The 144,179-nt window shown below is 48.2% G+C and overlaps 1 protein-coding gene and 1 non-coding gene across 2 annotated transcripts; both read left to right on the plus strand.

The window, feature by feature from the left end:
- Nucleotides 1-7,185: 7,185 nt before the first annotated feature.
- On the plus strand, nt 7,186-93,178 carry SH3PXD2B (SH3 and PX domains 2B). The gene is made up of 13 exons (XM_038740007.1): nt 7,186-7,303; nt 33,137-33,217; nt 53,188-53,263; nt 57,000-57,076; nt 62,768-62,859; nt 67,690-67,715; nt 76,127-76,261; nt 77,127-77,231; nt 81,548-81,665; nt 85,455-85,681; nt 87,374-87,423; nt 88,231-88,356; nt 89,585-93,178. Exons 1-13 carry the CDS (start codon nt 7,232-7,234, stop codon nt 91,085-91,087), a joined length of 2,688 nt encoding a protein of 895 aa, XP_038595935.1. The 5' UTR covers nt 7,186-7,231; the 3' UTR covers nt 91,088-93,178.
- Nucleotides 93,179-114,098: 20,920 nt separating this feature from the next.
- Nucleotides 114,099-114,236, plus strand: LOC119920010. Its single transcript, XR_005447781.1, has one exon. It is a non-coding gene; the product is annotated as a small nucleolar RNA SNORA7 (small nucleolar RNA).
- Nucleotides 114,237-144,179: the final 29,943 nt, after the last annotated feature.

A 144,179-nucleotide genomic window follows, 5' to 3' on the forward strand; every position in this document is an offset into this window, starting at 1 on the left:
TTTCCCCCCAATAACCTTTACTAAAATATATGCAGCCAACTTTTATTTTCCCTTTCTGAAGGAAAGCGTAATGATTTTTACGCATTTTTGAAACTTTACTCCAAGTAATTGATCCAGAGCAAAACAATGATGTAAATAAGCTTTAATAAAGTAACAAGGTGAGAGATGGTTTGTGTTTCTGAACTGGATCCCAGATCAAGGTATGACCTCCCTAAGCCTTTCCAGTCAGTTTCTGTAAAGAGATCGTTTAAACTTAAAAAAATAGCCCAAACTATAGTTCTGATACCGGGGCCACTGGTAGATCCTGGGATCCTGAAAAGTACCTGGCTAACGTGGGCGAAACTCTTAGTGGCTCGAAAACAACTGCCTTCTGGTTCATGGTATTAAGAGACAGCTTGACTGGACCGTGGCCCGTTGGGTCTAAGTAGTTACTGTATGTAAAAGGAAAACCAGCCTTCCCGTATACTTCTGAATGTGAGAGAAGCAACGTGGTCTAGTGGAAAGAGCAGGGGCTTGAGAGTAAGAGGACCTGGATTCTAATTCCGGATCCACCAAATGCTTGCTGTGTGACCTCGAGCAAGTCACAACTTCTCTGGGCTTCAATTCTCCCGTTCTCCCTCCTACTTAGACAGTGAGCCCCATGTAGGACGGGGACCGTGTCCAACCTGATTCACTTGTCTCTACTCTAGTGCTTACCAACAGTGTTGGACACATGGTAAGCACTTAACAAATACCATTTAATGAAAAAAGAATGCTGCATCATCATCATCAGTATCTGAGCACCTGTGCGCAAAGTGTTTTATTGGGAACTGGTGGGGGGAAAATGTGTGGAGAATTATATAGGTTCCCTGGGCCCATAAGGGGCACACAGCCTAAGGTAAGTGAGGGAGAGTTGGCGACAAGCATGGGAGGAAATGAAGAAATGATGAAATTATAAAATAACCTGAAAAGATGCGGATATGGTAAGTACGAAAAGAGTGGCCGATGACTGAGGCTAAAGGAGCAGAGATTAGGGTTCCTTGGCATTCAGGCAGAGTCCAGTAGTCACAATAGCTATAGCCACAGCCTGCCCGGTGTTTTGAAAGTTGGAAACACCCCTGGCCACTAACCCTTCACCCTGCCATGCTGCAGCAAGGCAGGATGGTGAGTTAGGACTCCACTCCGATTCTCAGTGGTCGAGTTTTGACTAAAAAAAGAAAGTGTTTCAATTGCTGACATGGTTCATTCGTTCATTCAATCGTATTTATTTCTCCTTGTCGATGACGACGAACAGTTTTCCGTTTTGCTTAACAGGTATCAATCAATCACTGGCACAGAGAAGCAGTGTGGCTCAGTGGAAAGAGCAGGGGCTTGGGAGTCAGAGGTCATGGGTTCAAATCCCAGCTCCGCCACTTGTCAGCTGTGTGACTTTGGGCAAGTCACTTAACTTCTCTGAGCCTCAGTTCCCTCATCTGTAAAATGGGGATTAGGGCTGTGAGCCCCACGTGGGACAACCAGATCACCTTGTATCCTCCCCAGCGCTTAGAACAGTGCTTGGCACATAGTAACCGCTTAACAAATGCCATTATTATTACTATTGAGCACTTAGTGTGTGCAGAGCACTACTGTACAGTACAACAAGCTGGCGAGCACGTTCCCTGCCCACAAGGAGCTTACAGTCCAGAGGGATGAGAAGCAATGTGGTCTAGTGGAAGAGCTCAGAGGACCTGAGTTTTAGTCCCATTTCGGCCATTTGCCTGCTGTATGACTGGGCAAGTCATTTCACTTCTCTGTGCTCCAGTTTCCTCTTTTTTAAAATGGGTTTTCATTATCTGTTCTGTGAGTCCTGTGTGGGACGGGGACTGTGTCTGACCTGATTATCTTGTATCTACCCCAGTGTTTAATACAGTGTTTGACACAGTAAGTACTTAAATACCACAATTGTTATTATTGGTCCGGAGACCTTTTTAATCTACTTCTAATGATTCGTGGCAAAGCGTCAGGAGTAGCTCAACCAATGTGCCTTTGACATTTAAATGGGACCAATTTACAAATGGGACAAGTTGGACTAAATATTGCTAGCACTTTTGGAAGACTGGAATGAAATTCAAGTGATATAGATTCATTTTGAAAAAAGGATCTGGCAGAAACAGACTGACCTTCACCATGAGAAGTACAGTATGGTACCCTTAGAGACAACAGAGAAACCACAAATCCAGGATGGAGTACAAGTATACTTCCCAAGCGCTTAGTACAGTGCTCTGCACACAGTAAGCACTCAATAAATATTATTGAATGAAAGTAGAAGCAGTGTGGTCTATTGGATAGAGCACAGACCTGGGAGACAGAAGGACCTGGGTTCTAATCCCGGCTCTGCCACTCGTCTACTGTGCAATCTTGGGCAAGTCACTAAAATTCTCTGTACCTCAGTTCCCTCATCTGCGAAATGGGAATTCAATGCCTGTTCTCCCTCCTTTCTCCCTCCTCCTTAGAATGTGAGCCCCATGCTGGTCCTAATTATCTTGTATCTACCCCAGCACTTAGTACAGAGATTGTCAGCACTTAACAAATATTATTATTGTTGATATTATTTTTTATTCATTCATTTAAAAATCACCCAGTCCAAATTAAGAACATGAAGGTAAAATAGTCCTCGGGGTCACTGCCACCCCAGGCTAAGAGTAAGTCAGTCAGTCAGTCAACTTACTATATGCAGAACACTATACTAACTGCTTGGAAGAGTACAATATAACAAACTGACACATTCCCCACCCACAATGAGCTTCCAGTCTAGAGGGGAAGACAGACATTAAATAATTATAGATATGTACATAAGTGCTGTGGGGATGGGAGGGGGGATGAATAAAGGGGGCAACTCAGGGTGACCCAGGGGGAGTGGGAGAAGAGGAAAGGAGGATGCACCTTCAATAAGGTTTGGAAGGGGCAGGGAGTAATTGTTGGATATGAGGAGGGAGGGTGTTTCAGGCCAGAGGCAGGATGTGGGTGAGAGGTTGGGGGTGAGATAGACGAGATGGAGGCACAGTGAGAAGGTTGGCATTAAGAGGAGTGAATGCACAGGCTAGTTTGTTGTAGAAGAGTAGCGAGGTGAGGTAGGAGGGGGCAAGGTGATTGCTTTAAAACCGATGGTAAGGAGTTTCTGTTGGATGCCAAGGCGGATGGGCAACCACTGGAGGTTCTTGAGGACTGGGGAAATGTGGCCTTAAGTACCCAGTAAATATTACTGATGGATTGATATTCTCCTTAGCGCTTAGTATCAATCAATCAATCGTATTTATTGAGCGCTTACTGTGTGCAGAGCACTGTACTAAGCGCTTGGGAAGTACAAGTTGGCAACATATAGAGACAGTCCCTACCCAACAGTGGGCTCGCAGTCTAAAAGGGGGAGACAGAGAACAAAACCAAACATACTAACAAAATAAAATAAATAGAATAGATATGTACAAGTAAAATAGAGTAATAAATATGTACAAACATATATACATATATACAGGTGCTGTGGGGAAGGGAAGGAGGTAAGATGGGGGGATGGAGAGAGGGAGAGGAAGGAAGGGGCTCAGTCTGGGAAGGCCTCCTGGAGGAGGTGAGCTCTCAGTAGGGCCTTGAAGGGAGGAAGAGAGCTAGTTTGGCGGATGGGCAGAGGGAGGGCATTCCAGGCCCGGGGGATGACGTGGGCTGGGCATCGACCAATACCACTAATTGATTCAGCTGTGGCAGGGGTTATCAGAGTGGGCTGCAGGTCTTTTTCAGCCCAGTCCATCCATGCCCGTTGCCAGCCAGAGAGAACCCCCAGCCCCACAGAGGGTGGAGCACCCAAAGCTGGAGCAGGCTCTTTTCCTTTCCCTGCCCGAGGTCACCCTCAGACAAATGGCAGGGCCACGATTATGATCCAGCCCCTCTGACCACCAAGCCTTTTTCTTTCCACTAGGCCACACAGCTAGATTGTAAATTCCTCGAGGACAGAGATCGTGTCTACTTTATACATGAGAAGCAGCATGGCCTAATGGATAGAGCCCCTGGGAGTCATGGGCTCTAATCCCAGCTCTGCCACATGTCTGCTGAGTGACTTTGGGCAAGTCCCTTCATTTCTCTATGCCTCAGTTCCCCCATCTGTAAAATGGGGATTAAGAATGTGAACCCCACACGGGTTATGGATTGCGTCCAACCTGATTTGCTTGTAGTCACCCCAGCGCTTAGAACAGTGTACACAGTAAGTGCTTAAAAAATACCATAATAATTATTATTGCATTGTACTCTGCCAAGCGCGTATAACTAATACTATGATTGTTGTTTTTGTATTGCACTCTGCCAAGTCTGCAGTACAGTGCTCTGCGTGGAGTAAGCGTTCAAAAGATTATTATTATTCGTTTCAGATTCATAGCTATACTTTCTTCAAAACGTCCTGTCCTCTGCCATAATCTGCACCCTTTCTAACGGTTCTTCCCTTCTTGTTGTTATGCTCTCTATCCATTGAGCTACTGGTCTGCCTCTTCCTCGTTTATCCTTGGACTTTTCCCAGGATTAGTGTCTTAATAATAATCATAGTAATAATAATAATAATAATAACGGTATTATTTGTTAAGTGCTTACTATGTGCCAAGGACTGTTCCAAGCACTGGGGTAGATACCAGGTAATCATCAATCATCAATCGTATTTATTGAGCGCTTACTGTGTGCAGAGCACTGCACTAAGCGCTTGGGAAGTACAAATTGGCAACATATTGGTAATCAAGTTAGTCACAGTCCCTGTCGCACATTCATTCATTTGTTCAGTTGTATTTATTGAGCGCTTACTTTGTGCAGAGCACTGTACTAAGTACTTGGAAAGTACGATTCAGCAACAGAGAGAGACAATCACGGGGCTCAGTCTCAATCTCCATTTTACAGATGAGGAAACTGAGGCCTAGAGAAGTGAAGTGACTAGGCCAAGGTCACCCAGCAGGCAAGCGGCGGAGCTGGGACCCCCAGGCCGGTCCTCTGTCCACTGGGCCATGCTGCTTCTATTCTCCCAGCATGGCTCAGTGGAAAGAGTCCAGGCTTGGGAGTCAGAGGTCATGGGTTCTAATCCCGGCTCCGCCACTCATCAGCTGTGTGACCTTGGGCAACTCACTTCACTTCTCTGGGTCTCAGTGACCTCATCTGTAAAATGGGGATTAAGACTATAAGCCCCACATGGGACAACCTGATAACCTTGTATCTATCCCAGAGTTTAGAACATTGCTTGGCACGTAGTAAGCACTTAACAAATATTATTATCATGAGTATTATTCTCCAGAGAATCAGTCTTCCTGATGATGTTGCCAAAACATGCTAATCTAAAGCATGTCTTAGTGGAAAGAGCCTGGGCTCTGGTGTCAGAGGCTGCGGGTTCTAACCCCGGTTCTGCCACTTGTCGGCTGTGTGACTTTGGGCAAGTCACTTCACCTCTCTGGGCCTTAGTGACCTCATCTGTAAAATGGGGATTGAGACTGTGAGCCCCACATGGGACAACCTGATAATAATAATGATGGTATTTGTTAAGCGCAGCATGGCTCAGTGGAAAGAGCATGGGCTTTGGAGTCAGAGGTCACGGGTTCAAATCCCCGCTCCGCCTCTTGTCAGCTGTGTGACTTTGGGCAGGTCACTTCACTTCTCTGGGCCTCAGTGACCTCATCTGTAAAATGGGGATTGAGACTGTGAGCCCCACGTGGGACAACCTGATAATAATAATGATGGTATTTGTTAAGCGCAGCGTGGCTCAGTGGAAAGAGCCCGGGCTTTGGAGTCAGAGGTCACGGGTTCAAATCCCCGCTCCGCCTCTTGTCAGCTGTGTGACTTTGGGCAAGTCACTTCACTTCTCTGGGATTCAATTACCTCAACTGTAAAATGGAGATTGAGACTGTGAGCCCCATATGGGACAATCTGATCACCGTGTATCCTCCCCAGCACCTAGAACAGTGCTTTGCACATAGCAAGTGCTTAACAAATACCAAAATTATTATTATTATTATATGCCAAGCACTGTTCTAAGCACTTAGGTAGAGACAAGGTAATCAGATTGTCCCAAGTGGGGCTCACAGTCTTCATCCCCATTTTACAGATGAGGTCACTGAGGCACAGAGAAGTGAAGTGACTTGCCCAAAGTCACACACAGCTGACAAGTGGTGGAGCCGGGATTAGAACCCACGACCTCTGACTCCCAAGCCCATGTTTCCACTGAGCCACGCTGATGACCGTGTATCTATCTCAGAGCTTCGAGCAGTGCTTGGCACGTAGTAAGCGCTTAACAAATACCATCATCACTATTATTATGATGGGGAAGCAGCGTGGCTCAGTGGAAAGAGCACGGGTTTTGGAGTCAGGTCATGGGTTCAAACCCCAACTCTGCCAATTGTCAGGTGTGTGACTTTGGGCAAGTCGCTTCTCTGTGCCTCAGTTCCCTCATCTGTAAAATGGGGATTAAGATTGTGAGCCTCCCGTGGGACAACCTGATCACCTCCCCAGCGCTTAGAACAGTACTTTGCACATAGTAAACGCTTAATAAATGCCTTTATTATTATTATTATTCACTCATTCATTCAATCGTATTTATTGAACGCTTACTGTGTGCAGAACGCTGGACTAAGCGCTTGACTCCGCAGAGAATCAGTCCTCCTGATGAGGTGCCCAAAACACGCTTAACTAAATCGAGTCATTTGGCCTTCCGAAGCCCATTTTGGCTTCCTCGGCTGTAAAATCCGTGTTTTTGGGGCCGTCCGCGGTAGCGGCAGACGACGGCCCGCTGTTGGGGAGAGGGACCGGCTCTATAGGTGGCCCCGAACGCCTAGCACAGTGGTCCGCACACAGGTAAGCGCTCAATAAATACGATTGAATGAAGGACGGGTGGGGGGAGCTGGGGGCTGGGGCCGACACCGGCCCCTTTAAGGGGGAGTTGCCCGGGGGTGGGGGTGGGGGCGGGTCCTGGGGCCTGGGGGCGGCCTCCTCCGGCCGCAGCCTGGGGACTGGGGGAGACGCCTGCTCCGCTCGGACCAGGCCTGGGCCCGGGGACGGACAGGCGGGCAGGCAGACAGACAGACAGACAGACAGAGAGAGAGAGACAGGGGGTGGAGGGGGGCATCGCTGCGGCCGGGCATCCCAAGGGCCTCGCCCCGTTGCGGGGGTGTGTGTGGGGGGGTGTTGTGTTGTGTTGTGTTGTGGTGTTGTGTTGTGTGTGGGTGTGGATGCGGAGGAGGCCGGGCCGTGCGGGGCCGGAGCCATGTCCCGCCGCACCATCGCCCAGGTGAAGGTCCTCGATGTGCAGAAGCGGAGAGTGCCCAACAAACACTATGTAAGGCTGGGCACGGGGGGCACCGGGGGGAGGGGCACGGGGGGCGCCGGGGGGTGGTATAAAGGGGGGCCGGGTTGGGGGGCGCAGGAGGGGGGGTGAAAGGGTCCAGGCCGGGGGGCGCAGGAGCGGTACAAAGGGGGGTCCAGGCCGGGGGGCGCAGGAGGGGGCTAAAAGGGTCCAGGCCGGGGGGCGCAGGAGCGGGAGAAAGGGGGTCCAGGCCGGGGGGCGCAGGAGCGGTAGGAAGGGGGGTCCAGGCCGGGGGGCGCAGGAGCGGTAGGAAGGGGGGTCCAGGCCGGGGGGCGCAGGAGCGGTACGAAGGGGGGTCCAGGCCGGGGGGCGCAGGAGCGGGATGAAAAGGGGGTCCAGGCCGGGGGGCGCAGGAGCGGGAGAAAGGGAGCCGGGTTGGGGGGCGCAGGAGGGGGATAAAGGGGTCCAGGCCGGGGGGCGCAGGAGCGGCGTAAAGGGGGCCGGTTGGGGGGCGCAGGAGCGGTGTAAAGGGGCCCGGGTTGGGGGGCGCAAGACGGGTAAAAAGGTTGCCTGGGCCGGCCGGCGCAGGAGCCGGAGAAACGGGGCCGGGGGGCGGCGGAGGGAGGGGGGCGCGCAGGCCTGGTATAGAGGGGGCCGGGCTGGGGGGCGCAGGAGGGGAATAAGGGGGGCGCAGCACCGGGATAAAGGGGGTCAGGGACCCGGGTTGGGGGGAGCGGGACCGGTAGAAAGGGGGGTCCAGGGCGGGGGGCGCAGGACCGGAATAAAAGGGGCCAGGATGGGGAGCGCGGGAGCGGTGTAAAGGGGCCCGGGTTGGGGGCGCGGGAGCGTTATAAGGGGGTTCGGGCTGGGGGGCGCAGGGGCGTTATAAAGGGGTCGGGTTGGGGAGGGCGCAGGAGCGTTATAAAGGGGTCCGGGCTGGGGGGGGGGGGGGCCGCAGGAGCGTTATAAAGGGGTCCGGGCTGGGGGGGCGCAAGGGCGTTATAAAGGGGCCTGGGTTGGGGGCGCAGGGGCGTTACAGAGGGGGCTGGGTTGGGGGGCGCAGGGGCGTCATAGAGGGGGCCGGGTTGGGGGGGCGCAGGGGCGTTACAGAGGGGGCCGGGTTGGGGGGCGCAGGGGCGTTACAGAGGGGTCCGGATTGGGGGGCGCAGGGGCGTTACAGAGGGGGCCGGGTTGGGGGGCGCAGGGGCGTTATAGAGGGGCCCGGGTTGGGGGGTGCAGGAGCGGTGTAAAGGGGTCCGGGCTGGGGGTGGGGGGGCACAGGAGCGTTATAGAGGGGTCCGGGCTGGGGGGCGTAGGAGCGTTATAGAGGGGTCCGGGCTGGGGGGGGGGGGGGCGCAGGAGTGGGGTGTGCAGGAGCGGTCTAAAGGGGCCCGGATCGGGGGGCGTGTGGGCCAGGGGCCGCAGGACTGGAGACGCAAGCCAGGTCTAAAGGGGTCCAGGCCGGGGGGCTCCGGAGGGGAATAAGGGGGTCAGGGTCGGGGGGCGCAGGAGGGGACTAAGGGGGTCAGGCCGGGGCCGCAGGAGCGGTAGAAAGGGGGCCGGGTTGGGAGGCGCAGGGGGGTAGAAAGGGTCCAGGCGGGGGAAGGAGGGGGCAGGATGGGAATAAGGGGGCCGTGCCGGGGGGTACAGTTGGGGGTTCCGATCCAGGTTTGGGGGGGGAGGGCGACTGGTAATGTGGCACTGGTGAGCTGGGGGGGCTTGGGCGGGGGGGCTCACTGGGGCCTCCCGGACCCCTGCACTATTTTCTGAGCCTTCCTCCAAGGCCGGAGCCAATGGGGCCCCCTGGGGCCTCATCTCCAGGAGTTGGGATTCCTGGGGCGGCCTCCGAGTAGTAGTAGTAATAATAATGATAATGATAATAATAATAATAATAATAATAATGGTATTTAAGTGTTTACTAGGTGTCAAGCACTGTCCTAAGCGCTGGAGTAGGTGCAGGGTAAATCGGGTTGTCCCATGTGGGGCTCACAGTCTTAATCCCCATTTTACAGATGAGGGAATTGAGGCATGGAGAAGTGAGGCTTTGGTTTCTCATCTGTAAAAATGGGAATAAGGTACTTGTCAGCTGTGTGACCTTGGGCAAGCCACTTCACTTCTCTGGGCCTCAGTTCCCTCATCTGTAAAATGGGGATTAAGACTGTGAGCCCCAAGTGGGACAACCTGATCACCTTGTAACCTCCCCAGCGCTTAGTACAGTGCTTTGCACATAGTAAGTGCTTAATAAATGCCGTCGTTATTATTATTATTATTATTACTATTGTATCCCCCAAGCACTTAAAACAGTGCTTTGCACATAGTAAGCGCTTAACAAATACCATCATTATTATACCGGTTATCTCCACCATTCCCATTTAAACTGTGAGACCCGTGTGGTATAAAGGTGACAAAGGACTGTGCCTGACTGGATTTCTTTAGCCCAGTGCTTGGCACATAGTGAGAGCTTATCCAACACTACAATTATTGTTATCATATTATAATAATAGTAATAATAATAAGGAGGTGCAGGATGACTGGGGGGCGGGGGGGGGGCTTCTCTCTCCGCAGTCAAAACCCTCCTAAAAGCCCCCTCCTCCTTAATTAGTTTCTACTTTCTTGATCCTGTCCACCCATCAGCTACTTTAACACTTATGTGAGTATGTGTTTTATGCCTTTTTTTAATGTTGCTTGCATTTCTCCATTAGACTAAACCCTCAGGGGCAGGGACTCTTGTGACCCTGACTCTTGCTTCTATTAGATATTTCTGAGTGCTCGGTAAATCACTCTGCAGACAAAGGACATCCAGTAGCAGTGTTTATGGGTTTTAAGGGGTAAGCCTGCTACCCCTTTAAAACAGCAAACAATAATAATGGCATTTGTTAAGCGCTTACTATGTGCCAAGCACTGTTCTAAGCGCTGGGAGGGAATAACAAGGTCATCAAGTTGTCCCACGGGTGGCTCACAGTCTTCATCCCCACTTTACAGATGAGGGAACTGAGGCCCAGTGAAGTGACTTTCCCGACAAGTGGTGGAGCCGGATTTCGAACCCATGACCCCTGACTCCCAAGCCCGGGCTCTTTCCACTGAGCCACGCAAATGAGGTGAAGAGGCAGACGGAGTGGCAAGCTTGGTGCCTCCTCACTCTCCACGACAAACTGCTCAAAATAAATTCCGGAGGAGTTTCCTCTCCCGCAAGGCTGGTGAGGTGTCACTTCGGACCCTTTCATGGCTTGGGGAATCTGGATTCATCGGAGCCTTGAGGGTTGGCATTTTGTGGCCAGCAAGGAACCTACCTGGGGTTTAGGAACCCTTCATGGTTCTTAGAGAAGCAGCGTGGCTCAGTGGAAAGAGCCCGGGCTTTGGAGTCCGTGGTCATGGGCTCAAATCCCCGCTCCGCCAATTGTCAGCTGTGTGACTTTGGGTAAGTCACTTCACTTCTCTGGGCCTCAGTCCCCTCATCTGTAAAATGGGGATTAAGACTGTGAGCCCCCCGTGGGACAACCTGATCACCTTGTAACCTCCCCAGTGCTTAGAACAGTGCTTTAGTAAGTGCTTAATAAATGCCATTATTATTAATTATTACATTAATCATATAGTAATTGCTATATATTATATTGATATTATTAATATAATATATTATATTAATATTATTAATCTATTGTATTAATAATTATAAATATTGTTATTGCTATTATTACTATTAACGTTATTGCTATTATTATTATTATTAGGTCTGAGAGCGGTCCCAAAGGCTCTTTTGGGCACTCTCTTGGCCATTTTCCCCTCTAACAGCTGTTTGTTGGCTTCCAGCCTGACTCCAGCACTTGCATTTATGAAGCATCTACTACGTGAAAAGCATTCTGCCAAGTGCTGCCCTCAGCCATTAGGGAGTCAAAAACAGGCTGTGAGTTTTTGGCAGAGTGGCCGGATGGGGTGGGGGAGATCACGTGGAGAGGAGCGAGCATCTTGCAACATCCTAATATTGCGAGGGTCAGATCGTTGCTTCCCCTCCCTCTAACAGTCATCTGAACTGGATTAGATAAAATCATTTCAAGACCACTTAAATATGGGTGGGGGACCTTTCTAGGAAATTGTGGGCTGGATTGGGTCCCTGTTTGAGGAGGGAGAAGTGTGATAGGGACAGGATTACCCATTATGCATGTGAGTCCCTACAGTGCCAGATTAGAGGATTTGGTAATTCCTGTATCTTGGCACCTTCCATTTGAGTTTCCTGAAACGTGCTGTTGCAGGTTCTCAGGGCTCAGTCAATCCATCAGTTGTCTTTAAACTGTCAACTGTGAGCCCTCTGTTGGGGAGGGACCGTCTCTATATGTTGCCAACTTGTACTTCCCAAGCGCTTAGTACAGTGCTCTGCACACAGTAAGCGCTCAATAAATACGATTGATTGGTTGATCACTTATGTGCAGAGCACTGTACTGAGTACATTCTAACAGATTTGATAGACACTTTCCCTGCCCGTAATGAGGTTCTAGTGTAGAGGGGAGGGAGAGTCAATCAGTCAGCTGTATTGAGCGCTTACTGTGTGCAGAGCACTAAGCAGTGCGGCTCAATGGAAAGAGCATGGGCTTGGGAGTCAGAGGTCATGGGTTCAAATCCTGGCTCCACCAATTGTCAGCTGTGTGACTTTGGGCAAGTCACTTAACTTCTCTGAGCCTCAGTTACCTCATCTGTAAAATGGGGATGAAGACTGTGAGCCCCACGTGGGACAATCTGATCACCTTGTATCCTCCCCAGCGCTTAGAACAGTGCTTTGCATATAGTAAGCGCTTAACAAAAGCTATTATTATTATTATTATTATTACTAGACTGTGAGTCCACTGTTGGGTAGGGACCGTCTCTATATGTTGCTGACTTGTACTTCCCAAGCGCTTAGTACAGTGCTCTGCACACAGTAAGCACTCAATAAATACGATTGATTGATTGATTACTAAACACTTGGGAGAGTACAATATGACAATATAACAGACACATTCCCTACCTAAATGAACTTGCAGTCTAGAGAGGGAGTTTACAGTCTAGAGAGTCTTTTCTGTTACCCAGCTGTTGCCATTGGGCATTTTCTTTCCCCCTCTGGACTGTAAACTCATTTTAGGCAGAGAATATGTTTGTTATATTGTGCTAACCCAGATGCATAGTACAGTGCTCTGCACACAGTAAGTGCACAATAAATACTATTGACAGACTGACTGATATTAACCAGTAGGTGTGATATTGTGGTGCATAGGGTTGGGTAAGATTGGGTGAGGGGCTGCTCTAGGACTTCACAATGGGCACCATGGCTGCTGCTTATCAGGCGCCTCCTCTTCCTTGTCCACCTTTCCCTCCTCCCCTTCGACCCTCCCCTTCCTCTTTGATCCTCAGGTGGGTCCCATGGGCCGTCTGAGATGATGGTTCATTCTTTTGGGGGCTCTGAGGATGAAATGATGAGAGGAGGCTCCCGGGCCTGTTCCTGGGGTGCAGTGAGGGCAAGAAAGGCAGCTTTGGCATTCTGCCAGCAGTGGGCAAGAGGCCAAGCCAAAATCTTTCTTCCACCTCTGCTTCCTTTTGGGTTCCAGAGGACAAAAAGTTGTGGGGACAAAGCCGAAGACCGTGAGTCCGTTGTTGGGTAGGGACCGTCTCTATATGTTGCCGACTTGTACTTCCCAAACCCTTGGTACAGTGCTCTGCACACAGTAAGCGCTCAATAAATAGGATTGAATGAATGAATGAATGATGACAGTGGGCCTCGCGCTTACGTAGCCTGTGGGCTTAGTCTCCTCTGTCTCCCACTGACCCCTTTCCCACATCCTTCCTCTCTCCTGGAATTTCTTCCCCCTCCATGTATGACAGACCATTACTCTCCCCACCTTTAAAGCCTTATTAAGGTCATATCTCCTTCAAGAGACCTTCCCCAATGTAGCCCTCTCCCTTCTGTGTCTTCTGTGTATTTGGTTCTGTGCCCTTTGGGCCCTTGGTATCCACCCCACCCTCAGCCTCAGCACTTACGTATATATCTGTAATTTATTTATTCTACTCTCTCCCCCTCTAGACTAAGCCTGTTGTGGGCTGGGATCGTTTCTATCAACTCAGTTGAATTGTAGTCCTTCAAATGCTTAGACCACTCGGTACACTTTGCACACGAGTGCTTAATAAATATTATTGATTGACTGATTCGGTGTCTGTGCTCCAAGTTGGAGGGGAGGAGAGGGTTTAAACCCAGAAGGAAGCAATCTGGTTCTAGTGTACTTTTCTAATAAGGGTCTTTGCTTCAGAGACCGTTATCAGAGAATAGAGAAGCAGTGTGGCCCAGTAGGAAAGAGCACAGGCTTTGGAGTCAGAGGTCATGGGTTCAAATCCTGGCTCCGCCGCTTGTCAGCTTTGTGACTTTGGGCAAGTCACTTAACTTCTCTGTGCCTGTTACCTCATCTGTAAAATAGGGATTAAGACTGTGAGCCCCACGAGGGACAACCTGATCACCTTTGTATCTACCCCAGTGCTTATAACAGTGCTTTGCACGTAGTAAGCGCCTAATAAATGCCATCATTATTATTGTTATTCAAAGCCTGCAGGAATCCAGGCCAGGTTCTCAAACCACCTCTTCATCATAATCTGAGCCATAAGCCTTGTTGCAGAGCCCCACTTTTGCTGGGTGAGCTAGATTCTAGATCTCTTTTAGACTGTGAGCCCACTGTTGGGTAGAGACTGTCTCTATATGTTGCCAATTTGTACTTCCCAAGCGCTTAGTACAGTGCTCTGCACATAGTAAGCGCTCAATAAATACGATTGATGATGATGATCTCTTCAGGAGCCTCTCCCCGATTCCTTCATAGACTGACTTACTCTCCTGCTGGAAATCTGTGGGTGCTTCTCCATGTGGAGAGGCAGAAGTGGGAGCAGTGAAGGGCCCAGGGCTGCTTTAATCTCTGAGGCCTTTCTGTGGTCTGAAGGTTAATGGGGCTCTTTTGGAGTCCAAGACTAAGGTTGACATCTGTAGCTTTATAGGGGCTGAAACCTCTTGTAGGCAGGAAACGTATTTGTACTGTAATCTCCCAAGCGCTTCATCTAGTGCTCTGTACATAGTAAGCGCTCAATACATATGATTGATTGTCTTTAGAGATTGGGAATAAACACACAACACTGGTTCATCCCATGGAATCAGGATTCCTAACAGTTCCAGGTGAGGAAGATGGGAGCAACTTAGTTTTGCCGTAAGTTCCGCATTCTAGGCTCCAAACTGTCACCCATCTCAGCCAACTCAGGGTAGATGTTTAGGGGGACAGTGCTGTATCTCACAGGACCGGAAGCCTGCAGTCATTTTCTCTTCAGTTAAAGCCCTGCCTAAAGATAGCCACGTAATCAATTAGGATACACAATCAATTAGGATCTATGTGTGCGTGCATGGAGAAGCCAATGAGTCTGACTCACAACCAACAGTCCCCTGTGTGCTTTTCAGATGTATGGCCTGGCCTTAGGTTTCCATTCTGCCTCAGGCTCTCAGTCCATCTGATGTCTTTGTTTGAGAAAGTACCCCCTTTTCTGCTTATTCCAGGGCAGGACTGTCCATTTCCTACTGCTGCTGCCAAGCCATCTGCAGCACTACCCTGTCGTTTGAGGTTTTTGCCACATTTTTCCAGCCCTCCCTGTTCGAAGCCAGCCTGTTTCACTTCTCCATACTGCCCTCCTCCATTCCTTGCATGTGTTCAACCCAGCAGAGCTCAGTCAGTCAGTCGTTTTTATTGACCGCTTATTGTGTGCAAAAGACTGTATTAAGCGCTTGGGAGAGTACACTATAACAGACACATTCCCCGCTCACAATGAGCTTACAGCCTGGAGGAGGAGAAAGACATAAATAGCTCAAGCTAGGCCAGGGCCAGATCTTCCAGCCATAAAGTTTTTCTCCACCCTTGTTCTATTTTGGGGAAGACGAATCATAAGCCCTTTATCGTTAATGTCAAATTATCTTGTACTAACAAGAAATTCAGTGTAATGTGTCTTGAAGGTGGTCACTGTATATTTACCACCAGAGAAGCAGCATGGCCTAGTGAATAGAGCACAGGCCCGGGAGTCAGAAGGACCTGGATTCTCATCCCAGCTCTGCACTCAGAACAGTGCTTGGCACCTAGTAAGCACTTGACAAATACCATCATCATCATTATTATTACAGAGGAAACAGACTTTAAAATAAATTACAGACAGAGGAAATAGATATTTGCAAATATGTTGTGGGGTTGGGGTGAGCATCAGAGTGCTAAAGTAGGATTGTCAGGGGTCTGACTTCATTCCAGCTTCCCTGTTTGTGATCTTGCCTTGCCATTTGATGTTGCATATTTTCTCAAGTCAAGTAGTCAGATGGGGGAAACAGGTTTCACAGCTGTAGAGAAAATTCGTCACTTTGTTGGCACTTTTTGGCAGTCTTCCAAAAGATGTGCTCAGCTTCCTGATTCTGTTTTCTACTTCCTGTCTGTCATAGCATCATTGGTCATTGTGCTGCCTGGGTCATGGAATATCTGCTGTTACTCACATAACTGCTTTCCCCACAGAACTTTTCTCTGGAGACACCAAGATGGGAATCAGGCTTAAATCAGGAGCTTTCCTAATGGAGAGTTGGGAACTCTGGAACAGGAAGAGAAGGTGCAGGGGAGGAAGTTTACGTAATTTAATGAGTGTCTGTTATGTGCAGCACTAGGGGAAAGGCAACAGACGTAAGAAATGCAGTGTAAAATACCATCATACCTTTGTCCTCCATCTTTCCCGCCCTTCGTCTTCCTGCTTTTATTTGTCCTCTTTTCTCTCCTGTCTCTTACTGCTGGTCTTAATTCTCTGTGTAATTCCCCATTCTCCTGTATTGCGGTTGCAAAAATCAATTATTTGATTGACTATGGCATGTGACTGCATTCTAGATTGTGAGCCTGTTGTTGGGTAGGGACCGTCTCTATATGTTGCCGACTTGTTCTTCCCAAGCGCTTAGTACAGTGCTCTGCACACAGTAAGCGCTCAATAAATACAATTGAATGAATTAATTTAACTTTAAATTGCCAGTAGATATCTGGTTGTGTGAAAGGCTTCCCTGCTGCGTACTGAAACAGTGCCTTGGTTTTTGTTAGGTCTACCATCAACCCATGATAATTGTGGCATTTGTTAGGTGTTCTCTGTGTGCCAAGCATTGTACTCTGCTGGGTTAGGTCGCTGAGTGGGTTGTTGCCATTTCTTCAGTATTCTTTTCTCGTCAGTGGTGAGGCTGAAGCCCTCTTCAGCTTTCAGAAGTGCTGTAATATCATGTACTCGGCCAAGTATCATCTTTAATGGTGTGAAAAGGTTCTTGATCATGTGGTGGCTTGCAGAGCCGTGGTTGTCTTCTGCTTGGGAATTCCACCACCTGTAGCCGACATTCTTGAACCTGATTCACACAGTGCACGTACAGGTTTCTTTAAGGCTCCTTTTTTGGCCTGAGGTGCTGCAAGGTGTGGTGGTTAGGCAGCGTGGCTCAGTGGAAAGTGCCCAGGCTCTGGAGTCAGAGGCCATGAGTTCAAATTCTGGCTCCGCCAATTGTCGGCTGTGTGACTTTGGGCAAGTCACTTAACTTCTCTGTGCCTCAGTTACCTCATCTGGAAAACGGGGATTAAGACTGTGAGCCCCCCATGGGACAACCTGATCACCTTGTAACCTCCCCAGCGCTTAGAACAGTGCTTTGCACGTAGTAAGTGCTTAATAAATGCCATTATTATTATTATTATTATTGTCATTATTTTACTGCAAATAGACTTTTTCATCTCTTGAGTCATTTGCATTGACCCAATCTCGGTGACTTTGCCTGGCCAGAGTCAATGTCTTTGTGGCTTTCTGGTTGACAGTATCATGGAGAGATTCCCTCTCAATAGTTATACTGAAGATTGTGACTGCAGTTTCTTGTCCAGCAGTGGAGAATCCGAATCATCCCACCATACTGTGAAGCTAAAATTTCTCTTCAGTTTTACTAGGAGCTCATTAGCAGCATGGCCTAGTGGATAGAACATGGGTCTGTGAATCAGAAGGACCTGGGTTCTAATCCTGGATCCCCGACTTGTCTGCTGTGTGACTTTGGGCAAGTCACTTAATTCCTTTGTGCCCCAGTTATCTCATCTGTAAACTGGGGATTGACTGTGAGCCCCATGTGGGAAAAGGGACTGTGTCCTACCTGATTAGCTTGTATCTACCCCAGTGCTTACTACAGTGTCTGGCACATAATAAACGCTTAGTAAATACCTTAAAAAAAGATCTTCAGCAGATTGACCAGAGGACTGTGGCAGGCAATGAAGAGAGCCGAGTGACAAGTCAGCATTTCTCCCTTTCTTCTTGAAGCAGGCATCTAATTACACATGCTGGACCCTCCTGTTTTACTTGTTTATCACCAGTTCCAGAAGCGTTTATAATTCTTTCTGACTTGAACTACAAAATTTGAAAGAAGCCTGGCTCTTCACCTTTTGACAAGGTCCCTATTCTTCATGAGAACACAGTGGAGGGTGTGGTCGGAAGATAATTTAGCTATTATTGATCGATGGCTGCTATTGTTTCTCGGTGGTCTCAGAGGATGAAGAGCAGAGCCTCTAGGAAAGAAGCGTATCCAGCCTGTCTCCATGACTCCTTTGTTTATTGTGGAGTTTGGTTTCCCTCAGGGCTGTAGTGTCCACCCAGGGTCTGCCTGGCTTGTAGGCAGCCTGGGCTGTTCTGTGTCAACTACCGCACATCTTAGAACAGTGCTTTGCACATAGTAAGCACTTTATAAATGCCATTATTATTATTATTATTATCTCACATCTTGTGCTCCTTGATGTCTGGAGCGTAAGAACCCAGATCCTCTGACTCCCAGGAACCTGCTCTTTCCACTAGGCCATGCTGCTTCTCAAAGTGAACAGGCAATTTGATTGACAGCTCTAGTCCACCAGTTAGGCTTTCTTTGTGTCTTTGTATAAGCATTATTGATAAGCATGAAAATACCTTGTACTTTGGCCCCCAAACAGAAAGAATCCATTTCTAAAGTGACTATCTTAAGTAAAATATCAAGTATAATGATCATACCAAAAAAAGTCAGAATCACTCAGAAAGACAGCCTAGAGAGAACAGCAGAAACTGGCTTCTTAAAACCTGTAGGATTAAGGGGATGACACCTGTGTACCTGTTTTGTTGTCTGTCTCCCCCTTCTAGCCTGTGAGCCCGTTGTTGGGTAGGGATTGTCTCTATCTGTTGCCGAATTGTACTTTCTAAGCGCTTAGTCCAGTGCTCTGCACACAGTAAGCGCTCAATAAATACAATTGAATGAATCTCTTTAACTCCCTCCAAATCCTGACTTCAGCATCCTTGGAAACATTGGTAACTGATAAAGCATCCATAGATGGGCTAACAGGGATACCACTTAATCGATTGATTGATTGATGATTGATTGGGAGTCAGAGGACCTGTCTGCTGTGTGACCATAGGCAAGTCACTTATGGTCTCTGTGCCTCAGGTTCTTCGTCTATAGAATGGCTATTGAATATTTGTCCTCCCTCCCTCTTAGACTATCTCGAAGTTCCAGTCTGTCAAATGAAGAGAACCGATGTCTCTGGGATATTTAGGAGAGAAGCCTTCTATCTCATGAGTTGGGGAAGGGGCAGAGGACTTCGTTTTAGGGTACCACGGACTTAGCTTTTCTCCTGGTTTGATTCCTTTGTCCATCTGGAATTGGAGCACTTGACTCTCCAGTGGCCTAATTTGGCACCCTTAAAGGCTCTCCAGGACAGTGTGCAACAAATGCTCCTAGCTGGCCAGGTGGACATCAACTTCTGCTCCCCTCCTTTGCCCCCAGAGCAGCATCAAGTTCTCCCAATGTTCTTGGAACTGCCCCTTCCTCTAATGTCCCTCACCAACTTGTCCCTCGATCACTGCAGCGGCAGCCTCTAGCAGTTCCCCTTCCAGCCTAACCACTAAGTGCCATTTGTCACACCACTGCCCTACCCAGAAGCCTTCATCTGATGGAGCATGGGTTCTTTTCTCCAATTCCAATGTCAAAGTTGTCCCCAGTGGACTCCATTCCTTTTCCTCATCCCCTTCCACCAATTCAGTTCCAGATCTACTAAGGACATTTGAAAACGTCTCCCCGCCTTCTCCATGTCTCATAATAATAATAATGATAATTATGGTATTTATTAAGCAATTACTATATGCCAGGCACTGTACTAAGCGCTGGGGTGGATACAAGCAAGTCACGTTGGACAAAGCCCCTGTCCCGCATAGGGCTCACAGTCTTAATCCCCATTTTACAGATGAGGTAACTGAGGCATAGAAAGGTAAAATGACTTGCCCTAGGTCACACAGCAGACAAATGGCAGAGCAGGGATTAGAACGCATGACCTTCTGCCAGGCCAATGCTCTCTCTACTAGGCCATGCTGCGTCCCTCATGTGGACAAGGTCTCATGTTCATTCATCTCCATCGTTCTGTGAACCATCTCAGTCCTTCAACCTAATCCAATCCCCACAAGCTCTGGGTTTAATGCAGGATAATTGGATTGAACACAGTCCCTGTCCTACAAAGGGCTCACAGTCTTAACCCCCATTTTCTGATGAGGTCACTGAGGCACGAAAAAGTTGTCACTTGCCCAAGATCACACAGCAGAGAAGTGGTGAAGCCTGGATTAGAACCCATATCCTTTGACTATCACTAGTATCACTGTCAGTAGTAGCGGTGGTAGTAGTAGTACTTATTGAGCACTTACTGCTAAGTGTTGGGAGAGAATGCTCATGTGGGAATTAGATATGGTCTCTGTCCCTCAGAAAGCTCACAGTCTAAGAGTACAAATGGGGAGAAAGGACATGTCAGGAGACAAGCACATCAGGAGAGATGAGACATTAAAACACAGTACAAACAGACAAAATAGGCCAAAAGTCCTGGCAGGGGTATAGGAGTCCGAGAGCTTATGGGGGCAGCTTTTTTTTCCCCTCAGTGAGTATGGAGCGTGCCAGAAGCAGAAGCCCTCAGTGGCGGGCAGGAAGGTGGTGGTTAATCACAGTTCTTTTCTCAGTGGCAATGGAAATGACTTCAATGTCTTTCTTGTGCATAACTGTGGTAATTAAGTGCTTAGTATGTGCCAAGCACTGTACTAAGCTCTGGATTCGATACAAGATATTCATCTTGGACACAGTCCCCGTCCCACTTGGGGCTCACCGTCTTAATCCCCATTTTACAGATGAGGAAAATGAGGCACAGAGAAGTGAGGTGACTAAGGTCAAACAGCAGACAGCTGGATTAGAATCCAGGTCTTCTGACTCCCAGGACTGTGCTCTTTCCACTAGCCCACACTACTTCTCTGCATATGTTTGCTTGCCCACTCCTTTTTCCTAGGAGCTTCCCTGAGGGTGGAGGATACCCTGGAAACTGGGGCACCAACTGAGGCACACATCTGGTCGTCTCTGCAGGAACCTGTTACCACCTGGGCATTCAGCCAGTCCTGCCCATTGGCTGTGCCAGCTCCCCAGAGCTGGGGAAAAACATGGGAACTTCCCCATGTGCCCCCGGAGCAGTGTTGCCACCCCAAATCTTTCTGTTGCCATGGAGGACTATGAAGGATGCCTCCTCCCACAGTGCCACACCTTCAGTGAGCCTCTCTCAGCTGTAATAGGCATGGTGCCTAGTTCCCTCCCTTGCCCATCCTGTGAGGGTTAGAATCAGTGAGTCTAATAAAGGACGCACGGCCTGGCTCCAGGAGGTTCACTCCTTGCTCCCAGTGGGTTCTGTCTGCAGAGGTCGGAGGCAGTAAGCTCACGAGACCTTCCTGCGTCAACAGCAAATAGAGAAAAGGCCCAGGAAGGGTGTGGTTGGAAAGACTGAATTTTCCCCGATTTAAAGGACTTGTTGAAAGTCCCCGTCAGGCCCGGATTAGATTTTCCACAATTTGCAATGCTCTCTGAATAGCTCACAAATGGCTCTCGTCCATCTGCCAAGAGAGTGCAGCCAACGAAGGGGGTGGCCTCCTTAGGCAATGTGGCAGCGGACAAAAATGATGAAGTCCTCCCTGGTAACGACACTTCTTTTGAATGGTATTTGTTAAGAGCTTACTATGTGCCAGACATTGTTCTAAGCACTAGGGTAGATACAAGCTAATCAGGTTAGACACAGTCCATGTCCCACATGGGGCTCAAAATCTTCGTCCCCATTTTACAGATGAGGTAACTGAGGCACAGAGAAGTGAAGTGACTTGCCCAAGAGCAGACAAGGCAGAGCTGGGATTAGAACCCAGGGCTTCCTGACTCCTAGGCCCATGCTGTATCCGTTATAATAATAATTATAATGGCATTTATTAAGTGCTTACTATGTGCAAAGCACTGTTCTAAGCGCTGGGGAGGTTACAAGATGATCAGGTTGTCCCACGGGGGGCTCACAGTCCAAGCCCCCATTTTACAGATGAGGTAACTGAGGCCCAGAGAAGTTAAGTGACTTGCCCAAAGTCACACAGCTGAGAGTTGGCGGAGCCGGGATTTGAACCCACGACCTCTGACTCCAAAGCCCGGATTATACCACGTGGCCAGGAAGGCCCAGAACCCCTTGGGTCAGCTTGTGATTTTGGCAGGGATATTGTTGCTGAGTCAGCAGGGAGATCACAGCACACAGTTGTGATTCCTAGAAAGGGAATGTGAATTCCAGGTGAGACTGAACAGCCTACAGGATTGGGAAGGTGAAAAAACGAATCAATCTCTCTCTCTCTCTCTCTCTCTCTCTCTCTCTCTCTCTCTCTCTCTCACCCTCTCTCTCCCTCTCCTTTCCCTCTCTCCCTCTCCTTTCCCTCTCTCCCTCTCCTTTCCCTCTCTCCCTCTCTCTCCCTCTCCCTCTCCCTCTCTCTCCCTCTCTCTCTCCCTCTCTCTCTCCCTCTTTCTCTCCCTCTGTCTCTCTCTCTCTCTCTCTCTCTCCTGAAACCTTGTGGTTCTTTCTCTATTCTGTGGCTATTTTCAGTGAGGACCAGATTAGGAATAGCAAAAGTCTCTTCATGGGGGAACTGCTGGTTTTCTTAGAAAGCACTTTTCAGGTTGCTTTGAGGCAGGTTCAGTGGAACATCTGCTGTGTCTTTTCTTGCCATTTAAGGTGTCCCTGTTGGCTACCCTGGGGCCAGATGTGGGGCCCAGATTCCATGCTCCAAACTGGCTAGAGAGACTGGAGCCAAGGGCCATGTGGAGTTCTCCGTGCAGCTCTCCCTCTAGATCAAATTTCCAAATCTTTGGCTTAGCCTGGCTGCTTCTGGGAACTACTCTCCCAGGCTTAAATGCTCTGGGCCAGACCGGGCCAGGCAGCGAACACCCACGGTTCCTCCCCTTCCCCTGGGAAGGGGCAAAGGAGGAGGGAGAGAGGAAGGTGAAGGGAGGGAGTGGAAAGGGGAAACCGATGGCCACCAAAGTCATGCTTGGTTTGGAGTCTGTGAGGGAAGGAAGAGAAGCAACTCAAAGGGCCAGCAGCTGTCTGGGAAAGACCGGTGAGGTGTGGAGAATGAAGTCACTGGAAGTGATTTAATAGTCACACGTCTGTCTGGGGGCTACTGAGAAATTTAGAAACTTCCACAGGAACTTCAGAGAAAACTGTGGACAGGGAGCTGGGATCCTGGTGAGGAAACAAACAGCTGAATAATGCAACTGTGGCACTGTCCTTGGCCCCTCTGTCTCTCTCTTTCAACTCCCATATTCAGTCATCAAATCCTGTCAGTTCTTTTGTTACAGCATCTCCAGAATGCACCCCTGCCTCTCCATCCAAACTGCCATCCCCCGAGTCGCAGCGCTTGTCATATCCCAGCCAGATTACTGCATCAGCCTCTTTGCTGACCTCCCTTCCTCTAGCCTCTCCCCATTCCAGCGCATACTTCACACTGCTGCCAGGATCATTTATGTGCAACATCATTTTGTGCGCATTTCTCCACTTTTCAAAAACTTTTGCAGTGGTTGTTGATTCCTCTTTTTTCAAGAGGAAATTCCTGATCATTGGCTTCAAGACCCTCAGTTATCTGAAACATCATTTTGTGCACATTGCTCCTCTCTTCAAAAACTTTTCTAATGGTTGTCGATTCCTCTCTTATCAAGCAGAAATTCCCAATCATTGGCTTCAAGGACCTCAGTCAAGCTCTCTCCTGCCCACTTGTTCTCACGTCTCTCTCACCATACCCCAGCTGACACGCTTCACTTCTCTTAAACCAACTTACTCACCGCGCTTTGTTCTTGCCTCTCTCTTGCCACTGACCGCTTGCTCGCACCCTCCCTTCTTCCTGGAACTCCCTTCCCCCTTCACATCCAGCAGACCGCTGCTCTCCGCGTCTTCAAAGCCCTTCTGAAATCACATCTCCAAGAGACCTTCCCTGATTAATCCCTCACCTCCTCCACTACTGTCACTTCAGCCATTCTAAAGCATCGCTTGGGTAATAATAATAATAATGGCATTTATTAAGCGCTTACTATCTGCAAAGCACAGTGCAAAGCACTGTTCCAAGCACTGGAGAGGTTACAAGGTGATCAGGTTGTCCCAAAGGGGCTCAACAGTCTTAATCCCCATTTTACAGATGAGGTAACCGAGGGCCAGGGAAGTGAAGGGACTTGCCCAAAGTCACACAGCTGACAAGTGGCGGAGGCGGGCTTTGAACCCATGACCTCTGACTCCAAAGCCCATGCTCTTTCCATTGAGCCACGCTGCTACTCTATTTTATCCTCGCTTCCACCCAGTGGCGGAGCCGGGATTTGAACCCATGACCTCTGACTCCAAAGCCCATGTCTTTCCATTGAGCCATGCTGCTTCTCTATTTTATCCTCCCTCCCACCCAGTAGCACTTACATACATCTTCAAACTGTGTTCAATAAGTCTGACTGATGGGTTGATTTTGCCTGCTGTTTTCCTGATCCCTGTCGGGCCTCCCAGCTCTGGCGAGCTTTAGTCAGGGGTCACTACAGGGGTGTGGGTGTGATGAGAGGCAGCGTGGCTTAGTGGAAAGAGCATGGGCTTGGAAGTCAGAGGGCATGGGTTCTAATCCTTGATCTGCCACTTGTCTGCTGAGTGACCTTGGGCAAGCCACTTAACTTCTCTGTGCCTCAGTTACCTCATCTGTAAAATGGGGATCAAGACTGTGAGCCCCACGTGGGACAACCTGATTACCTTGTATCTACCCCAGCGCTTAGAACAGTGCTTGGCACATGGTAAGTGCTCAACAAATACCATAATTATTATTATTATGAGGGAGGGTCTCCCCCAGCTTTGGAGGTGGAGCATTCCACCTTCTGGGCAGGCTCGTTCTAAGATTCAGGAGTATCCTGAAAGGGTTTTGTGGTCCAGGGGTTGGGTGGGGTGTCTGCATGGTCCTGGAAGGTATTTAACCCCCAGCAAATCTGGAGTTTCCTGGGAGTCCTATCTCCTCCCCTCTGCCTTTTGAATTGAGAGAGAGAGAGAGAGAGTGCACATTTGTGAGCACTGGGAAACCCTTTGGGGATGTATCTGTTGAGAGTTTATCCCCTGCCTCTGAGCCCCACACCCAGGGCACGAGGCCCATTTCAGCCCCATGCCAGTTGGCAGCTGGCACACCCTTAGCCTGGCACCTTAAGCCACATCATTTCTGCCTTGAGCAAGAGGAAGTCCCTAAGGGAAATTTAAAGAAATCTTTGGGTTTTCACATTTCAGATGTTTTTGTCCCACCTAGGGAAGGAGGGAAAGGAAGGGTGGGGATGTGTGGCAGAGAGAGACTGACTAGGTGAAAGGTGGAGGCTGGGAAGGGAGTGAGGAAGATGGCTTCCACCCACTCACCGGTTCCGTGGTTTCAAACCGTCTCATGGACGTCAGCCTTGACCCACTGCCCCTTGCGTGGGCTCCAGATGTTTATCTCCTGGCCCAGGAGCGCACTCTGAAAAGATGAGGGGGGCTGGGGGAGCAGGGGTTTCCCGACTCGGTCCCCAAATCCTGTAGCTACTCCAGGCCCGTCACTGCTCTTGCTGGGAGTGGAGCCTGGTGTGGTCTGGGCCCAGCAGGCGGGCAGGAGGCTGGAGTAGTTCTTGGCCAAGAGGAATTCTCTTTGTGTCCAATCCCCTCCCTTTGGCTCTAGAGTTTGTTTCCATGAATTTTCCCTTCATTATCCTTTACTGGAGCCTGTTTCTCCCGGTACTTCGAGAATGAGTGAAGTGTTTGAGGAGCGGGAGTCTGGTTTTCCGTCCCGGGGCTGACTGGGATCGCCGGGGCCCGGCAGGGACAGTCCCAGATGAGAAGCGGTGGAAAGAGGTTGGCCCAGCCCTTGCCTTCTTTGTGACCTAAGACATATTTAAAAAATAAATAAATAAATAAATGATGGCATTTATTAAGCGCTTACTATGTGCAAAGCACTGCTCTAAGTGCTAGGGAGGTTACAAGGTGATCAGGTTGTCCCACGGGGGGAGGCTCACAGTCTTAATCCCCATTTTACAGATGAGGTAACTGAGGCACAGAGAAGTTAAGGGACTAGCCCAAAGTCACACAGCTGACAACTGGCAGAGCTGGGATTTAACTTATCTGTGCTGGTTTCCTCACCTATAAAATGGGGATTCAGTACTTGTTTTCCCTCCCCCTTAGACTGCGAGCCCCACATGCTCAGTACAGTTCTCTGCACACAGTAAGAGCTCAATAAATACGATTGAATGTGGGACAGGGATCGGGTCTGATCTGATTTTGTTGAATCAGCCCCAGAGCCTAGTTCAGTGCTTGGCACATAGTGAGTGCTTAACAAATACATGATTATTATTATCAAGGGGCTGGCGGGCGGTTCACTTTGGCCCAACTTTGAGCACTTGTAGAGCATCCTGGTGCCAAGTGCCATGGCAGGGAGCAGAGCTGGGGCGGGGGGAGAACCTGGTCCAAGAGTCCTGCTGCTGGGGGCTTTCAGGGCTTCTGACTGTGGGACCACCAAGTTGACTGTGGGTGTCCATGGACATGGGCAAATAAGGCTAGGGGACTCCTAGGCTGCTGGGTGACTGGCGGCACCCAAGGGTCTGTATGGGCCGGGACCCTTAGGGGTGGGCTTGGGCCAGCGCCCAGGCTGCAGAATAAGGTGTCCAACTGTGCTGTGAAACCTCAGCACTGCACCCTAGGCCTCAGTCAACCCCTGGGCTGACCACTCCTAGAGAGAGCCCGGGCTTTGGAATCAGAGGTCAAGGGTTCAAATTCCGGCTCCACCAATTGTCAGCTGTGTGACTTTGGCCAAGTCACTTCTCTGTGCCTCAGTTACCTCATCTGTAAAATGGGGATTAAGGCTGTGAGCCCCCCGTGGGACAACCTGATCACCTTGTAACCTCCCCAGTGCTTGGAACAGTGCTTTGCACATAGTAAGTGCTTAATAAATGTCATTATTATTATTATTAGAGTGGCTCTGGTGGGGCCGAACCCCAGCCCTGGATAGATCCAGGACCACGTAAATCACTCCCACCAAATATGGGGTGCCCACCTGTCCTTGGGAGACATTCCGTGCCCTGGAGTGAGATGTCCCAAGGGTTATAGTAATGGTGACAAAGCAGACTTGTATCTACCCAAGTGTTTAGTAGGGTGCTTGGCTTATAGTAAGCAGTTAACCATACTATTATTATTACTAATCACAACTATTAGGGAAAGCACAAAAGGAATTTGCTTATCCTCTTTCCCTCTGTCTTCTACTCACCCAAATCCCTAGAGTAATTTTAACTGTGGTATTTAAGAGTTTACTTTACGTCAAGGACCATGCTAAGTGTTGGGATAGATTCAACACAATAAGATCAGACACAGTTCTTCTTTGGGTTTTTTTTGATGGTATTTGTTAAGCGCCTACTATGTCCCAGGCACTGTACTAAGCAATGGGGTAGATACAAGCTAAATAGGTTAGACACAGTCCATGTCCCACAGAGAAGTTACAGAGAATTGCAAGGAAGCTAAGTGACTTGCCCAAGGTCACACAGCAGACAGGTTGCAGAGCTGGGATTAGAACCCAGGTCCTTCTAACTCCCAGGCCCGTGCTTTGTTCATTACACCACACTACTTTCTCATGGGGTTCACAATCTAAGGGGATATTCATTCATTCAATCGTATTTATTGAGCACTTACTGTGTGCAGAGCACTGTACTAAGCGCTTAAATGGGGATATGTAATCCCCATTTTGCAAATAAGGAAACTGAGGCCCAGAGAAACTTAGTGACTTGCCCAAGGTCAGACAGTAGGTAAGTGGCAGAGGTGGAATTAGAACCCAGGTCTCTTGACTCCTAGGCTTGTGTTCTTTCCATTGGGCCTTAAGAGTCTGGTTCAGCACCAAGATGCCCTGTGGGTGGGATGCAGTTGAGCCAGACCTTCCCAGCTACATTGCCTGGAAAAAGGCTGTCACAACACCAGACCCACATTTTTCTCCATACTGGAGAAGCCAGGGGTCCTCAGTTGGGGGGTTACTGTACCCCCGGGGTGGGGGAGAGGCCAACAGCTACGTGGATTAGGCGGGTTCCCAAGCTTCCGTCAACTTTCCCAGACAAACGCGACCCTCGGGGAACCAGATTTCAATGAAACGTCTTGGAACCCCCAGCGCTGATTTATTTGGGCGGTGGTTTATCCTCAGATTTCAGAATTCAATTTATGCCCCTTCCTGGGCCCCCAGAACTGAGCTCAACAGCCAAATTCCCATCCAGAGCTCCATGATCTCAGTGTCTCACCATGTGGGCCATGGGCAGATGCTTCACCCTTTCAGAGCCCTGAGCTGGTGGCTCTCGGGTGAGTTCACTTGATTTTCTTTTAACAACTCGTGGAGTTTTCTTGGAGTTCACTGTCGAGGCAGATTAGCAGGGGTGGAGGTGGGAGGGTCAGGCTGTTCATATGCTTAAGAAGTCAACATTTTGGAAGCTATCAAAGACCATCTGAGGCTGCTGTGTTTGAGCTCTTTTGGTATTCAATTAATCAATCTATGGTATTTATTGAACACTTACTATGTGCTAGACTGCAAGCTGGCTGTGGGCTGGGGTGTGTCTGCTTATTGTTGTATTGTACTCTCTCCAGCACTTAGTAGTGCTCTGCACACACTAAGTGCTCAATAAATATGATTGAATGAATGTAGTAATACTAAACTTACCAACCTCCTGGATGGACGTCTGTGGATAAGGTTGGCTCCTGGGTCTCAGTTTTCTGGTGATGTTTTCTTAAAAAAAAATAATAATAGTAAAAAAGACCAAATTCCCAGGATACTTTGGGTGATTTTGCCCACAGGTACTGACCTGCTGTCCTTCTGCCCCACCCATCCCTAGTTCATCTATCAATCACTAATAGTGTCGACAGTATTTAGCACACCACATTAAGCACATGGAACAGTACAGTGGAGGTAGAAGGACCAAGGAAGCCGCACAGACACTAATTATTTACAGTTAGTGGAAAGAGAGAGAAAAGTAATAATAATAATTGTAGTACTAATTAAGTTCTTGCTATGTGCTATGCACTGTACTAAGCTCTGGGGTAGAAACAAGATAATCAGATCCTACATGGGGCGTACAGTCTAAGTAGGAGGGAGCACAGGTATTGAATCCCCATTTTGCCAAAAAGGGAACTGAGGCACAGAGAAGTTAAGTGACTTGACTAAGGTCACACAGCAGGTAAATGGGGGAGCTGGGATTAGAACCCGGGTCCTCTTACTCCCAGGCCCGTGTTTTTTCCACTAGTCCACACTGCTTCCCTAAAAGTTAAAGCTATATCTGGAAGAGCAAGAATATGGAAAGATGGATACGGGGAATCAATAAGTGAATGTGAATAGATCAATTATGGACACAGGTGCTAAGGTGAATGTTGGAATGACCAGACTTGGATTGGGGAAGTTCAAATGGGGAATGTTTCCTGGATTTCAGGAGGACTTTGAAGCTGAGGAGATTGTGTCTTGGGTAGATTTGAAGGGGGAGGAAGTAAGGAGAGGAAGAAAGAAGGGAGGAAACTCCAGGGTTTGAATTATTTCCATTGTGTGCTGAGGTGCATTGCCCTTTGAGTAACAATCAACTCAAATTCTGCCCTGTCTGTGGGCTGGTTGGGCCTCTGGCTCCGTTTCCCTTGCATAATAATAATAATCACTGTGGTATTTGTTAAGCACTTTGTGTGCCAGGCATTCTACTAAACACTGGGGTAGATGCAAGATAATAGGGTTGGTCACAGTCCCTGTCACTCATGGGGCTCACAGTCTTAATCCCCCATTTTACAGAAGAGGAAACTGAGGTACAGAGAAGCGAAGTGACTTGCCCAAGGTCACCCAGCAGACATATGGCAGAGCCGGGATAAGAACCCAGGTCCTATGACTCTCAGGCCTGTGCTCTTCCCACCATGCCACTTTGCATCTCATTTTTATAAGCACTTGTTTCCAATTTCCTCCCTATCTGCTCTCTTCAGATGGTTCGTCCCTTTTGGTTTCAAACCCAGTCAAGCCTCCCTTGTACTAAATGAGCCTTTAAACTCCTCCAGCTGCTCTCATTCCTGCCCTGACATCTTGAACAGGTTGTCTATACCCACAGATTTCAGTGCCTCTCTACCGGCTCTCTTTGACCCCACTACGGTCAAATTTTCGCTCCCCTCCTGCCATTGAGACTGCAGTCTTGAAGGTCTCCAGTGATCACTCCTTAACCATGTCCAGTGAATTCTACAGGAAGAGGAGGAGGAGGTCTACTCTGTCCTAATCCTCACTGATCTCTTAGCTACCACCGGCGTTGTGGACCACTTCCTTCTCGTGAAGACACCACCTGCATCTTTTTTCCCCAAACACAGTACTCACCTAGTTGTCTTCCCTCTTTTATTGCTTCTTTGCAGTCACTAGAGAAGCAATGTGGCCTAGTGGAAAGAGCACAGGCCTTTGAGTCAGAGGACCTGGGTTCTAATTCCCCAGTTCTCCTACTTGTATGCTGGGTGACCTTGGGCAGGTCAGTTAACTTCTCTGGAGCCTCAGTTTCTTCGTCTGTAAAATAGGGATTTAATACCCTTTCCCTTCCACTTTAGTCTATGAGCCCTCTGCAGGACAAGAGCTAGGCCTGACTTGATTATCTCCTGTGTTTCCGAGTGCTTAGTACAGTGCTTGGCACTTAGTATGCCCATAATAATTCCTTTATTATTATTTGTTGCCTCCTCTTCCATCTCTTATCCACTAACTGGGGGTGACTGTCAAGTCTCTTTTCTGGGTCTCTTTATCGTCTGACAGACGAGACAGTCAACCACAGTTAGTGGATGAGAGGTGGAAGTCTCTGTTCTTGGTCCCTTTCTCGTCTCACTTTGTACTAGCTCACTCTCTTGGGAAGCTTGTCCATTTGCATGACTTCCGCTATCAGCTCTATGCTGATCTTTCCCTAATCTTCCTGCCTAGCCCCAACTTCTAGACTCTTTCATTCCCTTCTTGTCCCTAAGGCATCTTCACTCGTATGTCCCACTAGCACCTCAAATTTAACATGTTTAAATCCGAACTCCTCATTCTCATTCCTTAAACCCACTCGTATTCCTAACTTTTCCTTCCCTGTCTCTAATTCTACCATCCTCCAGGTTGCAGTCTAACCTTTTCTCCTCACTGTCTTTCTTTTCTCAGATTCAATCAACTGCTAAATTCTGCCTTTTCTTCATCCACTACGATTCCTGTCACTTCCACGTCAACCAAACTGCTTTCACCCTGTTCAACTTCTTACCATATCGTAGTTAGGGTACTGCACTGGCCTCCTCACTGGTTTTCCTGGCTCCAGCCTCTCCCAGCTTGTGTCTCTGGATCGTCTTCCTAGAGTGTTGCTTGGCAAGCATCTTGCCATTCCTCAAAAACCTCTAATGACTACCCATTTCTCGTCACAAACAGCAAAAACGTCTTTCTCCTGCTTTCAATGCTCTCTCCATCTTACATCTCCACCCCTTATTCCCCAGCTCACCCTCTTGGCTCTTGCTATGCCTACCTTCTTTTTAACTGTATCTCACTCATAATTTTCCCATCTCTGATGCCTTGCGCACACTGTTCCCCTGACCTGAAACTCTCTCCATTCCACCTTTATCTCTCTCCTCACCAATCTACCGCATCAAAGCTCTTCATCGTGGAAGCTCTCATAAAATCACACCTCTTCCTAGAAGCCCTCCCAACTAGTTCACCCAAGGTGCACCAACCCAACAGCCACCCTTAGAACTTAGGTTTTTTTTTCCATCTTCGGCACTTAGGTACATATGTATATTCAATGACTTATTCAGCTGTTTTATACCCACATATTTGTACTATGGCATGTTGATGTCTGTCTTCCCCATTAGACTGTAATCTCCTTGAGGGCATGGAATGACTTTTGGTTCTGTTGAACTCTCCCAAGAGGTTAGTGCAGTGCTCTGCATTTAGTGATGCTTAGGAAATAGTTAACTTTTTAATGAAGGTGCTGGGTCCAGCAGGCCCCTCTGGGGATAAAGGTGGGTGTGGGGCTGGCCCTTGAAGAGAGGGGGATTGAGAGTTTTTCTCCCTTACGAGCCCCCTTCATTCTGCCCACTCCAGTGCCACTTCTGTGGGCAGGTTTCCCATCCTCCTCCTCCGCCTCCCTCCTCTTCCCTCCTCCTCCTTCCAGACCTGCTGGGAAAGCAATGTGAGGGGGAACGATCCCTTCTCATTGAAGGATGAGGGCAAGCCTGAGAGTGGGAGTTTGAGAGGACAAGGAAGGAAGAGGTGGGATGGAAGGGAAGAAAAGAGGGAATGCAGGAGAGAGAGTAGGGAAGGGGAGACAAAGCAGAGAAGGAAGAGGAGACAGGAGAAGCATCTCCCTTTGCCCCAACTCCCTCTCCACTTCCTCCTTCCCCTTCTTCACCATGCTTCAGGCCTCACTGGGCCCAAAGTCCAGGCACAGGAGGCTTTCTTTGCCCTGGAGCCAGTTGCCCTCTTTCCTCACCTTCGGCTGATCCTCCATCAGGGTGTCGCCCACCCCGTGAGGCCTCACTTGTTACCATCCATGGCTGTGACTGCTCCTCAGCAGGAACAACCAGACTCAGTTGCCATAGCTGTGGACCCCTACATTGTCACTGGCGCTGGAGCACCGGTGAATGGCCAACTGGCCCCCTCCGGTCCCAGCTCCCACTGACCTGTGAAGACCAGAAACGTGGCTCTGGCAAGAAGCAGCTTGGCTTAGTGGATAGAGCCTGGGCCTGGGAGTCCAAAGGACCTGGATTCTAATTCTGGCTTCACCACTTGTTTGCCGTGTGACCTTGGGCAAGTTACTTCCCTTCTCTGTGCCTCAGTTTCCCATCTGTAAAATGGGGATTAAGACTGTGAGCCCCACATGGGAGAGGGACTGTGTCCAACCCGATTAACTTCTACCTACCTCAGTGCTTAGTATAGTGCCTGGAAAATAGTAAGTGCTTAACAAGTATCACAGTTGTTATTATTATTATTATTGTTGTTGTTGTTATAATCCCTTTCTTCCCCCTGCCAGAGGGAACAGCAGACTGAACTGTATCTTGCCTCTCCTCCTCCCCAGGATCCTTTCTGGCTCTTAAGGGATCAGGCAGGCTAGATTCAACTGCCCGCCCAGTTTCTGCTGGTATCAGGAGCTGGCCCAGAGAGAAGGGGACCAATGGGAGGGAATGCGGTTGAGTGGAGGGATTTCTGGCTAATAGAGGAAGGAGGGGTTCCAGGTTGCCATGGGACCAAGAATTGGCCATCTGGGCCCCGGTGCCACTGTCTGAAGAAAGAGGTAGCCTCAAAGGGAATACAAGAAATATTCCAAGAAAAAATAGGGAGGGTCAGGGACTGCCATTTCCCTTCCTGTACCAGACAAAGCCCACTGAAGGGTTCAGTGAGGCAAGGATTCAGTGAGGCAAAACTGCCTGGCTCCAGCCCTCTTCTCTTAGGATATGGTCCTGGAGGAGGTTTTCCTTTAAAGCAAAACTTTCTTTGTCCCTGCAGGTCTACATCATCAAAGTTACGTGGTCAGGTGGCCCCACGGAAGCCATTTATCGACGGTATAGCAAGTTCTTCGACTTGCAGGTAAGAACCTGATCTAACCCTTGGAGGAATTTCATTCTGTCAGTGGGCCAGGCAGAGGGAGTTTGGGTGAAATGCTATTAATTGAGCATTTACTGTGTGCAGAGAACTGTACTAAGAACTTGGGAGAGTATAACAGAGTTGGTAATTGCATTCCCTGCCCACAATGAGCTTACAGTCTAGAGGGAAAAGTTTGGTTTCCTTACTACTAATATCAAGTGATCACTGGGGAAGCAGCATGGCTTAGTGGATAGAGCACAGCCTGGGAATCAGAAGGACCTGGGTTCTAATCCCAGCTCTGCCACATGGTTGCTGTGTGGCCCTGGGCAAGTCTCTTAACTTATCTGGGCCTCAGTTAACCTCATTTTAAAAATGGGGATTAAGAGTGTGAGCCCCCCATGGGAACGGGGACTGTATCCAACCTGATTGGCATGTGTATACCCAAGCGCATAGAACAGTGCTTGGCATGTAGTAAGCACTTAACAAGTACCTTAATTATAATTACTATTATTGTCAACAGAGCTTCTGGAGTATTTTCAAGGTGACTGAAATGACCACATAGTGGCTAGCAGTCCCTTACACACCTTGGGCTGAAAAGACCACCCTTTGCTGAGCTGTTACGCTTACTGCCCGCAGGGATTGGGCTGTTATCTTTCTGCAATCAATGCCCAGAGTGGCCCCTGTTTCTGATTGTCACATGCCAAGATTGACTGCCTGCAATTAATGTCTCCATGAAGTCCACAGGAGCTCCCCCATAACCATTGTCTGGGGTGGGGGCTCCCCAAATTCCTAGATTTCCTTGGGAACTGGAGCCTTTCTGGATGTGCGCTTTTTGCTCTTTCTGATTCTCAGCTTGCCCGGTCCCTTGGCTTCCAAAGCTTCCTAGGGCACAGTGTGGTAACAGATCATCGTCTCAAGCATTCAAAGCCACAGCAGCAATGAAATCTGATAATCAGACAACATGCAGTTGGCCTCCTGACTGTCACTCAATCTCAGGGTGGCCAGAGAACAAATATGCATCTTATTGCCCTAAAGAACAGTCAGCGGGGCAGATAGATGGAATGAACAAAATGGCCTAAGCCAGACCAGGAATTCCAGAGATGTGGGCTCATTGTGGGAAGTTTTTTGCCTCTGGCTTCTCAGAATGTGTATCTGGGAAACTTCTAGCAGATTTGTCCTGGATAATCTCCGCTCCACATCTCTCCCTTTCTCCCCATTCCCCAACGCTGCCAGCCACCATCACCTTGACTCCTTCTGTTTCTCTACTCCAACTAGCATCAAATCGAAACCCCTGCTGGGGACTTCAAGCCCTCAACCCCCTGTCCGCTCCCCTCTGACCACAACCTTGCTCCTTTTGTCTCCCACCACTCCCCTCTGGAAACATTCTGCTTGAGCCGGAGATACTTTTATCCCCACCTCTAATCCCTTTTTTCAAACCACACACCTTCCCTCTTTCAACACTCCTAAAAACTCTCCTCCGTCAAGTCTTCCCAGACTGACTCCATCTGATTGTTCATTCCATTTCTTTTGACTTTCCCCTTACAGATGGCCATCACCCTTTGGGGCTGCCCCTCTGCTTTTCCTTTCTCCTCATAACCCCTCCTCCCCAACTCCTTGCTGGTCCCTCCCTCTCCCACCCTGGTTCTTCCAGCACCTCACCCCCTTATCAGGTGGTCTGGAGTCACTTGGCAGTGATGGACTGCCCTGCCCTGCTCCATCCTTCCCCTCTCTGCCCCGTGTTTCTTGAAGCATCTGAGCTCTTTTCTCTGCTGGCAGTTTCATAAGGTGGTTGTTATTGTTGTTATTATTATTATATTTGTTAAGCACTTACTACATGTCAAGTACTGTTCCAAGCTCTGGGGTAGATGTAAGAAAATCATTTTGAACACAGTCCGTGTTTCAAATGGGGCTCGTAGTCTTGATCCCTATTTCACACATGAGGGAACTGAGGCACAGAGAAGTTAAGTGACTTATCCAAAGTCACAGGGTTCCAGGAGGGGGAATCTGGCCCTCTGATCTCAGCCCAAGGCCCACATGTGGGCTGACTTAAGGAGGCTAGAAATGGATCCCTGGGCACTTTCTAGAGCTCCAGGGTTGGATTAAATGCTTTTCTGGTGTCTATGCTTTGAGGCTGAGTGCTGCTCTGCTGGCTGCCTTCTCTCTTCCCAAGGGGCCCAGCCCAGCTGGAGGCTGACAGGCAACATATCTGTAATTTATTTATTATACCTGTAATTTATTTCTATTAATGTCTGTCTTCCTCTTTAGACTGTAAGCTAATTGTGGGCAGGGAACATCTTTTACATTTTTTATGTTGTACTCTCCCAGGTGCTTAGTACAGTTCTCTGCACACAGTAAGCGCTCAATAAATGCGATTGACTGACTGACACGAGGCACCTGTCGGGCAGTCCAGTGCAAAACCAGTTGTGAATGAAGGAGATTTTCGGGGCGCGCAGGCGGATGCCAACAGTTCACTGAGACTGGCTGAGGTGAACGGGGAGCTGGGCACAAGCAGGATTCATTCATTCATTCAATCGTAATGAGCGCTTACTGTGTGCAGAGCACTGTACTAAGCGCTTGGGAAGTACAAGTTGGCAACATAATGGGACTAGGGAGTGATCAGAGAGTTCTAAAGAGTTAGTGAGTCAGAAAACCCTGATTTGGAGTCTTTTTGGCTCCACTTGGAGGCTCTAATTGATCTCCAGAGAAACAATGGCCTTTTCTCACAGCTGGAAAATGGTGAGGGTGATTGCTCTCCAAGCCCAGAGCTGGGCTTTCTGCAGTTGGAGCCCTGGGACCAAAACTGTGACACTTTTGGGGAGGTGACTCTCTCAAATCTTCTCCTCCTGCTCCAAAGTCTTTGGCCTCACACCTTGATCTGGGTCTCTAGACTGTAAGGTCATCGTGGGCAGGGAGCGTGTATACCAACTCTGTTGTACTCCCCCAAGTGCATAGTTCGGTATTCTGCACCTGGTAAGTGCTCAATAAATATTACTGCTAACTAGATTGGGTCAGGGTCAGCCTGCTACCAAGGGAGGTCCTTTCCGAAAAGATCAGAGAAGCAGCGTGGCTCAGTGGAAAGAGCCCGGGCTTTGGAGTTAGAGGTTCAAATCCCAGCTACGCTGCTTGTCAGCTGTGTGACTTTGGCAAGGCACTTAACTTCTCTGTGCCTCAGTTACCTCATCTGTAAAATGGGAATTAAGACTGTGAGCCCCACAGGAGACAACCTGATCACCCTGTAACCTCCCCAGTGCTTAGGACCATGCTTTGCACATAGTAAGCACTTAATAAATGCTATTATTATTATTATTATTATTATTATTATTATTATTATCTGGGAGAGCCAAAGGGTCCCAAGGAGGCCAGGGCTAACCTGGGACTGACCTGAACATTCAGATCTGTGGGATCCAGACTTCTAGACCAGCGCTCATTCATTCAGTCGTATCTATTGAGCACTTACTGTGTGCGAAGCACTGTACTAAGTGCTTGTGATCAGGAAAGAGGCCAAGCTCCTGGTTCACTATATCTGGGATCATCCCATTCCCACAGGCTGACTCGGGGCCAGACTTGGACCTTAGAAGTGGGCTGGGCAAGACCGGATCCCAGGCCCGGGTTGAACTGTTCCAGCCTCTGAGCCGGAATGGAAACGTGGGGTACCATCATCGCAGCCTTCTACCCAAGGCTCGTGCCCGTTCCTTTCTGCCCTGGGTGCCCAGCACTGGCCCACCTCCTTTATGAGCATGGGGTTTACAGAGAAGCAGCGTGGCTCAGTGGAAAGAGCCCGGGCTTTGGAGTCAGCAGTCAGTGGTTCAAATCCCGGCTCCGCCAATTGTTAGCTGTGTGACTTTGGGCAAGGCACTTCACTTCCCTGGGCTTCAGTTCCCTCATCTGTAAAATGGGGCTGAAGACTGTGAGCCCCCTGTGGGACAACCTGATCACCTTGTAACCCCCCCAGCAGCTTAGACCAGTGCTTTGCACATAGTAAGTGCTTAATAAATGCCATTATTATTGTTATTATTATTATTATTATCATTACAGCACCAGCTGCAGTCAGTCAGTCGGTCAATTATATTTACTGAGCACTGTGCTAAGCACTTGGGGGACTCAGAAGGTCATGCAGCATGGCTCAGTGGAAAGAGCCCAGGCTTAGGAGTCACAGACGTGGGTTTTAATCCTGGCTCCACTGCTTGTCAGCTGTGTGACCTTGGGCAAGTCACTTGACTTCTCTGTGCCTCAGGTCCCTCATCTGTAAAATGGGGATGAAGACTGTGAGCCGCACGTGGGACAACCTGATAATCTTGCTTCCTCCCCAGCATTTAGAACAGTGCTTTGCACATAGTAAGTGCTTAACAAATGCCATCATTATTATTATTATTAATCCCAGCTCCACTACATGTCTCCTGTGTGACCTTGGGAAGTCATTTCCCTTCTCTGTGCCTCAGTTATCTCTTCTGTAAAATGGAGATTGAGAGCAGGAGCCCCACATGGGATAGGGACTGTGTCTAACCTAATTTGCTTGTATCCACCCCAGTGCTTAGTACAGTGCTTGGCACATAGTAAGCACTTAACAAAAACCATTATTATCATTATTAAAAAATAACAAGGTAACAGACACATTCCCTGCCCACAGAGAGCTTATCGTCTAGAGGGGGAGACATACATTAATATAAATAAGTTACTGATATTTACAGACTAAGCAGTCCTGGGTCTTCCATATCTGCTCCTTGAAGTAACTGAAATTCAATTCTCGCTGATACCCCAAGGAGCCCCAGTTAGCCTCAGCTGATGGTCTACCCGTAGAATCCCTTCTTTAGGAAACTGTGGGTCAGTCAATCAATAGTATTTATTGAACACTTACTACTAGCCCTTGGGAAAGTAAAATACGACAGAGTTACTAGATGCGGGATCAGACCGCCCATTGTAACCAAGGAAACTGAATAATAAACTTGAAGATGATCAGAAAGGGTCTCTGGGAGCTGGGCCTCAATCCTTGAAACAGGGAGACTATCTGTTTCCCCCTTCTAGACCGTAAGTTCGCTCTGAGCAGGGAGTGTGTCCACTAATTATGTTGTATTGTATTCTTCCAAGTGCTTAGTACAGTGCTCTGCACATAGTAAGCGCTCAATAATTGCCAGTGATGGATTGATTGGTTGTTTCCCTCAGCCTTGTGCCCTAAAAGTCCAGTATTCCTCCCTGCGAGAAGAGGGTCCCAGAAGGATTTGGGCCTGATCCTGATGCTTTTCTCCATCTCTTCCTGCTCTTGGAAGAGCTCGGAGGCGCCTGGGCTGTGGGAGAGCCGTGGCTTTGTGGGAGGAGAGCTGGGTGGGTTAGAAATCCTGCCCAAAACAGCTGAGAGTGAGGTGAGCGCCCCCGGGGAAAGCGGCCCTGGAAACATCCAAGCAGAATTGGGTTTCTTTTGTCTCATTTTTCATCTGTTCCTTCCCCCTCCCCACCGCCCCTGTCACCCCCCTCCCTTCCCCACCCAGGGAGCTGTTTTCCCAATGCTGTGACCATCTGGTTTCTGCACTGCAAGTAGCTCCAGCCAAAATAGCAACAGAGCCAGACTTGCAGAACCTGTAACCGATCAGGCAGTTAACACTGTCTGTCCAGGGGAAAAACAGAGCATTAAAGGGAACCCAGAATCTAAGTCTGAGCAAGGTCCTTGCTGTGTCTAGGGGTACCTGCGCCCCTTGGCCTGGCTCCTTCTGGCCAGGCCCCAGAGAGCCAGAGCCAAGGTTGGGATCAGATAGATACCTTTGAGCCTCTGGGTGTTCTCAATCCTGCCCTTTTTAAAAATGGTATTTAAGTGCTTTTTTAAAAAATGGTATTTACAGCCAGGCACTATACTAAGCACCAGGGTAAATAGAAGTTAATTGGGTTGGACACAGTCCCGCTCCCATGTGGGGCTCACGGTCTTAATCCCCATTTTCCAGTTGCGGTAATTGAGGCCCAGAGAAGTGAATTCACTTGTCCAAGGTCACAGAGCAGACAAGTGGAGGAGCCAGAATTAGAACCCAAGTCCTTCTAACTCCCAGGCCCATGCTCCGTCCATTAGGCCACACTGCTTTGCGAGGAGGACTTGGTTAACCCAGTCAGCTTGCAGCTGGGATACATCTGAGCAGAAGTGGGGTGAGGGCTCAGGAAACAGAAGCAATAGTGTCGACTCCCTGAGCCATGAAGTTAGCCCAAGATCCTGAAGACCAGTTGGATGGGCCTCACCCCCAAACCTGAGTGGGAGTGAGGGGGTCTCACACATTGACTGCCCTGCTCCACCTCACTGACTCCCCCAGTTTGGGGGATTCCACAGGCTGCTGGGTGGAGGGAGGCTGCCATGGCCAGTCAGTCCCTCGATCGTATTTGTTTAGCGCTTACTGTGTGCAGAGTAGCATTTGAGATAGTACAGTATAACAGACACATTCCCCACCCACAACGAGCTTACAGTCATTAAAAGATGGGGAGACAGATATTAAAATGAATAAAACTACAAATACGCATGTAAGGGCTGTGGGGATGGAAGGGGGGCTGAATAAATAGAGAAAATCAGGGTGATGCAGAGCGAGTGGAAGAAAATGAAAAGGGGGCTTAGTCACAGAAGGCCCCTTGGAGGAGATGTGCCTTCAGTAAGGCTTTGAAAGGGGGGAGAGTAATTGTCTATCGCATATGAAGAGGGAAGGCATTCCAGGCCAGAGGCAGGACATGGGTGAGAGGTCGACGGCGAGATGGATGAGATCGAGGTACAGTGAGAAGAGTAGCATTAGAGGAGTGAGGTGTGTGGGCTGGGTTGTAGTAGGAGAGTAGCGAGGAGAGGTAGGAGGGGGCAAGGTGATTCAAAATCCCCATCAGGCATCGCCCCTTGTCCCCTCCTGCCTCAAGCCTACAGTTCTGAGCCATCTCCAAGGGCAGCAGAGAGGCAATCAGCCCACTCCTCAGTCTTCCTCCTTCATCTCTGCTCAGTGCTGCTCCCGCCTCTCTTAAACTCTTTTGCTTCCCTCTACCTGCCCTTTATTATGGGGTCTTTTTTCCCCAGCTAGATTATAAGATCCTTGAGGGCCGGGAACATTGTCCCAGCATGTTTGTTCTGCCATTCTTAGGAACGAAGTGACTGGGTACTTTCTGCCATCTCAGTCCAGCACCGGGCCAAGCCTGGGCTGATTTTGTTCGTTATGGGAAGGGGACATGTCTGCTAATTCTGTTGTGTTGTACTCTCCCAAGCTCTCAGTACAATCCTCTGCACATAGTAAGCCTTCAATAAATGCCATTGATTGATCCCAACACATTGACCAGTGCTCTGCACAGAGTAAGTGCTTAGTACAGTGCTCAGCAGAGAGTAAGTGCTCAATAAATACTATCGACTGATGCAGAGCCCAGCAGTAAAAGAGGGAAACATAGGAGCCAGGATGATTGAATGGAGGCAGCTCTGGGTAGTCCCTTATTGTTTTGTTCTGTCGGGTGGGAGAAGAGAGAAACCCAAGGGGAGGCTGGAGAACAAAGACCCTTTTAGTGCTGAGGGGAGTTTCCCAAACCCCTGCTGAAGGTAACCTGCCAATCCATTAATCAATAATGCCTACTATTTGCAGAGCACTGTACTAGCACTTGGGAAAGTACAATACAGCAGCATTGGTAAACACATTCCCTACTCACAGTGAACCTCCTTCTTCGGTTTTCTGAGCATTCTTTGTGTGAGACCAGCACTGTCCTTGATGGTAAGGTTGAGTCTAGCTTCTGCTGGAATTTCAATGAGCTTGTCTCTGCCCTCCTGGGGAAGAAATAAATGATCTGGAGTCTCCTGTAGTCCCGATTGCAGCCCGGATCCCGGAGCCATTGCCTCTGTCTTGGGGGGTAGAATTCCCATCGGGATCATCTCCTCTGCTCAACTGGGTCAGCTATCATTTTGGGACCCATTATAATTGGGTTATTTTGTAAGCGCTTACTATGAGCTCAGCACTGGGTTAAAGACAGTCGGATCAGACCCGATCCCTGCCTCACATCGGGCTTACAGTCCAAGAGGAAGTAGAACTGGTATTTAATTCTTGTTTTACAGATGAGGAAATCGATGCACAGAGAAATTAAGTGATGTGCCCAAGGTCACACAGTAGGCAAGGTACACAGCTGGGATTAGAACACAGGTCTCCTGACTCCTGGTCCTTTGGTCCATCCGCTCATTAAACTATAAACACCTCAAGGGCAAAGACTGTGTCTCCTCCTCCTAATATTCCTAAGTGCATAGTACACTGTACATTAGGCATGCAACCAGGTGCTAGTGGTGCCAGAAATTGGGCTGTTGATGACTTAACATCAGCTGAGTTGATGATAAAAATAATTGTGGCATTAGTTAAGCACTTACTATGTGCTAAGTGCCGGGGTATATTCAGAACTGACACAATCTCCATCCACACAGGACTTGAAATCTAAGGGGGAGGGAGAACAAGTATTAAACATGCGTTTTACAGATGAGGAAACGAAGGCCCAGAGAAGTGAAGTGACTTGTCCAAGGTCCCACAGAAGGCAGTTGGTGGATCTGGGTGTAGAACGCAGGTCTTCTGATCCCAGGCCCGTGCTCTTTCCACCAGGCGACCCGCTGATGTTGACAGTTGTTCAATGGGTTTTGGATTTTTAAGGAAGGGGCACCGAAGCTGTCTTTCAAAGTCCAACTCTTCAGCTACTCAGAGAAAGAAGAGTTTTGGCGGTCACTCTGCTTACTGAGGAAACTGGATTCAGAAAGTCAGTCAGTTGTATTTATTGAGAGCTTACTGCGTGCTGAGAGCTTGGAAGTGTACAGTATAACAATATAGCAGATGCATTCCCTGCCCACAACGAGCTTATAGTCTAGAGGGAAGCTCTTTCAAAGCCGGTTACATCGACCGGTCCGATAATGCTGAGTTGGGAGCCTGTCTGACTCCACCCAGGACGTCTCCACTTTCTCCTGGGACTTCCATTAGGGATTCCTGTTTCTCTCTGAGCTGGATGCTTTCACCACTGACCCACCTGGAGCCCTTTCAGCAAGCAAGGCTGCCCGCGGCCCAGAGGTCTTGGCAGGTGCCGAGAGCTGGAAACTGTGCCTACGGTTGTAAAATCTCGGGCCAGTTGTAGGCAGCCTGGAAGAGAGGGGGCCCTCGGGAGCCTCTGGCCAGAGCAGGGAGTCCAGCTGTCCTGGGAAAAGTCCTAAATTACACGGAGGGGAAAGGAAAGGAAAACAGAAAGATCTTCTGGCCTAAATTTCTGGGCTTTCTAGCCAGGTCCAGTTGCTTTCCACTATTAGGCTGCCGCTGAGCCAAAGGGCTATTTCCAGGGCCTGAGCAGGGAGTGCCTCTGAAAGTGTTCTGCCATGGACTGGGGCACCGCCCTCCCCCTTCCCCACAGGATGCCAGGATTTCCCTCCTGGGCACCCCTCCTTCTGGACCAGTCCACTTCGCAGCCAAACCATTCCCTGCTTGAGCTTCATAACTGAATGGAAGAGATTGTTATCCATCAGGCTTCCCTTCTCTGGCTCAGAATGGCTCTTCTTTGTTTCGGGTCTGGTCCTGCTTTTGCGTGCTGGCCTTTCAGGAGGACTTCAGAGGCCAGTGGGTCTCCTCGACTTCTCCATCTAAGTCTGCTGGAGCGGTGGCATCGGAACCCATTTGAGGCTTCAGTGTGTTCTCCCCCGCCTCTGGCTGGGTGACCCTTCTCACTCAAAAACTGGGCCCAACTCAGATCCGTCTCAGCTGGGACCTTTTCAGCTCTCAGGGTTGTTTATGTATTTGCTTTTAGCGAGTCATGTATAATCAGTCATATTCATTGAGCGCTTACCGTGCAGAGCAGTATATGAGGAGCTGGGGAGAGTACAGTATTACAAAGTTGGTAGACACATTCCTTGCCCACAACGAGTTTACGGTTTAGAGGGGGATGTACAATAAGCAGAGCTTTGATGACCACAGATTTGTGTCTCTGGCCCTAGCTGGCCTTGGCTTTGAACAGCACCTTGGGAACTGCTTCTAGCATGGGTGACAGTCATGGATTTAAGAAATGTGACTCCCTTCCTCTCCCTGCCCACAGTTCAGTTGGGTCCTTTGCTCCTTCTAAGATTCCTCTATAATAATAATAATTGTGGTATTTGTTAGGCACTTACTAGGTACCACGGACTGTTCTAAGTGCTGGTGTGGATATAAGCAAATCGGGTTGGACACAGTCCCCGTCCCATGTGGGACTGACAGTCTTAATCTATAGGATTGAATCTGAAATAGCATAGCTCTCCTGATATTCATAGAATCCCAGATAATGTAGAGGCCTTATTAGGGCATATTGTCCAGACTGATGAATGACTCACTCTACCCAGGCGAGACTGAGTCTGAGTAGTGGGGGTCTAAGCCTACTGGGGGAAGCAATTTGGCCTAGTGGAAAGGGTCTTGGAGACAGAGGACTTGAGTTCACATCTCAGCTGTACTATTTGCCTGCTGTGTGGCCTTGGGAAAGTCCACACAGTTTATCTGTGCCTCCGTTTCCTCATCTGTAAAATGGGGATTCTATAACTGTTTTCTCTTTTATTTAGACTGTGGGCCCCATGTGAGACAGACTGTGTCCAATCTGATTATCTTACATCTACCCTAGCACTTTTTAAAATAGTATTGGTAAGCACTCACTATGTGTCAAGCACAGTTCTAAGCGCTGGGATGGATACAAGTTTGGATGCAGTCCTTGTGACATATGGAGCTAATGGTATGAGAAGGGAGAACTGGTATTAATCCCCATTGTACAGTTGAGGAAACTGAGGCACAGAGAAGTTAAGCGACTTGCCCAGGGTCACACAGCAGACAACTGGCAGAGCTGGGATTAGAACCCAGGTCTTTCTGACTGCCAGGACCCTGCTCTTTCCATTAGGGAATGCTGCTTCTCTGTCAATCATAATTGCAATCCCAGGTCTCTGTTCACCAGCCGCACTCCCAGCTAATAAGTGGTAGCACTGATATAAGCTCCCAGTAGGCAGGGTATGTGTCTACCAACTCTGTTGTATGGTACTCTCCCAAGTGCTTAGTACACTGCTCTGCACACAGTAAATAATACTTATATAGTGCTCAATAAATACCACTGATTAGGTGCTTACAATGGATGAAACCCTCTACCAAGCCCTGGGTAGACCATTGGTGCATACACAGTCCCAGCCCACAAGGGGCTGCCAATCTAAGCACTTAGTACAGTGCAAGCACTTAGTACAGTGCTCTGCATGCAGTAAGCGCTCAATAAATACGATTGAATGAATCTAAAGGCAAGGTGAAAGAGGGGCAGACGTGCACGAAGAGACAGAGAGAGGAAAAAAGAAAGCGGGCTAAAATAAACCAATAAAAAATGGCCCCAAGGACGGTAACAGTTCATTAATAGCTGGAGGGGACAGCTCTCCATCTCCTTGTCTCCAGTCATTACTGAATTCTTAAACGATGGTATTTATTGAGTGCTTCTGTGAGTGGAGCACTGTACGAAGTGCGAAGTCAATGCACCACAGCCTTCCCTGTGGTCTAAGGAATGGACAGGACTTTAGTCCTTCCTGTGGCGGGTGAAACCTGGGTCCGTCTGGGAAGGGGCAATGAGGAGTTATCTGGCTGCCCGGGGTACTCTTCCAAACAGTACAGTTCTCTGCACACAGTAAGCACTCAAAAATACCACTGATTGACTTTTAGACTGTGAGCCCGCTGTTGGGTAGGGACTGTCTCTATATGTTGCCAATTTGTACTTCCCAAGTGCTTAGTACAGTGCTCTGCACATAGTAAGTGCTCAGTAAATACGATTGATGATGATGATGATGACCAAGGCTCTGTCCTCTCCTGAGGTCCGTCAGGGTGGTGGTCTCATCTGGTGATTTTCCGAGGGAACCCCGAGACACCGATGTGAGCCATGCACCCCCCCCCCCCCCCAACTTCCACTGGACTTTCTCAGAGAGGAGCCCAGGATGGTGTTTTCCTCAAAGGGCCAGTGTTCCCACAGGGGCATTTTGGGACCACGGGGTGACCAGTTAGTTCCCCGATGGACCAGCCGTCCTGTTTTCATTCTTCTCTTTCATGGGAATTTAACGATGAAGCATAAAGGCCGATCTGTGAGAGCTGTGAAGAAAATTGAGCTGTTAAAGGAGAAATTGTTAAGACAGCTAGTGGGGTGGAGCGGAGAGGTCCTAACATCTGTCTGCAGAATTCAGGCAGGGACTATGTTGTTCGGCATTGTGAATTATGGCCTTTGTTTTTGGCCTTCGTGTGTCTCTTGGAATGTGGCGTCTTTCTGCCTCTCCGCACCCTGCCTTTTCTGTCAGGCTTGGTCAGTGTGGGACCTGAGCAAGTGAGAAAATGATAGCCATTGTGCTCCCAAGCCCTGAACCTTTCTCAACATCTAATCACCAAGGGCAGTGTGGTCTAGTGGAAAGAGCATGGGACAGGAGGTCAGGAGGCCAGGGTTCTAATCCCAGCTCTGCCACTGGCCTGCTGTAAGAACTTGGGCAAGTCACTTAACCTCTCTGGTTCCCCCTTTCCTCATCTGTAAAATGGGGGTACATTACCTGCCCTCCCTTCCTCCTCAATTGAGAGATATTGTCCATTCTGATCATTTTGTATCTACCCAGCTCTTAATAAACACTTAATAAATATAATTATTATCTTGGTTTAGATCCTGGCCCCAAAAGATGCTGAGCTTGCAGGGCAGAGACTATGTCTGTTTCACTTGTGCTCTCTCTTTTTTTATGTTATTTGTTAAGGGCTTGCTATGTGCCAGGCACTGTGGGCTGATTCACACATATTCATTCATGATCAGGAAGCATCCTGTCGTGTGGGGCGGCTCCTGGTCGGGAAAGTCCCAAGTCCTCTGCATCTGATCATCTGTAGAGCCTCCAGAGAGAGCAGTGGGGCCTGGAATCAGAGGACTTGGGTTCTAATCCCAGCTCTGCAACTTGCCTCCTGTGTGACCTTAGTCAAGTCATTTAACTTCTTTGTGCCTAAGTTACCTCATTTGTAAAGTGAGAACTAAGACTGTGAGCCCCCCGTGGGCCATGGACTGTGTCCAACCTGATTAGCTTGTATCTACTCCAATGCTTAGTACAGTGCCTAGCACATAGTAAGCACTTAACTAATGCCATTTTTTTAAAAAAATAGCCCAAGTATGTACAAGCAGGTAGGAACTGGAGTGTCAGGATCCTGTCTAGATGCCCCATGAAGGAACCCTGGCCATGGCCTGTCCTCGGTCTGTCCTCAACTTGGGTGGCTCATCTCCTGTTGACGATGAATATTTCGTATTTCCAAATTCTCCAAAGCCGGTAATTATTCCCCCCACATCCTGAGCATCAGCGACAGCCAGCGTTGAGGCAATAGTTATTGCCACATAGCTTCAAGGGGCAGGACTCGTGAGGGGAATAGGCAGCAGCAGGCGTCCTGAGCAGCTACCCAGTGCTGAGCTTAAACGAACTATCAGCAAGCAAGGAGGGCAGAGCAAGCATTTTAACAAGAGTGAAGTGTGGTCTCGAACCATGTTGTCTAGCAGCGGCAGCCAGACAAGACAGACCAGCCTGATGGATGGCAAATTTGGAAAGGAGTTGCTTTCCGTAAGCTGAGACTTAGGGGGGAATCCATGAGAAGCAGAATGGTTTAGTGGAAAGAGCACAGGACAGTGAGTCAGGAAACCTAAATTCTAATCTTGACTCTGCCGTTTGTCAGCTATGTGACCCCGGGCAATGGCTCTGACGTGCATGGGCTTGCGGCAGGGTGGAGGGGCATGGCTCCTTGGGCCTAGGAGGGGACTATGTCCCTGGAGGAGATCCTCTCCACAGTGGGAATCAGTCATACAATTAATCAGTAATATGTATTGAGCGCTTACTGTGGGCAAAGTTTGTGATGCCTGCCCAGAGATGTGCTTGTCCTCCTCAATCCAGTGCTTAGAACAGTGACTTAGAACAGTGCATAATAATAATAATAATAATAATAATAATAGTTGCATTTATTAAGCACCTACTATGTGCAAAGCACTGTTCTATGCGCTGGGGAGGTTACAAGGTGATCAGGTTGTCCCCTGGGGAGCTCACAGTCTTAACCCCCATTCTACAGATGAGGTAACCAAGGCACAGAGAAGTTAAGTGACTTCCCCAAAGTCACACAGCTGACAATTGGCAGAGCCGGGATTTGAACCCCTGACCTCTGACCCCAAAGCCCGTGCTCTTTCCACTGAGCCTCATTGCTTCTCTAAGTAAGCGCATAGTAAGCACTTGACAAGTTCTGACCTTTGTCCACAGGGAGACATTGGTCTTTTCTGCTCTTCCAATCCTGTTTCCTGGAGCTGCTCCGTATCTTCCTGTCTTAGTGTGTGTGTGTGCCTCTGTGTTTGTAGGGTTCTTCTGGAGTTGGTCCTTGTGCTCAGCAACACGCTGTTGGCCATCTTGTGCTCTGACTTGTCCTGTGGCTTGGGCTGGCAGGGGAGGGGGGAGAGGGGGTGAATGAAGAGAAGCAGCGTGGCTCACTGGAAAGAGCCGGGCTTTGGAGTCAGAGGTCACGGGTTCAAATCCCAACTCTGCCAATTGTCAGCTGTGTGACTTCGGGCAAGTCACTTAACTTCTCTGTGCCTCAGTTACCTCATCTGTAAAATGAGGATTAAGACTGTGAGCCCCCCAACCGTTGAACAACTTGATCACCTTGTAACCTCCCCAGCGCTTAGAACAGTGCTTTGCACATAGTGCTTAATAATGCCATTATTATTATTATTCTGGTTTGCATAATAATAATAATACTTCTTAAGCACTTACTATGTGCCAAGCACTGTTCTAAGTGCCAGGGTAGATACAAGGTAATTAGGTTGGACCCAGTCCCTGTCCCATATGGGGCTCACCCTCTTAATCCCCGTTTTGCAGATGAGGTAACGGAGGCCCAGAAAAGTCATTCATTCATTCAATCGTATTTATTGAGCGCTTACTGTGTGCAGAACACTGTACTAAGCGCTTGGGAAGTACAAGTTGGCAACATATAGAGACGGTCCCTACCCAACAACGGTACAGCAGACGTGGCGGAGCTGAGATTAGAATCCAGAACCTTCTGACTTCCAAGCGTGTGCTCTAGCTGCATCTCGCCTTACATCTGGGTTCCAATTCCGGCGCATCTTAGGGGCTCCACCCTATGCTCGCAGACTCCAGCTTGGGATGGTAGAGCTGAGGGCGAAATGGATGTTGAGGGAGAGAGCTGGAGCAAGTCAGAGGTCACGGCTCTAGCCGTCCCTGTGACTCTCCACATCCCAGGGGGCTGCTCTGAGGCCAGGAGCCAAAGTTTCTTCTGGGGGTAAATGGTTGGGCTGCTCTCAGAGGGTCAGAGGGCAAGACTGTGAGGGCCGATCGCCAGGCCAACAGGGTAGAGCTGCCTTGAGGTACCAAGTGCTTTCTTGCCAGAACAAGGCAGAGATTCATGATTCCTTCCCGCTTTGAGACAATGTGACTTCTGTGCCAGGCAGCTGTAATATCTGGGAGGCAGATCTGCAGTTTTCAGCCTCTGAGTGGGCCCCGGGCCGATGCCATCCACACTCAAGTGACCCAGTTTCTTTCTGCTGGACTGATCCGGCTCCCTTGTCCCCACAGAGACGGTGTCCGGTTGGAGCAGAAAAGTTGGCTCTTCCCGCTCCTGGCCACCAGTTCCCTGCCACCTTCTATGTGGGGACTGGGAATCACCTCAGGTCAATCAATCATGGAGAAGCAGCCTGGCTCAATGGAAAGAGCCCGGGCTTTGGAGTCAGAGGTCATGGGTTCAAATCCCGGCTCTGCCAATTGTCAGCTGGGTGACTTTGGGCAAGACACTTCACTTCTCTGAGCCTCAGTTACCTCATCTGTCAAATGGGGGATTAAGACTGTGAGCCCCATGTGGGACACCTGATCACCTTGTAACCTCCCCGGTGCTTAGAACAGTGCTTTGCACATAGTAAGTGCTTAATAAATGTTTTATTATTTATTATAATAAATAATGGCGTAGTGGATAGAACATGGGCCTGGGAGTTAGCAGGTCATGGGTTCTAATCCTGGCTTCGCCACGTCTGCTGTGGGACCTTGGGCAAGTCACTTCACTGGCCCTCTGTTACCTTATTTGTAAAATGGGGATTGAGACTGTGAGCCTCATGTGGGACAGGGACTGTGTCCAACTTGATTTGCTTGAATCCACCCCACGCTTAGTACAGTGCCAGGCACATAATAAGTACTGAATAAAATACCATCATTATTATTATTATTGCAGATCACTGTCCTAAGCACTTGGGAGAGTATGGTGTTACAGAGTTGGTAGACATGTTCCCTGCCCACAACGAAATTAAGCGTGGTCCAAACCATGTTGTGTGTTCGGGGTGCAAATTTTTCCAGCTGAGGCCAGTGCTAGCCCATGTAGCTTTTCCAGCTGTAGCCCAGTGCTAGCTGTTTCTAACTTACAGGAATCTTGTTGTGCTGTGGATGGCCTAGTTCTTAATGGGCCTCATGCCCCTAGCATGCCCTAATGGAAAGGACACAAGCCTAATGGAGAGGACCCAGGTTCAAATCCTGGCTCTACCACTGCCTGCTCTGTGACTCAAGTCACTCAAGTTCTTCATCTGTAAAATGGGGATTCAGTCGCTTTTCTTTTTAATGACATTTGTTAAGTGCTAACTATGTGCCATAGTGTGTACTCTGGGATATATAATAATAACAATAATAATTATGGTATTTGATAAGCACTTACTGTATGCCAGGCACTGTACTAAGCACTGGGCACTGTACAAGATAGTCAGGTTGGACATTGTCCCTGTCCCACATAGGGCCCACAGTTTGAATCCCCATTTTACAGATGAGGTAACTGAGGCACAGAGAAGTAAAGTGACACACCCAAAGTCACAGAGCAGACAAGTGGGGGAGCCAGGATTAGAATCCAGGTCCTCTGACTGTCAGGCCCGTGCTCTTTCCACTAGACCACACTGCCTCTCTATTCTCAAACTTGTGAATCCCATGTCGGCAGGGACCCGAGTGTTTAGTCCGGTGCTTGGCCCAATGTAAGCACTTAATGAATGCTGTTAATATTCTTGGTAGATGCAGCCAAACCCAGTTTCCCCCAGTACCTGGTCCTAACTCCAGAGGTGTATCTATGGCGCAGGCCACATTTATTCTGGAAATGGGGCTCTTATACAGTACGTGGAACGTTTGCCTTCTAAGAAATGTCTGTTTCCTCCTGGCCGCAGCTGGGCCGTGACCTCCATTTCCCAAGAGTTTGCATCAGGAGAGTGCAGTCAGAGCACCCTGGCAGACACTCCCCAAACGTGGGTCTCACATCTGCCACTAACGCAAACCATCTGTCCGAACCAAGTAGGCTCTTAGCACTGTTTCCTTTGGACGGGGTTGCTAACTTTTCCCTCCGTCTCCAGTTTGTGTCTTGTAAACTGCTGATCTCGGATTCTCCGATTTCCCCCGAGCCTTGTGATGTGGCAGCTCCAGGCTGAGCTCAGCTTGGTACCCCGCCCACCACGACCGCCTCACTTCCCTCCTCTGTGCTCCCTTCCCTCCCCTCTGAGGGGGTCGTGGGGTCGGGGCTTCTCCCCCAGCGCTGGCTGGGACCCAGGGAGTTGCTGTCCTGGCTGCCCATTTTTGGGGAGAAGAGAGTGGGCATCATGATTGCATCGCCGACACCCGCTCCTCAACTGCTGCCTTGGCACTATGGGAAACAGCTGGGGCAAGTTCCTTATCGACCACCCTTGGCACGTCTCTGGCCGGGGGAGCCACAGTGTTGTGGAACACCCACCTTGGGCACGTTTTCCTCTGATGGGAATCAGCGAGAGAAATTATAGAGGAATAACAAGATTTCTTGCGAGACTGTTTGGGGGCACAGCCAGATAGGCCCCGATTCACGTCCTGGACAGGTGCTGGGGGAAGGGCAGAGAGAAGACCCGCTTAGTCCCTAATCTCCAGTGGCTGGTGGTCAGATGTGGGGGTGATGGAGCGAGATGGCTGCAGACAGCACCTCGGTCTGAGTCAGAACAGCCAAGCTACATGGAAGCGTGAACCGAGGATGTCCTCGTGGGCAGGGCTGGATCTAGGAGCTGGTTCCTAAGGTTGGCTCCCACCCCTGAGTCCAGAGGCCATCCCATCACATAAGTCCCTGGTGCGTGTCTCTCCCTCCATCCTCAGGGGCTCCCTCCCCCAAAGATGACTCCAGAACTGTGGGAGATGGAAAGTTGGGGCCAAGGAAGTGAACATTCAAGCCACCCCCTAAGGCCCAGTTTTGGTCCTGTGCTGTATCAATTTCTACCCACGAGCAATGGCAGTGACCTAATCCTGCCAGCAGCCTGGAGGGTGTTTATTGTGGTCCCATGGGAGCCAACAAAGGGACCTGGTGCAGCTTGGCTGGGCTGTGGCCAAACGGTAGTTGCCACATTCAGCACCTCCTGCTGTTTGAGCTACCCCAGTGTCGGAGCCCACAGCTCACCCAATCAATCAATCATGTTAATGAGCGCTTACTGTGGCAGGGCACTGTACTAAGTGCTTGGGAGAGTACAACCCAACAATGCAACAGACACATTCCCGGCCCACAGTGAGCTTACAGTTTAGAGGGGGAATGGGGAAAGACCTGGAAAAGGTGTCCTAAAATTGGCTGCCTTCCCACACCCAGTTGATTTCCCTGATGACCATACCTGGTGAACTTAACTGTATGGTGCAGTAATAATAATAATTAATCATTATGGTATTTGTTAGGTGCTTACTGTGTTCCAGGTATTGAATTAAACACTGGGAGGGATATAAGCAAATCGGGAGGGACACAGTCCCTGTCCCACGTGGGGCTCCCAGTCTCCATCCCCATTTTCCAGATGAGGTAACTGAGGCCCAGGGAAGGCCCAAGGTCACACAGCAAAGTGGCAAAGCCGGGATTAGAACCCATGCCCTTCTGTCTCCCAGGCGCATGGTCTCTCTACTGTGCCATGCTGTGTACCCTGAGGAATCAGCTACAGTCACACCCATAGTTGAGATCTTTCCATTAGTGGTTCATCTTTGAAAGCAAACGATGGGCCTAGATAACTCTTCAGAAGCAAGCTGATCACCCCTGCCCAGCTAAGGGGGCAGGAATGAGTCGGGTTACCTGAGAGTGGCAATCTGGAAAGGCTTCTTGGAGGAGGATAGTTTTTTGTTTCAAAGGAGGTAGCGGTTCAGCTCGGCAACTCCCAACCTTTTTCAAGTTGTGACATTATTTTGTCCCCATGGGGAGGAGGGGATCAGTGGGTACTCAGGAAAAATCATGGAACAAGGTCCATACTAATCAAAGGTGATGGTAAATCAGGCGATGGTATTTACTGAACACTTACTGTGTGCTGAGTACTGAACTCAGGGCTTAGGAGAGTACAATATAACACAGTTGGTAGACATGTTGTATTGATAGGGTAGCAGCATGGCCTAGTGGAAAGAGCATGGGTGTGGGAGTTAGAGGACCTGGGTTCTAATCCCAGCTCTGACAGTTGCCTGATGTATGACCTCGGGCAAGTTTCTCTGTGCCTCAGTTACCTCGTCTGTAAAATGGGGATTAAGACTGTGAGCCCTATGTGGGGCAAAGACTCTTGTTCAACTTGATGAAGCTGTATCTACCCCAGCACTTAGAACAGTGCCTGACACATAGTAAGATCTTAACAAAGACCATAAAAAAAAACCCAGTCAAAATAAAAAACACATTTCCTGCCCACAAGGAGCTAACAGTATTCACTTCTGGCCAAATATCTCTGCAAGGATCCTAAAAGTACTTCCTGTAGTTTAGGTAAATATTGGCAATCACAACTCTGGCCAAGAAAAAACTAGGCCTATTCCAGGAAAAGACCTAGAATGTGGGATGACTAGGCATTGAGCCAGAGGTCGTCCTAAAAGGTGGGTTGACTTGAGGAAGTGATGTAGGCTCCGGTTACTAAGCCTGTGAAGCCAGTTTAGTAGAACTGTTCAGAGGTTGGCACAATTTGCCAGGCTGTTTTAGCTAATTGTTTCCCCAATCTCTTGTGTTCCTCTTTAGATGCAGATGTTGGACAAGTTTCCAATGGAAGGTGGCCAGAAGGACCCCAAGCAAAGGATCATCCCCTTTCTGCCTGGTAGGTGGGCCTGTCCAGCTGGGGAGCGTGGCAGCGGGCCGGGGAGAGGAATCACGATTTGGTCCTGGGGTGCTCTCAGCCCTGTGCAGTTTTCACTCTGAGTTTCTGATTCTCCTTTTAGAGGGAGGTGGGAAGGCCGGGGAGAACTCTCTGATCTACTGTCCTGACCGAAATTCGTGATTGGAAAAAAAAAAAAATTCACCAAACTGAAAGGGGAGTATCCTTGAAGCAGTCCATCATATTTATTGAGTGCTTACTCTGTGCAGAGCACTGTACTAAGTACTTAGAAGAGTACAGTATAACAATATAATAGATGCATTCCCTGCCCACAACAAGCTTACAACGTAGAAGACGTTTACTGGGGAAAAGTGTGGTTGGGAATCACTTTTTTTTAAAGTACTCTAAATTTGAATCTTTTATAAAATCTTACGCATAAAGTTGTTCCATTCATCTTGATCTTCAGGCACGGGGCCCTGTGTTGAAATGGGTTTAGGTTTGGGGGTGTTTAGTATTTTCCCTCAGGGACTAGTGAAAGTGGCTTCTTTTACTGGGATACCATCCCCTTTCAGCTAAGGCCAAGCATAGCCTTTGGGGACCCCTCCCCAGCTCTGAATACTCCCCTCTGGCCTTTCCTGTAGCCCAGGCAGTGGCAGGGAAGCGTCTTGTCCCCAAGAGGCCATGGGAGTCCGACATCTCCACTCAAGCTCCAGTCTGTAGCATCAGCAGACAAGGCACAAAAGCAAACAGCAGTGCTGTGCAGTTTTCTATTCCAGGAAGAACTGGCAAAAAGTCTGATTTGCAAAGTAAAAATTACAGTTTGGCCCGCTTCCATCATAGGAAAAAAATCCCACCGGTTCCCACAAAAGCTGCTGTTTTGCAAAGCTGGTTCTTGTGTGCTTGCAGCTGGCCCCTTGAACCACTGGGTAAAGCTGGGGCTGGGCTCCCCCACACCCATTCCTCACCCCCACATACTCCTACCTCTCTCTATAGTGGGATCCCCAGGCACCACAAGCAGTAGGATTCCTGGGTCAGGGGCCACAGGATCGAGAGCTCAGTTTCCCCTGCTGATTGGCATTAAAACCATCCTAGAGCCTCTTGTGCATCTCCCACCCAGGTAGGATCCGAGGGGTCATAGTTCACCCCACCAGGAAATGTTTCCTTATGTTTAACATCCCTCCTGCCGCTGGCAGCCTCTCCTGAGGGGACCTGGGGAGGTGCCTTCATTCTGGAGTGGGGAGCCTCTCCTGAGCTCCTCCTTCCCAAGGCTCGGACGTGTTCTTTCCCTCCAGCTCCGTCTTCCAAAAGAGTCATGTGGGACCAGGGTCCTCTGCCAGGAGTCAGAACGCAGGCTCTGGCAAGCTGGTGAAATTGGACCTACTCCAGAGCCTTCTGGGCCAGCCTTTGGGAACAGGCTCTGTGTCCAACTCCTCCTTAAAGGAGCCACGCTTCTGATTTCACAAGACGGGCTGGGGCTCCAGGGTCTGAGCCAGTGGGCCCTTGGGAGGCAATGGATTGCCACATCAGGAGCACTGACGATCACTGTGAGGCCCTTGGCCTTGGGGACAGCTGTGGGCCCTCAGCTCCGGCTCACAAGGCTAGGATGGAAGGTGCCAATATGGCTCGCTTCTGAGTCAAGGGAGAGAAGGAAACACTGAGGGGAGTCCCTGGCTCCCCATCCCTGGTTTGGGGGTGCAAGATTTCCCCCCTAGCATGGTCCTGGGTAAGTCTCCTGCTGGATCTGAGTGTACAGTCAATCGGTATTTATTGAGCACCTACTGCATGTTGTGCATTGCACTAAGCGCTTGGGAGAGTACAGTAGAGTAAGCCCGTATGACCCCTGCCCTCTAGGAGTTTACAGTCTCGCTGGGGTGATGGACATTAAAGTAACCTAAAGACAGGAGAAAGCAATGGAATATGAAGATATGTATGTAAGTGCTGTGGGGACATATGAATGCCCAAATGCATAAATAATAATAAAAATTGTAGTGTTCAGTAAGCACTATGTGCCAACCACTGTACTAAATCCCTGGGTAGATACAAGATCATCAGATTGGACACATCAGATAAGTGCTGGAGCCAGGTTTAAAATCCAGGTACCCTGACTCCTAAGCCTATGTTCTTTCCAGTAGGCCACACTGCCTTCCTAGGTGGCCCATAATAACAGTAATTGTGGTATTTGTTAAGCGCTTACTGGGTGCCAAACATTGTACTAAACGCTGGGGTGGGTACAAGCAAATCAGGTAGGACATAGTCCCTGTCCCACAGTCTCAATCCCCATTTTACAGATGAGGTAACTGAGGCACAGAGAAGTGAAGTGACTTAACCAAGGTCACAAAGCAGACAAGTGGCGGAGACCACTCAAGGAGGTATAAATCTGTCAGACAGAGATCCCTTTCCACTCCGATCTTTGCGCTAATCCCTGCTGCCCTTGGGGAGGACAGGATTCCCCCCACTCCAATTTGGTTCCATCTCCCCTGCAATCCTAGAGCTCCACTTGGAGGATGGACCAGGTGACTGACATCTAAAGAAAGACCTAGTGAGCAACTGAAGGGTGACCTCCTCTCCTAGTGAGTAGCTAGAAGGTGACCCTCTCTCTCCTTACCCCCTGGGGTTGATGCAGCCTATCAGTCGTTCCTTCATCTTTACCAGAAGACTCTGCCTTTTTGTTCCCAGTGAAGCGGTTCCTGCTTAGTGTTGTCACCCCTGGGTCAGAGGTACTGGAGGGCAGCAACCGGATCGTTTCTCTCTGCCTCAGTTACCTCATGTATAAAATGGGGATTATGTCTGTGAGCTGTATGGGGGACAGGGCCTGTGTCCAACCCAATTATTTTGTATCTACCCCAGTGCTTAGTATTGTAACTGACACGTAGTAAGTACTTAACAAATACCATGAAAAAGAATAGGGATCCCAGCTCTGCCACTGACCCGTTTTGTGACCTAGGGCAGATTGTTGAACCTCACTGAGCTTCATCAATCAATCAATCAATCGTATTTATTGAGCGCTTACTATGTGCAGAGCACTGTACTAAGCGCTTGGGAAGTACAAATTGGCATCACATAGAGACAGTCCCTACCCGATAGTGGGCTCACAGTCTAAAAGGGGGAGACAGAGAACAGAACCAAACATACCAACAAAATAAAATAAGTAGGATAGAAATGTACAAGTAAAATAAATAAATAAATAAATAAACAGAGTAATAAATATGTACAACCATATATACATATATACAGGTGCTGTGGGGAGGGGAAGGCGGTAAGGCGGGGGGATGGAGAGGGGGACGAGGGGGAGAGGAAAGAAGGGGCTCAATCTGGGAAGGCCTCCTGGAGGAGGTGAGCTCTCAGGAGGGCCTTGAAGGGAGGAAGAGAGCTAGCTTCATCTGATTTCCTGCCTGTAAAATAGGCATGATGAGTTCCTGCCTCTACCTCATAGGGATGTTGTGAAGCTAAAATGAGATAATGTGGGGAAAAAAGTACGAGCACATTTCAAGTCACTCTATTATTGTCCCTGGGGTGTGGGGAGGAGACTGAGATTTTTTTACAGGCTGGAGTCACTCCAAGCTCCAGTTTGAGACTAAGCTCATTATGGTCAAGGAATGCGGCTGTTATATTGCTGTGATGTACTCTCCCAAGCACTTAGTGTAGTGCTCTGCACACCGTAAGCGCTCAGTAAATATGATTGATCGATTGATTGAATACTTTTGAGATTGCAATAGTGAGTTTGTCTTATTCCATGCAGGAAAAATCCTCTTCCGTCGAAGTCACATCAGAGATGTAGCAGTGAAACGTCTGATCCCCATTGATGAGTACTGTAAGGTGAGTGGGTCAGAGTGGCTGACTGGATCAGCAGGTCAATCTGCTTTGGGTTCCTAGATTTTCCTATATTATCAATATCAATCCCTTGTATTTATTGAGCTCTTACTGTGTGCGGGGCATTGTATTGAGTGCTTGTAAGAGTACATCACGACAGTATAACAGACACATTCCTTGCCCACAATGAGCTTAGTCTAGTTGGGGAGACAGACATTAATATAAATAAGTAAATTACAGGTATGGATATAAGTGCTGTGGGGCTGGGGGCAAGGGTGGCGAATAAAGGGAGCAAGTCAGGGTGACGCAGAAGGGAGTGGGAAAAGGGAAAATGAGGGTTTAGTCCAGGAAGGCCTCTTGGAGGAGATGTGCCTTCAATAAAGCTTTGCAGGTGGGGAGAGTAATTGTCTGTCGGATATGAAAAGGGAGGGCGTTCCAGGCCAAAGGCAGGATGTGAGCGAGAAGTCAGCGGTGAGACAGACGAGATCAAGATAAAGTTGGAGCGAAGTGTGCGGGTTGGGTTGTAGTAAGACATGAGGTAGGAGGGGGCAAGGTGATTGAGCGTGTTAAAGCCAAAGGTAAGGAGTTTCTCTTTGTTGCAGAGGTGGATGGGAAACCACTGGAGACTCTTGAGAAGTTGGGAAACACGGCCTGAATGTTTTTGTAGAAAAATGATCCAAGAAGCAGAGTGAAGTATGGACTGGAGTTGGGAGAGACAGGAGGCAGGGAGGTCAGCAAGAAGGTTGATACAATAATCAAGGTGGGATAGGATAAATCCTTGGATTAACATGGTAGCAGTTTGGATAGAGAGGGAAGGGTGGATTTTTAGCAGTGTTGGGAAAGTTGAACTGATAGGATTTATTAATATTGTTATTATCTGGCAACCTGCTGTGCAGAGAAGAGTGTCTCAGACTTTCCCTATCCTTACAGCGACTTTGTCTTTAGAGTTGACTTTCCAGTGCTCCCCACTCTCTCTCACATAATGAAAGATTTTCCTCCTTCTCTTTGTCCTTTTCTCATCCTCAGCTTCCCTCTTTGCTTTTCCTTCCTTCCCCTTGATGGTTACACATGCTCAATTCTTCCCTGGCCCTTCTCCAACCTGAAACGTGGCCTCCCAGACAGACTCACACTTGGTTTTCTGTATTTTAGCCAGTTTTCTGTCTAAGGCAAAATGTTCCCCCCAATCCCAGGAGTATCTAGATGCTGTCCTGTCTCTATTCTACCATTTATAACTGAACTCTCTAAATTAAGCTCGCTATAACCGGCTGTTTCCATTTCCTGTTTACATGCTGTTTTCCAACTCCCTTCCACCTGGATTTCGTCCTCCTCTCCCCTGAATGTGACCTTTTCCTGCCTAGATTTAACATTCTCTCTTCTGTTACTATCCTGCTGGACTCTGTCTGCTTTAGGTATTGTAGACCATCTTTGTTGACCCCTCTTTCCTTTCCTTCTCGAAAGTGTTTGTCCTCAGCTCCGGGGAGCAGTTCTCTTCATTTGCTGCCCCCTTTGATTCTTTTGGCTTTTCTTCTTGCTCCATAATGGTGGATGTCCCTGATGGCTCAGTTCTGGGCTCTCTGCTCTTCTTCTGCTAGATTGTAAGTTCCTGGACCACAGGGATTTTGTCTACCTCCACTACTGTACTATCCCAAGTGCTTAATATGGCATTCTGCCCAGAGTAAGCACTCAATAAACACCATGAATTCACTGACTGATGCTTATTCTCTCAGGAGTTCACCCACTCTCAGGTACCACTTCTCTGTATATGTTTCGCCAGATCTGCATCTCTAGCCCCGTCCTCTCACCTACTTTCTAACCTCTGCCTCCTCCTGCCGTGCCATGGTAGTCACTGCTGTGGTGATTATCTCCTCCTTGATATCTCACTGTCGCCTCAGACATCATACCTCAAAAACAGTGCTCGCACACTGCCCCCCTAAACACTTTTCTCTTCCCAACTTCCACAGTATCCCTAACCTTCAGGCACAAAACCTCTCTCTCGTTTCTAAACCCCCACTTCAGCCTGTCTCTGAGCCTAACCAAGTCTCCCACAGTAATATCTCACCAATCTACCCCTTCCTCACTTCTCCTTCAGCCACCGCCTTGGCCCGGGCCCTCACCCCCTATGCCTGGATCATTGCAGTAGCTTACCTGTTTCCACAGCAAGAATCAATATCCTCAGATTAGCCGCTCCCCTCATTCTCCTCCTCCTCCTCCCACTCTTCCTCCTCCTCAGAAACCACTCTGAGAAACAGCATGGCCTAGTGGAAAGAGTACAGTCCTGGGAGTAAGAGGACCTGGGTTCTAACTCTGTTGTATTTGCTCTCTCTAGTCCTTAGGACAGTGCTCTGCCACTTTCCTGCTGTGTGACCTTTGGCAAGTGACAATTTCTTTATACTTTCCTCAACTCTAAAATAGGGATGCAATATCTGTTTTCCTTCCTACTTAACTGTGAGCTTCATGTGGGACAGGGACTGTGTCTTATCTGATTAAAACGTATCTACCCAGTGTTTAGAACTGTGCTTGACAAATAGTAAGTGCTTAACAAATACCATTTTTCTATCACTGGAGCTTCAGGCTGGAAAGTCAAGGCCATGATGTAACATAATTGAAATCTACAGAATTATGGAGGGTGTGGTTAGAGGGAACACAGAATTACTGTATCTCAAAACTCCAGGGTGAGAAGACTTCCTTTGCAGCTTGAAGGTGGAAAATTGAGAACCAAGTAAAGGAAACATTTTTTCATTTAGGGAGCGGTAAATAAGTGCGTGTGATTGGTCAGCAATGGAAGTTGTACGGGCAAGAAATAATAGCATGTTCTCAGGGAGTAAATGCCATTGAATGAAAAGATGAATGAATGTGTGGATCATTTATGGCAACAGATTTGGAATTGATTTCTAAAGGGAAAGTTAGAGATGTAGAGAGACCAGGGTGAATGGAAGGGGTTGGGGGGAATTAAAATCATTGGATGGTTCATCCATGATCACGAGCTTGCTGTGCAGAAGGGCATCTATCACCTGATTCTTCTAAGCATCCTGGAGCCATGTGTGAAGAAAAGGTCTTGGGCTGGATGTTGCTTCTTTCTCCTTCTCTTAATCAACACATATCTTTCCTTCCTTCCACACACAATCATTCATTCATTCAATTGTATTTATTGAGCGCTTACTGTGTGCAGAGCACTGTACTATGTGCTTGGGAAGTGCAAGTTGACAGTCATTCACGTCCATTGCCCAGAAACCTCCTCCCCACAGTAATATCATAACAAAGTGGCTAACACAGTCTTCTAGACTGTGAGCCCACTGTTGGGTAGGGACTGTCTCTATATATTGCCAACTTGTACTTCCCAAGCGCTTAGTCCAGTGTTCTGCACACAGTAAGTGCTCAATAAATACGATTGATTGATTAACAAACGTGACATATTTATCTTAGAGGAAATTCTTCCCCAGCATTCTGCTTCTATGTAAGTTTACCCATTTCTTTTGAGACTAGAGCCAGTCTGTCTTCCCAAGTCGGTCAGCCCTTAGGAGAGTACAGTATAATAACATGAAAGACATATTCTCTGCCCACAATGAGCCTACAGTCTAGAGGGGGAGACAGACAATATAAATAAGTTACAGATATGTATAAGCTCCCGGACAGCAGTGAAGTGTTCAGTTCAGTATCGCAGTGGCGGGATGCTATTTTCCAAATCCAGGGACCTCCTGACTCCCCTGACTGTGGGTTTTCTTCAAGAAGAGTCCAGGTTTTCTCCTGTTCCTCCTTCTGTACAGCATCCATTCAGATTTTTTTTAGTGATACTTGCTAAGCACTTATGTGTCAAGCACTGTACTAAGCACTGAGGTAGATATACGCTATTCAGGTAGGACGTACTTCTTGTTCCATAAGGAGCTCATAGTCCAAGTAGCAGAGAGAACAGATATTGAATCCCCATTTTGCAGTTGAGGAAACTTGAGGCACAGAAGTGAAATGATTTGCCCAAGGTCACAGCAGGCAAGTGACAGAACTGGGGATTAGAACCCAGTTCTTCTGACTCTTGGGCCCATGCTTTTTCCACTAGGCCATGCTGCTTTCTTGACAGATTCTTGGCTGCCCTCAGCAAATCCTACCCCTCCATCACTATGATGATTACTTTCCTAACTTTATCCTTCCCTTGCACTCTGGGGCCCTTGGCTCTTCCCATGACATTACTTTGGGTTCTAAAGGAAATATTCTTCAGCGATAAGAGGCTTCAACTGTTGGCTCAATAGGGTGGTGTAAAATGGAGCAAATCCATGTAAATGTTCAGTGGGAGGTGCCAGCAGATTGTTGTGTGACTCTGGCAGCATTACTCTTTTAGCCATTACTGGATGATTAAGTGTCAGCTTGATCCGCCTGACTTCTCTGGCTCAAGAGGGACCAGTCAGAGCCCCTTGGAGGGGCCGAAAACTGGGACGAGTTGCTGAGAGAAGGCAGCGCAGTTGGACTAGGCCTGGCTGAAGCCTGAGCAGCAGGGCCGGTCCCCTTGTCGGCCCGTGGCTCAGTGGAAAGAGCCCGGGCTTTGGAGTCAGAGTTCATGGGTTCAAATCCTGGCTCCGCCAATTGTCAGCTGTGTGACTTTGGGCAAGTCACTTCACTTCTCTGTGCTTCAGTGACCTCATCCGTAAAATGGAGATTAAGACTGTGAGCCCCCCGTGGGACAACCTGTCACCTTGTAACCTCCCCAGCACTTAGAACAGTGCTTTCACATAGTAAGCACTTAATAAATGCCATCATTCTTATTATTATTATCTGAGACATGATTATTTTCTTCTAGGAGTGGAGTAGTACCACCCCTTGCCTCCGCAGGGCTGCTTACCAATTTTGCGGGCTACCCAGGCCTCATGGTCTCTCCCTGTATGGAAGCCAGCCCCTTTGTCATTTAACACTTTTTTTATGGTATTTGTTGAGCGCTTACTCTGTGCCAGGCACTGTTCTGGAGTAGATACAAGGTAATCAGGTTAGACACGTCCATAATAATAATAATAATAATAATAATTTTGGTATTTGTTAAGTGCTTACTATGTGCAAAGCACTGTTCTAAGCGCTGGGGAGGATACAAGGTGATACGGTTGTCCCATGTGGCACTCACAATCTTAATCCCCATTTTACAGATGAGGTGGTAGGCCCAGAGAAGTGAAGTGAGTTGCCCAAAGTCACACAGCTGACAAGCGGTGGAGCCAGGATTTGAACCCATGACCTCTGACTCCAAAGCCTGAGCCACTGAGCCACGCTGCTTCCCCATGCCCATGTCCCACAGGGGGTTCAAATTGTAATCCCCATTTTAAAGATGGGGCAAAGTGAAGTGACTTGCCCAGGGTCACACAGAAGACAAGTGACGGAGCCAGGACTAGAGCCCAGGTCCTTCTGACACCCAGGCCTGTGCACTGTCCATTAGGCCACACTTCTTCCACCACCTGGGAGCCCAGTCTGACTGAGGGCAGTACCAGTTGTCCCTCCAGCCAGTGGCTTTGGTGACATAATTTGGACCTTCCCCAGGTCCCAGTGGACACCTGGGAAGCAACAAGGCTCACACTACATGCGAGCCAACTTGGGAGCTGTGGCCAGCTCCAGACCCCGCATCACTCCCCGCCAACCGAATCAGGCGGTGACTAGCTGCGACCTCACCTTCCCCACCCCCTCTTCTGAGCATTAATGTCTGTGTCCCCTTTTTCTCGGTCTCCTCAGGCCCTGATCCAGTTACCCCCCTACATCTCTCAGTGTGATGAGGTCCTCCGCTTCTTTGAGACGAGACCGGAAGACCTGAACCCCCCAAAAGAGTAAGTTGGTCTGCTGGGAGCCTCTCTTGGCCTGGCTGGAAAGCCATACAAGTGGGTCAGTCTGTTTCGGTTCTCATCCAGGATCCTGGATGGTGGCAGCTGTGTGGGCAGCGGTGGTGACCACAGGGCAGGGCCGTCGCCGCTCCCAGGCAGCCCCCCAGCTCGGGGAGATGGGAGGGGAACTCAGCTCAGCGGCTTCTTGGACAACGAAGAGCTGAGGGAGCTGCTTGCCGTAGACCAGTCCAAACCCCAGGCTGAGTCTTCCATTACCGCTGCTCCCCTACATAACTGGTTCATTCTTTCAGAGTCCCCCTCAAAGGGACCAGCCCGGCAAATGGTTTAGAGCAGGGGCAGTCACACGTCAGTGCTTCAAGGGTGAAGAAAAAATGCCAATGGATTCAGCATCTACCTTTGCTCTCCCCACCGTCAAGTAGGCACCCTGTATCCCAACCCTCTTCACAACAACGTTTTACTCCCCCTGCCTCCATATTTGTTTGGTCATGTTGCATGGAGGTGAAGCTTTTTCTGGGTTGAGGTGTGACCTCTAATGTTGGGGGAAGAGAGGATTTTGGGGGTAGTAGATTCAGTAAGACAGGAGCCCTCAGCTGGAGTCAAAAAGGCCACAGCAGGCCCCTCACTCCTTCTCCATCCTCTCTCTGGAGATAGATATCCTCCAAATCATCTGCAAAGCTATAACCAGAACAGTATCCTTGTAGGAATTTGCAAAAGACGCTCTCTGCAGAATCCACATGGATGACCTGGTTCTGAGCCAGCATATAGTCTCTTGCTCTGTGAGATACCTCAGGAAAGAAGCCACCCATTTCTAGTCGTTGCCACTAGCCACTTTGCCCTACAGGGGACTTCTTTATTGAAGCCATGGAAAGATCAGTGGGAGTAGAGGTATGAGTCTAAAGAGTAGCAGTAGTAGTAAATAAATAATAATGGCATTTATTAAGTGCTTACTATGTGCAAAGCACTGTTCTAAGCGCTGGGGCACTGTTCTAAGCGTTGGGAGTAATTGAGAGCCCAATGTGCAATTATTTATAGAGAGCCCAGTGGGTGCAATGTACTGTATTAAGCGCTTGGAAAAGTAGAGAAGATGCAAGAGACATGTTCCTGTCCACAAGAATCTTACCCTCTAAAGGTCTGTGAGGTGAGAGGTGCCTTTGGCATAAGATATGAGAGGAGATGGTGTCCATAGGTCTAGAACCTGCTGCAGGGAGGGGAGTTGAAGGTGGTTAGGGAGGCTGAGGTACTGAGATCCCAGGAAATTTGTCAGGCATTCCAACCTAGGTTTATGTTGGTACATATTTGGTGGAAATCTAGAACATTGTAATTCTAGTGAGACTGTCCAGTCTAAGCCTCCCCGGATGGACCATGGGAGTGAAAGGGAAAGAAAGTGAATGAAGCATAGGTAGCCTGCAGGTAGAAGGAGGCTCAGGTAGATCAAAAAAGACAGGGGTGATAGAGCAGAAGGGATGAGGTTTGTCTACGAGTTCTGACCTCTTAACTCCTTACGATCTCACATTTTCTATTGCTTCCACCTGGAGGCAGGACCACAGGTACCTAAAACTCAAAATGGCCCAAACTGACCTCTTCTTCCCTCTTCCCTTGAAGCAGCGTGGCTCAGTGGAAAGAGCACAGGCTTGGGAGTCAGAGGTCATGGGTTCTAATCTCGGCTCCCCCACATGTCTGTGTGACCTTGGGCAAGTCACTTAACTTCTCTGAGCCTGAGTTACCTCATCTGTAAAATGGGGATTAAGACTGTGAGCCCCACGTGGGACAACATGATCACCTTGTATGCCCCCCCAGCGCTTAGAACAGTGCTTTGCACATAGTAAGCGCTTAACAAATGCCATTATCATTATTATTATTCATTTATTCTTAAGTGAATATTATTATTATTCACTGTCCTCCCAATTTCGAAAGCTCTCCACCTCGGTAGCATCTTGAACTCGTCTGTCTTTCACCTTCCACATTCACCTTGTTCCAAGTGCTGCCAGTTTTTCCCCACATTATTTCCCAAACCTGCCCCTTCGTCTCTACTTTTATAGCCGCCCCCATGACCTCTCGGCTGGACTTCGTGGAGTTGTCATGAAAGCCAAGGTGCTGCTGCTGAGACTGTGTCTCTACTGAAAATCCCACCGAAAATCACTTGCACTCTATATCCAGGATAATGCAGCAGCCTGTCTTTTCTGGTTCTTTGCTATTCGGAGTGAACATTGATCAGACACCAGTTGTTAAGGAGAGAAAAGTGTGTTCTACTGCCAGCAGGATATATATTTGAGATGTTTTTGAAGATTCACATAATCTCATTTGGGCCCCTCCGCCTTGTGGCCCCCCAACATGAAGAGGCCAGTGAGAAGAATGGGTGTCTTCTGCCCACCTGGAACAGAGACCTCAACAACAGCAGTTGCAACTTGGCCCCTACCCATTTCATAAACCATCATAGAGATGATACTCGCAAGGAACAGGAGGTGTCTTCCTGCTTTCTCGTGAAACCCAGGGGAAAAACAAACTACTACCTCAGCTTCCTTACTGATTTCCCTGCCTCCAGTCTCTCCCCTCTTCAGTTTATCCTCTACTCGGCTGCCCGGATTATCTTTCCAAAATGACATTCAGAACGCATCATTTGCCATCTCAAAAATCTCCAGTTGCTCCCCATTTCTCTCCCCCGTCGAATAAAAACTCTGGAGGCAAGACTCTTTTCTCCTCCCAACTTTTCTGCCTTCTTCTTCAGCTACTTCCCAGCTTGCGCATTTCATTCCTCTTAAGGTATCTTGATCTCGACTCTCCCGTCTCTGACCATTGGCGCACATGCTTGGAACTGTCTTGCTTTTCAAATCTAACCAATCAGATCCCCCTCTGCTTATTTTTTATGGTATTTGTTAAGTGCTCAGTGTGTGCCAAACAATGTACAAAGGGCTGGAGTTGAAACAAGCTAATTAGGTTGGACCCAATCCATGTCCCTCGTGGGGTTCATAGGCATAATCCCCATGTTGCAGATGAGGAACAGAGAAGTGACTTGCCCAAGGTCATCCAGCAGACAGATGGCAGACCCAGGATTAGAACCCTGGTCCTTCTTACTCCCAGGTCTGTGCTCTATCCACTAGGCCACACTGCTTCTCCTCCAACCCTTGAAAAAACAACTCAGTAAGACAGCATTCCTCATCTAATTCCTGCCTCTCTGATCACCCATAGCACTTATATATTTATTCATTTTTCTGTGCCTCTTATTTGCTTGTTTATTTGTATTTTATTTACTTTTGCTGCAATCAGTTATACCTGTGCTTTCCCTTTCATTCCAATTGCAGGCATGCCATCAATATCTGCCCGTTTCCCTCATATGATTGTTAGCTTCCTGAGGCAGGGGCAGTGCCCCCTACTTTTAATGTGCTCTCCCAAGTGTCTAATACAGTGCTCTGAACACATGATGATGGCAATGATAATAAAAATAATAATAATAATGGCATTTGTTAAGTGCTTACTATGTGTGAAGCACTGTTCTAAGTGCTGGGGGGGATACAAGGTGATCAGGTTGTGTCACGTCGGGCTCACAGTCTTAATCCCATTTTACAGATGAGGTAACTGAGGCACAAAGAAGTTAAGTGACTTTCCACTGAGCCATGCTGATGATGGTGGGACAAAGATTGATTATCAGAGAGAGTGGAAGATGGGTAGATGGTTCCTGTCAAATCCCTCCCATGTCTGCATGGAGATGGGCTGGGGCTGCCCAGTGTCTTTCAGCCTTGACGGGGAACCAGGAAGGGACCCACTCTAGGTAAAGCCCAGGGAGTGTCTTTGTGTTGATGAAGAAGCAGAGAAGTGTGGGATGGAGACTACTGCTATTACTGCCCTGTGCCCTTCTTTCCTCCCCAACCCATTGACCGCTGGCGGGAGGGAGTCCCGGAAATGGGGGTGGAGTGTAATCTCTCAGGACCCAACACTGGATGGGGGCGGGGGCTATCCTCTCTGTTCCTAGACTTCAAAGTCTTCTAATAATAATATGAGAAGCAGCGTGGCTCAATGGAAAGAACACAGGCTTGGGAGTCAGAGGTTGTGGGTTTTAATCCCGGCTCCACCACATGTCTGCTGTGTGACCTTGAGTGAGTCACTTAACTTCTCTGAGCCTTAGTCACCTCATCTGTAAAATGGGGATGAAGACTGTGAGCCCCACGTGGGACAACCTGATCACCTTGTATCCCCCCAGTGCTTAGAACAGTGCCTCGCACATAGTAAGTGCTTAACAATGACATCATTATTATTATTATTATTAATTAATAATAATAATGGTATTTGTTAAGCACTTACTATGTGCCAAGCACTGTCCTAAGTGCTGGCTTATGGTACTTCTTAAATGCTTATTATGTGCCAAGCAGTATTCCAAATGCAAAGTTCTGAGTTAATCAGGTTGGACACAGTCCCTGACCCACACGGGACTCACGCTTTTAATCCCCGTTTGACAGATGAGGTAACTGAGGCCCAGAGAAGTGAAGTGACGTGCCCAGGGTCAGTCAACAGACATATGACAGAGCCAGAATTAAAGCCCAGGTCTCTCTGACTCTCAGGCCTGTGCTCTATCCACAAAACCATGCTGCTCTCACTCTCTGGGAAAAGTGGGGAGCCTCCAGAGAAAGGCCAGCTTGACTGGAAAATCCTACCCAGTCCATGTAGCTCTCAGTCGTATGACTCCAGGTTCTCCAAAGTCTGGACTTCCGACGCGGATTGGATCCTGGGCTGTGGAGCCAACCCCAGGGTTGTGTTTGGGAGGGTTTGCTACACTGCTATGGCACAAGCTGATCCTCCTTTTTTTTTCTTCCTCCAACCCAGGGAGCATATCGGAAAGAAGAAAGCTGGTAAGGAGGAAATTCTATTTTTTTCCTTGGGGCACTTCACTATCTCCTTTCTTCAGCCCTGCTCAGATAGGTACTCACTTACACCAGACGGAAACTTCTCAACCAGGAAGGGGGACCATGGCTCAGGTCTGTGTTCCGCCACAAGATGCTTCCTCTGAAGGGCAGGGTGCTAGGGAGACAGAATTACTTTAAAATCCAGATTCTTCTCCTACAAGCGATGCTGGGCAAAACACTGCGCTGTAATCAGTTCCCTAGTGCAGGTGTTAGGTCCTGAAGTTGCAGAAGGAGGAGAAATAATATTTTTTAAACACTTATTAGGTACAGAGCACTGTAGTAAGCACTTGTAAAGAATACAGAGGTGGGAAGTAGACACGGTCCCTGTCCCTAAGTTTGTTCACTATTCCTGACAGGAGACTGCATCATCTTTATCACATCATCATCACCTCTAGACTGTGAGCTTGTTGTGGGCAGGGAATTTATCTGGTGTTATATTGCATTCCCCCAAGTGCTTAGTACAGTGCTTTGCACACAGTAAGCACTCAATAAATATGATTCAATTTAATCAACCCATTAATCAGAGTTAGACTAGGGAAAGAAATTGTTGAAGAGAACTCAAAGAATCTCAAGGTATTTAAATCAATGGTGACATACCCCTGCGTTTGTATGGACTTAGCTGATGTTATTTGCTGAGTCCTTAGTTAGTAGTAGTAGTAGTAGTAGTAGTAGTAGTAGTAGTATTTGTTAAGTGCTTCCTAAGTGCCAAGCACTTTACTAAGTGTTAGGCTAGATACCAGATAATCAGGCCAGACACAGGAGACGCAGAGTCTATTCTACAGGTGAGGAAACTAAGGCCCAGAGAAGTTAAATGACTTGCCCAAAATTATACAACTGGCAAGTAGAACAGTGCTTTGCACATAGTAAGCGCTTAATAAATGCCATGATTATAAGTAGCAGAACCCGGATTAGAACCCAGGTCTTCTGATCCCCAGGCCTATGCTCTTTCCACTAGGCCACGGTACCTCTATTTGTTATAGAACAAATATATAAATAATTCTATTTATTCTGATGGTATTGACGCCTACTTGTTTTGTTTTGTTGTCTGTCTCCCCCTTCTAGACTGTGAGCCCGTTGTTGGGTAGGGACCGTCTCTATATGTTGCCGATTTGTACTTCCCAAGTGCTTAGTACAGTGCTCTGCACACAGTAAGTGCTCAATAAATACGATTGAATAAATGAATGAATGAAATGGAAGTCAGGGAGGCAGCACCCTTGAGAGTTCCTAAAATCTCAGTTTGGCGGGATCACTATTCCCCTCAGCATTGATCCCAAGGAGACTGCAGAGGGTAACGCTGTGCCCACCAGCAGGGCCACAGCACAGAGGAACAGATCTGTCTGAGGGTTGTCTTTGTCTCTCCGACATCTCTGGGAAGATCAGAGACTGGAGGATTGCATCATCATCATCATCATCAATCGTATTTATTGAGCGCTTACTATGTGCAGAGCACTGTACTAAGCGCTTGGGAAGTACAAATTGGCAACATATAGAGACAGTCCCTACCCAACAGTGGGCTCACAGTCTAAAAGGGGGAGACAGAGAACAAAACCAAACATACTAACAAAATAAAATAAATAGAATAGATATGTACAAATAAAATAAATAAATAGAGTAAAAAAATATGTACAAACATATATACATATATACAGGTGCTGTGGGGAAGGGATTGCACTGATAAGTGGGTCGTTATGGACTCGGGTTGCCAGGCACATTGGCCCATAGAAGCAAGAACTGATAGATCCCTTGGTCCCCAGGGAAATGGGCATGCAAACTAACTAATGAAGGGTTGGCACTGTGATCTGTTGTTCCGATTGATGCCAGAGGGACTGGCCATTAGGAAGTGTAATGAAGGGGCTGGTTGGAGTCAGCTGGTCCTGGGCAGTGCTGGGGGATTGTAGGTCATGGATGGGGGTGGGGGAGAGGGAGGAATGGGGAGAGCAGTTTTTGAAGGTTTGTTGTACTTTGGAAACTGTTTTGGTTTCTTTTGAACTCTTTTGGAGAGAACTTGCCTAGATTTGAATTCCACGGGGTTCCCTGTGGCTAGTTCATACAGATCCGGAACCTCAGGACTTGTACCCTAGCCAGGCTTTGAGACACAGCCCATGTATGTTGAGCACGGGCCCGAGAGTCAGAAGGCCATGGGTTCTAAATCCGGCTCTGCCACTTCTCTGTCGTGCGACCTTGGGCAAGTCACTTCATTCATTCATTTATTCAATCATATTTATTGAGCACTTACTGTGTGCAGAGCACTTTACTAAGTGCTTAACATATAGAGATGGTCCCTACCCAACAACGGGCTCACAGTCTAGAAGTCACTTCACTTCTCTGGGCCTCAGTTACCTCATCTGTAAAATGGGGATCAAGACCATGAGCCCCATATGGGACAACCTGACTTCCTTCTGTCTACCCCAGTGCTGAGAACAGTGCCTAGCACATAGTGCTTAACAAATAATAATAATAATAGCATTTATTAAGTGCTTACTATGTGCAAAGCACTGTTCTAATACACTGTTCTAATACCATAATCATCATTATTATTAGTATTAGTATTATTACTGATATACAGCTTGTGGTCTGGTGGGTCAAAGATTGTGTGAACAGGCCTTTGAACTCACATTTTCCAGTAGATGATTGAGAAGCGTGAAGTTGCTGGCCTGGGGTGTTTGAGAAATGCCCACCCCTGAGCTAGTGAGGATGTCACTCTCAGGCTGGTAGGTTTGCCATGCTGACCAGTTAGCTTTAAGGAGAGGCAGAGAACTAGCCCTCCCAGCCTTGTGGTGCATTTTCTAGTAAACATCATCTTCTAATAATGAAAACAGTGGTATTTAAGTGCTTAGAACTATGGTGTTTAAGTGCTTACTGTGTGCCAAGCACTGTATTAAGTGCTGGGGTAGTTACAAGATATTCAAGTTGGGTGCGATCCCTGAGATCCATGGAGCTCACAGTCTAAGTGGGAGGGAGAACCGGTATTTTCATTTCACAGACAAGGACACTGAGGCCCAAAGAAACGGTAATGTGCCTAATGTCATACAATGGGCTAATGGTGGACCCAAGATTAGAACCCAGGTCTTCTGAGTCCTGGACCTGGGCTTTCTCCCCTAGGGCACACTACTACAATGCAGAATGTTCTGAGACTAACTGCTTTGGGCCTGGGAGAGAACAGCCACTGCTAGCATCTTCCACCTCCCTCTTCGTCCCTGCCTAGGGCCAGGAAGGGAAAAGCAAATTGGATATGGGCACTGGGAGGAGGGACAGTGGCTGAGAGAGAGTTCTCTCTCAAGGAGAATTGCCAGGTTTGCAGATGAGGCTAACCATCTGGAGACATCCTTGTGGGAGTCCAGAGGGCCACGTGGCAGAGGGGGGGCCTTGACAAGAGGCACTAAAGATCCCTGTTACTGAACTCTTCCTGCCTCCCCTCTCTGCTTGAAAGAACAGCGAAGCTGCTCCAGTGAACTCAGGACAGTGGATCGCCCAGATTCTCTGTTTCCAATGCAAGACCTGGCCTCTCGCCTCCTGAGGAGCCTGGAAAAGCTAGAGTGGAGGAGGAAATAGGGAACCATCCCAGTGATCAGGAGAGAGAAACAAAAACTATCATTATTATTATTATTTAGTAGTAGTAGTAGTAGACTGTGAGCTCCATGTGGGACGTGAACCGTGTCCAGCCTTATTATTCATTCATTCAATCGTATTTATTGAGCGCTTACTGTTTGCAAAGCACTGTACTAAGCACTTGGGAAGTACAAATTGGCAACATATAGAGACGGTCCCTACCCAACAACGGGCTCACAGTCTAGAACGGGGAGACAGACAACAAAACAAAACATGTGGACAAGCGTCAAAACTGTCAGAATAAATAGATCTTTATCTACCCCCGCAATGTGGGGCAGGGACTGTGTCCAATCCAATTTGCTTCTATCCACCCCAGTACTTAGTACAGTTCTTGGCACATAGCAAGTGCTTAATACCACAATTATTATTACTATTATTATTATCATCATTATTATTATATTATCGTCCTCTAGCCTGTAAGCTCGTTGTGGGCAGGGAACTTATCTACCAACTCTATAGTATTGTACTCTCCCTTGTGTTTAGTACAGTGCTCTGCACACAGTAAGCACTCAATGAATATGATTGATTAGAAGTAATAATAATAATGTGTCCAAAGCTGTATGAAAGAAGGGTGAGCCCAGAGTTAAACAGCAAAATCTCCGTGTTGGGGTGAACCTGAAGTTTCACTCATAGTTGCTGTTCCTGCTGGGAACATTTCTGTTTCTGGGCAGTAAATCCGGATCTTCACAGATCTCTGGGTTGTCTTCCGGAGTCTTCCTCTCTGGGGTTGGGTTTCTCAGGGCAGGCAGAATTGTCAGGAACAGATAGTGTGGGGCTGGTAGGAGCTGACCAGCCAGGGCAGGCCATGCTAGGCTGAACGAGTCAGGATCAGTTAAAGGCTCTGATCATCCCAGAGCATTCCGAATCCTAATTTTCCTTCCCTCACGCTGGCCCCTCTGGTCTAGTTGTGGGCAGAAAGTGGGGGGCCGGTGGAAATGTAAGATGGGGTGCAGGACTTGGAGCTGAGTGCCGACTGCGAGGGCTTTCCAAGGGGTGGGGGGTACTGGGACCTGGGAATGGCTACCTGCGGCTTTCCAGATGGCACAGTCGGAGGAGGAGCCGGATCTGGGCTCTTAGCGCGTGGGGGTAATTGCCCATGGGCACAGCCAGTGTGCGTCCAGTAACTCCCACCTCTTCCGGCCAAACCCTGTCTCCCGCTCTCAGTCTTTACTTTAACAGAATCCACCGGTCCCTGCGGCGTAATTACAGGACCGGCGGAAGGGTGTGGGGCAGGGGTGCCATCGGGGCCAAAGGTGGGAGGGAGAGGCTTTGGCCTGGGAGACAAAAATATCCCTTCCACAGAGGCCTCTAAGGGGCACTGATCCTGGTAAGGGCAGCAACACTTCTAATCTGTGGTTCTTGCGGGTTGGGCCAGGGGTGACATTTAGTCTCCCTCTTGGGGGCTGCCAGCAGCTTTGTCTTTTCCAAGGCAGAGTTAGCCACCAGGTCAGCCTTCTTACTCATTTCAACTTTCCCCCTTCTTGCTGCAGCCAGGGGGAGAAGCCCGGCCCAAAGTACCCTCTTGTTTAGAAATTGGCAGTGGTTCAAGCGTCGGTGTGTGGAAGGGCCCTGGGGGGAAGGAAGCGTAGCCCTTTCAGAATGAACTATCCTTCACCCTCCCGTGGAACAGGCCTGTACCCCCTCCATGCCTTTATTTCCTGATGCAGTGCAAAGCTCATCGCTTGGCCTTGAGTGGCCAGGCTGCCAGGATTCCTTTTTGCTGCTCTTCACATGGCCCTACTGAGGATTCGGAGGAGGTGTTGGATTTGTTGCATAAAAACAGTCGGTCAATCAGTGGTATTTATTGAGCACTTACTGTGTGCAGGGCACCGTACTATAAGTGTTTAGTAGACAAAATAGCTGCCCACAACGAGCTTACAGCATAGAGGACTTTGCTCTTCTAATGCCAACTTTCTCACTGTACCTTTATCTCGTATATCTTGCCACCAACCTCTCGTCTGTGTCCTGCCTCTGGCCTGGAACGCCCTCCCTCCTCATATCCTGCAATTAACTCTCTCCATCTTCAAAGCCTTATTGAAGGCAAATCTCCTCCAAGAGGCCTTGCCTGACTAAACCCTCCTTTCTTCTTCCACTCTCTTCTGCATCACTCTGACTTGCTTCCTGTATTCATCCCCCCCCAACCCCACAGCACTTATGTACAGATCTGTAATTTATTTATATTAATATCTGTCTCCCCTTCTAGACTGTAAACTCATTGTGAGCAGGGAATATGCTTGTTTATTGTTATATTGTACTCTCCCAAGTACTTAGTACAGTGCTCTGCACACAATAAATGCTCAGTAAATACAATTGACTCACTGGCAGGAGGACAGAAGTAGCATGTCCTGATGAAGCAGTGTGGCCTAGTGAAGCATAGTCAGTCGTATTTATTGAGCGCTTACCGTGTGCAGCATTGTACTAAGCTCTTGGGAGAGTGTAATATAATAACGAGCACATTCTCTGCCCACAGCAAGCTTACAATCTAGAGGGGGAGACAGGCATTAATATAAATGAGAGCAGCGTGGCGCAGTGGAAAGAGCACGGGCTTTGGAGTCAGAGGTCAAGGGTTCAAATGCTGGCTCTGCCAATTGTCAGCTCTGGGACTTTGGGCAAGTCACTTCTCTGTGCCTCAGGTACCTCATCTGTAAAATGGGGATTAAGACTGTGAGCCCCCCGTGGGACAACCTGATCACCTTGTAACCTTCCCAGCACTTAGAACAGTGCTTTGCACATAGTAAGTGCTTAATAAATGCCATTATTATTATTATTATAAATAAATAAATTACAGATATAATAAACTGCAGATGTAAATACATTGCAGGTAGGTCTCCTAGCCTCTCCCTGAGCCACATCACCTCAGCCTCCAGCTGGGCTGGGCCCCCTGGGAAGAGGGCAGGCAGCTAGCAGATTCAACACTCGGCCTTTAAGCACTGACCCCAGGAAAGCATTTAATCCAATCCTGGAGCTCTAGAAAGCACCCAGGGACCTGTTTCCAGCCTCCTTTGTCAGCCCACATTTGGGCTTTGGGCTGAAATCAGAGGGCCAGATTCCCCCTCCTGAAAGCCTGTAATCTTGGGCAGGTCATTTAACTTCTCTGTGCCTCAGTTCCCTCATCTGTGAAACAGGAATTAAGACTGTGAGCCCCATGTGAGGTATGGACTGTGTTCAACCTGATTTTCTTGTATCTACCCCAGTCCTGAGAATGATGATGATGATGATGGTGGAATTTATTAAGCGCTTACACTGTTTTAAGCGCTGAACAGCGCTTGACGCATAGTAAGTACTTAACAAATGTAATAATAATAGCATGGCCTAATGGAAAGAGCACAGGGCTGTGAGTTAGAAGGACCTGGGTTCTAATCCTGGCTCCACAACTTGTCGGCTGTGTGACCTAGGTCAAGTCACTTCACTTCTCTGTGCCTGTTACCTCATCTGTAAAATGGGGATTAAGACTTGGAGCCCCACGTGGGACAACCTGCTTACCTTGTATACACTAGTGCTTAGAACTAAGCGCTTATGTTGCCAACTTGTACTTCCCAAGCGCTTAGTACAGTGCCCTGAACACAGTAAGTGCTCAATAACTATGATTTAATGAATGAATGAACAGTCCTTGGCACTAAGTAAATGCATAACAAATACCATTGTTATTATTATTACTATTATTATTATTATTAATAAAGTGTTAGCTGGTCCATCCCTACCAGTGATGATGTATGTACAGGAGAGCAATGCAGCCCATGGTTACTTCAGGCATCCTGGTGCTACCATCACCATCAGCGTGGAAGCAGTATGGTCCAGTAGAAATAGCACAGTCCTGGGAGTTGGAGGACATGCGTCCTAATCCCAGCTCTGCCATGTGTCTTCTGCGTGACCTTGAGCAAGTGACTTCACTTCTCTGGGCCTCAGTTACCTCACCTGTGAAATGGGGATTAGGACTGTGAGCCCCATGTGGGTCAGGGACTATGGCCTACCTGATTACCTTGTATCTACCCCAGGGCTTAGAACATAATAAGCGCTTAATAAGTACCACAATTATTATTAGTACTATCATAGGTAGACTCCCGGGTTGTTCCACGGTGACTTTGCTCAAGACTGTATGAACATTAAGAGAGCTAATTTCTCCCAGAACAAATTTTTCTCTTTCTCTCGAGTTTAGGTGGATGATCTTGGCTTACAGGAAACTAAAGGATCAGATCAAACAGTTGGTGCTTTGACACCTCTTACATTGGTAATAATAATAATGGTGATAATAATAATAATGGTGCTTTTAAGCACTTATGTGTTAAGCACTGTTCTAAGTGCTGGGGTAGATACAAGCTAATCAGGTTGGACACAGTCCCTTTCCTGTAGGGGCCTCACAGCCTTAATCCCCATTTTATAGATGAGGTAACTGAGGCACAGAGAAGTGAAGTCACTTGCCCAAGATCACAGAGCTAAGTTAAAAGGAAGTCCTTCTAACTTCCAGGCCCAAGCTCTATCCACTTGACCATACTGTTTCCTCATGGTGGGTTAGAAGTAATAGTATTTATTAAGTACTTACTGTGTGCAGAGCATGGTACTAAGTGCTGGGAAAAAATACACAGGTCACTGGCCCTGTGTCCACCGCCTTCCCCTGCCTGTCTTCCTCCGCACCCTCAGAACAGGCACCATCCCACCTCCCCGTCCTCGGTGCCCACACTGGGCCCTTCACTCCTGCCTGCTGTGCAGAGCGTGCTGATGTAGTCATTGGTTTCCTCTTTGGCTTGCAGGGGGAGATGGAGGTTCAGCTGACCCCATGGTGCTGGAACAATATGTGGCAGTGGCAGATTACCAAAAGCAAGAGAGCTCGGAGATCAGCCTGTCGGTAGGGCAGCTGGTGGATATCATTGAGAAAAATGAGTCCGGTAAGTTACCTCCTGGCCCAGTTTGGTAGCCGGAAGCTGTAGGGTTAGAGAACGGCCAACTCGAAGTGGTGGGGCGGGGCTTGTTGTTATTTTGGCCTACGTAGGATTCAGTCTGAGGGTCTAGGCACCTTCTTTCCTTGGAGGGGGATGACTCCTCTTGTTTGTACCAGGCCAGAATTAAGGGAGGGAGGGGACCCTGGAGCCTTCTGTATGTGAGCTTGGGACTTAGGAGTGTCAGGCCTTGGCCTTCTGTTGGCTTTTCTGCGTTGTGGTGCCAGAGCTATTCTTTCCCCACCAGCCAAAGTGCTCTTCCTCATTGGCTGGGCCATTAAGAGACCCCACCAGGGGTAGAGCCCGTGCCAGGCTCAGGGAGATGGACTGAGAGAACATCAAGGACTCGAGTGGCAGAAACATGCTGGCATAGTGTGAGCTGTGCAGGGATCCTCCCAGGTGGTCGTTCCTGGATTTGAGGCAGAGACACTGCCCTTTCAGCCTGGAGACCTCGTCACACGGGACCTTGGGGGTTTGCCACCCGCTTGCTGCCTCTGAAATGGCGGTGGAGAGAGAATGATACCCTAGATGAAGGGAGGAACCTGAGGCTGGCCTAGCCCGGCTCGTGTACTGTCTGTCTGGAGACTCCCTGCCTTAGACCAGTTCAGACCCACCTCACCCCACATCTTGCCCCTGGATGCTCCTGTTTGCTTATGCAGTGGGCATCGAGGAAGAGCTATAACTTCAGGTCAAGTGAGATAGGTAGTGCCTGGTTAATATCATGCCACTCCCTGGGGGTTTACCACTACATGCCCTCACCTTACTGCTGCCCAGTCTCTTGCCTGGCTAAGGCGAGTCTCCATCTCCTTTTCAGGTTGGTGGTTTGTTAGCACTGCTGATGGGCAGGGCTGGGTCCCTGCCACCTGCTTGGAGGGTCAGGATGGAGCCCAGGAGGAACTGGCCCTGCAGCCTGAAGAAGGTAAGTCAGGGAATTGACCTTATATTCCCCATCCAAGAGTCCCTGTCTGTCTCTCTCAGTCTCTGTCTCTCTCTCCTCTCTCTCCCCTCTATCTCTCCTCCCTTCAGCAAGACCTGGTGGCAAAGGCATCCGTAGGCTGTCATTCATTCATTCAGTCGTATTTATTGAGCGCTTACCATGTGCAGAGCACTGTACTAAGCACTTGGGAAGTACAAGTTGGCAACATATAGAGACGGTCCCTACCCAACAGCGGACTCACAGTCAGTCTGCGGAGGTCACTCCCAGGCCCAATGTTGAGGAACTGCAGATGCCCACTCAGCCAGACCTCTAGCTTAGGTCAGGAAAAATTGGGAGGGAAGAGGAGAGGTGAGGAGGGAAACACCTGTGCTGTGGGGGGCCTTTCTTCTCTTTTGCCTCCAGCCCCTTGAAGTTGGTAGTTGAAGTTTTTGTGTCCCAAAAGTTAGAGAGCCAGTCTCCGAGCCACATCATCCCTGGCAGCCTGCTGCCTCTTCTGAACAAAGCTGGGGGCGGGGCAGCGGTCCTATCCATGGCTGCCCTGCAGAGGAAGTCAAGGTTCAGCTTAGCAGTGGCCCTGGAGGGCAACCAGAGAAAAGACCTGCTGCCCCAGCTAAACCCTGTCACATAGGGTGCAGGGCGAGATTGGTGGGTAGAAGACCTCAGACCAGATTAAAGGACCAAATTCCATTTAGTGCAGCAGTGACTGGTGAAGGGCTGAATTCAAGTGGGGAACCTGAAGTTCCGTTCTTTAACCACCCCAAATTAAGCCAAGGAGACTTTGGTTCTGGGGTCCTGCAGTACCCTGGCCTCTGCTGTATAAGCCCACCAACCTCCGCTTTGCCCCTAACCGTAGCCAGAACGTGGGCCGAGGAGAAGGAAAGGGAAGGGGAGGGGAGGGATCAGCCCAGCAGTTCCGTGACTGCGGGGAATGTTGGAATGCTGCTGTCGTCTCACCTCCTGTTTTCCCTTTCTGGCTTCCCCCAACATGCTTCCTCCCAGTCTCTTGGAGAGTCTGGTCCCTGCCCCAGCACATGGGCCGTCGTCGGACACTGGGGGATTTGTCCACCATTGGATGGGGTCAAGGTGCATAATACTCTGGAATTTTTTTCCTCCACTCAGGGTTGGAGCCTGGGGCCTTTGGCTGTCCGTCCATCTATGCTGAGTGCATGCGCCCTTGATTTGTTTTTATTTGTGCATTTCTCATGGGGTGTGGTGGCTGTGTGTGTGTGGGGGGGGGGGGGGGATCATCTTGGGGAGAATGTGTTATTGTCCCTGGCTCTCGAGTTAGTTCCCCAGAGACAAAGTGGGGCCTGGGAGCTGGGATTGGAAGGAAATCCGTGCCTTTGTGGCCTGGGAGGTGGTTGGATAGTAGCGTTTTAGCCAGTTGGCCGAGGTGAGACCTGTGGGGTTCCAGGTTCTTGAGCTGGAGGATGGTGAATTCACTCCCTTTGGTGTGATGCCCAGGATTTGGGAGGAGACATCACCGGTCCCTCTTTACAGTTCACGTTACCTCTTTCCAGGTCATGTTACGGCTCCAGGCTGCTCTTCATGAGCCCTGCTTCCCCCGCCTGCAGAGCACGTCCTGAGTACTTAACTCTGCTTGTGGAGAGGAGCAAACCAGGTCTGGCAGAAAGACTTAGCCTGAGGGAGCCAGGGCAAGAAGAGAGGGGCATGGCTGGGACCAGATGGAATCAGGCTGGAGCAAGCTGAGAGTTGAGGGAAGCAAGCTGCTCCCTACTGAACTCTGCCCACTCTCCCTAGACTTAGTGTGTGTCACATCCCACCAGAACAGGGGATTCCTGGCCTAGCAAATGGTGCCACCTCCTTGGGAGAGAGGGAGACTATTGTCCCGATAGGAGCAATTTGGGCAGATTGGGAAGGCACAGCTAGCTCACCCCTTGGAGCAGGTGCAAGCCAGAACTTTTAGCCAACGCATTTACTTGTCTTTTTGGCCCTTGCCAACAGGCTGCAACTCCGGCCCGGAGCCCAAAGAGGGCCCGTTGTGGGGCCTTTTCACATCTGGCCCGCCCAGGTTGCCTTGTGGGAACTTCAGGGTTGAAGCAGGTGTCCGACCTTGAGAGCCTCTTGAGCAGCTCCCGGTGTGCAAAGCCAGAGCTGCTCACCATCCTCTTCCTCCTCTGCCTGAGGGAGTCGCCCCTCTGGGCCAGGAGCCCAGGCTGCTGCTGTTTGCCTGGCAGTAGTGTCAGTGGAAGGTGATAGTGGTTGGGTGCCCTCTCCTCTTCCTCTCCCTCCACTTCTCTTTTCCTCCTCTTCTCCCTCCGCCTGTTGTTCCCTCTTTTCTCTTCCCTTTGTTCTGACCCCTTCCTCTCTCTTCTCCTTTCCCTCTGATCTTCTGTAACCTTGTCCATTTTAGGCCCCACCCCCAGGGTCCATTGTCCAGGGCAGTGGTCCTGGTCAAAGCAGCTGTTGGTTTTGCCCTGGACTGGTCAGGCTTGTGAGGGCTCCGGGCTCCCAAGTAATCAGAGGGCTTCTTTTGACCCTGCCAGGCTCATAGATGGCAGGACTCATCAATCCATTAGTGCCAAGGATTTTTCTCTCCGTCACCAGACCCTGGGGCCAGCTGGGGGATTTGGAGCCCCTTCAAAGGCCAAGGAGTGGGGATTTTTTTCCCCTAAAAGCCCAGCCTTCCATTCATGTCTCTCTTCCTCAAAAATCCACCCCTACCCACAAGTTGGCTTCCCTTCAAAATGAAGGGATGGCACCCGTGAGGTTGAGAAAAACCCCTCTGACCTCTGAATGGTCCCAGGGGCCCAGTCATCTCATGCGTGTGGAAGTGAGACCCTCTGTGGTCAGAAAATGGCACCCTAGAAGCCCCACCCTAAACCCTTGAGACAGAAACACCCCAGACCTTCAACTGCCTCACAGGGCTAGGGACAGTGGGGTGACTTACTTTTCTACACAAAGTAAGCTTGCTTTCCATCATTTCTGGTGACGACTAGGCAAGCCTGCTCCTCCTTGACCTCGTCCTCTCCAGATCCGCCTCACAGCCACCAAAGCCCCAGGGATCAGGGCGAGATGGGGAGGGTTATGGTGGTGGCCCTGGCTTCGGCTTCTTCCTTCATGCAATTCAGCCCAGCCTGGCCCACCTCCATGGCTTCAGCAGTTTCAGAAGCAGCAGCTGCAAGCCAGGGGACCAGTTATGGCAATAAAGCAAGTTTAAAAAAAAAAACATTGGCAGGTTTGGAGTTGGGGAGGCCTGGGGGGATGTGGCTGGGACAGAGAAACAGGGAAAGCAATTTCAAAAGTCATGGGGAGGGGAAAGTTTGAAAGAGCAGTGAGAAAGGTGGAGTGGGAGAGGAGGTGAGAGGTGGGCTTATCTGGTGGGAAGACACCACGTAATTTGAAGTCAGCCATGCTGTTGTGGAACTACCTCCCGGTTTGTAAGACTAAAACCAGTTTAGACCCTGCTTAGCCCCTAACCCCTAGAGACAGCGTGCCCCAGCCCCAAATGCTTTATTTCAGAGTCCTGAAGACCCAAGGCCTCCTCTGGGTGACGGTAGTTCTGGCTCCCCTTGTTCTCCGCTGATCCGCCGACAGGGATCAGAACTTGTTGACTAAAGGAAATGGACCTCTAGGTTCTGCTGGGAGGTGACGAAGCCCATGGGCACCTCAGCCTTTCCCGGGGGCCAGGGAGGGCCTGGGCTTCTTCGAGAGCTGGGGATTCGAGGCACTTTCCGCTCCCGGCCACGTATCTGGAAATTGCTAGTTGCCTTTAATTTGTGATGATCTCACCCCCAAACCATCTGCTGCCAAATGTGTCCAATCCCTCAACCTCTCAGAGCTGTGCATTTAGATTGCAACTGGAGGCCCTGGCCAGGTTAACACTTTGCTGGTCTGAGCTGAGGGCTACTCCAGGAGCAGCCGGGGACTAGGTCGTTGGTCTGGGATTGCTCAGGGGAGAGAGGGTAAAGTCCAGGGGTCCCAGGGATTGGATTACCTTCCTGCTTCTGCCCTTACCCCACTTGTCTCTCTGCCCCTCCTGTTGCTGCTAGCAGGGTGGCTAGGCCAGTTCCCTTCTTGGTCACCCTGTTCTAAGCCAAAAGGACTCCGCTGCCAGTTTCTCGGGGAGGGAAAGGGTCACATGAGCTTTAGTTCTCTCTGCATTTTTTTATGGTATTTGTTAAGTGCTTACTATGTTCCAGACACTGTACTAAGTGCTGCGCACTGTACTAAGCACTTATTTAGTATTAAGGATTTACTCCAAGACCTCGCTTGATCAATTCCCTCCACCCGGCTCCAAGACAATGCCTTTTTAAAATGGTGCTTTGTTCTGACAGAGGAGAAGTACACGGTGATTTACCCGTACGCGGCTCGAGATCAGGATGAAATCAGTTTGGACAGAGGGGCCACGGTGGAAGTGATGCAGAAGAACCTAGAGGGCTGGTGGAAGATCAGGTATCTCCCCACACCCCATCTCCCTGCAGCCTCCAAGGGTTGGCTTTGGATGGGTGGTTGGGACTGGGGGGTGAAGAAACAAAGATTGTTTAAGCCCTTGTGGGTATGTGAGGGTTTGGCGGGAGGCCTGAAAGAGCCATGGCCCCCAGGCTTCTAGCTTCACTCCCCAGCTTCCTTTCCTTCCTGAAAGCAGAGAAGCCGTATGGATAATAATCATAATAATAACAAAAGTGGTATTTGTTAAGCAATTTGTGCCAAACACTCTGCTAGCACTGGGGTAGATACAAGACAATTAGGTGAGACACAGTCCCTGTGCCACATAGGGCTAAGAAGGAGAGAAAAGAGGTGTTGATTCCCCATTGTACAGATGAGGAAACTGAGGCACCGAGTGTGAAGTGACTTGGCCAAAGTCCCACAGTAGGCAGATGGCAGAACTAGGATTAGTGCCCAGGTTCTCTGATTCTCAGGCCCACATTCTTTCCACTAGACCACACTGCTTAGCTAGAAACTGCAGAAATGCATGAGCAAACCAAAGACACTTAGGTTACATCCTCAACTGCTGCTTTTCAGCTCAGTTTGTTACCTTCCACACTCCCCCACCTGCCCCTGTCCTCCTCCCCCAAGGGGGACGGAGACCCCCTACAGTTCCACGAATCCATGCTTAGTGCCTAGAGGCTTGCTCCACCCTGCTGAGACTGTAGCTTTGGTCCTCCTCCAAACCCCTTATGGGCTGCTGGGTCTAGCAGGAAGCCCGGCGTGGACAGGGATCATCTCTCTTTATTGCTGAATTGTACTTTCCAAGTGCTTAGAACAGTGCTCTGCACACAGGAAGCGCTCAATAAATAGGATTGAATGAGTGAATAAGTTGGGCTGATCCAGTCATTCTCCAGTTCTGACTGAGCCTTAGCACTTCTTTACCAATCACAGGAAGGCTCTAGACTGTCCTCCAGACTGTAAGCTCATTAAGGACGGCGCTATTTCTGTTCTATTGCACACTTCCAAATGCTTAGTACATTGCTCTGCAAAAGTACCGTTGATTGGTGCCCCAGAAAAGGATTTCCCCACCCCATCAGAAATCTCCTTCCTCCCAGAAAGACTGTCCAGTTGAATGAATTTTAAGCCCTCTGCTCCCAGTCCGTCCCCTTTCTCGACAGGGCCAGACCAACACTCTGAACCTGGCTGACCAGGCCCTCCTCCTTGTCCCTTGGACAGTGTCCTCTGTAGTGGACGTCTAGGCCAGCCTGCCATGGGGCCAGAGCCTAGTGGAAAAAAATGGCCTAAGCAGAAGCGGTATTTTGGTCTGTGTGATGGGGATTAGCCTGACTTCTTGGACCTGTGCTCCTCAGTCTGACTAGATTACCTCAGCTCCTGTGGAATGGGTGCTGCTGCAGTGCTCCGCACGGGCTGCAGATCCTCAAGAGAAGCAGTATGGCCTAGTGGGAAGAACCCAGGTCTGGAAATTAGGGGACTTGGGTCCAAATCCCAGCTTGGGCACTTGCCTGCTGTGTGATCCCTGCTCCCCCTCTAAAACTGTAAGCTCGTTGTGGGCAGGGAATGCGTCTACCACATTCTAATAATAATAATTTTGGTATTTGAAAAGCGCTTACTATGTGCCAAGCACTCTTCTAAGAGCTGGGGGAGATACAAGATAATCAGGTTGCCCCACGTGGGGCTCACAGTCTTAACCCCCATTTTCCAGACGAGGTAACTGAGGCCCAGAGAAGTTAAGAGACTTGCCCAAAGTCACGCAGCTGATAAGTGGCGGAGCTGGGATTAGAACCCATCGCCTCTGACTCCCAAGACCGGGCTCTTTCCACTGAGCCACACTGCTTCTCTAGCCTACAGCACCCGGTATTCCCAGGCAGTCTCCCATCCAAGTACTAACCACGCCCGACCCTGTTTAGTTTCCAAGATCATCATCATCATCATCAATTGTATTTATTGAGCGCTTACTATGTGCAGAGCACTGTACTAAGCGCTTGGGAAGTACAAATTGGCAACATATAGAGACAGTCCCTACCCAACAGTGGGCTCACAGTCTAAAAGGGGGAGACAGAGAACAAAACCAAACATACTAACAAAATAAAATAAATAGAATAGATATGTACAAATAAATTAAATAAATAAATAAATAGAGTAAAAAAAATATGTACAAACATATATACGTATATACATATATACAGGTGCTGTGGGGAAGGGAGGGAGGTAAGATGGGGGGATGGAGGGGGGACGAGGGGGAGAGGAAGGAAGGGGCTCAGTCTGGGAAGGCCTCCTGGAGGAGGTGATCAAGATCAGACGAGAGGCACCCTGGGTGCCTGCAGGGTGGTATTGCTGTCTCTCAAGTACTTAATATAGTGCTCTGCACACAATAAGCACTCGATAAATACAGTAGATTGAGTTATTGATTGTGATCCTGGGCGAGTAACTTAATTCTCTGGACCTGAGTTTTCTCATCTGTAAAATGGGGATTAAATACTTCTCCCTCCCCCTTAGAATATGATCTGCATCTGGGACAGAATTTGTGACTGACCTAATTACCAACACCCAATACTGTTCTTGACATGTAGTGAGTATTTAGTAAACATCAAAATTATTATTGTGATCATTAAGGAGAAACCTTTTTTATGGTATTTGTTAAGCGCTTACTATGAGAAGCAGCGTGGCTCAGTGGCAAGAGCCCGGGCTTTGGAGTTGGAGGTCATGGGTTCGAATCCCGACTCCACCACAAGTCTGCTGTGTGACCTTGGGCAAGTCACTTCACTTCTCAGAGCCTCAGTTCCCTCATCTGTAAAATGGGGATGAAGACTGTGAGCCCCATGTGGGACAGCTTGATCACCTTGTATCCCCCCCAGTGCTTAGAACAGTGCTTTGCACATAGTAAGCGCTTAACAAATGCCATCATTATTATTATGTGCCAGGCACTGTACTAAGCCCTGGGTAGATACAAGCTTGTCAGGTTGGACACAGTTCCTGCCCCTCATGGAGCTCACAGTCTTAATTCCCACTTTACAGATGAGGTAACTTAAGTCCAGAGAAGCTAAGTGACTTGCTCAAGGTCACACAGCCAAGTTGCTAAGCTGGAATTAGAACCCAGGTCCTTCTAACTCTCCGCTACACCATGGCCCTTTGTAGTACAGTGGCTCTTCATCTGAGCAGGGTTGGAATGGGTGCAAGAATGGAGTCTCATCTATTTATCTGGTATCTACCCCAGCATTTAGCACAGTGCTTGGCACATAAGAAGTGCTCAACAAATACCACAATGATTATTATGAGCTAGGGCTTACCTGGGTGAGTATGGAGCCAGGTTGGTGCCTTCAACTGACCTGTCAGCATGGGTCAGTGGAAAGAGCCCGGCGTTTGGAATCAGAGGTCATGGGTTCAAATCCTGGCTCCACCAATTGTCAGCTGTGTGACCTTGGGCAAGCCACTTCACTTCTCTGGGCCTCAGTTACATCATCTGTAAAATGGGGATTGACTGTGAGCCCCACAGGGGACAACCTGATCACCCTGTAACCTCCCCAGCACTTAGGACAGTGCTTTGCACTTAGTAAGTGCTTAACAAGTGCCATCATTATTATTATTATCATTATCTTCCCAGAATCATCATTGCCCAGGGCTCAGGTTGTTTGCGGGCTGATGCCCAGCAACACCTTAGCTCAGGATGCAGTCTAGAGTGCTTCCTGCCTGGGCCCTCAGTGGGAGGAATTGTCCCTCCCAGGTTAGCAGGAGGAAGGGGAAGGGAGTGGGAAGATGGCACTAGACTGAAACTGAGAGGTCTCTGTGTTCCAGGTACCAAGGGAAAGAGGGCTGGGCCCCAGCCTCCTACCTGAAGAAGGGCAGTGGAGAGCCCTTCCCTCCAAAGCTGGGCTCTGGTCTTTCAGCCCAGTCTTGCGCCCTCGATCTGGATGGCACAGCCTGGCAGCAGAATTCAACCAGCCGAGAGAAGGATGGCCTCAACAACCACAGAGATGGAAAGCTGGATGGGCGCCAGGGCTCGGATGGGGATTTCAAACGAAGTAAGTGGAGGGTGTTGGGGTGTAAGCTCATTGTGGGCAGGGAGTGTGTCTGTCATATTGTTGCATTGTACTCTCCCAAGCGCTTAGTACAGTGCCCTGCACACGGTAAGTGCTCAGTAAATGCGATTGATTGTTGATTGACAAGTCCTGTGTTGAGTAAACTCCCAGCAGGGTGTGCGGTGGAGCTCTTGTTGAAAGAGTTCTGCCCAGGATTCCCAAATTCTGGTTGATACTCAGCAGGGGAGACCCCTGGGAGGATCGCCTCAGAGGTGGGCCCAGGAAAGCAGATCTGGGGCAGGATCAGGGCTTGAACGGGAATGAAAGAAAGGCCAAGGTTCAAGCAAGTAGGTATTTCACCATGTTGACTGGTGGGGAGCGGAATCATGGCCGTTATTACCGATGGCGGTGATGCCGCCGGGCCGAGTTGTCCTGGCGCTCTGATTGACCAATTCCAGAGATGCACAACTGAAGCCCTGAACCATCTGTTGAGGTTGACTGACTGGTCCAGAGTGACCCTGGGCAGTCTGTCCTATTCTGAACAACCCCACGCCCAGAGATCTCAAGGATTTAATTAGGACATCTGGGCTCCCTCTCCAGTTAGCTTAGGCTCCTGGTTCAGTTCAGGATCTGTCCCATAGTGGACAAGAATGGCCTGAAACCCTCAGGGCTCCAGAGCCAAATAGCCCTCTAATAATAATAATAATAACAATGATGATGGTATTTAAGCACTTACTATGTGCTGAGCACTGTTCTAAGCGCCGAATCCCCTGGGCCAACAGGGACGGCCCAGGCCCAACCCTCAGCCTCAGCCCAGCAGGATTCTTCATCCCAGCACTTGGCAGATACCACGCTTGGTTCTCAGCGCTTAGAACAGTGCTTGGCACATAGTAAGCGCTTAACAAATACCATCATTATTATTAGAGGGGGAGGATTGGGCTGTCTGCATTGTTGAAGGGTCAGTAAGGTTGGGCTCTCGCTTCTTTACCTGGGATGGCCTCACTTAGAACTCCCTTTATGAACCTGCCCTGATGGGCAGGTGTGCCCTGCGTTTGTGCCCTCCGGATCTCTCTGGCAGGCTTCCTACGCATGGAGCCTGACTTAGTCGCCAGAGGCGAGTGGATGGTGTGTTCAGAGAAAAGGACCTAGTCATCTGTTCATTTATCGAGCACTTGCTGTGTGCAGAGCATTGTACTAAGCACCATGGCACCTTCTGCTACCACACTGCCTGGCCACTTCCCTCTCTGATGTGTCGGGTCCAGGGGTCTGACTCTAGCAAAGAATGGGTGTATAGAGAGGAGGGATGATAGAGAAGCAGCATGGCTCGGTGGAAAGATGGAAAGAGCCCGGGCTTTGGAATCAGTGGTCATGGATTTAAATCCCGGCTCCGCCAATTGTCAGCTGTGTGACTTTGGGCAAGTCACTTCACTTCTTTGTGCCTCAGTTACCTCATCTGTAAAATAGGGATTGATTGTGAGCCCCCTGTGGGACAACCTGATCACCTTGTAACCTCCCCAGCGCTTAGAACAGTGTTTTGCACAGAGTAAGCGCTTAATAAATGCCATCATTATTATTATTATTGACTCCTCACGAGGCTGAATTCTGAATAATATAAGGTAGGGCTAGTGAAGAGGAACTCTTCAGGCCACTCCTGTAGGACCACCACCGGTCTGACTTGGGCTTGTCTTTCTGCAGGGTCGCCGAAGATGAGGCAGAGACCCCCTCCTCGCCGAGACCTGACTATAGTAAGTCTGTCCAGAAAGTGGAGGGGGAATGTCAGAGAATGCCAGCCTTCCTACCCTCCAGCCGCATGACTTCCCCACCATCCTCTAGACTGTACGCTCGTTGTGGGTAGGAATGTACCTGTTTGTTGTTATACTGTACTCTCCCAAGCGCTTAGTACAGTGCTCTGCACACAGCAAGTGCTCAATAAATACAAATGAATGAATAAATGAGTCCCCTCTCAGCCAGCTCTGACAGCAGTTCCAGGCCTGTGTGAGTGGTCTGGGTGGTGAGTCAGCCCAGTTGAGGGCCCCCAAGGCCAGTGGTGGGACCCTCCAAACAGGGAGGGGTGTCCACTTTGGAATCTGCAGAGGAGAACCCTGAAGCTTGGACAAGTTATTGCTCTGTGGCTTTAAGCAAGTAACTTAACTTCTTTGAACCCCAGTTTCCCCATCTGTAAAATGGGGACTATGAGCCCTTTGTGGGACAGGCACATGGTAAGTGCTCACTCCCATCCTCACCTGTAGCCAGTTTCCCACACTGCGCTCCCCCTTCTCTCATTCCCAACTAGCTCCTTCTGGGAGGCAGGGGAAACCGAGGCAGGGGCTTGGGCCCCATTGCCTCACAAACTTGCTGTTTTCTTATCCCCTGGCTGGCCCACAAAGGGTGGTGGAATCAGGTTTATTGTACTGCCGTCTGACCCTCATGGCTTCCTCACGACAACTCCAAAAGGATTTCAGGGGGAAGAGGGTCACTTTGGAACCCAGAAGGGTGGTTTGTGTTCAATAGCACATGGTCCTTGGCACTCACTTTGTGTTTCACTGTCCCAGCCCCGTGGCTTGAACCTACCAAAACCCCCTGTCCCACCCCAAGTGGAGGAGGAATACTACACCATCGCGGACTTCCAGACCACCATTCCCGACGGCATCAGCTTCCAGGCAGGGCTGAAAGTCGAGGTGGGTCCCTCCGCCCCTGCTCCTCCTCTCCATTTTCCTTCCTTCCTCACCTCTCTCTTCCTGTCCCCATCTCCTCTCCCGAAGTGCATGAACTTCCCCTGAACTTGCCGCCCATCACTGTGAACTTCCAGCCTCCGTGCTGGATCAGGAGCCGGAAAAGACCAAGCCAAGAGTTGGCGCCCGCATACTACTGCAGATTTTGCCGCATAGATATCTTTCGAGGCCGTGGGCTTTGGAGGCTCCCTGGTTCGGTGGGGACTGGAGCATGAGTCCCTTCTGGTCCCCACTCCCCTACACAGAAGCCTCTTCCTTCAATGGCACAGCAGAGGGAGATCCCATGGGTGTTCAACCTGCAGGCCCTGGTTTCTCCCATCTTGCAGTTTTGGGATCGAGGTCTCTGCCACTAGTTCTTCCTTACACCCAAGCTTCACGGACTACAGTGAGCTTGCACGCCAGTGACCCCCCACTGGCCAGTTGGTTCCATTTGACTGCCTATGTGTAGCTTCTCTTCTTGAGAGGAGGATGGAAGCCAGATAGAACTGGGGCGTTGGTGAATCTGGAACTAAATTTGCCCCACCTGCCGTGCCCCATTCCATCCAACCCCAATAGACCGGAGAACCTGGAAGTCACCAACATGGTTGGGGCAGGAGGGGCTAGACTGTTCTCCTGAGTAACAGGAAAACTAGGCAGTGATGAGCAAGCAGGAGAGTCCAGGGAGGCTCACCCTTCTTTCTCGATGTGTCACACTCCCTCACATCCCCTTTCTCCCTCACCTGGTAACTAACACCAGCCCTACACCTCTGCTCCTTCCTTTCTATCCTCCATCCCTACTCTTCGACTCTCCCCCCATCTCTAGGGGAATAGGGACACCTTGGGAGCAACTGCATGTTTAGAAGGAGCAGGAATCCTGCCAACTTTATGCTTCTGGCCCATAGCCAGCCCAGGAGCTCTCCTCTCTCCCACTAAGATGGAGTAGAACTCCCTGATGCCCCCACCCCACCTCTGCCAGAGCCCCATGGAGAGTGGAGAGGAATGCCAGGCTGAGAGTCTGAAAGTGCTAAACTGGTCTATTCTGTGTTCTCTTAAGTGTGTGAGTCCCAAATAGGACAGGCACTATGTCCAACCTGATTAACTTATATCTACCCCAGCACTTAGAGCAGTACTTGGTACATAGTAAGCACTCAAGTACCATTAGTGTTATTATTTATTATTATTCTATCCCGCTCAGGTGATCGAGAAGAACTCCAGCGGCTGGTGGTATATCCAGATCGAGGAATCGGAGGGCTGGGCTCCGGCGACCTTCATTGACAAGTACAAAAAGACCAGCAGCGCCTCACGACCTAACTTCTTAGCCCCTCTGCCCACCGAACTGGCCCACCTCCACCTGGGGGAGGCCGGGGTGGAGAACCACGTCAACAGCAACTGCGTCGAAGCCACTGGCCCAGCCCGACCGCTCCCTGAAGCCCCACACAACGGACTGGATTCCGGGGTGGGGTGGGCCAGGGACTGGAAGGGGAAGCAGCCACCCTGGAATGCCTCCGCGGCCACGTCGGGCTTGGCTGGCTACGAGGAGATCACTGATCCCGACGCAGAGGAGAAGCCCAGCCTCCCCCCACGCAAGGAATCCATGATCAAATCGGACGGGGAGATGCAGGAGAGGGAGCGGCAGAGGCTTGATCAGCTCAAGGGACCCCCGCCGAAGCCCCCGGGGATGATTTTGCCGATGGTCCCACCCAAGCACACTCCCCCAACCAAGGACGGCAAGAAGCCAGAGCCGAAATCTGAGAAAGGCAAGCTGTTCCAGCTGAAAAATGAAATGGGACTGGAGTGTGGACACAAGATATTGGCCAAAGAGGTGAAAAAGCCGAACCTCCGGCCCATCGTCAAGTCCAAAGCGGACACGTCCGAGGACAAGCCCGAGCCCCCCGCCCCAAACCCCTTCTTAAAGTCCAAACCTCAGGTCAGGCCCAAACCGGGGGCTTCTCCGCGGACGGAGCCCTCTCAGCCAGTGGACATTTCTCACCTCCGGAGCAAGCTGAGGCCCGCCAAGTCTCAGGAGAAACCTATGGAGGAGGAGACCCCCCCAGATGGCCCTGCCAACAGCCCACCGCTCCTGGGGGAAGCTTTCAGCAGGTCTCAGGAGCGAGCTCCGGCCGACGCCAAGGTACCCCCGAAGCCGGACGTCCCCGTGCCGAAGGAGGCTCCCCCGAGACCCCCTCCGGGGTCAGCCAAACCTGCTGACCCTGAGCTCAAAGGCGGACAGGGCCCCCAGCAGAGACCAGTGGTGCCTCCCCGGAGACCCCCGCCTCCAAAGAAGACCACCCGCCCCTTGCCGGAAGTCAAGGAGCAACAGCAAGACGGGCAGGACACCAAGGCTACCGGGACTCCAGGTCGACCCATGCTGGTTCCTCCAAAAGCCAAACCATTTCTGAATGCCCTGGAGGAGACCAGGGGGAAGGGTGGCCTGGGGCCCAAGGGGCCGGGCAAGAATGGGGAGGCCAGGGAAAAGCCCGGCTCGGCCCCAGTCCCCCACGCAGAGGTCCCCAGAGATGCCTTGTACGTAGCCCTAGCTGACTTCGAAGGCGACGAGGAGACCAGCGGTTTCCAGGAGGGGACGGTGTTTGAGGTGCGGGAGAAGAACAGCAACGGCTGGTGGTTCTGCCGGGTCCTGAGCGGGGCCCCCTCATGGGAAGGCTGGATTCCTTCCAACTACCTGAGAAAGAAGCCATAGTGCCCACCTCTCCCCTCCCCACTTCTCCAACTCTTCCTGGCTGTGGGCCCCTTCCCCGGGGCTCCGCCCAGGTATTTAATTCACTTCCTAATTTATGGTTTCTCATAAGGCTTTAACCAAGGATGAGGCTGGAGGGCACTGAGTTTGTTTTTTGTTTTTTTTCCCATCGGTTTCCCAGAGGGCTAAGATGGTGAGGCGCGGAGTTTCTGTGCTGAGCTGTTGTCTCTGAGGCCAGCCTCGTTGCCAGCTCCACTTTGGAATGGCCTTCCCAAGGTGAACAGGCGGTGGTGAGTGCCCTGCAGGACCTCGAGGCAGCTTGTGACCCTGTAGCAGAGTTCTTGGCCAGAGATGCTCAGGAGAGGAGTTGGAATTTAGAGGTCATGCTTGGGGTTTTGGCAGTTGGCTGAGGAAAACTAGGGAGGGACTTACTTGACTTTCCCCACAGGCCCCTCCAGCTCACAGCTTTGGTGCCTTCCAGAACTCCCCTGTCACCCCCAGGGGCTTCCCTTCACCCAGGGTCTTGGGGACAAGCGCAGTGAGAGATCACAATTTTCACGGGTCGTGGACATCCCAGACCTAAGAAACCCAGTGTTTCCCCGCTCTGGGTAGGCCCACCCTTGCACCTAATGCAAAGATGTCTGTCCTGCCAGGAGGCCCTCTGATTCTCCGTTACTTGGGAGCAGCGCTGGGGCTGGGGGTAAATCCTCCTCCTTCCTGGAGCTCCCAGTTCCTGCCCCCTCCTTACTCCTTGCCTTCCTCGGGTCTGCCGCCCTCATCATCCTGGTTCTGGGCTGGGTGGAGCTGGCGGGAGGGAGAGATCACAGGTTGAGTCCACTTAGGCCTCCAATTCCATACCAGAGTGGATCAAGGCGAGACCTGGCCAGCCTGAGAGTCCCCCGACAGCATCGCCCTCCCACTGTCCTGCAGGCTCTGGAAATAATGATGCCTTTGTGGAATCAGCGAAAAACCCAGGACCTCAGGAAAATGAGCTGTGCTGAATTGCTCAGGTCCTGGCTTGGTACCCGTCAAGGGGCATACGGCCATGTTCTCTGGGATTTGACTTGACGTCAGAGGGAAAAGTTGTGCCTTTTGGACCTGACCTGCTTCCTCCTAAAGAACCTGTCCCCTCTGCAGTCTACCATAGAGAATTCGTCTTCCTGTCTTACTTCGGGTTCGCATTCTCTGCCGTGTCGTTTGGGCTGTGCCATTTCTGCATTGTGCTCCTGGAGATGTTTTTCCGTGGTCCTTTCTCCCTGGAAGGGCCAGCAGCTGTTGAGATGCAGCCCCTGCTCAGAACACACTCCTTCTAGGGCTGGATGTCTGATCTGGCCCTCAGAGCAGAGAGCAGCCAGTGGCGGTGGATATTAGATTTGGCCAATATTACTCCCCTCTTCTACCCATTCCTTGGCATGTGGTGCCTTTTTATGCTTGTTTAGATTTGTGGAGTGGTTGCCATAAGGGAATCTAGAAAATTCAAGCTCCACTTCTCCCCCAAGTCTAAGCCCCAGGAAGCATGTGATGGGCTCTGGACCATCAATGAAAACCCCCAGATCACATCACCCTCCCACCCCATTGGACTGAAGAAGGGATTTTCCCCTGCTGCTCTTTCCTGAAGTGCCTCCCCCCCATCATCATTTGCCTCCTGCTTGTGACCTCCCGTGATCCCATGGCTTCCTCGAAGTAGTTCTGAACTTAATTCTGTCTGCTACAGAGGCATCTGTTTCTGAGGAAAGTTACTGCCTGTCTCTGTCTGGGGAAGAGTGGGACTTTCCATACACCACTCTTGGAACTGAGACTCCAACAAGGAATCGCAAAAACCGAACAGTTTCTAGGTAGGCTCAACCTGCCTATTTGAAGAGAGCAAACTAACACAGATCACACAGCACATGGGCTGGATTCCAGTCAGAGGATTCTGTCATGGAGTTTGCAGGGCCCGACCAGCCCCAGGTTGAGGATGGGAGGAGTTTACCACAGTCCGGATCCTGAACAGCAGACACCATCTGGGAGATGTCCCAATCTGGGCCCTTGTGATTTTTGTTTGTTTGTAAGTGCCTACTATGTGCCAGGCACTGTACTAAGCGCTGGCATACATGCACGCTAATCAGGTTGGACACAGTCCAAATCCCACATGCAGCTCCCAGTCTTCATCCCCAACTTACAAATGAGGTCTCTGAGGTGCAGAGAAGTGAAGTGACTTGCCCCAGGTCACAAAGCAGACAAGTGGAGCCAGAATTAGAACCCAGGTCTGTCAGACTCCCAGGTCAGTGGTCTACTTAGTTGTGAGAATCAGACCCTGCAAATCACCCAGGAATCATAATAATAACTGTGGTATTTTTTCAGTGCTTACTATGCAACAAGCACTGTGATCAATACAAAATAACAAGTCAGGTACAGCCCCTGTCCCACATGGGACTCAAGGCCCAAGGAGGGGGAAAAGGAAAATGAGGAAAATCTCCATTTTACAGATGAGAAACGGGCACTGCGAAGTGACTTGCCCAACGTCACAGGCAAGTGGAGGAACTGGGAATAAAAACCAGGTCACCTGACCCCATGCAGTGTTTTGGGTTTTTTTATATATTTTTTAAGCTCTTACTATGTGTCAAACACTGTTCTAAGCACTAGGGTAGAGATGCATAGTAATCAGGCCAAATACAGTCCCCATCCCACATGGGGCTCACAATCTAAATAGGAGGGAGAACAAGTATTGAATCCCCATTTTGCAGTTGAGGAAACTGAGGCACGGAGAAATGAAGGGATTTGCCTTAGGTCACACAGCAGGTACATGGTGGAGTGGGCATTAGAAGTCTAAATACCAAAATTATTATTATTATTATTCTGACTCCCAAGCCTGTGCTTTTTCCAATAGGCCATGCTTCTGCTTTGACTTGGGTCCCATTGGAGGTCTCAAGCAGCCTACCCTCAAGGGCTAGCCACATCATATTGTGGAGCCGGTGATAGATTAGTATGGCCCTTAGTTCAGTTTGGCATCGTTTCTTTTTCCTGACCCGTCAGTATTGAGTCTGGCTGCACTGTGGAGGGACCAGGTCATGTGTTTTGAATGCTTATACTGGCACTAAACAACATGTCTCTGTGCCCTGGAAACTGCCCCCTACCCAGACCTGCTCAAGTGCCAGAACCCTGTACATCCAGCTGCCAATAATACTATCGACCAAAGAGTGCCTCTTTGGGTGCCATGTCCTGTACTACAGGGAGGAGAGGCAAGCTTGTGGAAAGCCAAGGGCATTCAATTGGCTGTCTTTGGAATCACCCAGAGTGAGTGAGGGGATCAGCAGTTTTCCCTATAGCCTTTGCCAGGACAGCCAGGAGACCACCCTGCTCTCTGGTGGTTTCTGCACTGACCCAGGGCAGAGCCCAGGCCTCAGTCAAAAACCATATAGCATCGATGACTCTGCCCATCTAGTTACACTTTTCCAAGGAAGCAGATTGCTCTCGTTTGAGTCCAGGCTCTACCAACACCCCCACCATCCAGGCCCCATAGGGTCTGACATCCGACGCACAGCTCATCTCCGTTCTTCCCTTTCTGGACCAACTGGGCTTTATTTCACGAAGCCAGACCGGCGGCAGAAAACCTTTTCTGTCCCCTTGAAGACAGTGGCTGGATGTGTCCAGCCCCAGGGACAGAAGACTGACTAGACCTGACTGACAACTCAATCCACCCATTCCTTTGGATTTTGTCCCCCAGCCTCTGTTTCAGCCCAGTTTGCTGACCGAGCAGCCCACGTCCCATCACCCCCATCTCTATCAAGCAATGAGTTTCCAGTGGAGGGGACAAAAGTGCAGTTAGTCTTCCCCTGTAGTAACTCCATTCACAGGCCACCAGTATGACCCCCATTCTACTTCTCAGCTCACCAGGAACAGTGGCCCAGGGCTGTGAGGCCAGCTGTCTCTGCCCCACAGCTGAGAGAGGCTGGGGACCTTAGCGCGTCTCACCCTATTAGTGGAGAAATTGGGCCGGGTTTTGGTTTGTTTCTTTGTTTCTTTATTCTGTATCCCATAAGCTCATATAAATATATATGTGAAGGGAGCGGGGGAGACCAATATCTGTAGCGGGTGGAGATTGTATACTTCATCATTAGGATTTTCTTTTTTAAATAAAAAACGCTTGACTGGTTTCAAGCTTCAATACGAGTGCCAAGCTTGGAGGGTTTCTTTGGTAGAGGAAAGGGTAAAGAGTTGGAGGGGTGGGGGGAACATGGAGAGCAGAGGAAGGGCAGATTCCACTGCTGAATCGTAGCCTGAGGAGCACAGGCTTAAGCGGGCCTGTCTGGGATTTGGAGATGGAGAAGTGGCTGGTAAAGAAAGACTGAGACTGAATGAGGATTTTAATTCTGAGATTTTTCACTCTGCCCTTTGTTCGTAAAGTGCCCCCACCCTTGAGTAGGATCAATCTAGTTAAAAATGCCTAGGAAGAGCAACTAGTACCATGGTGTGTTTGGTTTTTTAATACTATTTCTTAAGCTCTTACTGTTGGGTAGGGACTGTCTCTATATGTTGCCAACTTGTACTTCCCAAGCGCTTAGTACAGTGCTCTGCACACAGTGAGCGCTCAATAAATACGATTGATTGATTGATTGCTGGGAATTGTACTAAGCGCTAGGGTAGATACAAGCTCATCAGGGTGAATACAGTCCCTGTCCCACATGGGCTCACAGTCTTAGTCCCCATTTTACAGATGAGGTATTAGAGGCACAGAGAAGCAACTTACCTAAGGTCACAGCAGAGCTGGGATTAGAAACCATCTCATTCTGATAGGCTTGTCCATGAGGTTGTAACAATAAGACAGGGTTCCATCAACAGCAGGACACAGCAGCCCCCTTGGTCACTCATTTATTCATTCAAGCATATTTATGAAGCACTTACTGTGTGCAGAGCACTGTACTAAGCACTTGGGAAAGTACAATAATAAACGGTGACATCCCCTGCAGACACCCATCCTGGATGGTTGGTGGGAGCCATTTTCTAATTTACCCTTTAATGACGCATCAATCAATCACATTTATTGAGTGCTTACTGTGTGCAGAGCACTGTACTAAGCACTCAGGAGAGTACAATATAACAGAGTTGGTAAACATTTCCTGCCCACAGTAAGCCATCAAACAAACCAAAGGGCCATCTGGCAGACACCACCTCCCCACTAAACCCTTCACTTGACCCTACTTGGTCTCTTTCAACAGGCCTCCTACCTTGGGCAATCACCATCAATCAATGGTATTTATTGAGCGCTTATTGTGTGCAGAACCCTTGTACGCTTAGGAGAATACAATGCAACAGAATCAGTGGACATGTTACTCGCCCACAGCGCAACTGATGATCGTTTAAATCACCAGGTACAATCTTAAAGCACTTTCACAAGTATCTCAACCATTCCTGTGGTCTCCTCGAACACACAACAAACGCACAGGTGAGTCGGAAATGATGTGCCCCATTTTTCAGAGCAGGAAGCAGGCCCAGGGAGGCTTTGAGTCACGCTGTCCGTGTCGTACTACAGGTCACGGGAATTGCCACTAGGACTAGGATGGTGTTTAATTTATACAGTGAAGCCAGGGGTTCATTCAGTTGTATCTGTTGAGCTCTTACTGTGTGCAGAGCACTGTACTGGGCTCTTTCGAGAGTACAAATCAAAAATAGATTATTCCCTGCCCACAAATGAGTTTACCGTCTAGAGGGGGTTAGGGGACTGGGGCTAGGGGAGGCAGTCTGTGCTTTCAAGCCAGTCTTAGCCCTGGACTGGAGGGGCCAGCTGGTCCTGCTCCCCTGCTTGACCCTGCTCTCCAGTTTGCAGGCTGGAGGCCCCTTCTCCCTCCCCTGTCCTGGGGGAGTGGGCCTTCAACATCATTCATCCAGTCTTATTTATGGAGTGCTTACTGTGTGCAGAGCACTGTACTGAGCGCTTGGGAGAGTACAAGAACCATAAAAAGATACGTTCCCTGCCCGCCTCAAATTTACAGGCTGGAGGGGACTGTAAGCTCATGGCTAGTGGCTACAGCACGGGCCTGGGAATCAGAAGGTCGTGGCTTCTAGTCTCGGCTCTACCGCTTGTCTGTTGTGTGATCTTGGGTAGTAATAATAATAATGATGGCATTTGTTAAGCGCTTACTATGTGCAAAGCACTGTTCTAAGCACTGAGCACTGAGTCACTTCACTTCTCTGGGCCTCATCTGTAAAATGGGGATTGAGACTGGGAACCACACATGGGACTTCCAGGGAATGTGTCCAATCTGAAGAGTTTATATCGACCCCAGCACTTAGAAGAGTGCTTGGCTCATAGTAAGAGCTTAACAAGTACTATTATTATTATTATTAATTCATTCAATCATATTTATTGAGCACTTGCTGTGTACTTACTAAGTGCTTGGGAAAGTACAAAACAGAAATAAAGAGTGATAATCCCTGCCTGCAACGAGCTCACAGTCGAGAAGCAGGGGAGACTGACATTAATACAAATAAACAGGCATCATCATTATTATTATTATTGTTATTATAATTTCAGAGCCTCTGCTGCCCCAGTGCCCCTTCTGATCTCCAGGCCGGGCCCCAGGTGCCCCCACCTTCCCTTCCCCCAGCCTTCCCCCGCTGAAGGGTCCCAGATGCCCCCCTCCTGATTCCCCCACTGAGCGTGGCTTAGTGGAAAGAGCCCAGGCTTGGGAGTCAGAAGACCTGAGTTCTAATCCTGACTCCGCCACTTGTCTTCTGTGTGACCTTGGGCAAGTCACTTAACTTCTCTGTGCCTGTTACCTCATCTGTAAAATAGGGATTAAAAGTGTGCCCACCACATGAGACAACTGGATTACCCTGTATCTACTCCAGATCTTAGAACAGTTCTTGGCACATAGTAAGTGCTTAACCAATACCATCATAATAATAATAATTATTATTAACCCTGGATGCCCCCTGCACCCTGGGCTGACTCCCCCACAGAGCCTCGGATGCCCACCCCCTTCCACAGTTGATCAACCCTCCTGGGCCCAGATGCCCCTCCCCACCACCCCCAAGGCTGGTCCTTCCCCAGGAGCCCGGATGCTCCCCGATTAATAATAATAATAATAATAATGATAATAATAATTTTGGTATTTATTAAGCACTTACTATGTGCAAAGCACTGTTCTAAGCATTGGGGAGGATACAAGGTGGTCAGGTTGTCCCATGTGGGGTTCACAGTCTTAATCTCCAGATGCCCCTCCCCACCACCCCCCAAGGCTGGTCCTTCCCCAGGAGCCCGGATGCTCCCCGATTAATAATAATAATAATAATAATAATAATTTTGGTATTTATTAAGCACTTACTATGTGCAAAGCACTGTTCTAAGCATTGGGGAGGATACAAGGTGATCAGGTTGTCCCATGTGGGGTTCACAGTCTTAATTTCCATTTTACATTTGAGGTAACTGAAGCCCAGAGAAGTGAAGTGACTTGCCCAAAGTCACACAGCTGACAAGCGGCGGAGTAGGAATTTGAACCCATGACCTCTGACTCCCAAGCCTGGGCTCTTTCCACTGGGCCATGCTGCTTCCCCAGCCCACCTCCCCCATGGCAGTGGCCCCCTGCCCAGATGCCCCCCTCACTCCCATAAGGCTGGTCCTTCCCCAGCAGCCTGGATGCCTCCCCCCCCCCCCAGTTTATGAGAAGCAGCGTGGCTCAGTGGCAAGAGCCCGGGCTTGGGAGTCAGAGGTCGTGGGTTCTAATCCCGGCTCCGCCACTTGTCAGCTGGGTGACTTTGGGCAAGTCACTTCACTTCTCTGGACCTCAGTTACCTCATCTGTGGATTAAGACTCTGAGCCCCACATGGGATAACCTGATCGCCTTGTATCCCCCAGCGCTTAGAACAGTGCTTTGCACTTAGTAAACGCTTAACAAATGCTATTATTATTTTTATTATTATTTATCCCCCCGGACCCCTCCCCCCTCGAAGGCTGGTCCTTCCCCAGTAGCCCTTATGCCCCTCGGTTGATAATAATAATGTTGGTATTTGTTAAGCGCTTGCTATGTGCCAAGCACTATTCTAAGGCGCTGGGTTAGATACAAGGTGATCAGGTGGTCCCACAGGGTGGCTTACAGTCTTCATCCCCATTTTCCAGATGAGGGAACTGAGGCCCAGACAAGTGCAGTGACATGCCCAAGGTCACCCAGCTGACAACTGGCAGAGCAGGATTAGAACCCACGACCTCTGACTCCCAAACCCGAGTTCTTAATAATAATAATAATAATGGCATTTACTAAGCACTTACTATGTGCAAAGCACTGTCCTAAACGCTGGGGAGGTTACAAGGTGATCAGGTTGTCCCACGTGGCGCTCACAGTCTTAATCCCCATTTTACAGATGGGGGAACTGAGTGACTTGCCCAAAGTCACCCAGCTGACAAGTGGCGGAGCCGGGATTTGAACCGATATCCTCTGATTCCAAAGCCGGGGCTCTTTCCACTGTCACGCTGCTTCTTCATTCACTCATTCATTCATTCGTATTTATTGAGTGCTTACTGTGTGCAGAGCACTGGACTAAGCGCTTGGGAAGAACAAGTTGACAACATCTGGAGCCCCAAAAGCGGGCTCACAGTCTAAAAGGGGGAGACAGAGAACAAAACGAAACGTATTAACAAAATAAAATAAGTAGAATAAATATGTACAAGTAAAATACATAAATAAATAGAGTGGCTTCTTGCCACTGAGCACCACCGGGTGCCCACCTCCCCCACGGCTACTTCTAGACTGTGAGCCCACTGTTGGGTAGGGACCGTCTCTATATGTTGCCAACTTGTACTTCCCAAGCGCTTAGTCCAGGGCTCTGCACACAGTAAGTGCTCAATAAATACGATTGATTTATTGATTGATTGGGTAGGGACCGTCTCTATACGTTGCCAACTTGTACTTCCCAAGCGCTTAGTCCAGGGCTCTGCACACAGTAAGTGCTCAATAAATACGATTGATTTATTGATTGATTGGGTAGGGACCGTCTCTATATGTTGCCAACTTGTACTTCCCAAGCGCTTAGTCCAGGGCTCTGCACACAGTAAGCGCTCAATAAATACGATTGATTGATATGTACAAGTTAAATAAATAACTAGAGTAATAAATCCGTACAAACATATATCCAGGTGCTGTGGGGAAGGGAAGGAGGTAAGGCGGGGGGATGGAGGGGGAGAGGAAGGAGGGGGCTCAGTGAAAACATATATACATCTATCCAGGTGCTATGGGGAAAGGAAGGAGGTAAGGCGGGGGGGATGGAGAGGGAGAGGAGGGGGAGAGGAAGAAGGGGGCTCAGTGAAAAAATATATACATATATATATATATATATATACATATATATAAAATACATATAAAAATCTCCAGTGGCTACCAATCAATCTGCGCATCAGGCAGAAACTCCTCACCCTGGGCTTCCATGCTGTCCATCCCCTCGCCCCCTCCTACCTCACCTCCCTTCTCTCCTTCTCCGGTCCAGCCCGCACTCTCCGCTCCTCCGCCGCTAATCTCCTCCCCGTACCTCGTTCTCGCCTGTCCCGCCTTCGACCCCCGGCCCACGTCCTCCCCCGGGCCTGGAATGCCCCCAATCCCTCCGCCCCTCCGCCAAGCTAGCTCTCTTCCTCCCTTCAAGGCCCTACTGAGAGCTCACCTCCTCCAGGAGGCCTTCCCACACTGAGCCCCTTCCTTCCTCTCCCCCTCGTCCCCCTCTCCATCCCCCCCAATCTTACCTCCTTCCCTTCCCCACAGCACCTGTATATATGTATATGTTTGTACATATTTATTACTCTATTTTATTTGTACATATCTATTCTGTTTATTTTATGTTGTTAGTATGTTTGGTTTTGTTCTCTGTCTCCCCCTTTTAGACTGTGAGCCCACTGTTGGGTAGGGACTGTCTCTATGTGTTGCCAATTTGTACTTCCCAAGCGCTTAGTGCAGTGCTCTGCACATAGCGCTCAATAAATACGATTGATGATGATGATGATGATATCCAGGTGCTATGGGGAAGGGAAGGAGGTAAGGCGGGGGGAGGAGGGGGGAGAGGAAGGAGGGGGCTCAGTGTGGGAAGGCCTCCTGGAGGAGGTGAGCTCTCAGTAGGGCCTTGCCCCTCCCCACCCATGGCTGGTCCTTCTTCAGGAGCCCCGCTGCCCCCCCGGGTGGGGCATCCGGGCGGGCAGAGGGCGGGCAGCGGTGCCATTGGGTGGCCGAGGGCCTGGGCCTCGCCCGCGGGATTTGAATGTGCGAAGCGACCGGTCCTGCGGATGGGCGGGCTCCCTCCTCCTCCTCCTCTTCTCCTCCTCCTCCTCCTCTTCTCCTCCTCCTCCTCCTCTTCTCCTCCTCCTCCTCCTCCTCTTCCTCTTCCTCCTCTTCCTCCTTCTCGTCCGAGCGCGGGCCACCGTCTGCCCCCTGACATGGGGAGCCAGGAGTCCGTGCCCCTCGGGCCCCCAACACACCGTGAGTTCAGCGCCGAGGCGGGGGCGGGGGGCGGCTTCAGGGCAAGCAGCTGGGTAGGTGCCTCCTTATAATAATAATAATAATAATAATAATAATAATAATAATGGCATTTGTTAAGCGCTTACTATGTGCCAAGCACTGTTCTAAGCGCTGGAGGGGAGATACAAGGTGATCGGTTTGTCCCACGTGGGGCTCACAGTCTTCATCCCCGTTTTCCAAATGAGGGAACTGAGGCTCCGAGAAGTTAAGTGACTTGCCCAAGGTCACACAGCAGGCATGTGGGGGAGCCGGGCTTCGAACCCATGGCCTCTGACTCCAAAGCCCGGGCTCTTTCCACTGAGCCACGCTGAATGAAAATCTCCCCCCCCTTCCCCCAGGCTGGCCCCCTTAATAATAATAATGATGATGATGGTATTCATCAAATGCTTACTATAGTAATCAATAATAATGATGGTGATGGTATTTGTTAAGTGCTTACTATAGTAATTAATAATAATGATGGTGATGGTATTTGTTAAGCGCTTACTATAGTAATTGATAATAATGATGGTATTTGTTAAGTGCTTACTATGTGCCAAGCACTGTTCTAAGCCCTGGGGGAAATACAAGGCCATCAGGTTGTCCCACGTGGGGCTCACAGTCTTCAACCGCCCCCCCCCCCCCCATTTTACAGATGATTGGCATTGTTCTAAGCGCTGGGGTAATAACAATCATAATAATGATGGCATTTATTAAGCGCTTACTATGTGCAAAGCACTGTTCTAGACGCTGGGAAGGTTACAAGGTGATCAGGTTGTCCCACGGGGGGCTCACAGTCTTAATCCCTATTTTACAGATGAGGTAACTGAGGCACAGAGAAGTGAAGCTCAAAATCACACAGCTGACAAGTGTCAGGGCCAGGATTAGAACCCATGACCGCTGATTCCAAAGCCCGTGCTCTTTCCACTGAGCCGCAGTAGATACAAGGCCATCAGGTTGTCCCACATGGGGCTCACAGGCTTCATCCCCCATTTTACAGATGATTGGCACTGCTTTAAGCGCTGGGGGAGATACAAGGTCATCAGGTTGTCCCACGTGGGGCTCACAGGCTTCATCCCCATTTTACAGATGAGGGAACCGAGGCACAGAGACATGAAGCTCAAAAATCACACAGCTGATGAGTGTCGGGGTCAGGATTAGAACCCATGACCGCTGACTCCCAAGCCCGGGCTCTTAACGCTAAGCGGCTTCTCTTGAAGCACCAGACCTGGAAATTAGCCCCCCAGCAGCGACGGAGTGGGAAGGTGGGAAACCCCGGGCCCAGATTCCTCAGAAGCCAGCTAGGGCTGCCCTGCCAGGACACTGAATAATGATGGTAATTTCTTAAGTGCTTACTTTGTGCCAAGCACTGTCCTAAGCGCCGGAGTGGATACAAGTCAATCAGGTTGGACACAGTCCCTGTCCCACATGGGGCTCCCACTCTTAATCCCCGTTTTTACGGATGTGTTAACTGAGCCCAGAAAATAATAATAATAATGGTATTTGTTAAGCGCTTACTATGTGCCAAGCACTGTTCTAAGCGCTGGGAAGTGAAATGACTTACCCAAGGTCACACAGCAGACGAGGGGCGGAGTGGGGATTAGAACCCACATCCTTCTGACTCCCATGTCATCTTTCCACTAGACCACACTGCAGAGCAGCCCCCACCTTGAGCAGGAGTAGGGGTCAGACCATTGCCTGTCTTTTTCTTTTAATGATATTTACGTACATACTACGTGTCAAGCACTGTTGTAAGTGCTGGAATAGATACAAGTAAATCAGGTAGGACAGAGTCACTTTCCACATGGGACTCACAGTTTATGTAGGGGGATGAAGGATTTTTTTTTAATGGTATTTGTTAAGCGCTTACTATGTGCCAAGCACCATTCTAAGCGCTGAATTTCATCCCCATTCTACAGTTCAGGAAACTGAGCCGCACAGAAGTGAAGTGACCTGCCCAAGGTCACACAGCAAGCAGTTGACAGAGTGGAGATTAGAACCCAGGTCCCCTAAATCCCAGGCCTGGACCCTTTCCATTAGGCCACACTGCTTCTCTGGGCCGCTTCAAGCAGCAGGCCCAGAACGATATGGGATAAAGGGGGTAGGGATGCTGGGAGGTGGACCATGCCATCTTCCCCTCTCTCTCCTTGTCAATCAATCAATCAATCAATCGTATTTATTGAGCACTTACTGTGTGCAGAGCACTGTACTAAGCGCTTGGGAAGTATCAGTTGGTAACATATAGAGTTGGTCCCTACCCAACAGTGGGCTCACAGTCTAAAAAGGTATGCAACCCCCCCACCTCCTGACAATTTCATTTTCGATAAAGAAATGGCTGCTTCCCTTTGGAAAGGAGGGCAGAGGGAGACGAGCTAGAAAATACTTTTCTAGTTGATTTAATTTTCCTGCTGAGGTTCATTTTTCAGAGTGGGCGATCACGCACTGTCCGAGGCACCCTGCCCTGGGCAGGATTGAGGACTTTAGACTTCAGAGTCCCTGCCAGGCAGCAGCTTGGTTGGAGACAGGATAGTCAGTTGGAATCAGTTGGAGATCTTTTTTTGACTTCAACTCCCGGTGGCGGTTAGTTTGAAAAACTCCCGCCCTCCCACTGCCCCCACCTGACCTCCAGACCGCCTTCATCTCTCTGGAAAATCCCATTCCCAGGGCACAAGGCTGTGCTCATTCCCGTCCCTTCTCCCTCACCCAATCAGCCACCGGTCTGCGGGTTGAGCTGCCAGCCCCAACAGGCTCGGAGCCAAGGCAAACAGGCAGAGTGGAGCGGGGTTGGGTCTGCCTGTTTTCCCGGGTGCCAGCCTTTCCCAAATTTGACCCCTCCCATCCTCTGCCTAGGCCCCGTTGACTACGTCAGGGCACAAGGAGGTTGTTGGCAGCAACGGAAACTCACAGGGAACAGCGAAGATTGGCTCCTTTGCAGGGGCAGTGAGAATGGCTGGGTGAGGATGAGGAGGGTAGTGGTTTTTAAGTACAATTTTGAAGTATCAGAGAAATGTGCCAGTTGTCAGCTGTGTGACTTTGGGCAAGTCACTTCTCTGTGCCTCAGTTACCTCATCTGTAAAATGGGGATTTAGACTGTGAGCCTCCCCAGTTACAACCTGATCACCTTGTAACCTCCCCAGTGCTTAGAACAGTGCTCTGAACATAGTAAGTGCTTAATAAATGCCATTGTTACTATTATGTGGCACATTGAAGTGGGGTGGATATTCCAGGTGGGAAAAATGGCACATGCAGTGGCTCGGAGGCAAAAAAAAAAGAAAGTTGGGGGAACGACAGGGTGACCAACAGGCAGGAGACATGATTTTAGTCAGTCATATTTATTCAGCGCTCACTGTATGCCGAGCATTGTACTAAGAGCTTGGGAGAGCACAATAGACATATTCCCTGCCCACAGTGAGCTTACAGTCTAGAGGGGGAGACAGACATTAATAGAAATAAATCAATTACAGATATGTACAAAAGTGCTGTGGGGCTGGGAGAGGGGACGGAATGAAGGGAGCAAGTCAGGGTGACGCAGAAGGGAGTGGGAGGAGAGGAAAGGAGGGCTTCATCAGGGAAGGCCTCTTGGAGGAGATGTGTCTTTAGTAAGGAAAACAGAGAGCATGAGCTGAACAGAGCAGGAAGTGGGAATGTCTAGGTGAGGTGGGGAAGGGTGCAGTGTTGAAGAGTCTGGAGTGGTCAGGAGTTGGCAAAGTAGCCACCAAAAGCTGTTTATAAAAGAAACTAACCTGAGCTGATTAAACCTTGAAAGTGATTAATTTTGCTGCTGGATGGAGGACGGCCAAGGGACCAGTAAAATTGTCTCACTGATTACCGGCATGGAGGTACTAAGGCCTGTATTGGGGTTATAATCATGATAATAATAGTATTTTATTAGATGCTTACTGTTCGTCAAGGCATTATACTAAACACAGGGTGTATAAAAGTTCATCAGATCAAATACAGGACCTATACAGGGTTCACCATCTAAGAGGAAAGAGGAAGGAGGAAGGCATGTATCATATCCCCATTTTACAGACGTGGAGACTGAACCACAGATATTCATTCATTCATTCAATTCAATCGTATTTATTGAGCACTTACTGTGTGCCGAGCACTGTACTAAGCGCTTGGGAAGTACAAGCTGGCAACATATAGAGACGGTCCCTACCCAACAACGGGCTCACAGTCTAGAAGGGGGACACAGAGAGCAAAACAAAACATGTGGACAGGTGTCAAGTCGTCAGAACAAATAGAAAAGCAATCTAGAAGGGGGAGACAGAGAACAAAACAAAACATATTAACAAAATAAAATAAATAGAATAAATACGTACAAATAAAATAGAGTAATAAATACGTGCAAACATGTATACATATATCCAGGTGCTGTGGGGAGGGGAAGGAGGTGAGGCGGGGGGGAAGGGGGAGAGGAAGGAGGGGGCTCAGTCTGGGAAGGCCTCCTGGAGGAGGTGTGCTCTCAGTAGGGCTTTGAAGGGAGGAAGAGATCCAGGGCCCTGGATTTCCAAGGCCAGAGGTTCCAGAGCTGAGTTCCAGGGAGCTCTAGCTCAGATTAAGCCCTGGTCTATTTTGCAGCTTTCCCTCAAAACTTCCACTGTAGTGGAGTCTTTCTAGTCCAGTCAGCAATAGAAAAGGTCTAACAGTAGAGGGCTCCATGCATTCATTAATGGATTGGAGATTTGGCTTTCTATTCATAAAGTCAGAGCCGTGATCATCCAGAATAATAATAATCATAATGATGGTAATTGTTAAGCGCTTACTATGTGCAAAGCACTGTTCTAAGAAGGGCCATAGGCCCGAAAATGTGCACCAATTGAATTTTAGTGAACACACGGTGCAAGAGATTCTCCGTGTGACACACCCGTGAATTACAGTCTCACTGTCAGCAGCAACATCTTTGAGTAAAAAGATTATAAAATCCCCATTAAAGGGCTATAAAATCCCTGTGATGTCTGCTCGCTCTACCTTCTGCGTTCATTCAATTGTATTTATTGAGCACTTACTGTGTGCAGAGCACTGTACTGCTTGAGAGAGTACAATATAACAATGAACAGACACATTCCCTGCCCACAGCGAGCTTACGCCTAGGGACTTCATTCTCTATGCAGTTGGATCTGTGACCTTTGGGCATTTTCATTCAATCATATTTATTGAGCGCTTACTGTGCGCAGAGCACTGTACTCACCCCACCCCCTACCACACAGCACTTGTGTACATATCTTTAAATTATATGTTATAAATTATTCGCATTAATGTTTGTCTTCCCCTCTAGACTGCAAACTCATTATGGAGAGGGAATGTATCCGCTGATTCTGTTATACTGTAATAATAATAATAACAATAATGGTATTTGTTAAGCGCTTATTGTGTTTCCAGGAACAAGTGCTTAGTACAAGGCTCTCCACTTAGTAATCACTTAATAAATATGTTTCATTCAATGGTATTTATTGAGCGCTTACTGTGTGCAGAGCACTGTACTAAGCGCTTGGGAAGTACAAGTTGGCAACATATAGAGACGGTCCCTACCCAACAGTGGCTCACAGTCTTGAAGGGGGAGCTAGAGAACAAAACCAAACGTATCAACAAAATAAAATAAATAAATTGATTGATTATAATATAGGCAGCACTAGGTATTTTCCAGTGACCATGTCTGTGCCTTAGTCAGGTATTTCTTTTCTGGCTCTTAGTACAGTGTTTTGCACACAGTAAGTGTTATGGGCTACTTCAAGGATCCAGGTGTGATAGAAATGTGGCACAGGATCAATATCACAAGGGGATTTATTTGGGGATAATTGCCCACATAATGCCTCTTCTGCGTAAGAAGGCCCCAGAAACATGGGTGGACGCTGGTTTAACTCTCGTTAATTTGGCACCAATTGGAGGGCCGACTTCCCTTACCTAACATTCGCCTCCTGGCTGCGTATTTTTGGCCCTCTGCTGTGCAGGTTGTCCCCCTGTACTGAAGGGCGGATGATGGAGGCCAAGTAGATGAGTGTCAATCAATCAATCAATCGTATTTATTGAGCGCTTACTGTGTGCAGAGCACTGTACTAAGCGCTTGGGAAGTACAAGTTGGCAACATGTAGAGACAGTCCCTACCCAACAACGGGCTCACAGTCTAAAAGGGGGAGACAGAGAACAAAACCAAACATATTAACAAAATAAAATAAATAGAATAGATATGTACAAGTAAAATAAATAAATAGAGTAAGAAATATGTACAAACATATATACATATATGCAGGTGCTGTGGGGAAGGGAAGGAGGTAAGACGGTGGGGATGGAGAGGGGGACGAGGGGGGGAGGAAGGAGGGGGCTCAGTCTGGGAAGGCCTCCTGGAGGAGGTGAGCTCTCAGTAAGGCAAAAATATGGAACGCTTCACGAATTTGCGTCCTTTTGCAGAAAGAGCTCATGCCAGTGTTGCATCCTCCCATGTGGAGGCATGGTCTCTCTCTGATGGGAGCATTTGTTCTAGGGGGATCAGGGGACTGCATGTGTGTCATATGTGCAGAGGATGTCCTTGGGAGCCCTGCTTCTTCTTGTGGGATGGCTTGATTCCGCCGATGGACTGAGGGAGTGAGAGCTGAGACATCCCCTATCTGCTTACATTTCCATGGAAATACTGCATTCCAGAGAAAACAAATAGTTCTTTTAAAAATGTGTAATTAGAGATATAGTTTAGTGGCAAGGAAAGGTTAGCAAAGATATTTTTAAAGTCTTGACATTTTTTAATATTGTAGGCAATATTTTATAATACATAATATATTACCAGACTCAGGATTAATATTCTGCTTGCTGTATCCGAATTCATTCTGGGCAATACATGAAAGCAGATTAGGTTAGTGAATTTAAATATTCAACACTAAAGTCACCATAATCAGTAATATCTAGTAGGTGCTTAGAAGAGCATCACTTAGAATGCCAAACAGACCTGAGCTTCCAAAAAAAAAGAAACAATTTGGTCTGCAAAATTTGCATTGGGTTCACCCATGTTACCAAGGCAACATATTCCCACTCCCAGCTACCCACTTTCCAAATCGTTTGATGAAGAAAACCTCTCAGACTCCCAGTAACTAGGATGCCAGATTTCAGTTTGAGAATATCGAACTCGATGGCACTCAGTGTTTTAGTGATCTTTAAAATTATGCTTATACATCTTCCACACCAGGAAGGATTAATATGAAGAAATAAACCTTCTGTGCCACATTTTTTTCAATCAATCTATTTATCAGTGGTATTTATTGAGTGCTTACCGTGTGCACAGCACTGTACTAAGCGCTTGGGAGAGTACAATACAACAGTATTGGGAGACACATTTTTTGCCTACAGTGAACTTCAAGCTTAGGTTTTTCTGGGACAAAACGACTAAGCATATATGAACATCAAGCCATAAGCATCACTGTTTCTGGATGCCAGCCAATACAGGCACCAGGGCCCTCCTGAACATCCATCTTCATGCTTAGGGATGGACCAGTTTGCCTGGTGGCTAGAGCACGGGCCTGGGACCCAAGATCCAGCGTATGGGCAGCCACAGAGGGTGGGAATAGGGGATGGAGGCAGAGCAGCTGGAATTCTATTTGGACAGAAAACTTTTCCAGGCGAGAGCAGATATTTCTGTTTGGGGCTGCCCTGCCTCTCCCCTCTGAGTTTCTGCCACTGTGACATGCTACACTTGGGTGGCCCCAGGGTTCCACAGCTGCTTGGAGAATTTCACTTTCCGATCAAGCGACGTGCAGGTGGAGTTCCATGTTTTCTCAGAAATCCAGCCCTGCCCTTATCCCTTTCCCCACGCCTCACCCTGCCCTCCTCATTCTTTAAATTCCCATCCCACAGCTATCTTACCCCTCCTCACCCCAGATTTTTCTCCCCCCTGCTCTCAATTCTCCCCTCCGGCCCATCCCCTTCAACTCTGCTGGGCCGTCTAAAGCCAGGGATGGGGCCAGATCAGGGCAGAATGTGGGAGAGGGAAGGGTGGTGGCATCTCCTCCCTGAATCCCTCCTCCACCCTGCCCTGAACCATCCTCTTCTCCCACTCCCTTCTGTGCCACTCTTACTTGCTCCTTCATTCATCCTCCCTTCCACCCCCGCAGCACAGATTTATATATCCGTACATATCTGTAATTTATTTGTTTCTCTATATTAATGTCTCCCTCCCCCTCTAGACTGTGCGCTTGTCGTCATTTCTCTGTTCCAGGAAATGGGACTTTGCACACAGCAGACACACTGAATGAATGAATGAACGAACACACGAATGACTGTCCCTCTCTAGTCCCCCTCTAGCTCATTGTGGGCAGGGAATGTGTCTGTTTATTGTTATATTGTACTCTCCCAAGCACGTAGTACAGTGCTCTGTACACAGTAAGTGCTCAATAGATATGGGTGAATGAATGAGCAGTCTCTCTAGTTTGGGAAATGCCCCTAGCAATTCGAACATCTTCAAAATTCCTAGAGTATCAATCAATCAATGGTATTTATTGAGAGGACTTACTGTATGCAGAGCACTATACTAAGCGCTTGGGAGAGTACAATACAACAGAGTGGGCAGACATGTTCCCTGCCCACTAGGAGCTTACAGTCTAGAAGGGCCCAGTGGTCACAGCCTCACTGCTCGCGGCCTGCCCCGAACTGCTCAGGTGGTCCTTGGGGCTTGGAGTCTTGCCCATGCTCACCCCCTGGGGCCCTTGGGCACCCCAACTTGGAATTTGCTGCCTCAGACCTCCAGCCTTCCACGATTCATTCATTCAATCTTATTTATTGACCACTTACTTTCATTCGTTCATTCAATCGCATTTATTGAGCCCTTACTGTGTGCAGAGCACTGTACTAAGAGCTTGGGAGAGTGCAATATAACAATGTAATAGACATTCCCTGCCCACAATGAGCTCCCAGTTTAGAGGGGGAGACAGACATTAATATAGATAAATAAATAAATAAATTACAGATATGTACAGATTTATGCAGTGGGGATGGGAGGGAGGATGAATGGAGGAGCAAGTAAGAGTGGTGCAGAAGGGAGTGGGAGAAGAGGAGAGGAGGGCTTAGTCAGGGAAGTCTTCTTGGAGGAGGCGGGCCTTCAATAAGGCTTTGAAGTGGGAGAGAAAGACAGATGCACCCATTTGTCCCTGGGGTGCATTTGTCCCAGGGACTCTGGCTATACATGCCATGTACATTTGGGGACAGAATTAAACACCCAGGATAGATCCACAGAAGAGTCAGTCAATCAGTTGTACTTATTGAGTGCTTACTGGGTGTACTAAGGGCTTGGGAGAGTACCGTATAACAATATAACAGACACATTCTCTGCCCACAGTGAGCCTACAGTCTAGAGGGGAGATAGACATTAATAGAAATAGAATTAAAATTCTATTAGAATTAATAGAAATAAATAAATTACTGATATGTACATAAGTGCCATGGGGCTGGGAGAGGGGGATGAATAAAGGGAGCAAGTCAGGGTGAAGCAGAAGGGAGTGGGAGAAGGGGAAAGGAGGGTTTAGTCAGGGAAGGCCCCTTGGAGGAGAAGGGCCTTCAATAAGGCTTTGAAGGAGGAAAGGGTAATAGTCTAGTTATAGGAAAAGATACAAACAGAGATATAGGGGAGATCAGGGTAGAGGAGAAGTTATAAAATAGACCAAATTGGAAGGATAATCGTTCCATCAATCGATCAACGATAGCATTTGTTAGACACTTACTATGTGCCAAGCACTTTACTGAGCGCTAAAGTACATACAATCAGATTGAATACAGTCCCTGTCCCACCCGGGACTCTGTTGTACTGTATTTTATCCCCATTTAAAGTTGAGGTAACTGAGGCATTGAGGAGTTAAGTGACTTGCCCAAAATCACACAGCAAGCAAGTGGCGGGGCTGGGTTTAAACTCTAGGTCTTCTGACTTCTAGACCAGTGCTCTTTTGAGAAGCAGTGTGGCTCAGTGGAAAGAGCACGGGCTTGGGAGTCAGAGGTCATGGGTTCTAATCACGACTGTGCCACATGTCTGCTGTGTGACGTTGGACAAGTCACTTAACTTCTCTGAGCTTCAGTTACCTCATCTATAAAATGGGGATTAAGACTGTGAGCCCCACGTAGGACAACCTGATCACCTTGTATCCCTCCCAGTGCTTAGAACAGTGCTTTGCACGTAGTAAGCGCTTAACAAATGCCATCATTATTGTTGTATTTTGACTAGGCCAGGCTATTCTGAAGGGATCTAAAGATATTAAGATTAGGCTCATGCCTCTGGAACCCAATATCCTCATTTTCTATGTCCTGCACACATGTGTTCTAAGGCCGGATTTTACAATTATTTGCCTTTATTGAGTACCACACAATGACCCTCCCTCAAGACCCATTGTTCTTAATCTTTAGCCATCAGTCTCTTGGTAATCCTTTCATTTCACAAAATTCAGAAACAGTTCAATTCATAAGTGGCTGTTATTTTTACCATAAATTTGTGAGGGGATTTTTCAAAGAATGGTCTAAACAAAAATCAGTTCCATCCTCCATCTTTGCAGTGAAATTTCTAGCCACACCAAACCTGGAGATGGTAAGTTTTCAGATGGTTATTGCACCTTCTTCCTCATCTATCCACACTGGGTGGGATGGAGGGCATTCTTTGACTTCAAATATTTATATAAAACTCTACTCCCAGAAATAGTAACAAAACTCTTAACATTGTAGACATTTTGTTCAGCTCATGTGCAGAAAGGATTCTTAATAGTTTATCGCATTGTTATTTTTAGGTATTCAGTGCCCTAGGGGCCCATAACATTTCTCAGCTAAAAGCATTTTAGTTGCTTTCACATTTTCTTCATGTGGAAGACGTTTTTCTCTTTAAAAGAGGGCAAAGAAACCATATGCTTGAATGCTCTGATAGTCAAATAACTCAGTCAATAGCTTGGATAATCTGGTTCAGGCACAAATAAGTTAACTGATTTTTACTGTAATTAATCAGTTATTTATTGAGTGCTTGCAGTGTGCAGAGCACTTTACTAAGCACTTGGGAGATTACAATATAACAGAGTTGGAAGACAAGTAAGCTCCTTTTGGGCAGGGAATATATCTGTTATACTGTACACTCCCAAGAGCTTAGTGTAGTACTCTGCCCACAAAAAGTGCTCAACAAATATGATTGATTGATTGATTGTTGTTCTCTCCCAACTGCTTAGTGCAGTGCTGTGTACTGTGTCCAACCTGATTAGCTTGTGTTTACCCCATGCTTAGAACAGTGCTTGGCACACAGTGAGCGCTTAACAAATACCATAAAAAACAAGCAAAACGCCCTGATAGTTAAGGATAAGGCCATACGGAATTGTGGTCACCAAATCCCACAGCATTAGGAAAGAGGAGGCCCCCACTGAAGCTTGAAGGTGACAGGCTCAAAATAAACAAAAATTAGCAGCAAGCAGATGGAATTTGTTCCAATGGGAAGGAGTCCATGGTAGGAAATGTCAGTAGGATCAAAAGGGGTTTGGATACATTTATGGACAAGTGGTCTACAACAGATTATGAGGGGTGCCGGGAGATGATAAATTTTACTCCACAAATTTGGCGTGCAGGCATTAAAAGTAAAGATAAAAATAAAATTGTTGAAAGCTTATTTTCACCCAGTGAGCTGTGTGAACGACAACTGGGATTTAAGTTCCTCAGCTGTGCGTTGCCTTCTGGATGTAATTCCTCACAAAGCTTGTTCCCCACCCTTTCCCATTGCTCTTCAGTTTCCAGATCTATCAGTGTTTATTTACTGAGCACCTACTGAGTACAAAGCAATACCCTAGGGGCTTGGGAAAATAACAATCATTATGGTATTTGTTTAGCGCATACTATTTCCAAGGCACTGTACTAAGCATCGGGGTGGATGCAAGCAAATCGGGTTGGACAAAGTCCCTATTCCACGTGGGGCTCATAGTCTCAATCCCCATTCTACAGATGAGGTAACTGAGATGCAGAGGAAGTGAAATGACTTGCCTGAGGTCACACAGCAGATAAGTCACAGAGATGAGATTAGAACCCATGACGTTCTGATTCCCAGGCCCATGCTCTAGCTGCTTCCATACTGCTACCATGCTGCTTCCCAATAGAAAAGAAATAGAAAATCCCAAAGATGGAAACCATATGCTCCCTGCCCTCAAGAAGCTCAAATCTAAAAGCAGTTTACAAATAGTGTTCATAGGAGCCTGTAACCAGAAGTCATTCAAATAGGTATCAATTAAAGAAATAGAAAATCCCAAAGATGGAAACCATATGCTCCCTGCCCTCAAGAAGCTCAAATCTAAAAGCAGTTTACAAATAGTGTTCATAGGAGCCTGTAACCAGAAGTCATTCAAATAGGTATCAATTAAAGAAATAGAAAATCCCTAAGATGGAAACCATATGCTCCCTGCCCTCAAGAAGCTCAAATCTAAAAGCAGTTTACAAATAGTGTTCATAGAGCATGTAACAAGAAGTCATTCAAATAGGTATCATTTGAGAATACCCGTATTTCCATAAGTACTGAAGACAGTAATATAATTAAATACCTAGGCACTAAAAGTGGCTTACCTCCTTTCAGTACCCTCTCAGGGTTGCACCTGGAGAGTTTCCAGTACTCTACCAGTCTTGATTACAGGAGGGCAAATCAAGCAGAGGCCTACTCCTTCCATGCCTACCTTGGCCAGTGGCTAGTGAATGGAAGGCAATCTGCTACAAGTCAAAAATCCCCTGTGCCGAGAGTCGAGGGCGGAGACTCAGGTTTACTGCGCAGAAGGAGGCAGTGGTAAACTATTTCTGTATTTTTACCAAGAAAATTCTGTGGATACACGACCCAAACAATTGCAGATGGAAGTGGGGCGTTCTGGGAGAGATGTGTCCATGGTGTCGCTATGGGTCGGACACTACAGCATAAGACAACAACAACAAAACAAAGTGGCTGTTGGGTTGACATTGCTAGGGTAATGTTAGGAGGGGCAGTGTGGTCTAGTGGAAAGCACGATCCTTGGATCCAGAGAACCTAATTCTAGCCCCGGCTCTAGTGTGTGCATGCTGTGTGATCTTCATTCATTCATTCATCCAGTTGTATTTATTGAGCACTTACTATGTGCTAAACTCTCGGGGAAATACAACCCAAAAATAGTGACTTTCTCTGCAAATCACTTAACTTCTCTATGCCTCAGTTACCTCATCTGTAATATGGAGATTGACTGCGAGCCTCATGTGGGACATGGACTGTGTCCAACCTGATTAGCTTGCATCTTATCCCAGCACGTAGTACAGTGCCTGACGCATAGCAAGAGTTTAACAAATGCCAAAAAAAACCCTCCAAGAAACAAACTGTCTTCATCCAGTGCCAGCCCCTCTCCTTTGGTCATCCCACTTCGTGTGAAGGGTAGAAGGTAATTGCTGACTTCTTAAGGGCATTCACTACAACCAACTCTGCCCTGGTAATGCCAAGTACTTCCAGAGCTGTGTGCGCAAAACCTGCTTATTCGGGGGATTTTTCATCAGGCAGTTCTATTTTGAAGAAATGAGACTTCCATCAGTGAAACAGGCCAATGAAAAGTGATCCGAAACCAATGGCCAAATTCTTAGTCAAAGAACTGAGTGACCCAACTTTTCCATCTGCTATCCTTTCATGCTTTTTGCCTCCCTGGGTTTCTGTAACACTCTGCTTTCTGGGGGATTCTTTTGCTTTTCTGGTTGCTTGGCAAAAGGATCCTCCTTTTCCTCTCTAGTCTTTTGCATCTGCAAACCAAATGAAACAGAAATTGGAAGAGAGGGGGTCAATTCCTTTTTTAAAATAATATTTGTTGAGTGATGAGAAGCAGCGTGTTTTAGTGCTAAAAACACAGGCTTGGGAATCAGAGGACCTGGGTTTGAATCCTCCCTCTGTCATTTTTTTTGCCGTGTGAATTTGGGCAAGTTGCTTAGCTTTTCTGTGCCTCAGTTGCCCCATCTGTAAAATGGGGATTAAGACTGTGAATTCTATGTGGACAGGGACTGGGTCCAACCCAAATTTTCTTGTGTCCACCCCGGCGCTTTGTACAGTGCTTAGCACAAAGTAAGTGCCTAGCAAATATCAGTAAAAAAGTGCTTTGTGCCAAGCACTGTACTAAGTAAATCGAGCTGGACACAGCCCATGTTCCAAACGAATCTCACAGTCTGTGAGAACAGGTATTAAACCCCCATTTTGCAGTTGAAAAGATTGTAAGCTCATTGTGAGTGGGTAATGTGTCTGTTTATTGCTGTGTAGTACTCTCCCAACTGCTTAGTACCAGTGCTTTGGCCATGGTAAGTGCTCAATAAATACAGTTGACTGACTGAAACCCAGAAATGTTAAGTGATTTGGCCAAAGTCACACAGGAGAGAAATGGCAGAGCTAGGATGAGAACCCTGGCCCTCTGGCCCCAGGCCTGTGCTTTCTCCACTAGGCCACCTTACTTCCCTTCTCTTCTGTTGCCGCTTCTCTGTTCCTCTTTCCTCCTGGGTGGCTCAGGGTTAATCGCTTTCCAGGGTTTGAACATCCCTTTAGGTCCAGAGGGAGGTCATTTGAGCCCTGCAAAAGCAGCTTCTTCCTGCATGCCTGAGGTCTGCCATCATGTGATCCAGCTATGGGGGAGAAATCTCAGGAAACGCCAAGGGAAAAGTGTCGGGAGAGAGAAATCCATCTCTTCCGGAGTCTGAGGGAAGCAGAGAGTGAAGGCAGAAAACGTCCGCAGGCCGTGAGGAGGCATTGGGAGATTTGTGTTTCTCCCTCTTCCTTCTAGACTTTTGAGGCCTCTTCCCACTACAGAACCCTCCCAAGCATTTAGTGCAGTGCTCAGCCCACAATAGCTGCTTAGTGAAGACTACTGGTCATTTAATTGATACTTGTAATCAGCATCAGATTGGAAGCCCCTATGAGGTTAGGTGGTGATTTTACAGACAAAAATCCTACCTCTGATTTCAGTCCCTTCTGGCTCTTCATTTTCCAATAAAACCCTGTGCCTGGGTTGATGAAGAGGAGACCCTCTCTTCCTGAGCTAGACTCTGGATCATACTGGACTATTTGAGATAGCGGGACTAATATTCCGGGTTCTTGACTGGCTGAGAACTCCCCTCATCTGCTTGCCAGCCTGAGTCTTGACCAATTCAGACTTTGCCTGACTTGCCTGACTACAAAACTGGAAAGAAAAAAACTGGTTAAAGAGCCAGAGTAGTCCTTTTTTTCCTTTTTTTTTCTTTAAGTGGTATTTGTTAAGCGGTTACTATGTGCCAGGCACTGTACTAAACACTGGGGTAGATAGGAGCTAATCAGATTGGACACAGTCCATGTCCCACATGAGGCTCGCAATATTAAGCCCCATTTTACATATGAGGTAACTGAGGCACAGAGAAGTTAAGTGATTTGCCCAAGGTTACACAGCAGAAAGTGGTGGGTCTGGGATTAGAATCCAGGAACTTTCGACTCCCAAACCCATGCGCCGTCCACTAGAACACACTGCTTTTACCCTGTTCCTCCTTGCAACAGCCCCCTCTAAGTCCCTAGGGCTTAATTTTAGAATACCAAAATAATAATAATAATGGCATTTATTAAGCGCTTACTATGTGCAAAGCACTGTTCTAAGCACAGGGGCTGTTACAAGGTGATCAGGTTGTCCCACGTGGGGCTCACAGTCTTCATCCCCATTTTACAGATGAGGTAACTAAGGCACAGAGAAGTGAAGTGACTTGCCCAAAGTCACACAGCTGACAATTGGCAGAGTCGTGATTTGAACCCATGACCTCTGACTCCAAAGTCCGTGCTCTTTCCACTGAGTCAAGCTGCTTCTCTACCATGTGAGATAATAGTAACAATGGTATTTTTAAGCTCCTACTATGTGCCAAGCATTTCACTAAATTCTGGGAGTAGATATAAGATAATCTGGTTGGATACAGTCCCTGTTTTCACATGGGGCTCACGGTTTAAGTGGGAGGGAGAAGAAGTATTGACTCTCCATTTTACAGACGAAGAAACTGAGGCCCAGGGAAGTTAACTGACTTGCTCCAGGTGACCTGGCAGGCAAGTGGCAAACCCAGGATGAGAACCTATGTCCTCTGCCTTTTAGGCCTGGGCTCTTCCCACTAGGCCATGCTACTTCTAATGGCTCGATGGAAAATAGATAATAAAATGGGGAATTCATTCAAGTTAAATCAGTTGAGCGACATTTTTCTCTTTTGGACTGAATTGGTTCTACACACCTGAATCTGAGGAAATTTGATTCTCTATCCTGGAGGTAGGAAATGAAATTGATTATGATGAGATTATGACACTGATTGAGCTATTTTCCATAGCCTGACTCCCAAGCAGAATGAAAAATGCAAATAGAGAGCCCGAGTAAAAATAGTCCATTGAAACATACGCCCACCCATGTTCTTAGTGCTTGAATGTGATGCTGCTGACAGTGTTTCTATCCTTGTGCACAAGTGTTACTTTCAAGCCCAGGGTATGACTGGTGGGCCTCTCCCTTAGGCCCAAATATAGTCCATCCTCACATTAGCAGAAGCAGCTGCTCCTCGCAGGGCTGGTCACTTGTTCACAGCTCTGCCTCTTTGTGTGATGGACTGAGTGACATCACTTCTCAAAAACAGGCCCCTAACTCTGATTGCAGCTGCTGCCCTGCTTCCCAAACTGGGGACACTTGACCACAAATGTTTGCTGTCGTGCTCCGTGTTTCTTTAATCCACTTGGATTGTGATGGTATCTGCCATACTGTTTCAGTGTCATAATATTATTATTACTATTATCATTATCATTACCATACTTGTTAAGTGCTTACTATGTGCCATGCACTGTTCCAAGTGCTGAGGTAGATGCAAGCTAATCGGGTTGGACATAGTCTCTGTCCCACACGGGGCTCACAGTGTCAATCTCCAATTTATAGATGAAAAACTGAGGCAAAGAGAAGTTAAGTGACTTGCCCGAAGTCACACAGCAGACATGTGGAGGAGCTGGGTCCTTCCGACTTCCAGGCCTGTGCTCTGTCCGATAAGGGACACTGCTTCTAATAAGAATAACAATAATAATTATTACTATGGTATTTGTTAAGCACTAACTAGGTCCCAGTCACTGTACTAAGCAGTGGGGGAGGAGAGGGGGGAACAAGCAAATTGGGTTGGACACAGTCCCTGTCCCACATGGGGCTCACAATTTTAATCCCCATTTTACAGATGAGGGAACTGAGGCACAGAGAAGTGAAGTAACTTGCCCAAGATCACGCAGCAGACAAGTGAAAGAGCTAAGTTTAGAATCCAGGTCCTTCCGACTCACAGGCCGGTGCTCTATTCACTGGGCCGTGCTGCTGCTCTGTCATGCGATTATCTGTTTCCCGCCAGGGTCTCCATTTCTACAGACCAGAGTTGCCATAGACACCAACGAGAAAAGGGCACCAATCTTTCCAAAATGGGGCCTATCTCTTTATGACTTATTTAACCTGTTCAGACGGTAAATGTGCAGTAAGTCTGAGCTCCAACCAATCAGTAGCAGCCAAAGGTTCTTTCCCTAAAATCATGATCCCCCCCAGGGAGGGAGAATTTGCCACCAAGGGGAATCACAAACTTCCATTTTCCAGCTTGAAACCTGTAGATGTAGATTCTCTGGGAGCAGCTAAATGGAAGGCTTTGGAGAATTCAGGAAAGGTGCAGAAAGAGGAAAGGGAATATCTTCCTATCAGACTCATAAAAGTGTATTCCTTGGACACACACATACACACACACAGGCACACATATACACAACTGTAGAAAGAGAAGAGTTGGGCTCTGTGAAATTTGATCGGCTGAGCAGTGAGATTCAGAAGATTCTGGGTTCGAACCCTAGGTCTCCTTGATTGCCTACATCTTTACCCAAAATACACTTGGGCATTTGACGTGAGTCCATGCCGGTTCTTGGGCCCCTCTTGGTTGAGATGGAATTGAGAATTTGTTTCTGTCTCCTCCATTGATTAAAATTGATTGTGCGGACTGTATAAACATCCAAGTGTTGAGGAAGGGCAAAGATCAATAGTTAGAGGTGATTGTTGAGTTGATGCTGGATGCTGGGAGTTCATTCATTCAATCGTATTTATTGAGCGCTTACTGTGTGCAGAGCACTGGAAGAAGGTAGAAAACAGTATGGCCTGAGAAAGCAGTGTGGGCTAGTGGCTAGAGCATGGACATGGGAGTGAGGACAACCTGGGTTCTAGTCCCAGCTCCATCACTTATCTGCTGTGTGACCATGGGTAACTCAATTATATTAATGTCTGTCTCCCACACCAGACTGTAAACTCGTTGTGGGCAGGGAATGTGTCCATTTATTGTTGTATTGTGCTCTTCCAAGCACTCCGCATAGAGTAAGCACTCAATAAATATGATTGAATGAACTTAAACTTCTCTGTACCTTAGTTACTACATCAGCAGAATGGAATTAAAACTGTGTGCCTCATGTGGGACATGGACTGGGTCCAACCTGATTATCGTGTCTCTACCCCAGCAGTTAATACAGTGCCTGGCACATAGGAAGTGCTTAACAAATGCCATAAAAAAGACTTCTTGGAGGAGATGGGATTTTAGGACTTTGACCACGGAGGGAGTTTTGGATTAGGGTAAAATGGAATCCACTGGCCCAAACAGGGGTCTGTCAAAATGGAGTGGTTTCACTCACCCAGTGGCAGAAGTGTTGCCCTTTTTCACCCGTCCCAGGGGATCAGGAAGGCTGACAGAGGGATCTGCTACATGGGGGCTATGTCGTAGGATCTCAGCTCCTGCTGTTGAAAACCATCAGAGACTTCAGTGCTGATGACACCCTCAGAAAATCTTCCCACTCCACAGGTGACCACCCTGTCCAGGTGTCACTGTGGGCCCCAGAGCTTACCGGATGCCAAAATTCTTCCGAGAAGACTGGTCTTTACTTGCGCTACACAGAATATTGGAGTCCGAATCCCAGGCTCCCCACCTTCTGACCCCTCCCAGGTCTGGATCGATTTCCCCTGGCTTGCTGCTTCCCCAAAAATTATCCCAGGGAATGGCACTCCAGGAAATTCCAAGTTCAGTGACTCATGAGCGCTTAGAACAGTGCTTGGCATACAGAAAGCGCTTAACAACTACTATTATTATCATTTCACTGTTGCTTGGGACCTGAGGTCTAAGACTTTTCTCCTTGGGAGTCTTGAAAAGCTTTCTTTCCACTGGCCAGAAGGGGGAAACATTAGCAAAATTGAGGCAATGTTAGCATCCTCCTTCCAGGGGAGGAAAAGTGAAGTGATTGAATAACTGGGAATTGGGGTCAAGTTTTCATTTTGTTAAGCACTTACTAAGTGGCAGGCACTGTACTAAGCGCTGCATTGGATGCAAGCAAATGAGGTTGGACAGAGTCCCTGACCCATGTGGGGCTCACAGTCTCATGGTCATGGGTTCAAATCCCAGCTCTGCTAATAATAATAATAATAATAATAATAGTATTTATTAAGCACTTACTATGTGCAAAGCACTGTTCTAAGCGCTCGGGAGGTTACAAGGTGATTAGGTTGTCCCAAGGGGGGCTCACAGTCTTAATCCCCATTTTACAGATGAGGGAACTGAGGCCCAGAGAAGTGAAGTGACTTGCCCAAAGTCACACAGCTGACTAGTGGCAGGGCCGGGATTAGAACCCAAGACCTCTGACTCCCAAGCCATTGCTCTTTCCACTGAGCCACGCTACTTCTCAAAATTTCATCATTTCCGCCCATTTTCGAACTGGGGACCTTTCGCGTATGAGACGAAGATAACATTACACTACAGAAGGGTCCCATGTAGACATGAGATGGAGTCAGGATTGTCCCAGGCCCATGCTCTGATGTAGTCAATCAATCAACCTGTCAATCAGTCAAATTTATTGCATGCTTACTGTGTCCAGAACACTGTACTAAGCTCTTGGGACAGTATGATATAACAGAGTTGGTAGACATGTTCCCTGCTCACAAGGAGCTTACAATCTAGAGGGGGAGACGGACATATTATGGATATTTACATAAGTGCTGTGAGGCTGAGGGTGGAGTGATTAAGGAGGACAAATCCAGTTCAAGGGGACACAGAAAAACGAGGAAGTAGGGGAAATGAGAGCTTATTTGGGGAAGGCCTCTTGGAGGAGAGGTGTTTTAAATAAGGCTTTGAAGGTAGGAAGAGTGATTGTCTGTCGGATATAAAGGAGGAGGGAGTTCCAGGCCAAAGGCAGAATTTGGGCAAGGGATCAGTGGCAAGATAGATGAAATCAAGGTACAGCAAGTAGGTTGGTGTTAGAGGAGCAAAGTGAATATGCCGGCTCCTAGTAGGAAATCAACGAGGTAAAATGGTTGTTACTTTTAGTAGCAACCTTAGTACAGTAAGGTTGTTACTAAACCTTAGTTTAGTAACAACTAAACAACTAAAGGTTAGTTAGTTTAGTTTAGTAACAACTAAACAACTAAAGGTTGTTACTAAAGGTTATTACTGTACTAATAAGTATTAATACAGTATTAGTACTGTACTAATACTTAGCGATCAATAGTATTTATTGATCACCTACTATGTGCAGAGCACCATCCTTCCTTTAGCCTGTCATAATCTGTTTCTCCTCTCTTTCCATCTAATTGTAAGTCATTTATGTCTTGCCATCTCCCTCATTAGATTTTAAGCCCCTTGTGTGTAAGAAGAAGCAGAGAAGCAGCGTGGCTCAGTGGAAAGAGCCCGGGCTTTGGAGTCAAAGGTCACAGGTTCAAATCCTGGCTCCACCACTTGTCAGCTGTGTGACTTTGGGGAAGTCAGTTCACTTCTCTGTGCCTCAGTTACCTCATCTATAAAAGGGGGATTAAGACTGTGAGCCCCACATGGGACAACCTGATCACCTTGTATCCCCCCAGTGCTTAGAACAGTGCTTTGCACATATTAAGCTCTTAACAAATACCATCATCATCATCATCAAGAATCATGCCTTTTATCTCCACTGAATTCTCACAAGTGTTTATTACAGTGCTCTGCACAAAGAAGACTCTCAGTCAGTCATAATGATTGATTGACCAGACACAGAATGTCATGGTAGCTTACACAGAATGTCATGGTAACTTATCAGTAGAGTAAGGGTATTCAAGGAGTGTAGTCAACTGGAGGAGGAAATAGGGAGGGAGAGGAGGGGTTTCTGATGGGAAAATAAAATTCCATTTAGAACACTTGATAATTGAGCCTGGGGAATGAGGCGTGACCTTGAATTACATGTTTCTAAAACTTATTTAGAATCAGACACCCTGGAGGGCAGGCAGGGGAGAATCTGGAAAGACTTGGGGAAGACCAAGAATTTGATATTTTTGGCATGGGATCTGGAGATGAGTGAATTTTTGAGAAGCTCTGAAATGGGAAATGGAAAAACAGGAAACGGAGGTCCTGATAAGAGATCTCCCAAGAGAGTTTCAGGGGCGGCAGGTCCTAACTAACTGAAGGGAGTGGGGAGATGGGATGGGATGGGCTTGGAATGGAGACCCTTTAAGGTCTGTGGGGAGGCTCAGGCAGCTGTGATAAAGGAGAGGTAAGCATCTCCTCCAGGGGACTACAATGGCTTTGGAAGTAAGGGTGAAGAAAATCAGGACCTTCTAAGGTGCCTTTCTAACATAGCCATGTTAATGCATGCCTCCCCCTCTAGACTTTAAGTTCGTTATGTGCAGAGAATGTCCCTGCTAATTCTGCTGTATTGTACTCTTCCAAGTGCTTAGACTGTCAGCTTGTTGTGAACAGGGAATGTGTCTGGTTTGTTGTTAGACTGTACTCTCCCAAGCACTTAGTACACACAGTAAGCGCTCAATAAATATGATTGACTAATTGCTTTATTGGTGGTAGCTGGAGTTGGCGAGGTTGATGGCCTGGCAAACAGTTGGCACATATAATGGGCTGGACTGGCCAGGGACCCAGGCTGAATTCATGCCTCGATGTGGCACACAGGAGGAATCCCTCCCATCTGCTGCTGGCCCCTCTGGTCAGACTGCCACCCCGGCTCCAAACATGGAGAAGGAGTGTAGCATAGAATCTCAATCAATCAATCAATCAGTAGTATTTATTGAGTGCTTACTAGGTGCAGAGCACTGTACTAAGCACTTGGGAGAGTACAGTACAACAGAGGTGGCAGTCACATTTCCTGCCTACAAGGAGCTCCCGTGATGATTGCCCATCTTGCAATCATACCCGACAGACGATCAGCCTCCCCACCTTCAAAGCCACATTGAAAGCACATCTCCTCCAAAAGGTCTTCCTTGACTAAGCCCTTATTTCCTCTTCTCCTGCTTCCTCTGTGTCTCCCTTGCATTGGATTTGCACCCTTTATTCATCCTTCCCTAAGCCTCATAGCACTTGTTTACTCTCCATAATTTATTTATTTTACTGTTAGCCTTCCCCTCTAGACTATAAGGTCACTGTGGGCAGAGAACATGTCTGTTATATTGTTATATTGTACTCTCCCAAGTGCTTAGTACAGTTCTCTGCATCCAGTAAACGTAGGGATCTTAATTTTTTTAATTATTGGAGGGGAGATGGGTTGGGGGATGGAGCAAATGGTGAGCAAAAGCAGCTCCTGATTTAAGAGGAAAAAATGCGAATGAGCCTGTGAGCCTGGGAATAGCCATTTCTGGGAAGACTACTGTTGGACGCATGACCTCAAGTTTTCAGAGAGAAGACAAATAAAGGAAAGCAGGAGATGTGAAGATTAACCTGTGTGGGGGATTACTTAAAAGACTTTTCAACTGTTAGTGTCATTTCCTCTTGGGAACTTCAGAGTGGGCAGCTTCTGACCAGCCCCAGAAATGTTTCTGTATTTGGCCAATGAGTGCTGATGGGGGTGGGGGATTGTTCTGTGGGGTGAAAGGGAAAAGTGGGAATCCTCAGTGTCCTTCCAATTTCCTGGTCCCCAAAACCTGGATCCCAGAAAGCCTTCCTACAGAGAAAGAGAGAGATAAAGAGACTGGGAGAGAGAAAGACTGAGAGAGGGAGGCAGGGAAAGAGAGAGAAGGAGCACAACAGGGAGAGAAGAAAAGGAATGAGTGAGAGAAGGAAAAGGTGATAGAGAGCAAGCAGAGTAAGACAGAGAAACAGAGAGAGAGAGAGAGAGAGAGCCTGCTGAATCATCTGCCCCAGTTGATCTTCTCTGGTCCAGACCATTCCTTCCAGGTCGGGGTGGTCTCAGTTGGGAGGGCTAAGAGGGTGATAGAGACCCATTGGCCTCAGTCTTTTGTAGCTTCAGTCATGGAAAAATCAGTACTTCCCAAGTACTTAGTACAGTGCTCAGCACACAGTAAGCGCTCAATAAATACCACTGAATGAACGAATGAATGATCAGAAATCTACCACTTTGGGGGAAGGACAGCATGCCTCACGTAAGTGCCAACCTCAAAAATAGACTTCTACAATACCCAGTTTCAAGTCAGTTTCTCAGCATCCCTGACCCTAATAATCCTTTTTTTCATTCTATTTCTGACTTTTACCACTCTTCAGGACTCTGTCTTCCTTCTTCTAAGCCTTTGAGTCGTTCACCTCCCCATCTGCCATCCCACCCGCCCACCCCCCACCCTCCCCCAGTCTGGGCTGGCTTTCTTCTGTGGGTCCACACCTTGACAATCCCCACACAGACTATTTATGGAACTCAAGGAAAACTGAAATTTCAATATGGAAAGAATCCTGCCTGGCTTTCCACAAGATCAAGGACAGTATTAAGGATGGGGACCTGAAACTGCATTGCCTAGTGGGGAAGTGAAATGGCCTAGTGGATAGAACATGGGTCTGGGAATCAGAAGGACCTGGGTTCTAATCCCAGCTCTGCTATTTGTCTGCTGTGAAACTTTGGGCAAGCGCTCAGTTTCTCTGTGCCTCAGTTCCCTCGTCTGTAAAATGGGGATTAAGACTGTGAGCCCCATCTCCGTCAGTCCATTTACACTGAACTTTTTTATGGTACTTGTTAAATGCTTATTGTGTGTCAAACACTGTTCTAAGCATTGGGGTAGATGCAAGTTAATTAGGTTGGACAGAGTCCCTGTCCCCCATGGGGTTTAGAGTCTAAGTAGGAGGGAGAACAGGGATTGAATTGCCATTTTACAGTTGAGGAAATTGAGGCACAGAGAAAAATGTTTGTTAAGCATTTACTACGGGCCAGGCATTGTGACTTGCTCAAAGTCACGCAGCAAGCAATTGACAGAACAACTGACAGAGGCAGAATTAGAACACAGGTCTTCTGACTCCCAAGCCCTTGCTCTATCCACTAAATCATGCCTGCCAGTCAGCCTTCGGTGCCATAGCTCAATGGCTGCTAGGTATCCCTGATTCTCACTGAGTCTAATTGTCCTCAGTGTAGGAGAGGTTCCTGCGGTGGCTGATACCAGAGGGCTGGGGGTGCCGCAGGGAGGAGAAAGAGGGAGGGTGTTGATTTCTCTAGGGTTTTGCAGTAGTAGTAATAATAATTATTAAGTGCTTGCTATGTGCAGAACGCTGTACTAAGCGCTCAGAAAGGATACCCAAGTGGGAATTAGACATGACCCCTGTCTAAATGATCTTAGGGACCATCTAAAAAGCACCTGCTCTTTGCAATAATAATAGTAATAATAATGATGGCATTTATTAAGCAGTTACTATGTGCAAAGCACTGTTCTAAGCACTCGATCACCTCCTATGGCTGGGCCTCTGCCCAGGAGGCCTGGAAGAGCCTGTTTTCCTGCAGATCTCAGGCGTGAGAGCTGTACTTCTGTCTCTGGCCTGGGATCCCCTCCATCTTCTTATCTGGAGATGATCACTCTCCCCACCTTCAGAACCTTATTAAAAGCACACCTCCTCCAAGACGTCTTCCTTGATTGATCCCTCATTTCCTCTTCTCCCACTCCCTTAGGCGTCTTGGATTCGCACCCTTTATTCACCCCTCCCCTCAGCCCTACAGCACTTATGTCTATATCCCTAATTTATATATTTATATTAATGACCGTCTCCCCCTCTAGACCTTAAGCTCATTGTGGGCAGGGAACGTGTCTACCAACTGTTATACTGTACTCTCTCAAGTGCTTAATACAGTGCTCTCCTCTAGATTGTAAGCTCGATGCAGGCAGGGAATGCGTCTGTTGTTATCGCACTCTCCCAAGCGCTTAGTACAGTGATCTGCACACAGTAAACGCTCAATAAATGGGATTGACTGACAATTGACTGACTGACTCATTAAGCGCTCCCCCCTCTAGACTGTGAGTCCATTGTTGGGTAGGGACCGTCTCTATATGTTGCCAACTTGTACTTCCCAAGTGCTTAGTACAGTGCTCTGCATTCAGTAAGCGCTCAATAAATACGATTGAATACGAATGAATGAATGAATAAATATGATTGACCGAGTGATTGCACGGAAAGGCAAGTCCACTCCAGGCTGGCAGAGGGGGATGCTGCTTCATTCCAGAAGATATCGCTGCAGCAGCCGGATGGGAACTACCCTGCCCGACTCCAGCCAGCTGGGAGGATTGTTCCTCCACAGAAACCTGGCCAAGCCCATTTCCCCAGCCTTGGAAAACATGGTGGGGGAGGAGAAAAGGAGGAGAAGACGGTCATCTAGTGAACAGTAATCAATCAATCAATTTGATTTATTGGGTGCTTATTCCATGCAGAGGACTGTACTAAGCATTTGGGAGAGGCCAATTCAGTAAGTAGTGATTTGACTTTTAGACTGTCAGCTCACTATGGGCAGGGAACGTTCATTCATTCATTCATTCAATCGTATTTATTGAGCACTTACTGTGTGCAGAGCACTGTACTAAGAGCTTGGAAAGCTTAATTCGGCAACATATGGAGACAGTCTCTATCCAACAACGGGCTCACAGTCTAGAAGGGGGAGACAGACAACAAAACAAAACAAGTAGACGGGTGTCAATGCCATCAAAATAAATAGAATTATAGAAATATACACATCATTAATATAATAGAGTAATAAATCTGTACAAATATACACAAGTGCTGTGGGAAGGGCAGAGGGGGGGAGTGGGGGCAATGAGGAGGGGAGGAGAAGCAGAGGGTAAGGAGGGGGGCTCAGTCTGGGAAGGCCTCCTGGAGGAGGTGAGCTCTCAGTAGGGATTTGAAGGGAGGAAGAGAGCTAGTTTGGCAGATGTGTCGAGGGAGGACATTCCAGGCCAGAGGTAGGATGTGGGCCGGGGTCGATGGCGGGACAGGCGAGAACGAGGCCCAGTGAGGAGGTTAGCGGCAGAGGAGCGGAGCGAGCTGGCTGGGCTGGAGAAGAAGAGTGAGTCTGCCAACTCTGTTGTACTCTCCCAAGTGCTTAGTATAGTGCTCTGCATGGAGGTCAATAAATTCTCCTGCTGCAACACAGTCTGCACACTTCGTTCCTCTAATTCTAACCTTCTCACTGTACCTCGATCTCATCTATCTCACCGCCGACCTCTTGCCCACATCCCGCCTCTGGCCTGGAATGCCCTTCCTCCTTGCATCCTAAAGGCAATTACTCTCCCCTGCTTCAAAGCCTTATAGGAGACACATCTCCTCCAAGAGGCCTTCCCTGACTAAGCCTTCCTTTCCTCTCCTCCCACTCCCTTCTGCATCCCCCTGACTTGCCCCTTTATTCATTCCCACTCCCAGCCCCACAACACTTATGTAAACATACATAATTTACTCATTTATATTAATGTCTGTCCCCCCTCTAGACTGTAAGTTTGCTGTGGGCAGGGAAGGTCTCTGTTTATTGTTATATTGTATTCTCCCATGTGGTTAGTACAGTGCTCTGCACACAGTAAGCACTAAATAATAATAATAATAATAATGATGATATTTTATAATGATGGCATTTTTTAAGTGCTTACTACGTGCAAAGCACTGTTCTTAAGAGCTGGGGAGGATACAGGGTGATCAGGTTGCAGTCTTAATCCCCATTTTACAGATGAGGGAACTGAGGCCCAGAGAAGTGAAGCAACTTGCCCAAAGTCACACAGCTGACAAGTGGCCGAGCTGGGGTTTGAACCCATGACCTCTGACTTCCAAGCCCGGGCTCTTTCCACTGAGCCACACTGCTTCTCTGAGCCACGCTTGTTAAACACTTACTGTGTATCATGCACTGTTCTAAGGGCTGGGGTAGATAAAAGATAATTGGGTTGGACACAGCCCCTGTCCCACATGGAGCTCACGGTCTTAATCCTCATTTCACAGATGAGGGAACTGAGGCTCAGAGAAGTTACGTGACCTGCCCAAGGTCACACAGCAGACAAATGGTGGAACCAGGAATAGAATCCATGACCTTCTGATTCCCTGGCCCATGCTCTGTCTACTACTTATCTCATCTGTAAAATGGGGATGAAGACCGTGAGCCCCACAAGGGACAACCTGATTACCCTGTATCTCCCCCAGTGCTTAGAACAGTGCGTGGCACAAAGGAAACACTTAACAAATACCATCATTATTCGGCCATGCAGGAACGTGTCTGCCAACTCTATTGTACTCTCCCAAGTGCTTAGTGATTTATTTATTTGTGTTAGTGCCCTCTTCCCCTCTAAACTATCAGCTCATTATGGGCAGGGGGTGTGTCTGTTTATTATATTGGGCTCTCCCAAGTGCTTAGTACAGTGCTCTGCACACAATAAGCACTTCAATACGATGGACTGACTAAATACCACTGATGATGGTGACTGGCTATAGCTTTTTGGCTCTAGTGAGGCAGATGGACAAGAGAGAAAACGTATTCTAGTCCAAGGACTGATTGAGCCAAGGCCCAGCTGAAAGGAGGAAATTAGTATGAAGGTGGGTGTGAGTGGGGCCTCTTATCACTCATCATCAATCAATTAGTCAATCAATTGCATTCACTGAGCACCTACTGGGTGCAGAGCACTGTAGGAAACACGTGGGAGAGAACAACAGAAGCAAAAGGCAAATTTCCTGACCTCAGGAACTTATAGTCTAACTACGGTATTTAGTACAGTGCTGTGCACATAGTAAGTGCTCAGTAAATACCACTGATTGATTGATTAAACAGGAGGCAGAATAACGATTTAACAACTGATTGGCTGACCCTAAGAAGCGTGGGTAAGGATGAAATTGATTAATGAACACCGAAGAGATATAGTTATGTAAGTGCTGAGGATGTGGATAAATACATAAAGGGTAAGGGAAGCTTCTGGCTTGACAGAACTTGGGATGCTGGCGATTTAGTTGAGGAAGGCTTCCTGGAGGAGGGTGGTGGATTTTATGAGGGCTCTGCATAGCCGTGGTCTGGCAGATTAGAAGAGCACAGCCCTGGAAGTCAGAAGGAACTGGATTTTAACCCCATTCCACCACTTGCCTACTGTGTGACCTCGGGCAAGTCACTTCACTTCTCTGTGTTTCGGTTACCTCATCTGTAAAACGGGGATTAACAAGGTGAGCCCCACCTGGGACGCAGACTGCATCCAACCTACTTAGCTTGTGTCGACCCCAGCGCTTAGTATAGTGCCTGGTGCGTAGAAAGCGCTTAACAAATACTATTTAAAAAAAGAAAAGAAGGGAAAGCAGAAGGCGCTACAGACCGACCAGCTGAAGAGCCCACAACCCTTGCCTGAAGCTGTCGCCACCCCACACCCCCGGGGGTAGCGGCTGTTGGGGCTGAGTTGTAAGTGAGATGCTGCCGCTTTCGCCATCAGCCAAGCACACAAGCCCAGATGGCCGTGTCGTGTTTCTCTCCGGCACACATGGGTGGCAGCGGGGTTGACTAGCCAGATCTCTGGGTAAGCAAGCGGTGCGAAGTAGAGCTCAAAGGACTTCCTTGGGAATCTGGGGAAGGAGAGACAAGGAACCAAAGCCTTCACTGGTGCCCTTCTTTCTCCAGACATCTGGGCGGCCTTGCCAAGCTGCCCGCATACCTGTTCCGGTGCCCAGAGGGACGCGGCAATGGACCACAACTCCAGACGGGACCCGGGCAGCTGGGGAGCCGTGTCCCGCAGGAACATCCCGGAGGTGACAGCGGGGACCGGCAGCCATCCTCCAGGTATGGAAAGACTTCCTGTCTCCCTCCCCTCCATTCCGCCACCATGGCAGGCTCAGGCTTCGGCCCCTGCCCCCCTCCAGCATCACTACAGTCAGAAGGCTTGGCAGTCAGTGGAACTGGAGCTGCCATTTCTGTCCTTTGGAATATGCACATCATAAATAGGCTCGGGTGGAAGCGTCTTTCCTGTTGTCACTCCAGGCTGGCCGGACTTGGAGAGGAGGAAACAACTAGGCCTGGTGGCTGGGGCACGGGCCTGAGAGTCAGGAGGACCTGGGTTCTAATCCCGGCTCTGCCACGTGTCTGCTGGGTGACCTGGGGCAACTCCCTTCACTTCTCTGTGCTACCTCATCTGGAAAATGGGGATTAAGACTGTGAGCCCCATGTGGGCCAGCGTCTGTGTGCAACCTGATTATCTTGTATCAGCTCTTAATAGAGTGCCTGGCACATTGTAAGCACTCAGCAAATACCAAAAAAAAAAAATCCAGCAGGAATGGCTCCATTGCTCCAACAACAACAAAAAGTGGCATTTATTAAGCGCTTACTATGTGCAAAGCACTGTTCTAAGTGCTGGGGAGGTTACAAGGTGATCAGGTTGTCCCACGGGGGGCTCAGAGTCTTAATCTCCATTTTACAGATGAGGTAACTGAGGCACAGAGAAGTTAAGTGACTTACCCAAAGTCACACAGCTGACAAGTAGTGGAGCCGGGATTTGAACCCATGACCTCTGACTCTAAAGCCTGAGCTCTTTCCACTGAACCATGCTGCTTCTCCAACCACAGTGCTCCAGAAGGAGCCTTTTTTTGCAGTATTGGATAAGTGTTTATTACGTGCCAGGCTCTGTACTAAGTGCTTGGATAGGTACAAGATCAATCAATCAATCATATTTATTGAGCGCTTACTGTGTGCAGAGCACTGTACTAAGCGCTTGGGAAGTACAAGTTGGCAACATATAGAGACAGTCCCTACCCAACAGTGGGCTCACAGTCTAAAAGGGGGAGACAGAGAACAAAACCAAACATACTAACAAAATAAAATAAATAGAATAGATATGTACAAGTAAAATAAATAAATAAATAAAGATGATCGAGTTGGGCTCAGTCCATGTCACACATGGGGCTCACAGTCTTAATCCCCATTTTGCAGATGAGTTAACTACCAACTCCATTGTATTGTACTCCCCAAGTACTTGATAGAGTGCTTGCACATGACTGATCGGTTAATTCTGGGCACAAGCGTATTCCCAGAGTTCCCTGGCACCCGAGCATTTTCAGAGTCCGTTCCGCTTCTGTTCCCCACAATTTTCAAGGGCTGGAGGCTGGGGAGGGTCTTCCCTGCACGGGCAGCTGCAAGGAGTTGAGCCTTGTCTATCTCCCCCCTAACCCCCCGGGGCCTCCTGCCATTCCTGGGGGTGGATTGAGCCATCCGGGAGATAAGCCAGGACTCTTACAAGGGGGCTTCTCTTTCAGAGGGGAGCCATCTGCACGATGCAGTTTATTTTCTTTGAGAGTGAATGGCCCACGATCAGTTTACATTGAGCCCAGCCTGCCCCAGCTCTCCAGAAAGCTGAGATGATTCAGGCAGCCTGACCTGACAGTTGGGCCTCGGGACTCGGCATCTGGCTGGGTGAGGTCCCTCCCCGGCCTGCTTTGACAATACCAGAGTCATCGAGGCAATGGAGCCACCACTCTTTCATTCTTTGGCCTTCGATTTGTTTCCCGCTGGTGCTCACCCCGTTTATCTGGAAGACATAATAACAATAATGATAGCATTTATTAAGCGCTTACTATGTGCAAAGCACCGTTCTAAGCGCTGGGGAGGTTACAGGGTGATCAGGTTGCCCCACGGGGAGCTCACCGTCTTCAACCCCATTTTTACAGATGAGGTAACTGAGGCCCAGAGAAGTAAAGTGACTTGCCCAAAGTCGCACAGCTGACAATTGGCAGAGCCGGGATTTGAACCCATGACCTCTGACTCCAAAGCCCGTGCTCTTTCCACTGCGCCATGCTGCTTCTCTAAACAGAAGCAGATTGGCATTTGGCATTAGAGGAGTGAAGTGAGCAGGTTGGGTCGTAGTAGGAGATAAGTGAGAGAAGGTAGGAGGGAGAGAGCTGATTGCCTTGTAGTAGCAGGAATAATATTTATTGAACAACCAGTGAATACAATGCACTGCACTATGTACTGCACCACTGCTTCTCTACTCTCTGGTTACACTTGGTACCCCAGAAGGAACACCACTGGCAGCGATAGGAGCATGAAAATGAAACTGAACAAATCAGCAGCACTTTGAACAGTTCCTTTTCTTAAGGCATATGTTAAGTGCTTACTATGTACCCAAGGAATGGAATAAGCACTGGAGTAGATATATACTAAGGATAAACAGGGGGTAACTGAGCACAATCCCCTCCAGCCCTGGAGGGGTTTTTTTCGGTTTGTTTATCTTAAAGGCATTTAAGTGCTTACTACATGTCAAGCACTGTACTAAGCATTGGGGGTAGATACAAGTTTATCAGGTTGATCACCGTCCGTGTCCCACATGGGGCTCACAGCCTTAAGCCTCATTTTGCAGGTGAGATAATTGAGGCACAAAGAAGTGAAGTGACTTGGCCAAGGTCACACAGCCGAAAAGTGGAGGAGCTGGGATTAGAACCCAGGACCACCAGGCTCGTGCTCCATTCACTAGTCCCCACTGCCTCCCCAGATAGGTTTTTGGCTTGTCTCTTACTTTCAATGGGGGAACTTCATCACCATCAATAAATGGTCCGTGAATATCAAGAAATGAATGGATAGTTGGATCACTGCAAGTCTGCACAAGAGCTGAAAGGACGGCTTAATGAGGTGGCAAGCTCATTCTCCATCGTGGTCAATGTCAGGAGGATTTAGGGCAGACAGAAGCCTTCCAATTAGTAGAATTTCTGCAAGGAAAAGGATTCACTCACTCTATTTATAGACAGAGTTACGGGGAGCACCCGTTTCTGCTGGAAAGAATGATACAAACATGCTTGGTACAATCAATCAACCAATCGTATTTATGGAGCGCTTACTGTGTGCAGAGCACTGTACTAAGCGCTTGGGAAGTACAAATTGGCAACATATAGAGACGGTCCCTACCCAACAGTGGGCTCACAGCCTAGAAGGTACAGAGAATTGCAGGAAATCTAACCAGTCAATATGACAAAATAGTCTTATTGAGATTAAGCGGCCTCTTCTGTAATGGCAGAGCATTGTGGTTTATCATCCAAGAGAGTTGAAATTGGGCGAATTGTTCTGCCAGCCAAGGAGGTGGAAGAGGTGTAATTTATAGCTATAGCTAAGCAGAGAAAGGGACTATTTTGGGGGCCAGTCAGTTTCTGCCTGATTCAACCCTGCATATACGCACATCCTCCCACCTAACAGACACAGCCATCCCTTAGATCACAGGGAAGAAAACCATTTCTCGAGTCTCCTTCAATGTCCACCTAGGACTTGAGTTTATGCCCTGTTCCCGAAGAGAGAGACGGGGGGCAGTGGCTGATGAGTTGAGGCCTCTCCAATCCTTTAAGCAGAATCTCTTCTGGATGCTAGTTAGGTCTAGATGTGCCTAACTCTATTTGGGCAGAAAAAGGGGTCCCTCCCTCCCACCCCACACCCCCCGTGCCCAGATAAAGGGGGTTTTCTAGAGCACAAGGCAGACTCCAGTCGTCTCAGCCTATCTTGCAGAAAGAAGAAATTTGGATTCCCCCTTTGCTTTGAAATGTTTCTCTTGGTGGAGTTTACATTTGTGTGGTATTTACTAAGTGCTTACTATGGGCCAAGCCCTGTGTTAAGTGCTGGGAAAGAGACAAAATAATTAGATCAGGCTCAGCTTCTGCCTCACATGGGGCTCACAAACTGAGAGGTCGGGAAAAGTGTAGGTTGGGGATTGGTATCCCCATTTTTCAGATGAGGAAAGACTGTGAGCCCCGTGAGAGATATGGACTGTGTCCAACTTGGTTTGCTAGTTTCTGCCCCAACACTCAGTACGGTGCCTGGCACATAGTAAACGCTAAACTAACCCCCCAACCCCACCCCCGTGGGACAACCTGATCACCTTGTAACCTCCCCAGCGCTTAGAACAGTGCTTTGCACGTAGTAAGCGCTTAATAAATGCCGCCATTATTATTATTATTAAAACCATAGAAAGTGACTCGTCTGCTAGATTGTAAACTCCTTGAAGGCAAGGATCATGCCTAATTGCTTTAGTTTACTCTCCCAAGTGCTTAGTACAGGGACCTGCACTTCATAAATACCATTGATTGATTATTGATTGTTTAATCAATTGATAGTTCCAAGTCCGATAAGTCAGTGGGAGAATCTGGATTAGAACCCTGGTCTCCTGACTCCGTCTGTGAACTCTTTCTACCTGGCTACGCTGCTTCTCCTAATTCCACCCAACAAATCAATCAATTGATGGTATTTATTGAGCACTTACTATGTGCAAAGCACCACACTAGGCGCTTGGGAGAGTACAATATAACAGAATAAGCACACACATTTCCTGCCCATAACGAGCTGACAGTCTAGAAGACGGTATCAAGGAGTGATGCCCCTCTCCCAGCCGATCTCAGGACTCATTCTTGCCTCCATTACATTGAATCATTCATTCAATCGTATTTATTGAGCGCTTACCGTGTGCAGAGCTTGGGAAGTACAAGTTGGCAACACATAGAGACAGTCCCTACCCAACAACGGGCTCACAGTCTAGAAGGGGGAGACAGGCAACAAAACGAAACATGTGGACAGGTGTCAAGTCGTCAGAATAAATAGAAATAAAGCTAGATGCACATCACCAACAAAGTAAATAGAATAGTAAATATGTACAAGTAAAATAAATAAAGTAATAAATCTATACAAACATATATACAGGTGCTGTGGGGAGCCGAAGGAGGTAGTGTGGGGGGGATGGGGAGGAGGAGAGGAAAAAGGGGGCTCAGTCTGGGAAGGCCTCCTGGAGGAGGTGAGCTCTCAGTAGGCCCTGGACTATTTATAGACCGATCCTACTCCCTATTGGTGTGGCTTTATCTGTATATTTAGTTCCTTTAATTATCTTCATAACTCAACCTCTCTATTCCACTACTTTGGCATTTTTTTTCTTGTCCTTTCTTTGGACTCCCTCCAGTCAATATTTTTTGAGCACTCTACTGTGTGCAGAGCACTGTACTAAGTACTTGGGAGAGTACACTATAGCAATACGCTAGTACTCATAGAGCAGTGGAAGTTACAGCTCTGACTCACTGTATTCCTGGAGTAATGGAAAGAGCAGTAGGCTGGGAGTCAGAAGAACTGGGTTCAAATCCTGACCCTGTGGCTTTTTTTTTTTTGTTTTGCTTAATGGTAGTTGTTAAGTGCTTACTATGTGCCAGGCACTGTACTAAGCTCTGGGGTAGATACAAACTAATCAGGTTGATCACAATCTATGTGCCACACACTTTACAAAAGAGGTAACTGAGGCACAGAGAATAATAATAATTATAGTATTTGTTAAGCGCTTACCATGTGCCAGGCACTGTACAAGCAAATCAGGTTGTGGGGCTCACAGTCTCAATCCCCATTTTACAGATAAGGTAACTGAGACCCAGAGAAGTGAAGTGATTTGCCCAAGGTCACACAGCAGACAAGTGGTGGGGCCGGGATTAGAATCCAGATTCTCTTATTTCCAGGTCTGTGCTCTTTTTATTAGGCCACACTGCTTGCCTGCTGTGGAACTTTGGGCAAGTCACTTCACTTCTCTAGGCCTCAGTTTCCTTATCTGTAAAATAGGGATTAAAGATGTCAGTCAGTCAATCATATTTAAAGCAGCACGGTCTAGTCGATAGAGCATGGACCTGAGAGTGATGGGTTCTAATTCCAGCTCTGTCCCTTGTCTGCTGTGTGACCTCGGGCAAGTCACTTCACTTCTCTGTGCCTCAGTTATCTCATCTGTGAAATGGGGATTGAGACTGTGAGCCTCATGTGGGACAGGGATTTTGTCCAACTAGATTTGCCTGTATCTACCTTAGTGCTTAGTACAGTGTCTGGCACAAAGTAAGTGTTTAACAAATACCATCGTCATTTATTGAGTGCTTACTGTGTGCAGAACACTGTACTAAACACCTGGGCAAGTACAATATAACAATAAACAGAAAAATTCCCTGCCCACGACGAGTTTACAATCTAAAAGGGGAGATGTGTTCTCCCTCCCCCTTAGTCTGTAAGCCTTCTGTGGGGGACTAGGCCTGACTACGTCTATCCCCGGCACTTGTGAACAGAGGTTTACTCGATTGTACATTTGATTATTTGTTTTGGTTTCTCTAGTTGTAAATATTTTTATGCCTGTCCCTCCTGTTAGACCGTTAACTTGAGAGCAGAGGACTTGTCACGTCTCTGCATTTTGCTTTTCCAAGCGATTAATACAGCGAGTTACACCCAGTGGGTGCCTTTGATTGTCTTCCAGTTTGCTCACTCAGCTTCCCTCATAATAATAATAATGATGGCATTTATTAAGCACTTACTATGTGCAAAGCACTGTTCTAAGTGCTGGGAGGATATAAGGTGATCAGGTTGTCCCATGTGGGGCTCACAGTTTTAATCCCCATTTTACAGATGAGGTAACTGAGGCACAGAGAAGTTAAGTGACTTGCCCAAAGTCACACAGCTGACAAGTGGCGGAGCCGGGATTTGAACCCGTGACCTCTGACTGCAAAGCCCGTGGTCTTTCCACTGAGCCATGCTGCTTCTCTGCTTATAAGCTGCTCATAAGCCCTTCCGAGCCCCCAGTAGCCTCCATCCAGAACGAACCTCCTCCTGACATCCTGCTCAGCTCTCCCTTATAATTAGAATAATAATAATAATAATGGCATTTATTAAGTGCTTACTATGTGCAAAGCACAGTTCTAAGCGTTGGGGAGGTTACAAGGTGATCAGGTTGTCCCATGGGGGGCTCACAGTCTTCATCCCCATTTTACAGATGAGGGAACGGAGGCCCAGAGAAGTGAAGTGACTTGCCCAAAGTCACATAGCTGACGAGTGGCGGAGCTGGGATTTGAACCCATGACCTCTGACTGCAAAGCCCGTGGTCTTTCCACTGAGCCACGCTGCTTCTCTGCTTATAAGCTGCTCATAAGCCCTTCCGAACCCCCAGCAGACTCCTCCTGGCATCCTGCTTAGCTCTCCATTATGAAGCCCACCCCCCACTAAGCCCCTGTGAGCCCACTGTTGGGTAGGGACTGTCTCTATATGTTGCCAACTTGTACTTCCCAAGCGCTTAGTACAGTGCTCTGCACACAGTAAGCGCTCAGTAAATACGATTGATTGATTGATTCTTCTGCGTCTAGCCCCCAGACTCTGCACCACAGCATTTGCTTCCCAATGACTACAGATCTGAGAGCGTCCATTGCAGGCGTGGCTTTAGGGCAAAGTGTGTGGTCCCTATGGGCGTTGGTTCACAGATATCCAGCACTTAGAACAGTGCTTGCACATAGTAAGCGCTTAACAAATGCCATCATTATTATTATTATTAGAAGGGACGATAGCTAACAGACCAGGCTCATCATCCTTAGAGGAGCTCATGATGCATGATGCTCATGATGCTCATCATCATTAGAGAAGCAGCGGGGCTCAGTGGAAAGAGCCCGGGCTTTGGAGTCAGAGGTCATGGGTTCATATCTCGGCTCTGCCAACTGTCAGCTGTGTGACTTTGGGCAGGTTACTTAACTTCTCTGGGCCTCAGTTACCTCATCTGTAAAATGGGGATTAAAACTGTGAGCCCCCCGTGGGACAACCTGATCACCTTGTAGCCTCCCCAGCTCTTAGAACAGTGCTTGGCACATAGTAAGCGCTTAACAAATACCATCATTATCATTATTATTATTATTCTCTGGGCCTCAATGACCTCATCTGTAAAATGGGGATGAAGACTGTGAGCCCTCCATGGGACAACCTGATCACCTTGTAACCTCCCCAGCACTGAGAACAGTGCTTTACACACAGTAAGTGCTTAACAAATGCCATCATTATTATTATTATTATCCTGAAATTTCTACCAAAATATGGTAATTTCAGTCACTTCCAAGCCTTAAACAAGTCCAAATATCATTGTCTCAACAATAACTGAGATCAGGAAAAGCAACCACCTAGCCTCTTCTCCCAGGACCAATGTCTAGAAGATGAAAGAAAATTCATTGGGAAAAGTTATTTCATAAACTGAACCAAAAAAAAAAAGGAGTTTATGTGTCTGATCAAATCTTAACCTTCTTGGAATGAAACCTGAAGTCATCCCATACTTCCACACTCAGGTTCACTCACACATAGACACTCAGACAACCACAGTTCCACACTCAGATACACATTCATATACACACTGAGACATCCACACTTACACACTCAGATACACACTAAAATACCCACTCAGACATCCACACTTCCACACTCAGATACATACCCATATACATACTTAGACATCCACAGATATACACACAGATACACACATATATACACACTTAAACATCCACACTTCCACATGGCTCAGTGGAAAGAGCACGGGCTTGGGAGTCAGAGGTCATGGGTTCTAATCCTGGCTCCTCCACTTGTCAGCTGTGTGACTTGGGACAAGTCACTTAACTTCTCTGGGCCTCAGTTCCCTCATCTGTAAAGTGGGGATTAAGACTGTAAGCCCCATGTGGGACAACCTGATTACCTTGTATTCCCCCCAGTGCTTAGAACAGGGCTTGTATTATTATTATTATTATTATTAGACATGCACACATACACACTCTGATACACATTTCTATATACACTCAGACATTCACATATACATTTTCAGATACCCATACACACAGATACGCACACTCTGACATACATACATACAAAGGGACTAAAAAAAAATATTTTCTTTCTTGTGCACATTCCTCATTTAAACTTAGTTCCTGGAGATTTCATAGCTCAGTCAGACCCTTTTTCACATATCAACCGAAACCTGGCTTTGCTCACAACTGTCAGTAACTGAGGGTAAGTAAAGCAGACCATTAGCTAGAAAAACCCACCCCCCCAAATCATTTATATTTCCAGGAGACAAGCATGACGTGTTGAGATAAATACTGGTAGTTTATCGCAGGAAGAGTCCGTTCATTTGGAGGGCAAGGGATGGGAGGGGGATTTATTCAAACCACCGCTCAGGTCGGCAGGGAGAAAGCCATTTGACTGTGGTGCTCGGACGAAGACCGCACAATGATATAAAAAATGTAAACCCACTTTATAACCCGGGTGTCCCCAGGGCTAACATTTTGCCTAACTTCTACATTTTCAGAACATTTTCGACCCAGATTCTAAGCTCCATTGCCTAGGGAAGTAGCATCTCCTGGTAATCAGTGCATGGGCCGGTAATCAGAAAGACTTGGGTTCTGATCCCAGCTCCGTCACTTGTCTGCTGTGTGACCTTGGGCAAGTCGTTTCACTTCTCGGTGCCTCAGTTACCTCATTTGTAAAATGGGGATTAAGACTGGGAGCCCCATGTGGGACAGGGGCTGTGTCCAACTTGATTAAGGTTTTATCTATGACACACAGTGAGGGCTTAACAAATACCATTATCATTATTATTATTATGCTACATATGTCTTAAGAACAGCTCATTTCCATTCTGTGGAGAGAACAGAGCAAAGGGCCTCTGACATGTTCTCAGCGTAGTAATGATAATAGTAATGATCAGGGAATTTGTTAAGTGCTTATTATTGCCTTCTCTCTGAAGAACCACACCAGCTGAACTCAGGCTGATCCTAATAATAATTATGACATTTGTTAAGTGTCTATTATGTGCCAAGCAATGTGCTAAGCAGTGGAGTAGATGCAAAATAATCAGATTTAGTAGAAGGTCAAGCTTGAGGTGGAGAGCAGCTGTCCTTTTAGGCATTTTCCTCACTCCCCATTCCCATACATATTTTCACAAATGATTGGATTGGCTATCTCTTTATTCTTTGCTAGATGAATGATAATGGTTGTCCTGTCCCACCTCAATCAATCAATCAATCAATCTATCAATGAATCATTTTTATTGAGCATTTACTGTGTACAGAGCCCTGTACTAAGCATTTGGGAGATTACAACAGCGTCGGTAGACACATTCCCTGCCCACAACGAGTTCAGAGTCTAGAGGGGAAGGCAGACATTAATATAAATAAATCCATTATGGATAACTCCATCAGCTATGGATCTCCATTTCTGATTGGATGATTTCTGGCTGTCATTTTGTGGGCGGTCGGAGGCCATTTCAAAGACTTGACTTATGCCATTTACCCCCTGGGATGCCCCCCATTCCTGAGCCTCCTTTCACCCATGGATTTGTGGTTCCCCCAGCCCCTCTTAAGAAGCTGCGCTTAAGCTTAAGCTTGATGCTTCCTTGGTTTTTGAGTTAACTCTTTAAGTTCATCCCTTCATGACTGCATCTTCGTGACGTCAGTCAATCAGTGGTATTCACTGAGCGCCTACTGTGTGCAAAACATTTTACTAAGCACTTGGGAGAGTACAATATAAAGAGTTCTGAAGAGCACAACCTTGCTGGGATGCTGGTTATAAAAGAGCAGGAAAGTATTGGTGATGTCACTGAGGTTCCTGTCCCATAAAGGCAAATCAGCTGGTTGGGTGTCAGGGATTGCAAATCTCTCTCTTTTTTTATGGCATTTTAAGTGCTCACTATTCATTCAATCATATTGAGCATTTACTGTGTGCAGAGCACTGTACTAACCACTTACTATAAGCCAGCCATTGTACTAAGCACCGGAATACATACAAGTTAATCAGGTTGGACACAGTCCCTGTCCCTCATAGGACTCACAGTCTTAAATCCCCATTTTTCATATGAGGAAACTGAGGCACAGAGAAGTTAAGTGACTTGCCCTAGGTCACACAGCAGGTACTTGGCACAGCCGGGATTAGAACCCAGATCCTCAGGCTCCCAGACCCCAACTCCTTACCAATTACAAAATGCCAACAACACCCACAGACACTGAGATCATCTGAATCCTGTTGGGCAGAAGACTAGATATTTTATCAAATTATAAAAGATTAAGTTGAAATAATAACAACACCCACAGACACAGAGATCATCTGAATCCTGTTGGGCCAAAGATTAGATATTTTATCAAATTATAGAAGATTAAGTTGAAATAATAACTAAAGTTCCTCAGATCAAATAAGATACTCTCTGCTGGGTTCCGGTGAGAATTCCATTTAATAGGACAGACCAAGCAGACAAACTTTAATTATCAGAAAACATGGAATCTCAATCCTGGAAGGCACCAGCAAATCCAAGTTTTCTAGTCTTCTGTCTCTAGGTGAGTGAAGTGGGATCTGTTGATAATAACAACAACAACAATAATAATAATAGTATCTGTTAAGCGCTTGCCATGCGCCAGCAACTGTAAATAACTTTTTGTCCTTCTCCTCCATTAGAATGTAAGCTTTATGGGGGTAGGGAATTGTCTCATGTGTCTGTTGTACTTCCCAAGTGCTTTGCACCTAGTAGGTGCTCAATTAATCCTACTGCTACTAAAAATGACTAACTCCTTGAGGCTTTTCATAAATCAGCACCAGGAGAGCTTATTGAAGGTTTCATCATGGAATACAGCACAACCTAAGAAACCTGGAGGACTAGTACTATACTGAGATACAAGACTAGTTAGACTGAACCCTTCTAGACTGTGCGCCTGCTGTTGAGTAGGGACCATCTCTATATGTTGCCGACTTGTACTTCCCAAGCGCTTAGTACAGTGCTCTGCACACAGTAAGCGCTCAATAAATATGATTGAATGAATGAACCGTTCTAAGCGCTGAGGTAGATACAAGGTAATCAGGTTGTCCCGTGTGGGGCTCACAGTCTCAATCCCCATTTTACAGATGAGGTAATTGAGGCACAGAGAAGTTAAGTGACTTGCCCAAGGTCACACAGCAGACAAGTGGCGGAGTGGGATTAGAACCCATGTCCTCCGACTCCCAAACCCATGTTCTTGCCACTAGGTCATGCTTCTTTCTGGGGATGGAGAATACACAAACTCTCTTAGGATCTAGCTCCAATGCTTTATCACCCTCAAGGTCAAGAACTTCTTCTTTATGTCCAAACCACATCTCTCTAGGTTCATTTTAAAGCCATTTTCTCTGATTAAGCCACCTGATCATCCTGCTTCTACCCCGGAGCTTTATAGAATGCTTAGTACATAGCCAGCACTTACCAAATGCTGCAGTTATTATTAACATTGTAATTATTATTTATGATATTATTTGTAATAATGTCCTGGAGGACAGCTGGTCAGTGCTCTAATCAGTTAATCAGTGGCATTTATTGAGCACTTACTGAGGGCAGAACAGTGAGATCTTGGGAGAGAATTCATTTTGCTTTCAGCTATCAATATGGTGTGAAGCGCTTACTTAAGGGAAAGCACTATACTAAGAGCTGGGGAAAACGCAAGATAATCAGCTCAGACCCGGTCCCTGGCCCACAGGGGTTCACAATCTAAGAGTTATTTCACTTCAGGTCATATTTTTCTGGTCTGCCTCACTGACATATGGCAGGGTCTGTTTGGAAGCTCGTTCCAGCTGAGAGGTTCATTGAAATGCTCGAATGAAGTTTCATCAAACAGCACAGAGAATGATTCCCTTGGAGACTGCTAGATCTTTGAGCTCCTACAACCCCAACCAGCAATGTGGTATTTTTTGTTTAGCCTAGACTGAAAAATCTTCCTGGATGTCTTTGGGAGGGGGTGAAGCGGTGGTGGAGGTGCTGAGCTCTGAGTTACCTAAGTGAAAATATTTGAGGGAAATGAGGAACTTGTTTGGATTGAACAGTCTCAGAGCTTGGGGGAGTAGTGGAGGTGGGGGTGGGAGAGTGTATGGGGGAAACCTAGGGGACCTGAGGGCATGGGAATTCTCTAACCATTATTCCAAAAAGTTAAAAATTCAGCAAGCACCCTCAAGGGAGAAGCCAGGCCGTCAGCACTGTTTGTTAAAATTTGGGCTGATTCTGCCAAGAAACTGATGTTGTCCAGATGGAAAGTTCCCTGTTTCCTGGCTGCAACTATAACTCCCTGAAGGTTATATGAGAACAGGGTGAACTAGAGAACAGAAGATCATAGTATCACTATTACCGGGTCAGACCCATGGTCCTTCTGGCCCGGGATTCCATCGATGACCATGACACCGGGATGCTTCCGAATATCCATCCTCCCTGTTACGGAGGAACCATCCAACAGCTCCAACTTTCCCTCTCTACCCCTTCCTCTGTACTGCATGCTCCCTCTAGACTGTAAACTCACTGAGAGCAGGGAACACATCTACCAACTCTGTTCTATAGTATTTTCCCAAGTGCTTAGTACAGGGCTCTGCACACAGTAAGCACTCAATAAATACAATTGATTGATCGATTAACTTTGTCCATGAAGGACCATTCATTTATGAATTTAGCCAAACCCTTCTTGAGACCTGCTGCTCCTTTTGGCTGTGCAGCTTCTCCTGGGAACAAATTCCTTTCAATGGGTGAAGAAGTCTTTCCTTTAGCATGTTTTGAACCTACTCCTCTCTCTCTCCAAATTTCACTATTTGCCCCTTGCCCTGTTGACGCCATAGTGATTTTGTCCTCTTTTAACCTGCATCTGTCCAGACCGAAGATTCCTCTCCCTTTCAGCAGTTCTTAAACGAAATCTGAATCAATTAA

The sequence above is a fragment of the Tachyglossus aculeatus genome, chromosome X1 (assembly GCF_015852505.1).
Source record: "Tachyglossus aculeatus isolate mTacAcu1 chromosome X1, mTacAcu1.pri, whole genome shotgun sequence".
In the NCBI taxonomy this organism is placed as follows: Eukaryota; Metazoa; Chordata; class Mammalia; order Monotremata; family Tachyglossidae; genus Tachyglossus; species Tachyglossus aculeatus.

Bases quoted from the DNA above. Each gene is read 5' to 3' on its own strand.
- SH3PXD2B (XM_038740007.1), top strand. From the start codon at position 7,232: ATGTCCCGCCGCACCATCGCCCAGGTGAAGGTCCTCGATGTGCAGAAG. The intron at 7,304-33,136 runs GTAAGGCTGGGC...TTGTCCCTGCAG, and splicing joins GAGTGCCCAACAAACACTAT to GTCTACATCATCAAAGTTAC. The intron at 62,860-67,689 runs GTAAGTTGGTCT...CCTCCAACCCAG, and splicing joins GACCTGAACCCCCCAAAAGA to GGAGCATATCGGAAAGAAGA.